The 122,688-nt window shown below is 44.4% G+C and overlaps 2 protein-coding genes across 7 annotated transcripts; both read right to left on the reverse strand.

Annotated features, from left to right (window-relative positions):
* Positions 1–9,034: 9,034 nt before the first annotated feature.
* TRIT1 (tRNA isopentenyltransferase 1) lies at positions 9,035–101,474 on the reverse strand. 6 transcript variants are annotated; one of them, XM_044237905.1, is made up of 12 exons: positions 88,770–88,943; positions 55,547–55,687; positions 49,725–49,823; positions 48,872–49,014; positions 46,259–46,401; positions 44,214–44,325; positions 43,732–43,844; positions 43,393–43,470; positions 40,480–40,589; positions 40,036–40,153; positions 37,186–37,383; positions 9,035–9,279 (listed from the first exon to the last, which is right to left on the reverse strand). In XM_044237905.1, exons 1-11 carry the CDS (start codon positions 88,941–88,943, stop codon positions 37,214–37,216), a joined length of 1,401 nt encoding a protein of 466 aa, XP_044093840.1. In that variant the 3' UTR covers positions 9,035–9,279; positions 37,186–37,213. The 6 variants fall into 6 exon arrangements, 5 of the variants coding, with proteins under 5 accessions (XP_044093840.1, XP_044093842.1, XP_044093841.1 ...); XM_044237907.1 differs by lacking the exon at positions 9,035–9,279 and adding an exon at positions 34,162–34,180; XM_044237906.1 differs by lacking the exon at positions 9,035–9,279 and adding an exon at positions 35,017–35,027.
* On the reverse strand, positions 99,476–105,995 carry MYCL (MYCL proto-oncogene, bHLH transcription factor). The gene is made up of 3 exons (XM_044237909.1): positions 105,915–105,995; positions 105,074–105,578; positions 99,476–102,086 (listed from the first exon to the last, which is right to left on the reverse strand). Exons 1-3 carry the CDS (start codon positions 105,993–105,995, stop codon positions 101,488–101,490), a joined length of 1,185 nt encoding a protein of 394 aa, XP_044093844.1. The 3' UTR covers positions 99,476–101,487.
* Positions 105,996–122,688: the final 16,693 nt, after the last annotated feature.

Raw genomic sequence — 122,688 nt, forward strand, 5'->3', positions numbered from 1 at the left:
TGCTTCTCCCTCTGACCTCCTCCTTTCTCATGCTCTCTCTCACTCATTCTCCCTCAAATAAATAAATAAAATCTTTTAAAAAAAAAAAGTGTTCAATATTCCTACTCACTACGAAAACGCAAATCAAAGCCACAATGAGATACTTTACATCCATTAGGATGTTTATTATATATATATATATATATATATATATATATATATATATAAAAGCAGAGCCCAAAGGTAACTACTACAAAACAAACAAAACAAAACCAAAAATCACCAGTGTTGGTGAGGATGTGGAGAAATTGGAGCCTGGGTGTGCTGCCAGTGGGAATGGAAATGGCGAGCTGCTGTGACCCAGTATGGCAGTTCCTCCAAGAATTAAACACAGAATTACCATAACATCCAGCTGTTCCTCCACTGGACATACACTCCGAAGAACAGAAGGCGGGGAGTTGAATAGATATTTGTGAGCCGGCATTCATAGCAGCATTATTCACAAGAGCCGAAAGATGGAAAGCCAAATGTCCATCAACAGATGAATGATAAACACAATGTGGAATATACAGGCAATGGAATGTTATTCAGCTTTAAAAAGGAAGGAAACTCTGACACAGGCTACAACATGGATAAACCTGCAGGACATTTATGCGAAGTGAAAGAACCCAGATGCAAAAGGACAGAGATTGTCTGACTCCACTTAACTGACATACACAGTGTAGTTAAATTCAGAGACAGAAAGTCAAAGGGTGGTTGTGAGGGATTGGGGCAGCAGGGGAGGGTGTGTGTGAAGAGTTATTTTTTAACAGGCACATAGGTTTATGGGGTTTTTTTTTAGATTTTATTTATTTATTTGACAGAGAGAGAGATCACAAGTAGGCAGGGGGGGGAGCAGGCTCTCTGCTGAGCAGACAGCCTGATGGGGGGCTCGATCCCAGGACCCTGGGATCATGGCCTGAGCTGAAGGCAGAGGCTTAACCCAGTGAGCCACCCAGGCACCCCAGGCACAGAGTTTCATTTTGGGTTGATGAGAAAGTTCAGGAGATGGACGGTGGTGACGGTCGCACAACAGTGTGGATGTGCTTAATGTCACAGAACTGTACACCTAAAAATCATTAAAATCATCATTTTAATGCTATATATATTTGCCACAATTTAAAAGGTGACCAAAAGTAATATCTAGACATTTTTACCCACACCACACTCTAGAATGGAGCAAGCAGAGTGCTGGGAACAGGTATAGAGTCCATCTGGCTCCTTAGTGTCCAAGGACTGGGTCCCCAGACTGGGTCCGCGCTAAGGACGGAAGTCGGTACTGATCATAGGCTCCCACAGTAGAGGGTAGTGGTTGAGGGCAAGGTAGCAGTTTAGAACTCAGGCTCTGGAATCAGACAGACAGACGATCCTATCAGAGCTCCACACCGGCCCTGTGACCCTTAACCTCTCTCAACGTCTGACTTCTCCTGTGCAAGACGGGATCATGGAGTCCCAGGAGCCCCCGCTGCGGACCCTCAGGGCCTCACTTCCTCTACTGCAGAACAGACATCAGAGACACCGGCTTCCCTCGGTTGCCAGGCAACGTGCTGTTGATAATGAAATAGGAGCAACAACAGTCAGAGAGCCACTACTTCTTGAGAACTTGCTCTGGGTTAAGCACTTTTGTGAATTCTCACAATAGTCCTGTGAGGGAGGCGCTCTCCCCACGTTATAAGGAACTCAGGAATGACTCCGTGATGATGAGTCTTGTTCAGGAAAGGGCAGCTGTATCCTTTCTGTGTGCAGCCATGAGCACCTGTGGAGTTCCCAGCTGGGGTCTGGGACCCGGCCACCATCCAGAATCCCGGGCCAGCCTGTCTCCCTCCAGGTGCTCAGGGTCACCTGAGTCTAGGGTAGGGGTCCAAGCTGCTGGGAGGCAGGGGTCTTGGGCTCTGGTGCTACTTCTGGTCCTGATCGAATCTGTCCCCACACTCCCACTTCCCCAGATGGGTCCCTATCCTTCCCTGGCCTCAGTTTATCCCAGTTGTAAAGTGAGAAAGAGGGGTTAGATTCCTTGATCACCCAGAGCTCTCACCACAAAGGCAGGCAAAGGAAAGTTCAGGAAATCAGGGAGCCTCTGTCTGAATTCCTGGCTTCTCTCTGCCCCCTAGTGGACACCAGCAGCCTAGCACCCAGGGGAAAAACTTGCTTTGTGACCTCTTAGGGGAGTCCAGCCCTGGGAGCCCCAATCCCCATCTGTTCAATGGGGATAATAAGAGTACCTACCTCGGGGCGCCTGGGTGGCTCAGTGGGTTAAGCCTCTGCTTTCGGCTCAGGTCATGATCCCAGGGTCTTGGGATCAAGCCCCGCATTGGGCTCTCTGTTCAGCAGGGAGCCGGCTTCCCTCTCTCTCTCTGCCTGCTTCTCTGCCTACTTGTGATCTCTCTCTCTCTCTCTCTCTCTCTGTTAAATAAATAAATAAATAAAATCTTAAAAAAAAAAAAAAAGAGTACCTACCTCTTCAGACTGGTGTGAGGATGCAGAGAGATAGTACAGGAGAAGTGCTTGGACAGAGGTGAGTACAGCCTAGTCAGTCAACAGAAGCCAGACCCTACCATTAAGATGGCCAAGTTCATCCATTGAGGAACGCAATGACTACAAGATTATAAGACTTGTTTGTTATTGGAAACTGAAATTGTTTACTTAAGTTGTAAGTGAGTTCACTGTGATAATTAATCCACCTCTGGGTATTATATTACATATATTTTATTATGTATGTTCATATATTTTTATATTTTTTACTTATGTATTTTATTAATTTTTTCAAATACCAAATTTATTTTTTCTTCTTTTGTTTTCCTTCCTTGGTTTCTGATTTATTATTGTTTCCTTCCTTCCTGATTTTTTTTTCATCTTTATTGATTTAAGTAATCTCTACACCCTACATGGGGCTCGAACTCACCACCCAGAGATCAAGAATTGCATGCTCCTCCAAAGGAGCCAGCCAGGGGCCCCCCTCCTTCCTGTTTATAAAGGTTCGCTTCATTGCTCTTTTTTCACCATCTTAAATTGAATGCTTGCTTTGTTTATTTTTAACATTTGGTTGAGGTATAATTTCCACAGCATGAAATTCACCTGTTTTAAGTGTACAATTGAATGATCTTTAGTATAGTTACAGAGTTGCACAACCACCGCCACAATATAATTTTAGAATGTTTCCATCACCACCAAAAGTAAGAAAGTTCATACCCATTGGCAGTTTATCCCTAATTCCACTCCCAGCCCTAGGCAACCAACCTAGGCAACCAACCTACTCTCTTTCTTTATAGACTGGCCTTTTCTGGACACGTCACAAAAATACAATCATACAATGTCAAGTATTTTGTGTCTGGTTCTTTCCCTAACTTAATGTTTTCGAGATTCATCTATGTTGTAGCACATAGTAGTACTTTGTTCTTTTTTTTTTTATTGCCGAATAATATTCCCTCGTATGGGCACAGCCATGTTTTGTTTACCCATTTACCAGTTGATGAGCATTTGTATTGCTTCCATTTGGAAGCTATTTTAAAGAGTTGTTGCTATGAACATTTGCTTACGAGTGTTTGTGTGGATGTATGTTTTCATGTCTTTTGGGGATTATTTTTATATGTGTACTACTTCTTAATAAATGTATTTAAGATATAAATTTGCCTCTAAGTGATGCTTTAGCTGTGTTTCACAAACTTTGCCATATGGTTTTTGTCATTATTATTCAGAGCTAAATACTTCTCAGATTTCTTTATGATTTCCTTTTCTACCAAAAGTTGTCAATACAATAGTTCTCAGACATATAAACCTATTACAATTTGTAATTTCACTGAATCGTGGTTGAGAAACAGAGACTGTATGACATTAATCCTTCAGAACTTTTTGAGACTTCCATTATGACCTTAAAATACATGCTCTATTTTTGTAAACACTCCATCTGTGTTCTCTGGTAATGGCTTGAAACCAGGGGATTCTGTAAAAAAGATTCTAACCTGAACATAATGTGAGATCTTGTTCGTCTACGCACTCCCCCACACAAGTGCCACCAAGGTCCTCTGAGAAGTTCCTGCCTGCAGAGTAAGGCACACCACCATTGACCATGACTCCATGCCCCTGGCTTCTTGTTCCTTAATCTCCTCCTCCCCAGTGACCTCATTCTGCACTTGACGGCACCCCTGATGTCTGGGACAACCCTGTGTACCCCATCAAATCCCAGGATCGTATAGTCCTACAACGCATGTCTTTCCAACCTGCTTGCTCCACCAGTCAAGCCCCTCCTCTTCTTGGATCTCCTCAAAACCTCCGATCCACTGAATCATCCAACTTCTCCCTATCCACCAACTCTTATCTGCTTTCATTTTGGACTTCGACCAATGTCAATGTCATGTTCCCTCATTTCGAACACTTCCTTGCAAACACCCTGAACTCCACTGTCTTCCATTACCCCTATCAAAAACCCAAACTCTAGATGAGCCCAACTATCCATCTCCTTCATGCCTGCATCCAGGTGGCAAGCATTGCTGAAGAGCATAAACCACAGGGCATAAGTGACACCATAAATTCACAGTCACCAACATCAATGCTGCTAAATACTTCTGGGTTTGGTTGTTTAGATACACTGTTCTCAGACTTCTATCTTCCCTTCTACCCCCTTCCTCTCAGCAGATGACCTGACGCTCTCCCTGACGGAGAGAACTGAAGCTATTGCACAGCTGCCTGACCTTCCCTCCCTCCCCTCCTCTCCAAGGACACTCCTTCTGCGCTCCGAATTCCACCCCTGCTGGCCTCACAGGAACTTCACACTATTCACTGGAGGGAAGTGAAACAGTGTGGAGGGAGAAAAATCAGGAGGTAGTTGCAGAGATGCCTGTTTTAAAATGCAAATCTGGGGCGCCTGGGTGGGTCAGCTAAAGCCCCCTGCCTTTGGCTCAGGTCATGATCCCGGCATCCTGGATCAGCAAGGAGCCTGCTTCCCTTCCTCTCTCTCTGCCTGCCTCTCTGACTACTTGTGATCTCTGTCTGTCAAATAAATAAATGAAATCTTAAAAACAAAAAAAAGTCTAAACCCCCTATGTGACTCTATTTGAAGACAGGGCTTATTAGGAGGTGATTAAAGTCAAATGAGGTGATCGGGCTGGGGTTCTCATCCAATATGACCAATGAGCTTATAAGAGGAGGGCTACCCGGGATGCTCACACAGGACAGAAAAGGCGACATGAGGCACAGCCAGAAGGTAGTATCTGTGAGCTATGGAGAAAGGCCTCGGAGGTGGGAGGCAGGAGGGGAACCAAACCTGCCGGCACCTTGGTCTTGGACTTCCAGCATCCAGAGCAGTGAGAAAGTATGTGCTGTTGTTCAAGCGCCCCCGCCCCCAGTCTGTGGTCCTACTGCTTTGGCGACAAAGTAACACAGAGTTTGTAAATCTTCTTGAACGTGGCTTGAGGTTTAACTGTGTCTTGATGGTTTTAAACTATTGACCATTCTCTTCAAAATATGGCTTCTACCCCATTCCTGCTCTCCACCCTGGAAATAGAAGCACGTGTGGGTGAGAACTTCTTGCAGAACCTCTCTTGGCTGGAAAAGCAGTCTGCCATGGGCCCTTAGCACCTGCATGTCCTTGCCGAGGATGTCACACTTCAAGGTTCATTATTCCCTGACACTGATCAGGATCAGCTGTGGTGCGACCCACTGCCTATATAGCTTCCAAATTGGTCCACTATGTCACCCCATGGGACACAGGTTTGGAGGGCGGAAGGGCAGGCCATGGAATTTCCATTAGAGATGGGGGTTGCTTTCTGCCTCACCCATCATCTTCTGTAATTATTGACAACTACACTGCCTCTTGGGTCATATTTCCCTTGTCAGGTCCCCAGGTAAAGAGGGTAGTCCTTCCCGGAGCAGACACTACCTCCTGGTTCTGTATAGCTGTATGAGTCTTGGTGTCTCCCAACAGAGACCATGCTCCAGACACAATGATCAGAAATCTACCCTTTGCTTTAGCTACATAGCCGAGGAGATGGCACATGTCCCCGATGAGCAGGTCAGTCTAAACTCTCTCGAGTGGCTGGAATACGGCAGGGTCTGTCTTGACACTGCATCCTGAACGAACAGGGAGAGCATGTACGGTTGTCAACCCTTCAGTCTGTTTGGGCTAAGGGCACAGTTCAAGCAAAGCAGTCCAAACACACTGCCAGAAAAGAAGCTAAAAGGTCATCTGAAATAATTCCTACTGGTGTCCCCCTGGGACTCATTCATTTGGCTGAGTCAGAGATCCTGAGGTGCACAAATGAGGTCAATGCTGCCTCGTGCTGCTGATTGGGATTCTATTCATAATAGTCTAATCAAATGTTATATGAGGCAAACAGAATGGATTTGTTTCTGGGCCCAGTCAGCATGTCCAATCTGAGTTTCTACACCAGACGGTGTAGTCATGAGAATATTCGAATTCAATATTCGAACAAGTGGGGTGCAGGGTGGATTGTTGGAAAGGCAGGCCGCCACGGGCCTGCCCTAAGAGCCCCTATGTCCTTCTTGAGCTAAACTAAACTACCTGATACTGAGCAGCAGCTTATCACAAAGGTGATGGGGCAGGTCAAGGAGACCACAGGGGACTGCAGGCACCTGTTCACTCTCCGGGGGGTGGGGGAAAGGGTGCTAGTTTGCCGCTTGCTGCAAAAAGTGCTAGGCCCTTGGGATACCTGGGTGGCTCAGTCAGTTAAGCAACCAACTCTTGATCTCAGCTCAAGTCTTGATCTCAGGGTCGTGAGTTCAAGTCCTGCACTGGGCTCCACACGAGGCATGGAGCCTACTTAAATAAAAATAAAAATAACAAATAAAGCACTAAGCCCTTGGCTCTGGGTTCCTCAGCTGTGGCTGGGGCACAACGCATTTCATGTGTCATTTCCATCATGTCACCCCCCACAGGATTTGGAGGCAAAGGAGCAGACACCACTGTGCTGATGTTCCTGCCGCTGGCTGTGCCATGAGTAACAACCTGTCATGCTCACACCTACCAGGACCTGTTGTCTATGTTAAGCATCTATGGACTTGTGGCAGGCTGACTACCTGCTGTCCTCTATGAGGTTAGAGTTCTTCCCCATAGTCCTTTACTCCCTCTTGTGTGTTCTCCATCCGTGTGTCTCTCCATGCTTCATTCTGGGTACTTTTCTCTAACCAGTCTTCCTGTTCACTCATTCTCATCTACTGACTTTTTGCTTCCAATTATTGTATCTTTCGACTCTATGCTCTCTGGATTCATTTCTTAGGGCTGCAGGAACAGGGTATCACAAACTGGGTGGCTTAAAAATGACAGTTACCTGCTCAAGGTTCTGGAGATTTCTGGTTGCTGCCAGCAATCCTTGGTATGTCTTGGCTTGTATGTGTCACTGTGATCTCTGCCTCGGTCATCACACGGCCTTCTCTTCTGCTGAATCTTCACATCATCTTCTGTAAGGATGCCAGTCGTACTGGACGAGGGGCCCATGCTACTCCAGTATGACCTCATCTGAACTTAACTAATTCTAACTACAATGACCCTATGGCCAAATAAATCCCCATTCTGAGGTGTGCAGGGGTTAGGACTTCAACATATCCTTTTGGAGGACACAACTCAACCCATACCACTTTCCTTTTGGCCTTCTTTTTTTAAGATTTTATTTACTTATTTAAAGAGAGCGTGAGAGAATGAGCGACTGCACGTGTGTGAGCGGGAGGAGGTGCAGAGAGAGAGGGAGAAAGAATCCTAAGCAGACTCCACCCTGAGCTCAAAGCCCGACCCCAAGATCACCATCCAGGCTGAAACCAAGAGTTGGTCACTCAACTAACTGAGCCACACAGGTACCTCCCCTTGGGTCCCTTTTATAGTTTTGCGTTCTCTGCTGAAACTCAAGCTTGCCTTTTTTTTTTCTTTTAAGTTATTTATTTATTTGGAAGATAAAGCATGCACAGGGGGGAGGGTCAGAGAGGGCACCAAGCTGACTCCACACTCAGCATGGAGCCCTACACAGGCTCGAGCCCAGGACCCCAAGATCACAACGGAGCTGAAACCAAGAGTCCATTGCTTAACCGACTGTACCACCCAGGAGCCCCGCCTTTTGTATTTTTTAATGTAGGAAGTTATTTAAAGGTCTGTGTCTGTAATTTCAATATCTAAAGCCTCTGAGGGTTTATTTTTCTTGTCTGTTAATTGTGCTTGTTTGAGGGGCGCCTGGGTGGCTCAGTCAGTTAATTGTCTTCTTTCAGCTCAGGTCATGATCCCAGAGTCCTGGGATCGAGCCCCAAATCGGGCTCCCTGCTCAGCAGGGAAGCCTGCCTTTCGCTTTCCCACTCCCACTGCTAGTGCTCCTGCTCTCACTTTCTCTCTGTCAAATAAATAAATAAAGTCTTTAAAAACAAAACAAAACAAAATTGTAGTTGTTTGGTTCATGTTAACTGTTCATGTGTTTGTTGCATGCATGTGCTGGGCATTATATTTGCAAAGTTCTTTGCGGGAACAATTTCAGGCTGAGTGTTGTGTTATCTTTCTCCAGAAGGTGAGTCCAGAGAGGACCTACTTTGCTTCTGCCCAGCACCTGAGGGACTTGCAACCTGAGGTCACCTTAATACAATGCCAAGGACTGTGATGGTACAGAGCTGCGGTGCATTCTTTGTGAAGATCTATCTCCTCCCCATTCGCCCTCACTTATTCCTAGAGTTTAGCCTCTCAGGGTTCTAACTCAAAACCGGGGGAGTTCACTAAGGAACTCTCTTTAATGGTTCTCAACTCCAAATCCTGTTCCACTGGCCTTGCTAGTGCTACTGAGCCTCCCGGCTGCCCTCTCTCAGCCCCAAACATAAGGCTCACCTCCCTGAGCCTTTAAGCTCCCAAGGGTCCTGGTCCAGTTGGTAATTCTTCACTAACTTGTGAGCCCTCCACTGCCTTTATTTGAGTTATCCATTGCTGAATAACAAATTATATTCTAATAACAAACTACATACTACATTAAATACTAAATGTAGCCTCTGCATAGTAGAAGCATTTATTATCTAACATAGTTTCTGAGAGTCAGGATCCAGGAGTGGCTTTGCTGGATGGTTCTGGCTTCACAAGGCTGCAGTAAAGTTGTCAGCTGGGACTGTTCATCGGAAAGCTTGACTGGGGCTGGAGGACCCACTTCCAAGATGGTGCACTCACCCCTGGCAAGATAGTGCTGCTTGTTGGCAGGAGGCCTCAGCGTCTTCACCTTGTAGACCTCTCCATATGGAGGCTTGGGTGTCCTTGTGACATGGCAGTTGGCTTCTCCCAGACTGAGTAATCTGGAAGAGCGAGCAAGGAGGAAACCACAATCTCTTTAATGATCCAGCTGCTTAATGTCACTTCCACTTTATTCTACTCATCAGAAATGAGTAGAGGTCATGAGGTCCAATTCACAAGCAAGGCAAGGGGAATTGGGGTCTACCTCTTGAAAAGAGGAGTACTGAGGACTAAAAGGACACATTTAAAATCCATCACAGCTATTAAGTAGGATTTTTAAGTGATTTTGTTCAGCTTTTCTAGTTGTCCTTGGAAATACGATGAAAATTACCTAGTTCATCATAACCTGAGGTACAAGACTGTAAATTTGTTTTTTATTCTAGAAATACAAATTATTTGTCTTATTTTCTGCTGATTCTTTTTCTTTTTCTTTTTTTTAAGGAGAAAGCGGTCTATTTAAAAATATTTTATTTATTTATTTGTCAGAGAGAGAGAGAGAGAGGACAGTCAGAGGGAGCGGCAGGCCAAGGAAGAAGCAGGCTCCCCAATGAGCAAGGAGCCTGATGCAGGACTTGACCTCAGGATCCTGGGATCCTGACCTGAGCCCAAGGCAGATGCTTAAATGACGGAGTCACCCAGGTGCCCCCATACTGCTTCTCTCACACTAGTAAATATTCTACTGTCTTCCGATTTTTGCACAGTAATAAAAGGATATTCCAGGCTGTGATTGATTATTATTTTTATCTTTTCTTTTTTCTTCCTCCCAGGAAAAGAAGAGTCATGTTTAAGGTAGTTAAAAAAAAAAAAAAAACAAAAAACAAAACCTTAAGAACACCAAGTTTTAGCATCTCTGTTTATTTCTAATATTTTACTATAAATCTTTAATTTTCAAATATCAAAGCACTCCATTTGTCCTACTTATTAATAAGAATGAAAATGGGGGCGCCTGGGTGGCTCAGTGGGTTAAAGCCTCTGCCTTCGGCTCAGGTCACGATCTCAGAGTCCTGGGCTTGAGCACAGCATAGGGCTCTCTGCTGGGCGGGGAGCCTGCTTCCTGCTCCCTCCTTCCCCCCGCCCCGCCTGCCTCTCTGACAGATCACTACTTGTGATCTGTCAAATAAATAAATAAATAACTTTTAAAAAAATGAATGAAAATGAACTAATAAAAAGCCCAGTGGAAACAAATATTTATGAGCAGTGCAACTTGATAACCAGAGGACAATGATAAACCGGTGACTCTTCTAAGACACAGAGTGTTCCATTAAAGAATGCTCAGTACAATCGCGCAGTCACACAGGCACACGGCTCCTCTGGCTCAGGAGGAAGTCCCAGTTGGCTGCCATGTATTTAACAGTCCAGATGCCTGTATGGCAGGTGGTCACTGAACAGTCCTGACTTGAACTTCCGCTTTTATAACAGAATTCATATACTTAATTATGTTTATCGATTGTTACAGTTGTAATTGTACTATTTACCAAACACTAGGAAAGTATTTCAGTATTTTAACAACTGACACAGCCGTGCCCTTGATACCCCTGCCTAATCATCAGCCCTGAAAAGGGAAGGTTACTCATTACAGTATTATTGTTTGCAAAAGCAAAAGCCCAAGTGCCCCTTAATAAGGAAGGAACGGGCTACATAAATAATGGCACATCTCCACTATGGAATACTAGACAGCTGAAGGAAAAAAAGAACAAGGAAGCTCTCTACAGACTGAGCTACAAAACACACTGTTGAGTAAAACAGGTGAGATGCAGGGGTGCCTGGGTGGCTCAGTGGGTTAAAGCCTCTGCCTTCGGCTCAGGTCATGATCCCAGGGTCCTGGGATCGAGCCCTGCATCGGGCTCTCTGCTCATCAGGGAGCCTGCTTCCCCCTCTCTCTGTCCTGCCTCTCTGCCTATCTGTGATCTCTCTCTGTCAAATAAATAAACAAAATCTTAAAAAAAAAAGGGTGAGATGTAGAGCACTGTATGCCCTCCTTTGAGCAAAAAGGAGTGTGAATGAGTAGGAATGCGTATTTATATTTGGTTATATTTAGTCACATGAAAAGGATACATAAGAAATGATTAAAATTAATACTTATCATTTCATATATGGTTTCTTGGATGTTGTGAATATATTACTTAGCCAAAACATTGAATAGAATCAAAATGTGTTGGGGCGCCTGGGGGGCTCAGTCAGTGAAGCATCCACCATCAGCTCAGGTCATGATCCTGGGATCCTGCGATTGAGCCCCACGATGGGCTCCCTGCTCAGGGAGGATGTCTGATTCTCTCTGCCCCTCTGCCCCCTCCTGCTTATGCTTTCTGTCTTTATTGCTCGCTCTCTCTCCTGCTCTTTCTCCCGCTTGTGCTCTCTCTCAAATAAATAAAATATTTTTTAAATGTGTTGAAGTACTGAATGCTCAGTATAACAATAATAAATTTATTTCCCTTGATCCTGATCTCAGTTTCCCTGAGGGGCCTGGAGGACTGCTGAGTGCCTCCCAGTCATGGGCTTCCCCCGCTTTCCATTCAGGCTCAAGGACCTTGGTCCACTGCTCCCTCAGCAGTCCTGCCAGCCCTTGCCTCTGTCCATGCAGTTCTCATGTATTATCTCTTTGCATCCTCACACCAGTCCGAAGAGGTAGGTACTCTTTCTACTGAACAGATGGGGACTGGGGCTCCCAGGGCTGGACTCCTTGGAAAGAGGTCACAAAGCAAGTTTTTCCCCTGGGTGCTAGGCTGCTGGCATCCACCAGAGGGCAGAGAGAAGCCAGGAATTCAGACAGAGGCTCCCTGATTTCCGGAACTTCCCTTTGCCTGCCTTTGTGGTGAGAACCCTGGGTGATCAAGGGATCTAACCCCTCTTTATCACTTTACAAATGAGATAAACTGAGACCAGGGAAGGATAGGGACCCGCCTGGGGAAGTGGAAGTGGGGGGACGGAGTCAATCAGGAGCAGAAGTAGCACCAGAGCCCAGGACCCCTGCCTCCCAGCAGCTTGGACCCCTACCCAAACTCAGGTGACCCTGAGCACCTGAGGGGAGACAGGCTGGGCCCGGATTCTGCACAGTAGCCAGGGTTCTGACCCCAGCTGCCTGTGGCTGCACACAGAAAGGATACAGCTAGCTGTCCTTTCCTGAGCAAGGCTCAAATCATGAAGTCATTCCCAAGTTCTTGTAATGTGGGCAGAGCACCTCCCTCACAGGACTACTGTGAGGGTTTATGCAAAGCAAGTTCTCAAGAAGTGGCGGCTCTTTGACTGTTGTTCCTATTTCATTATCAATAGCACGTTGCCCAGCAACCAAAGGAAGCAGGTGTCTCTGATGCCCATTCTGCAGAAGAGGAAGTGGGGCATCAAGGGTCCCGAGCTGGGGCTCCTGGGACTCCAGGCCCTGGTGCCCACACTTGCCTCAGGAGGGCCTCTTTCTCTGGACTAATACTCATTCATTCACCTGAGTGTGTAGGGTGCTCTGTGAGCCTGGTCCTGAGTTGGGTGCAGGGTGCCATGTCCTGCACCCAGAGCCTTCAGGCTCCCCGGGTCTTGGCACTGAGTGTGGGCCCGGGGGGACAGAAAGCCAGCTGGAAGGTGCAGCTCCCTGCCACCTCTGCCTATCCAGGACTTGTTTCCCTTCCACACAGAACCACACATGGGGGTCAGAGCATGGGGTGGACAGCATCTTGCTGTCCTCAGAATAGCCTCAAGGTTATACCCACAGCCCCTTCATCCAGGGGCTGTCCCAAGGCCAGAGGGTCTGCTGGAAAGATGCCTCCCTCTAGTGATTATTGGAGCTGCTTCTAAGGACCCCCCTCCTGAGTCCCTGTCCCATTGTCTGAAGTGGGTTTAAGCCGGTGAAGAGAAGCCATCTCCAGAATGGTGTCTTTTTGCCCGGCCCAGGAAAGATCCACGGAGATAGGATTTGGCCTGGGAATCAGGGGTTCAGGTCACAGTTTGGGGCATAATCTTAACTGGCTCTGCCCCTGCAAATGACAGCATAGTTTGGGTCTGCACCCGCTCATGGAGAGGCAGAGCAAGTGTGGGCTGACATCCAGTTCCACTTAGCACAGCTGGGGATCCTGGAGGAGGGTGGTGTCCGCCTGCAGGAGACAGTCTTTTTCTGAATCACCTTAGGGCACCACACAGGCTGGAAGAGGCCCTGACCACAGAAGTCACTACAGATTATGATTTCAGGGGGAGGCTTAAGGCTGGTCTGGGGCTGGGAGCTGGGCCTGGGGCTCTCAGGTCCGTCTCTCTTTGAACAAAAGAGCTGAAGGGATGCAGTCTCTTGTCCAGACCCATGCACCTCTGGTCTTGCTCATGAGAAGGGGAGAAGGAAGGAGAAGGAACTGGTTATAGGCTGACCACCCCTTTGGGAGGCCAGCCCTCACCTCTGAGGAGCTGCTAGTGCTTCACTCAAGAGGTGTGCCCAGAATAGAGGGTGCCTGGCCCGCTCAGTTGGTGGAACACGTGACTGTCAGTCCCGGGGCTGTGAGTTCAAGGCCAGTGGTGGGTGTAGAGATTACATTTAAAAACAAAAACAAAAAAAAACAAACAAACAAAAACAGGTGTCCAAGGAAAACCACACCACAACCCTTGGGGTCTCAGTCTTCACTTTTCATTCTCCCAGGCCTCCAGTCCAGATCCACACCCCCAGATGCCTGCTGTTGATAATGCCCCAATACCCTTCTGGGTCCCTGGTTCAGCAGAGACCCACATCCATCCACTCTGCACCTGACAAGCCATTACTTCGAGACGGGCCTCCTGGCAGGGGGATTCAAGGCCCAGCACTCTGCAGCTACCACCGGCCCTGGATGCCATGGGGGAGGGCGGCCCGAAGAGGAAGTTCGGGGAGCCCAGCCAAGCCCATGGGTGGAAATCAGCCTGGAAGCCTCTGGGACGCACCCCCCCCCCCAACTCAGGGACAGCCAGGGAGGTGTTCCAGGCTGGGCCCTGAGGCCCCCGTGCAGCCTCCTGAGGCCATGTAAGGACCTGACCCAGCCTGGCCTGGAGGTCAGATTCCTCAGCGAGGAGCTGCAGGAGCAGAGAGAGGCGGCCAGTCCTGGCGGGAGGACTCCTTTGTTGCAGGTATTTTCTAAACGGTGAGGCTGGGCCGCCTGCCAGGTGCCAGGGCGCGGCTCTGGCCTCCCGCCCCACAAGCAGCTTTGCCGCCAAGCCCTGTGCCTGGCTCGGCGGCTCCTTCCCGCGCTTCCCCTGCCAGGCCCGGCAAGCAAACAGCAGGACCGGTGGGGGCAGACCAAGGGGCCAGCCTCCCGGCCCACCCAGCCTCATTTCAGGAAAAGGGATTCATCCAGGGCTTCTCCAGTGTTTGGCATGTAGAACTACATTCTTCTAAGACAACAGGTTAAAATAATAAAAATGCAAACTTTTGCTCGACAAAATATGGTAAAAACTGCCATGTTGGATATAGGCTTGGTCTGGATTTGAATCCCACCAGCTGTACAATCATGGCAAGTCATGGAGCCTCTCTGCGCCTGTTTCTTCATCTGAAAACTAAGGGTGATCGTTGTACCAACCTCATAGGAATGTTATGAGGATTTAACAAGTTCTTACACGTAAAGCTCTCAGAATAGAGTCCGGGGCATTGTATGCACCGCACAGGTATTTGCTGTGATGGTGGTGTGACATCAGTGGGGATAAAGTTAGTCAGGATGCTTGGCTGCACGGAATGGAACCCACTCGGGCAAGCTTAAGCAAGAGAAGAATTTACTACAAGTCCTCAGAGGTGTCACATGGAGCCAAAGGGTGGGGGACAACCAGGCCTCAACAGCAACAAGAACCAGGATCTTACAAGTCATTGGGCTGCCAGAAAGCTGGGTCTGTCTCTGAGCCTCCTTTGACCGCTTCTCCGAACACATGGCCAAATATGGCCAGCTCTCAGTCTCCTGGTAGGGGCGCAGCAGAAATGGACTGGCATCTCTGGATCCCAACAGCAAAATCATGGGAGGGAGAACCCATTGCTCTATTTGGGTCCTGTACCAAGAGTCCATCAGCTATGGCCAAGGGCAATGCCAGGGACTCAGTCCTATGGGGAGTCTAGTGCCCAGAGACAGCAACGTGGTTGGGCAGACATTACCTTTTTTTTTTTTTTTTTTAAAGATTTTATGTATTTGTCAGAGGGAGGGAGGGAGCACAAGCAGGGGGAGGGGCAGGAATCAGGAGAAGCAGGCTCCCCGCTGAGCAAGGAGACCAATGCAGGACTCAATCCCAGGATCCTGGGATCATGACCTAAGCCGAAGGCAGATGCTTAACCAACTGAGCCACCCGGGGGTCCCATGGACAGAGATTCCTACAAGCATCTCTCCACTCCAACGGTGCTCTGGAGTGAAGGTCACAAGACTTGTGCACCAATCCTGCTGTGGCCTCAGAAAATCCCCTATGCCTCTGGACCCTTTCCCTCTTCTGTTCATTCAGGGCTTTCTGCAGTCCTTTATCATAGAACTTAGGTTGTATTATATTTATTTGTTTATGTATCTCTCTCCCTCACTAAACAGTGATTTTCATTCATTCTTTCAATGTAATAAATATCTACCAAGGGGCAGCTGGGTGGCTCAGTCAGTTAAGTGTCTGCCTTCCACTCAGGTCATGATCTCCGGTCCTGGGATCAAGCCCCATGTCAGGCTCCACTGCTCAGCAGATATCCTGCTTCTCCCCCTGCCCCTGCTCATGCTCTCCCACTCTCTCTCGAGAGCTCTCACGCTCTCTCTCGAACAAATAAATAAGGATTTTATTTATTTGTTTGTTGGTTTATTTATGAAAGAAGGTAAGTAAGAGAGATCACGGAGAGGGAAAAGCAGACTCACCGCTGAGCAGGGAGCCTGTTGTGGGGCTCTATCCCAGGACCCTGAGATCATGACCTGAGTCAAAGACAGACGCTTAACTGACTAAGCCACCCAGGCACCCCCAAAAAAAAAAATCTATAAAAATAAATTTGCCAGCACCAGCCATGTGTTAGGGACAGAGAGAGGAATCCAGCAATGCTTGCTGCCCTCTGGGAGGTTTGGTCTATACTCCAGAGGCACAGAGTCACATGAAACAGGTCAGCCTCGTTGTCCAACTCATCCCAAGTTTGGGCTCTGGGACCTTTCTTTCCCACACCAATGATACTCAGTGTCAAGACCCTACCCTCCTGGGTGCCTGGCTGACTCAGTCAGTAGAGCATGCAACTCTCGATCTTGGGGTTGTGAGTTCAAGCCCAATGCTGGGTATAGAGCTTACTAAAAACAGACAAAGACAGAGAGAAGGAGATTCTGCTTTTTTGTTCTATGAGGCTTACAAGGTTCCTAAGCTGTTAGGAAAAGTGGGGACCACAGGAAATGGCTCACATGAGGCATGGCATGGGTGGGGCCCATTTCTGCTGAGTGACTCAAGGGCAGCAGCAGGCGGCTGACAAGAGAGCAGAACAGTGACTGTGGCCCCTCAGCACAGGGGACCACAGCACTGACACGGGGGGCCACGGACAGGGGCCACGGACAGGGGCCATGGACCAGTACCATGTGGGCCTGGCTGCCACCACGCCACCAGCTCTGCCACTGGACAGTCGGTTGGTGCTGACTCTGCTCCTCTCTAATCTCCAAGTTCAACTCCTGTCCCCATTCATTGCCTGGGTGACCCCCACCCAGCGTTCCCATGAGTGGGATGGGCCAGGCACTTGGTTTGTTTTACTCATGACCGAAGCACACGCTGTTCAGTGCTTCCCACTTCTCTGGGTTCTCAAAATCTCTCCTCTCCATCAAGCCCACAGCTCAGCTTTCAAAACCGTTCATGTGCGTGTCCACATCAATGCGTACTTTGGAAGCTGAAAAACTAAACATAATCTTTTCCTTTCTCCTTGCCTTTCTGTTATAAGGACTAATTCTTGAAGGTGATATGAATGCCTCTGACTGACTGGGAGGGTCACACACGAGGAAGTGTGGAAAAGAAAAACACAAATATTAGTATTTCAGGATGTTCCCTCTCACACACGTCATGAAATGACTGTAAATACGTGATAGGGCCTCTGGTTCAGGTCGCAGAGTCCCAGAGTGCCAGCATGTGGTGGGAGGAGACAGCAGGAAGGCCTGCGCCCAAGAGGTGACACTGAGGGGAGCCTTAAAGGAATGGGTAAGAATTTCCAGGGAAATAGGGTCATGAGGAGAGCCTTCCAGACAGTATCAATAGCACTGAGAACATAGGAGGAAACCCTAACCATGTGCCAAGCACTGTTCTCATAAGAATTTTTTTTTTTTGGTAAGATTTTATTTTAGGGGCACTTGGGTGGTTCAGTCAGTTGAGCATCTATCTCTTGATTTCGATTCAGGTCGTGATCTCGGGGTCATGAGATCGAGCCCCACATCAGTTTCCCCACTCAGCGCAGTCTACTTGTCCTTCTCCCTATGCCCCACCCCCTGGTCATGCGCGCGTTCTCTCTCTCTCTTTCTCTCTCTCTCAAATAAATAAATAAAGTCTTTTTTTAAAAAATGAAGCATTGGGGCTGCCTGGGTGGCTCAGTGGGTTGGGCCTCGGCCTTCGGCTCAGGTCATGATCTCAGGGTCCTGGGATCGAGTCCCGCATCAGGCTCTCTGCTAGGCAGGGAGCCTGCTCCTTCCTCTCTCTCTCTACTTGTGATCTCTGTCAAATAAATAAAAATCTTAAAAAAAAAATGAAGCATAATGGATTGGAGGGGGGCAAAACCAGGAGCAGAGAACCCACTACACAATCTGGATCACGCATCAGTAGCCCATCGACTGATTGTTTTAACAACCTAGGTGAGAGACAAGTGCTCTGAAGAGTGACAGCTGGAACACATGGGTTCCAGGAATGGTGCATGGTTGGGTGGTGTGTAGGGTATCCACATCCTGATGCTGGGAACCTGTGAATGTCACCTTACTGGGATTATCTTGGTTATCTGAATGGGCCCTGTGTAGATCTCAAGGGTCCCTATTAGAGAAGGAGAGAGATCAGAGGTTTGGAAAGGCAGCAATGTGACAGGAAGGCAGAGACCAAGGTGGTGCAGCTCTAAGCCAAGGAGTGTGGGTGGCCTCTAGAGGCTGAGACAAGGAAGAGATTTTCCTTTAGAAGCTTCAGAAGGAAACAGCCCTGCTAACACCTGGATATTAGCCTCATAAAACTCATTTCAAACTGTCAGATAATAAATCTGTGTTGCTTTAAGCCAATAAGTTTGTAGTTATTTATCAGCAGTAGGAAATAAATACAGATGATAAAACCTGGTGACCAGGTAGTTACTATGGGGTGTCCTAATTGGATGCGGGGCCACCAAATGTGGGGTGCCCTGATTGGGTGGAGGTCGATGACGCAGATGCTGATGGAATTCACCCAACGCAGAACAAAAGAGAAGTTTATTGAATACACTGCAAGGAAGCAGTTGCAGGCCAGCAGAGGAGAGACCCTCTGACACGAGGCGGTGGGGAGGGGCCACAGTTGTAGAGCAGAGTGAGGGAATATGGGGACATATGGAATTTTTCCCTTTCTGGTGATCTTAAGAACTGAACCCAGTTGTAACTGGTCAGCAAGGGCCTATGGTTATTTATTTATTTATTAAATATTTTATTTATTTGACAGAGAGCAGGATCACAAGTAGGCAGAGAGGCAGGCAGAGAGAGAGGAGGAAGCAGGCTTCCTGCCAAGCAGAGAGCCGGATGCGGGGCTCAATCCCAGGACCCTGAGATCATGACCCAAGCCGCGCCCCCCTATGGTTATTTAGAGGTGGGTCACTTCGTGAGCCTGTTTGCACGGAGCTCAGTGGTCGCTGGGGGCCTGCTGCCTTGCCCTGTGGTTCCAAAAGAAGGAAGGGTCACGAGAGGGTGGAGGATGACAGCCAGGATCCTGGCTCGGGTAATGGGGCTGGTGGCGAGAGCACTACAGTCAGAATGGAGAACTAGCAAGGAAAGGGCAGTTTGGGGAAGAGTGGAAGAAGGGTGGCATGTTCAGTCTGGAATGTATGTTTAAAGTGCCCGTGGGATGCCCTGGGGAGACGTCCAGGAGGAAGGTCCAGAGCCTCAGACAGAGCTGACAGCCATCTGTGTGCACTGGTCTGACACTTTCAGGGAGACCCTAATAGCTGCAGACCCGGGTTTCCCTTTCCAGCTCATACCCTGTGCCGTGGGGTTGAAAGTTACTCCTAGAGACGCCTGGGTGGCTGGTCCGTTAAGCGTCTGCCTTTGTCATGATCCCAGGGTCCTGGGATGAGCCCTGCCTTGGGCTCCTTGCTCAGCAGGGAACCTGCTTCTCCCTCAGCCTGCCACAGCCCCTGCTAGTGCGTGCCCTCTCTCTCGCTCTCTCTGACAAATAAAAAAGTAGAAGAAAGTCTCCTAAATGCAGTTGTGGAGCATTGCCACACCTGTCTGCATATCCTCCTCACACCCCAGTTTGGACTGGGTGGCAGCTGGACTCAAGATGAGACAGGCCAAATGGACTCTTCCAAGGAGGTGCCCTGTGTGTCCTCACGGCCACCAGGGCCTTGCAGGGCAGCCACGGGGCAAAGGTCCAAGCAAGGCCACTCTGCTGAGTTGCTCTGCTGGTTCCTGGGGGGACCCCTATCTCATTGTCCATTAGAAGATGCAGTTTAGTGGCTAGTTTAACTCGAGGTATACCTGTGGACAGCACCAACGTGTCTCCGACAGTGACAGAAATATCTCAGTGGAGTTTCCCATGGGTCAAATTAAACATTCAAACACCGAATACAAAGTGCATGGGGGCAGAAATCACATTATCAGTCAAAAAAAAGAAAAAGAAAAGCCTGCTCGTCCTGTAGAACGGGTGTGAGCTAAGGCCTGAGAGCAGATGAAATCATTCAGGGAAGGCCTGTGTCCTAAGAGAGAGGAGGGCCAGGAAAACCAGCTTCTAGAGGGTGGGCAAAGAAGGGTGGGGGTGTGGGGAGACCCTGACATACTCATCTTCTGGACATACCTATATAGTGGGAATTCAGAGGCTGCTTGGTGAATGGATGAATTTGTATTTTATCCTCCATAGACTATAGAAAGGACAGGGAAACTATGTAGTCCAGACCAAAAAAACACCCAGATACACACTGAGCATCTGGCTAACCAAGCAACTACATTAAGGGTAATACTGGCGTCCAGTCAGAAAGGCCTTAATATGCAAACTATACGAATATGGTGTTATCTGAGGAAAATGCTGAGTCTTACCAGTGAATTAAATAAAAGCAAATTCAATTACTTTAAGTTAATATTACAAGCCCATAAAACTAGAAAAAAAAACAGAAAGAGGCAACCAAGCCCTGAGTGGGTGAGGTGGGGAGACCCGGGGGACATGCGCTAGCTACAAATTTGACCAAGGCCACCGTGAAGGACAGGAGCTTAAACAATGTGCTCACCCTGGACCAGGGATCCTTGAGTTGCACATACAAAAAAACCACGGGGGCAAAAATAAAACCTCCATTTTATTGAGGAAACAAGGTCTCCAGGAACCCAAGGAAGCACCCTAGGCCTGGAGAGGATGAAAAACCAGGAACCAACCTGGGAACCAGGAAGTCAGCAGGAAATTATCTCCCCTCGTACACCTGCATCCTTTCTCCTCTGCAGATCTTTTTGGCCATGCACCCATTCATACAACAAATATTTATTTTGTGTACGTGCCCAAACATTACATTTCCGTGTTCAAGGGTACCCACAAAGACAGAGTTGCAGTTTGAAATTCTCAGGTGTCTGATTGGCCCAGCCTGGGGGTCCTCTACCGGGCTATTGCTACCCACTAAGGGTGTTGGGGTCTCTGATCTTTTTTTCCACCAGAGGATCCTTCCCTCTCTGTAAGTTAGTAAATGTGATTAGATAAACTGGGGAGGGGATGCCCCAGGGCAGAGAGACAGCTAGCATTAACCATTAAGGTACCAAAAATTCTGAGCTTTCTGCCCTGCTTCCAGCCAGAACAACCGTTAAACTTTTTCCTGCTTCCTCATTCCACATCGTTATCACCTTACCGTCTATTTTCTGCAGAGCAGCCAGGCTAATCCTTTAACACGCACATCACATCGGCTATATTCTTCCCTCACTAAAAACAGACAAAATAAAACAAAACCCAAAACCTAAAACACAACAACAAAGAACCCTCTTCAATTCCTTCACCTGCAATTAGAATAAAATGGCAAATCCTTACCATGACCCACCTGATCTAGCCCCTAGCTCTTTCTCTTTTACACATGGCCCACTCATTCACTCTGTTACCAGCACAATGGCCTTCTTGTTAGTCTTCGAATATGCCTAATGCAATCCCACCTCAGGACCTTTGCACTTGCCATTCCCTCTTGCTCCACAGCTGACTCCACATCATTCTGAACTCAGGTGATGTCATATCTTCTTCAGAGGGTCTTCCCTGGTCATCACTCCTAAAGTAGTAACGCCTACCTCCACACACATAATTAGTGACTCTACCTTGTTTTTGAGCTTTTTCTTTATAGGACTTAACACTTACAGACATTCTCTTTTTTTTTTTTTTTTAAAGATTTTATTTATTTATTTGACAGAGAGAGATCACAAGTAGGCAGAGAGGCAGGCAGAGAGAGAGAGGAGGAAGCAGGCTCCCCGCTGAGCAGAGAGCCCGATGCGGGACTTGATCCCAGGACCCTGAGATCATGACCTGAGCCGAAGGCAGCGGCTTAACCCACTGAGCCACCCAGGCGCCCTACAGACATTCTCTTAATTGTTAGTTTCTTCAAATGCAAGCTCTATTTGAGCAGGGATCTACTCTGTCTTGGTCTTTGATATTTTCCTAGCAGCAAAACTTAGCCAGCTTTCAGGAGACACCAAAAACCAACCAACCAACCCTGAATCACTTGGTTTCAATGTTCAGCCTTGCAGGCCTGTGGCTAAGTGCTTTAGAGTGACGGTTTTAAAGCTGGGCTGCCTGGGTTCACCAGCTCCCTCACTTTCCACTGCTGTAAACTTGCACAAGTGGTTGAATCTCCCCGTGCATAAGTCTCCCTGTATGCAAAATGGGGAGGATGATGGTGCCCACGGTGTTGAGCAGTGTGTTCACACTTGTGAAGGGCTTACAAAGTGCTTGTCACAGAATAAGCACTCATTCATTTTCACTGCTTTTACTCATTAATAATCATTAGTCCGTTCATCATTTAAAATTCTTTTAAATTTTTATTTATTTTTGAAATATTTATTATTTTATTTTTAAATTTTTAATTTTTAAATAAATTTTTACATTCATTTGAATTCTTAAAATTCATCTTTCATTGTTCTGCATTCTGGGTCTCATCTTTTATTTTCCTAACTTCATCAGTTTCGTCTGTGTTCTGGGAGATCATCTGAAGCCCATTTCCTGTATTCAGTAGACCTACTGTGCTCAAACTGGCATCCACTGCTTCCATGCAGTTTTTAACTCAAAAGCCACAGTTATACTCTCCTTGTCCTCCTTCCTTATCTCAGATTATTCTGTTTGCAGGACCGCTGTTTCCAAGTTCATGGTATACTTTTCTTTTTGAAACTAACTGGAATATCATTCAGGTACTGCCTCTCTTCCTACCTTTTCTCCTGTTCCTTGCAATAGGTCTTTTTCTAAGGTAGGTAGCTCCTCTAAATCTTCAGAGAAATGATAGATCATGCTCTCAACAACCACTGAATATTTCTTATTTATCCTCATGGAGCATCCTGGTTTGCCCAGAGTGAGGGATTTCCCAGGACATAAGGCTTTCAGTAATAACACCAGGAAAATCCCAGAAGAACCAGCCGAGTGGGTCACCAGACCTCCAGCTGCAGAGAGCATCAAGAAGGAGCTCTGTTGTATTGGTACAGACATTCCCCCAAACCTATTTTACTTATTTTTTACCTACTTAATTAATATCTTTTTTTTTTTTTTTAACGTACTCTCTACACCCAGTTTGGGTGTAGAGATCCTGAGATCCACACGATCTGAGATCCTAAACATGCAGAAGTCTCTCAGCAATAAAAGAAAACAACTTCCTTCAACCCTAAACCTCTAGCCACCCCTTCCCCTTCCATTCATTACTTAAAGAGTGGACCACCCTCACTATGGCCACTCTCCTCCCATTCACTCCTCAAACCACGGAGATGTGACTTCCATATTCTAACCAACGGCTGAGCCTTCTCTTACCAAGGTTACCATGATGTCCTCATGACTAAAAGCCACTGAATGCTTATTCCTTATTGGACATGGCTTTTCTACACATTCTTTCCTGCTGACTACTCCCCTCTCAAAGTTCTTTCCACTCGGCCTCCACGACCCCAGACTCCTGGTTTCTCCCTGCTTTCTCACTATGCTTCCATTTCGGATACAAGCTCCCCTTCCCTAATGGTTGCTGTTCCGCAAACTCTGTTCTAGAGCTCTCTCTTCTCACTACACACCCAGTGACCTCATCCTCAAATACAACCAAACCTGTTGACTTCGAGATCTCTATCTCCTGCCCAGAATGCTCACTGGGCTCAACCTGAATATCCAGTTCCTTACAACTTTCCTTTAGGCTTCTCCGCAGACACTTCCATCTCAAATCCCAAAGTGAACTCATCCTCTGCCCTGGGCCCAATCCTGCTCTTCCTCTGGTGCTCTCCATCTTGACCAAAGGAATCACCATCAGTCAACTGCTTGGGTGAGAAAGCCTTCTTTCCGACCCCTTCCCTCTCCTTCACCACACATATTTGATCAACCATCAAGTCCTGTGAATCCTAGGACTCTAGAATGCTCTACTTTACTATCCCCCACCTCTTGGCTGTCTCCAGCCAATTCATTCTCCAAAATGTATCAGAATCATCTATCCACTAAACATATGTGATACTGTTATCCTGGGGTTGAAGGTTTACAGGGCCTTCTACAACCTGGTTCCTGCAGAACTCTCTAGCCTTTTTTTTTCCCCTAACACTCCCCCCTACCTAGCCCACTCCCATAGTTTTTTCTGGTGTTTTCTTAGATGCTATTTCCTCTGAAAGCCTTCCCCGATGCCTCTGAACCAGGTCAGGCACAATCATGAGTGTTTCCTGAACATCTCTATTAACAGTATTTATCAAATCCCCTGAAAGATCATGGAAGACTTGAACTCTCTGAAGACAGCAGCTGTCTTGTTCACTGATACATCTCTAGCACCTGGAATGGTGTGTAGTAAGCACTCATTAAGTCTGCTGAATAAATTAACAAACAGAAGTTCCTAATTATAAAGCTTTTATCTGTTTATTAGATTAGGCTCCCGAAGTCCTCTACTTGCCTTGGTGCTAGTCCAGTCCCTGCACCTGAAGAAAGTACTGTGCACCTGAAGAATTTCTCTCTCAAAATAGCTAGAAGCAGCATGATATGGTGGCAAGAGTCCCACTCGTGAGCTAGGAGACCAGGGCGCCAATCAGATCTGCTACTCTTAGTGCTCTTGTGGGTGACCCACTTAACCTTTCTGGGCCTAAATTTCTCCATCTGCAAAATAAAATGGCTAATATAGATCAGTGATTTTCAAAGTGTGCTCCATAGGGGAAGAGACTTGAATTGGAGGGTCCAGAGGCCCCTGTGACCCACCAAGACCCAAGCCACTCTGCTTCAATCTATATTATGTGTTAGGAGTTTTGGTAAGGTTTTCACTTGGGGCATAAAAAAGGGTCCATAGCCAAAGCTAGTTTGAAAACTGTACCAGATGACTGCTGAATTCTGTGCACCCTTTACATGCTGACATTTAAAACAACTGAAAGCCATGGGCGTCAGTATCAAGAAGATAGTTTCTAAAAGCATGTGAAGATTCTGAGGAAGTTTGGAGAGGGTGGGCTGGCTCTTCCATCCGCTGTCAAGAAACCACTGGTTTTCATGTAACTCTGCCCTGTTATGCACATCTAGGAGGACACAGAGGCATTTCTGAATCCACAAAAATGAGTTAGATAAAGGTCTTTATCCCTCAATCCCCTGATATTAACAAGGAAGCTCAGACAGAAGGCAGAGGCCTAAATGGTGTGTTTTTTTGAGATTTTATTTATTTTGACAGAGTGACAGAGGGAACACAAGCAAAGGGAGTGGGAGAGGGAGACACAGGCTTCCTGCCCAGCAGGGAGCCTGATGTGGGGCTCGATCCCAGGACCCTGGGATCATCACCTGAGCCGAAGGCAGAAGCCTAATGACTGAGCCACCAAGGCACCCCTAAATGGTTTTAAGTCTTGCTTCAGGTGGCTCATCAGCCCACGTCTGCTGACTCAGAGGCTGATCCAGCCTCACACCCAAGAATGCACTGTCCTGGGGCCTTGCATAGATAGGGCCTTCCTTTTGTGTGGGAAGTACTCAGTGGTCAGCATGGGCCACTGACTACATTCAGACCTGGGCATCACTTGCTTGCCTAGGTCTCTGTCGGGGACACCCTATTGTTTGGTTTATCAGCATCAATCCCACATGCACCCTTTTCTTAAGAACTGTTTTTCCCACAGCCCCATTCCTTCTAATCACAAAGTTCTTTTTTTTTTTTTTTTAAAGATTTTATTTTTAAGTAATCCCTATACCCAACATGGGGCTCAAACTTACAACCCTGAGATCAAGAGCCGTGCGCTTTACCAAGCCAGCCAAGCACCCCACTAGTCATATATTTCTACGGGGACTGGCCATATTCTTAGGTGACTGGCTCTCCTGCTTCATCTGGGGTAAGAAGAGCATTCAGCTCTACTTGGAGTCCTTCCTCTTTCCTTGGGATTTTTAAGCTTGCAAGTCAGGTGTACTTCTTTGCAGGGGAGCAAAGCTGTAAGATGTGAGGTGTGGAAGCTTCCAGTAACCCTCTGAGGAAAACTTGTTTGCATGGAGAAAAAAGCAAAGTCATCAGGCAGAGAAGAGGAAGGGACAGAGACAGTGTTGGTTGTGTGGAGCCCCTGAAGGCAGCTGTACCCACTGCTCAACTGTATCTTAGCTGCTATTCAGGAGGGATCAGCTGTTCAAGGTGTCCTTGGATCCTACGAACCAACAGATCTTTCTACCTAAATTAATTCAGATTGGCTTTTAGGCCCTTACAACAGAACTGACCCCAACTCTACATTAAGTCACTCAACTAGTAGGAGTCTGTTTCCTCACCTGCAGAACCTATTAGAAAGATTTTTGGCAAGGACTAAGGAGATATGTAACTTTGTTAAAAATGTACTAAGCTGTAATTACGTAAGGAGGGACTATGACCTGTCTGATGATGAATATGATGGCAAGTGCTACCGAGGTGGAGGTAGCACAAATGATCCTTGCTGCTAGAAAGACAAGGGTGTTGTTGACGAGAAGGCAGGAGCTCAGCAGTGGACATCCACTGTTCGTCTGTCCAATTGCCCTACCCCACCCCCCCAACACTCTACTTCTGGGTGTCCATTTGATTTCCATGGGAACTGCCCTATTCTTTGAAAATCCCATTCCTAGCCTGGCTGATTGATGGGCTTCAGGATAAGCACCAGACCCAATTAAGGCTAATGAACCCCTTTCCTGGGTCTCTTCTTTTTTTTTTTTTTTTTTTTTAAGATTTTATTTATTTATCTGACAGAGAGAGAGCACAAGTAGGTACAGTGGCAAGCAGAGGGAGAGGGAGAAGCAGGCTCTCCACTGAGCAGGGAGCCCGATGCAGGGCTTAATCCCAGGACTCTGGGATCATGACCCGAGCCGAAGGCAGAGGCTTAACCCACTGAGCCACCCAGGCACCTCTGGGACTCTTTTTTCAAACTGTGGCAAGATATACATAACGTAAAATCTATTATTTTTTTAAAGACTTTATTTTATTTGAGAGAGAGAGAGAGAAAGTAGGGCAAGGGGCAGAGGCAGACTACCCACTCAGCATGGAGCCCAATGTAGGGCTTGACCCCAAGACTCAGAGATCATGACCTGAGCTGAAACCCAGAGTCAGACACTTAACTGACTGAGTCACCAAGGAGCCCCTAAAATCTATGATCTTAAACCATTTTCAAGTATATAGTTCAGTAGTGTTGAGCATTTCACACTGCTGCACAACCAATCTTCAACTTTTTCGTCTTGGAAACTTGAAATTCTATACCCATTAAACAACTCCCCATTTCCTCTGCTCTCCAGGCCTTGGCAAGCACCATTCAACTTTCTATCTCTATGAATTTGACTACTTTAGATCCCTCATATAGGTGGAATCATACACTATTTGTCCTTTTTGTGCCTGGATTATTTTATTTAGCACAATATCCTCAAGATTCATCCATGTTGGACCACTGTCAGAAATTTCCTGCCTTCTCAAGACTGAATAATATTCCATTGTATGTATATACCACATTTTGCTTATCCATTTATCTGGCCATGGGCACTTGAGGGTTATTTCCATTTTTTGTCTACTGTGAATAATGCTACAATGAACACGGCTGTACAAAAATCTCTTCAAGACCCTGCTTTCAGTTCTTTTGGGTACACACCCAGAAGTGGAACTGCTGGGTCATTCGGCAATTCTATTTTTGATTTCTGGAGGAACCACTGGACTGTTTTCTGTAGCTGCTGTACCATTTTGCATTCCCACCAATATTGCACAAGGGTTTCAGTTTCTCCACATCCTCATCAACGTCTATTATTTCCTGGTTTTTGATAGGAGCGAACCTAATGGTTGTAAGATATCCTGGCACTTCAGAACTTTAGAGAAAGATCAGCACAATCTCTCTGCTGTAAGAGCTCTAAGTGGTCAAGCTTAGGTGCTACTGGCAGCCTGGTCTGCATCATGTAGAAAAAGCCTGTTTGCAATGAGAGGAGAGAGCGGCGTCTCCAGCAGCATCAGATTAGGTAGTACTAGTTGTGCCTGGGGCTTTTCCATCCTTGAATCTGATGAGACACCTAAGTAACCCTATCATAAACTCACCTTTTTGCTTCAGTTAGAGTCTGGCTTACTTCATTTTTTTTAAAGTAGGCTCCATGCTGGGTGCCCCAGTGTGGGGCTCAATCTCACAACCCTGAGAGCAAGACCTGAGCAGATCAAGAGTTGGACGCTTAGCCCACAGAGCCACCCGGGCACCCCAGAGTTTGGCTTATTTCATTGGTAACCATGAGTCTTAACTAAAATAAACATCTTAGTAAAAGGGTTAGTTCTTCGGGAATCTTTTTTGCTTTTTCTTTTCTTGATTCCTTCTTACAAGTAGTTGGGATATAAATAATTTGTACATTGAAAAAGCCCTACAGGAATGTCCTTAATGAAGCAGCATAACGGTTAGAGCATGGGTTTGGAGTCAGCCCAACCTGGCTTCATATCCTAGCTCAACAAATATTTAGTGCCTTGCAAGCTGCAGGCCCCCAGCAGGTGCCAGGGATAAAGCAGTTAACAATGGACAAAACCCCCTGCCCTCACAGAGCTTTCTTTCTAGTACTCAGAAAATATCTGTGTGTCGACTACGTGCCAGTCACCAGTAAGCACTCTGAATATATACGCCTGTTTATAAGGTGGGGATAATAAATTACCTTGTCCGTTTGTTTAAAGGAATCATTATAAGGTATGCATGTGCTTAACACACAAGGCCTGCCTGACACACAGCAAGCACTCAATGAGAAGCAGCCACGTTTATGTTTAGACACAGCGGCATGCCTTGCAGGAACTAGCCTCAGTATCTGTTGGGGGCCCAATGTATGTCCTACATACGTCTCAAAATAGGACTGACACCTTGACAGAATTTCCTCTCCAACTGGAGCCAGAGATAGCTAGAGGTGATACGCACTTTAGCAGAATAATGAGGCAAAAGAATACGGTGGGTGAGAACTAAGACTTTGGAGCCACCCACCTAGATTCAAACCCCAGCTTGCGCTCAGGGAAAGGACTTAACTCTTCCAGTTTCCTCAGCTGAAAAATAGGACTAATATCAACGATGATATTACCTCACAGAGCTGTTGTGGGGATTAAATGAGTTATTATACGTAAAGTACTTAAAACCTGTCTGGCACATACTGCTATGTAAGTACTTCCTAATGTTACTTATAAACTGCTATGGAGGTGCACCTGGATGGACCTGATCTCAGGGTCTTGAGTTCAAGCCCCACAGTGGCCAGAGATTACTTAAAAACAAAAACAAAAAACTACTATGGCGGGGGGGGCGCCTGGGTGGCTCAGTGGGTTAAGCCTCTGCCTTCAGCTCAGGTCATGATCCCAGTGTGCTGGGATCGAGCCCCGCATCGGGCTCTCTGCTCAGCAGGGAGCCTGCTTCCTCCTCTCTCTCTGCTGCCTCTCTGCCTACTTGTGATCTCTCTGTCCAATAAATAAATTAAAAATCTTTAAAAAAAAACTACCATGGGAACACATAGGAAGGAGACACTAAGCTTCCTTAGTCCCAACGAAGCTTTGTCTAAGGAGAGGACATCAGATTTGGGCCTTCAAGGATATATAGGAGTTCACTAGGTAAAAAGTAGCAGAAAGCATTCCTGATGAAGAAAACAGTTTAAGCAAATGAGCTAAGCCATGAAGAAATCATATGCGTTAAAAAACAACAAGGGCCCTGGCTGGTTCATCCACTGGAGATAGGACTCTTGATCTCAGGGTCATGAGTTCAAGCTCCAATTGGGTATTTTAATAAAATAAAAATTTTTAATTAAAAATTAAACTTTTAATTTAATTTTTAATTAATTTAAAAATTTTTTTAATTAAAAAAAACAAAACAAAACAGTAACAACATCTAGTAAATGGTAGACAATACACCAGGCACCATTTTAGGCCATGAGCGTTGTGGATCACCAACCTAATCAGTTTTAACTTAGAGCTTGACCTGATAACTTCTGGGAACTGACATGACACCATAAACCAACACTTCAGGAGTATTAACAATTTTTCCACACGAAGCAAATAAATCCAATTAAAAACTGGACACTGCGTTGCCAGTAAATGGCAACAACCATGATGTTTTCAAAAGGACCTCATTTAATCCTTAGGATGTCCTCTGGAATAGAGACAATAACCCCATTTTATATATAAGGAAACTCAGGCTGTGTGAGCAATTTTCCCAAGGTCACAGAGACAGTATATTGGATAGGAAAGTATTCCTATCAAATAGCAGTTTTGGTTGTTTCCTTTCTTTTCCCCTCACATAAACAGAAGTCCGCAGGAAGGGAGTTGCAGCCCTTAGTTCAGTTACTCTGCAATTCCACCAAAATACCTCTCACTCCTTCCCACCATCTTGAGAGTGTTTGCCATTTGGCCCTGTGGCTCCTGCAGTCTCTCGTTCCTTAGGACACTTTTCAAACCCATCTTTAAAAATCTCACCGGCCAAGATTTTGTACAGCTTTACTTTCTGAAGTATTTCAGCAGTCGGCTCATACAGCTCACTGATTTCACAGATGGGGAAATAGATCTGCCCCTAGCAAGATAGCAAAGCTAATTAGTTACACCAGCCTGGAGTCCAGGGCTCTTTCCAGGATACAAGTATTTAGTGGAGACTGCAAGTTTCCCACCAAAATCTGTTCTCCCTTTTTTTCTTGGCACATGGCTTGACTGCATTACTCAGCCTCCTCTGCAGGTAGGCGCGGAGAGCCATGACTAAGTTCTTGCCAAAGGAAAGTGCGAGGTATGTGTGCTACTGCAGGGTCCAGGCCTTAAGGCTTCCGGTGTCTCCTCTGTGCTGTTTCCCCTTCCCACCAGTGATGACCTAGCTTCACTCATGCAGATGATAAAATGACAATGCCCACCCAGAGGCTGGAAAAACATGATATAAGGAACCCGTCCATGTCCCTGAATGACTGCTTGGAGCACAGCTGCCCCACTGACCTGGGCCGATCACTTCAGAAAAGTTAACTACTCCCCCAGAGCTGTTATGTGAGAAAGAAACAAACTTCTTTGTTCCTTAAGCCACTGTATTGTTGAGCTTCTTTGTTATAGCAGCTTAGCCTTTTATCCTAACTAATACAACCATGCAGCTTCCTTTGTACGTATTCAGAATAGCTTTACAAGTGACCCGTTAGCCATCTTTTTAGAAAATAGCCCTAACTGCCCAAGCACGTGATAAATACTGAAATTCCTTCCTCTGGCTACTATCTCAAGATTTTCTTCATCCTGGTTAAGGTTATTTAATGATTAAAACAGATCATTTATGTAGAGACCTACTTAGCTTTTATGCTTTCATGTAATTACTTCAACAAATACTGGATTTTCCACATGTTGGGGATATACAGACAGGTTACTGCATTCATAAAAGCTTGCCTTCTAGTGTTTTTTTGTTGGTGGTGTTTTTAATGTCATGTTTTAAGCAGAAAAACCTCTCTGTAGGAACTGAGGCTAAGAATGCAGTTACTGAGGGTTACAAAGGATCAAACCACGTACCTAGCCTACAGATGAACTGTTTTCCTGGTTGGCCCTAAAAATCAAGCAAAATATTTTGAAGACTAAGAATCCAGCTCTCTGATATTCAGTCAAAGTACTTCCTACCCACTTAAAAACAGCATTGCCTTAACTATAAGAAGTGCAGAGCCTAGTTAAGATTTTTACTTCCTGGGGTGCCTGGGTGGCTCAGTGGGTTAAGCCACTGCCTTCAGCTCAGGTCATGATCTTGGGGTCCTGGGATGGAGTCCCGCATCGGGCTCTCTGCTCAGCAGGAAGCCTGCTTCCCTCTCTCTCTCTCCCTGCCCCTCTGTCTACTTGTGGTCTCTCTCTGTCAAATAAATAAATAAAATCTTTAAAAAAAAAAAAAAAAGATTTTTACTTTCTTTTTCGACCTCATCTCAATAAAACTGGGGCAAAAAATTTTTTACTGACAAAGGTAGGTGGACCAGATAGCTTCCTGAGTGCTGGAATCAATTACCAAAGCCATTTAGAGAGCATTGCTGTGGAATGGAGACTCTGAGCACCTGGACCAAAGGGATTGGCTTGTCTGGGGATTAGTTGAGGCCAGATGGTACAAAATGGCACTCCTCACCCTCGATCCAGGCTGAACAGATAGCCCAGAGCTGGTCTCCCTGGTCCTTTCCAGCTCTCAAATGAGATATGGAATGAGATATTTAGTAACAGTAACAGAGGGAGCTTTGTCCTGGCTTTGCCACAACCTGCTCTAGGGCTATGGAATATCCATGTTCGGGGCTTGATTTCCCATCTGCACAAGAAGGTGCTGAGGATCCTTTCATCCTTATATTTATGACAATCACTAGGAAGAACTACTTTCCTTCCTTACACTCAACAGCAAGGTCATTCAGAAGGCAGCAGGCAGAGAAGGGGAAATCTACCTCAATGCAGGGCCTCAGATCAGGGCACCAAGCTGATTTCTAGTGAGTGTTCCTCTTCCCTACACTCTCTGCTGATGGTGAAGGAATTAATCTTGTTGAATTTACAGTTTCTAAGAACAGAGGCAGTGGGTCCAATGACAGTGCCTTAAATTTCATAGGTACTTCATAAATATTAGGCATTTGGATTTCTTTCTTTCAGGAAATTCCTGATTTCCAATTGCCACAGAGATAGCAGTGATTCAATAAGAAGCTGCTGCTCCAAGTATTTCAGGTGAAAGGATTAAAGGCTTCTGGAGGTGGGATTATTAAAACTAGTTTTTCCTGCTTCTCCACTGAAACTTTTTTTAAAGCTTTAAAATATATTTAGTGACTTAAGTGAAGAGCATTTCAGAGACGAAGGCTCCTCCTAAAATTACAGGTGGCTTAACAGTGCCTCAGCTCGGGCCGGCTGCTCCGTGCTGTGCTCCTGGGCCCAGTCCCTCTGCACGCTGGTTACTGGGGAGAGAAACAGTCTCTCCCTCCCAGGACTGTGTAGGAGACTGCATATAACACGCTCAGTCCTGTCTGACTCACAGTTAAGTATCCGTCCCCACTTCCAGTGGAAGATGTGACCTCTGCTCTGTTAGCTCCAGAAGTAGTTAATGTAAAACTGACTGGGAAAAACTATATTATGTTCCATGTAAAGAACAACATGGGGTGGATACAGAGATAATTTCTCCTTTGGCTTAGAAAAATGTATTCTTGAAATTCAAAGTCATTAAGAATGAGTAAAGCTCAATAAAACTCAAGGGGTCCAGGATATTCCACCCACAGAGTGTGGAAGGAGGGAGGAGAAGCCACTGGAGTCACGTTGAGAACCTCAGCTTTCCAGGTCACGCCGTACGATATCTGCAGACCTGGCTCCAAACCCTGAGCTAGCATCACACTCTGCCCTGTTGTGTCACGTGCCTTCCCCCAATGCATGCACACACTCCCACACACCAAGGGGGTGGGGCGTAAGGCTTTGGATTACTCGCTCTTACAGGAAGTGTGATTTCTTTGCAGCCTTATTACAGCTATAATTCGATAATTATTTAATCAGTGTGGACTTTCTGGATCACCAATGTAGCCTCTGAGTCTGGCAAAGCACCAAGCATATGGAAGTTCTGAGGTATCTGCTGGCTGAACGAATGGGCTGGCCATAGCTTAAGAATCTGTCAGGGACTTGGGACACCTGGGTGGCTCAGTGGGTTAAAGCCTCTGCCTTCAGCTCAGGTCATGATCCCAGGGTCCTGGGATCGAGCCCCGCATCGGGCTCTGCTCAGCGGGGAGCCTGCTTCCTCCTCTCTCTCTGCCAGCCTCTCTGCCTACTTGTGATCTCTGTCTGTCAAATAAATGAATAAAATCTTAAAAAAAAAAAGAAGAATTTGTCAGGGACTGGTTTGGGCCTAAGCCCTAGCATCTGAATTAAGTTCAGTGTATGAGGTTAAGTGAACCCTGCTGGAGTTAACTGGGGAATCTAGCATAAATGGTTAAGGCCCAACACAAAAGACCTGACAGAGGTGGCAGGAGAAATCCATGTACACCCAGATGCTGCTTACAGGGGAGGTGACAGATGAAGAGAGTATGTGCTAATGGTTATCTTTTGGGTAAGAGGTGGGGGGGTTTGTGGAGGGCGTGGATACATATTTCTATTTGTTCATTTTTGCATTAAAAAACTCTTGAGGGGGGCGCCTGGGTGGCTCAGTGGGTTAAGCCGCTACCTTCGGCTCAGGTCATGATCGCGGGGTCCTGGGATCGAGTCCCGCGTCGGGCTCTCTGCTCAGCCGGGAGCCTGCTTCCTTCTCTCTCTCTCTGCCTGCCTCTCTGCCTGCTTGTGATCTCTCTCTGTCAAATAAATAAATAAAATCTTAAAAAAAAAACAAAGAAAAAACCTCTTGAGGGCTCCCTGGGTGGCTCAGTCGTTAAGCGTCTGCCTTTGGCTCAGGTCATGATCCCAGGGTCCTGGGACTGAGCCCTGTATCAGGGTCCCTGCTCAGCGGGGAGCTTGCTTCTCTGTCAAATAAATAAATAAAACCTTTTAAATAAATAAATAAATACTCTTGAGAGAGATTAAAAAACTAGTAAGTATCTACTTGGGGAGAAGGGGATAGAAATGGGAGTGACATTTCTCAAAGAATGTCTTTTTTTTTTTTTAAAGATTTTATTTAGGGGCACCCAGGTGGGTCAGTTGGTTGGGCGTCTGCCTTCCACTCAGGTCAAGATCCTGTCAGGGACCTGGCATGGAGCCCCACGTCAGGCTCCCTGCTGGGTGGGGAATCTACATCTCCCTCTGCCCAGTCCCCTCTACCACTCCCTGCTTGTGCTCTTTCAAATACAAAACATTTTTTTTTTTAAATAAAGATTTTATTTCAGAGATAGAGCGGAGAGCCACCTAGGGGCCCCTCAATGAATGTCTTTTGATATCATTTTGATTTTGAACTATGTAAACAAATTTAGTGGAAAAAATGACTTTTAAAAAATGTTAGAAGGAAAAAGAAAAAAAAGGTAAGGCTATGGAATTCAGCAGTGTTTTAAAAAAGGTCAGCCAGGGGGCACCTGGGTGGCTCAGTGGGTTAAGCCTCTGCCTTCAGCTCAGGTCATGATCTCAGGGTCCTGGGATCGAGTCCCACATCAGGCTCTCTGCTCGGCGGGGAGCCTGCTTCCTCCTCTCTTGCCTACTTGTGATCTCTCTCTGTCAAATAAATAAAATCTTTAAAAATAAAAAAAGGTCAGCCAGGATTCATAGTTCTTTATCCTCTCTTCCTACACACAGCTAACCAAGAACTGCTTTTTTTTTTTTTTTTTTAATTTTATTTATTTATTTGACAGACAGAGATCACAAATAGGCAGAGAGGCAGGCAGAGAGAGAGCGGGGAAAGCAGTCTCCCTGCTGAGCAGAGAGCCCGAAACAGGGCTCAATCCCAGGACCCTGGGATCATGACCTGAGCTGAAGGCAGAGGCTTAACCCACTGAGCCACCCAGGCACCCTACCAAGAACTGCTTTTTAAGGTCCAGCAGAAATGCTCCTTCTTCCATGATCCTCTTCCCCTCTCTTTCCTCCCTTCCAAAGTATAATACACAAAATATATACACACCTCTTATGGCCTTTAGATATTCTCTTCCCTAGACTGGCTGTTGGTACAGTATGAACAAAGCTCCCTGAAAACAAGAACGACCTCTCATTTTATCTCCATTTTCCCTCTAGCCTCTCATCTAGTAGATTCTGAACAAATAATGTATTACATGAATGAGGTTATGGCTTAATGGATACACCTTGTTTGGGGTGATGAAAAATTTTGGAAATAGAGGTGATCGTTGCATAGCATTATGAACATAATTAATGCTGCTGGACTACAAACACAAAAATGCTTAATTTTATGCTAAATACATACATGTACTCAACACTGCTAGAAATCACACATCTCCAATAACCCTCTATGTCTTCCTGGAATATAGTAAGTGCTCAATAAACATTTGCTAAATAATGACTAGACAGGGGCGCCTGGGTGGCTCAGTCATTAAGCATTTGCCTTCAACTCAATCCAGTGTCCTGGGATTGAGCCCCACATCAGGCTTTCAGCTCAGTGGGAAGCCTGCTTCTTCCTCTCCCACTCCCCTGGCTTGTGTTCCCTCTCTTGCTGTCTCAAATAAATAAATAAATAGATAAAAATCTTAAAAAAAAAATAGTGACTAGACAGAAAGATCATTAAGACGAATGTTAAGTTTGAGAAAACATGATAATGTTTTTGTTTTGTTTTGTTTTTTTACGTAGGATCTAAGCCCAGTGTGGAGCCCAAAGTAGGATGTGAAGATCAAGATCTGAGCTGAGATCAAGAATAGGATGCTTTTTTTTTTTTTTTTTTTTTTAAGATTTTATTTATTTGACAGAGAGAGACACAGCGAGAGAGGGAACACAAGCAGGGGGAGTGACAGAGGGAGAAGCAGGCTTCCTGCTGAACAGGGAGTCACAATGTGGGGCTCGATCCCAGGATCCTGGGATCATGACCGGAGTCAAAGGCAGACACCCAACAACTGAGCCACCCAGGTGCCCTTAGGATGCTTAACCAATTGAGCCCCCTGGTGCCCCAATGCGATCATGTATATTGATTATAGAGCCTACTATGTATAAACTAGACATGGTATATATATATATATATATATATATATATATATATATATATATATATATATTTTTTTTTTAAGGACTAAAGAGACTCCTAGAAACTTTTTCTTTATTTAACTTTTAATAAAAATATAGACTCTTAACTCAATAAAAAGATAGCAGTGATAGTAATTATCACACAGGAGGAGCTCAACAAATGTCAAAGTCTTTAGTTTTCAAGCCACATCATGACCACCTCCTTCTCTCCTTCTCAGTGGAATCCAACAACTGGCTAAGTTCACTTAATCATCTCACTGGGGCTGGGCCTTTCCTGCCATTCACCCAAATCCAGAACTCCTGATTTGTGGCTCACAATACTTCAGTCATCTTTTATAGAAGTGGAAATGAGGTATTTTTAGCCACAGTCAGGGACATAAAACTTCTTTTTTAAGGGATATAGGAAATTCAGGTATTCATTACCAAAAAGATCCTCAAGTATTAAAAAGTGCAATCTGTGCCTCTTTCAAAAATAGAACTTTTTGGGTTGAAAGAAAAAAAATTCCTTCCCAGAATCATCATTACCAGGCACATCAGCCAAACAGGGAGCTAACAAGTCCTGCTGTTTCCATGACAAAGAACACTGAAACTACACCACTGCAGAAAGAAAATGGTGGGGGCTTTCTGCATAGCATTCCTCAGTTCAGACAGGGACACAGACATAGCCCTCCCTCCTGAACTGGGTCCCTACCTGTGCAAAGGCTACTGGACATTTCTCTTTAAACACCAGATTTCAGCTCTTTCTCATTCTGCCCTGGGGACCCTTTCTCTTCAGGCTCTTTGTCACAGTCTGCAGAAATACTCTGACTCTCAATGGTAGCAAGAGCATCCAAGTCCAATCTTCTTCTCTTCCTCAGTTGGTGCAAGTGGGATTTGGATTTTATATGTGCTAAGACAGAACAAAACAAAAACAACTCATTAGAACTTTCTAGAATCAATCCTAGAAGCATACAAAACTAACTATATAATCCTTTTCTTTAACAATAACAGGATCAACACATACTGGTAGAGCTGCGTAGCATTTTTAAGGGAAAGCGAAGTTAAAGGGCCAGCAAGCTACCATGCAGTCAGTGTATCCTGCTGGGTGCTTTACATCACTAATCCTCACAGCCATCTTGCAGGATAGTATTATTCAGCTCATTTTATACAGGAGGAAACTGAATTTCACCAAGGACTTAGATTTTGTCCAAGGACACACAGCAGGTAAGTTCTTCGGCTCACCTATAGTACAAAAAGAGACGAAACTTTCCAGAATCAGGGCTCTAGACTCAATCTTCCAGAACGTGGCTTCTTGTTACAGATAGATTACCTTTCAACTCACTCAGCTAAAAAGTTACAAATCCAAATCCTTGTCTATATTGCAGAATAGATGCTCTGTCCCACATCAGACCTAGAGCTGTCCTTGCACTTCTTTCCTGCTCACACAGGTTACCCCTGCTGATCTGACATCCCTCTGCCTGGGTTAGACAAGCCATCTGAATGACTAATCCACAAGGTTCCCATTCTCCAAGCACACAATGCTCCAGAGAGATAACAGGAAGCATTCTTCTCTGCCAATCCTTTTTGAGAGCCCACAGAAGCAGTAAAACTGAAAGATCACTGTTGCCTGATACCAATTTCTGACCTCTCACCATGAAAACTGTTTCCATCCTCATACTAGCTTCTTTCTACTTTTTCTTTTTCAAGGAAATTTTCTTTGGAAGCCTCTAAAGGCATAGACAACCAGATTAAATTATCTTTGATATCTATTAAAAACATCATTTTAAGGTTTCAAAGCAAAAAACAAGTAAGGAAGAGGTTAGAAGTCAAAGAAAAGTTTACTTGGGGGAAAAAAGTCAGCTTTATTCTCCAGCTAGAGCCTAAGGCAAGAAAGGGCTTCTGGCCTGGCTCGCCACGGCAGCAGGAGATGGGAGCAAGGACTTGACAGATGGCACTATAGAAGGGCTCACACAAGCTAAGCTCACAAAGGCTCACAAATGTTGTTTCTTTAAGGCTATCCCTGAAGGACATTAGACAAACTGAACCACTAAGTTTCCTTTAGAAAAAAAACAATCAGACACTCTCTTTCTCTTCCCCTTTCATCATTATAAACCAACGACAATCGAGGCTTCTTCTGCTGCTTGGGCAAATCACGCCATCCCCAATCTCTGACAATGGAGTTCATTTTGCCAGCATTACCAGTTAAAAGAACTAATCATTCTATTGGTTGGTATGGGTAGAAAACTCTATTTCTAGGAGAATCCCATTCACAGCAGTGCTCTGAACAGGATTCTAGCCACTGGGTCCCTACAAGCCCTACTGTGCTCAAAAGGAGTGAGCCTTAAAAAAATTTCAAACAGAATGTAAACTCAAGACTTGGGAGGCCCTGGCCTTTTCTGGGCTTTGACTAGAGGACTGCAAGAACCCGACAGGGGAGTTCAGTGTGACTCTGTGGCAGAAGTGAATCCAGGCTCTACAACAGTGAAAAGGAGCCTAAGGTCAGGGCCCATGCTGCTTAGTCAAGAGTACCTTTAAAGAAGACATCACCCTTTGGCCACCTCCTTTATACAAGTCTGACTTTCATAGCATCTTTTTTTTTTTTTAAGATTTTTTTTTTTTTAAAGATTTATTTATTTGAAAGAGAGAGTGTGTATGCATGCATGGGGAAGGGGGTGGGGACAGAGTAGCAGCAGAGGGAGAGAATCCCCAAAGCAGACTACCTGCTGAGCACAGTTCATGACCTGAGCTAAAACCAAGAGTTGGACATTTAACCTACTGGAGCCACCCAGGTGCCCCTGCTTTCACAGCTTAACACTTTTCATCACAGCTTTAGCAATCACCACCATTTCAATATATTACCTTAAAAATTACCAAAGAGATCCCATTTTCAAAGACTGTACTCAGGAGGAGTAACTGAACTCCCCCTACCCTCCCAGCTGTTTCTGCTTCCTTGGTCTCTTGGGTGAGTTGGCTGGTTTCCCTTACAATCTCACCTCATCCACACTGAGTTTTAAACATGAAAGGCCAAGAAATTCCTAGAAGGTAGGATCAGGAAAGTCAAAGGAGCTCTGGAAAGTTAACTGCAGATCTCTCAGTATAAAATATCTACTCTAGGGGCCCCTGGGTGGCTCAGTTTAGTTAAGCGTCTGCCCTCAGCTCAGATCATGGTCCCAGGGTCCTGGAACTGAGCCCCACGTTGGGGGGGTGGTCCTTGCTCAGTGTGGAGCCTGCTTCTCCCTCTCCCTCTGCCTGCTGCTCCCCCTGCTTGTGCTTATGCTCTCTCTTCTGTCAAATAAATAAATAAAATCTTAAAAAATAAATAAAATATCTACTCTAGCTGAAGATGGAGCGCATATGATCTTCCTTTGAAAATCAGAATACAAAGATAACTCTCCAAAATGGGAAAGTCTCTATAAAATTTGAGTACTTAGGGGCTCTTAGAGGAATCTGGCCGTCCCTTTACAAATAAGTAGACTCAAGCATTCAACCCATCAAATACCTTAAATTTCACAAGGTCACTGTGAATCACCTTTACAGTTCTCCGTGTCCTTCCCAGACTCACCTGCCCATTCACGGTCCCCAATGATGATTCGATCACAGAGGTCACACATGTGGTAACTTCTCTTGTTCTCCATTTCATTGCATGGCATCTTTACTGGAGCAGCTGCAGGCTTGCGGCCCTGAAAGAACAAGGGGGGTGGAGGGTGGCAGGGTGGGAGAGAAGCAATCGACTCAGAGAGATTTGGATCTCATTCTCTGATATTAAGAGAAGTGGGATTTTCCCAAGATTCCTTTTTCTCATCCCACAGAACAGGTGGACTATAGACAGATTTTAGCAACCTTTGTAAATGTGAAAGTAGAAACACAGCCTCCAGAGATCTAAAAGCAGCCAACTCTTCTGCTCTATTCCATGAAAAAGAAAGTTTGGTTTCCTGCCAACAAAGGTGCCAACTAAGGAAAGGTCTCTGAAAGCCAGACAATACGCAGTACTGTGATTAATGATCACCTGGATGAAACTTTGCACGATTTCAAGAGCAGGTTCAAGAACAGACTCTTCCCACTTCGAGACATCAGATACTTCTAAGCCATATACTGGGGGGACACTGGGACCAGGTCCTAATGATGACAAAGAGAAATTGTGAGAAGTCAGCCTCAAAGACCCACTCAATTCTGCTCCCAGGACTCCAAAATCCTCAAAGGAAATAAAAGGGGCCAAAGGAATAAACATTCTGATCATAACATTCATTCTAGCCAGAAACATGAACCAAACAACTACATACAATACAAGAATGATCAAGAAGGTTTACTGAACTGTAGCCAACTAGTCTACCCGAATAATCTAGAGACTTCTAGAGATAGGATCTTCCAGATCAGTCAGAAAAACAGAACAGAGTAACAGCTCTAGTGACAACCATGTGGGCTACAATATGAAGATAGCATATCAAAGGAGTAAATAACAGGTTGAAGTAAATGCCTGTTCTAAGTTGCCTGTCATCTTACAGTGATGTTCCTCTTGTGGCAAGAGAGTTCACACCTTCTTTAGGAACAGACACTAGTCTCAGGTTTGTATATATCCCTTCAGCAGTATGGCATTTATGAAACTTGTTGATACCATAAGGATATTCAGGGACTGAGACAGAAGAATATCTATCAATGAGCCACTATATCTGAGAACTAGAAAGAAGCCTTGACTGAACTAGTTGAGGCCCTTCCTTCAGGAAACAGATCTAGAGGAGTATTCAAGAAATACCCTTTGGTAAATACTTCTGAATGGAGAGGTGACTAGGGATAGCCTAGAGTAAAGCTACAGGCATTCTGCCCATTGGAGCCAACACTGTTTAGTCTCTGCTGGTAGCTTCCCCTGTCAATGGACACACTAAATTGCCTTCCATAGCTAGGTCAAGTCAGTTGTCTAAAGGCAAAGAGCATCTCCGCATGGACAAAAACATCAAAGTCCTTCGGATGCCAACGGCTGGCAGGTGCTGGCCTTTTGATTGTGCCAACCACAAGTAAGATTCTTCATAAAATGGACTGCGTTGCACCTGCCACCACACGGAAAGGTGAGACTGGGAGGGTGCAGGCAGCATCCACAGCACACCTGGCCTTGGCTAAGCTCTGCACCTGTTTCCAGGCCACTCTATATTTTCCTTTCCCCTCTCAGTCCTTTGTTGGGTTTCTGTGCCCTGTCTAAGCACCTTTCAACAAGTTCTCGGCTCCCAGCTGCTATTTCTGGCTTGGGTCCAAGGCCAAGTTGGGGCGGGGAAGTCCCTCTGGCTTCTTGCCAGAGCCATGTCCCAGCAGACTAGCCCTGGCCAATCACACACAGCTCCTGGTTTATAAGGCAGCTGTGCCTTTCACTCTAGCACCAGGACTGAGCCGGCATACACATGAATGAGGAATGGGCAGATGATGCACTGTGCCATCAATCCCTCCTGACTCAGGGATGGGGGAATTATTGTGGCTTTACCACAGGGGGAAGTCTCAAATCATTACAAAAAACATCTTTTGTTACAGACTAATTGTTAGCCCCGGGGAGAAGAGAAGCTGCACTAGAAATCTGTAGTAGTGAATTTCAGTTGATGCAATTCGATTTCGGTATTAGCTGAAGCCAAGAATTCTCCTATCTGACAGGACATGCAGAGACAGCAGGGTAAGTAGAAGGAAGTATAAAGAGCCCCTTGGTGCCAGAACTACCCCAGAGATGCCGGGCTGAGAGCGAGTGTGGGAGAAAGAACTTCAGCTATTAGTGGTCAACAACACAGATCGAGATGTTTCTGTTCAGAGGCCCTGAAGAGCAGAGGGGAAGCCTCAGCTGTCCTTAACTATAACTGAAAGCAGAAATCTAACAGCAAAAGGCAAACAGGAGATGATTCAAAAGCATATTTAAGAAATGTCCATAAGATAAAGTTGGTGTTTCACGTAATCTCTTTTAAGGTAATCTCCTTTTAGCTTATAACTGCACAATTTCTTACCTGAGGCCCAATAGCAATGCTGTCTAGCTAAAGTTATGGCTATAGGAATCAAGAAGAGCACTAAAAAGTACAATGTGTGTGTGTGTGGGGGGGGTGTCAGGCCTGTAATCAATATTGCTTATTCAGCTGGCAGATTTTTGGCAATATATTTAACTTCCTGAAGCCTCCTTTGCCTTATCTGCAAAAATCAAAGAATAACACCTACCTCACAGGCTCAGTAATATATGTATATCACCAAATTTAGTGTCAAAGACACAGTCCTCACTTTGGCAGCATATATACTAGAAGACACAGAACAAGGTCAAAAGAAGGAGAATTTCCTTCCCTGTTCCTTAAAAGTGCTGTTCAATTGAAGGCAAAGCTGCAGCACTCGGAAGCACCACGTACCGGAAAGTGAAGGCAACGCTGGAAGCAAGGATGTAGGTTTGACTTTTGCAACTGCTCATGTGGTCTACAAACCATTTTTTCTTTCTTTTCTTTTCTTTCTTTTTTTTTTTTTTAAAGTAATCTCTACACCCAGTATGGGGCCCAAACTCACTACCCCTGAGATCAAGAGTAACATGCTCTTCCAACTGAGCCAGCCAGATGCCCGAGAACCATGTGAATTAGGAAAGCCTCCCTAAAGAAATCTGACTGCACTTCAGGTACAAAATCTGAAGCTGAAGTCACCCTTGAGCACCAACTCTATTTCGGTGTTGCTAGTATGCTCTTAACCTGTTTGTAGCTACCACCTGGATGTTCAACTCCTCATTGGAAAGATTTCATTTGTTTTCTGAGACATTACGAAGAAGTATCCTGCACAATCATAGGTGCAGTAGACCCTCTCCCAGATCGGGTCCCCAAAGCTTAGGACAGGTCCAGAAACTAAAGTTCCTTTTCTGGGTGAGCTAAGGATCTATATTCTACTGGAAACAGACCCAGGGGATAAGGAAAAACATGAGACTTACTGCTCAAAAATCGGTTTTTAACCCATCGGTTTTGCTTCCGGGCATATCTCTTAGTCACTTGTTTCAGAGACTCAATACCTGAAAGACAAGGTAGATCTAAGAACCTCTAAGTTCTGACACAGCCAAAAGGCAAGCCCTCCCAGCCCAGCAGAAGAGAAATCAACCATAGCAGCACACTGGAGTATACTTGGTAGACAAAAATCTCAGTTCTGAGTTGAAGGCCATTTGGGAGAAGGCCATTTGGGACTCTTCTGACCTCAGCTCTTTCTCAGACCATACCAGCGGCGCACTCTGCCATCCAAGGATGTTCAAGACTAGGTTAAATGGAAGAATTCACACCTTTCTTTAGAAGCTGGTTACTAGTCTCTGGTGTGCATTTTCCCTCAGTGACCAGGTACTCGTGAAATTCCTTGAAGCCAATGGATTGGAAGATACCGTGTTGATAGTCCTGGCTGGGAACAGGAGAGCATCAGCAGATGAGCCACTGCATCTGAGAGGGCTTAGAGAAGATCTAGCTGAGCCATTTCATCTCATAGATGAGAAACTAAGATCCTCAACAGTTACATATTCTCTAAACTCCTTCTTCCACCACCCCCCACCAGCTCCCTGGTTAGTTCTCTTGGAAACTCATTCCTAGGAATGTCTGACAGATTAGAAAAGTGCAACTGTAACAAGTACACTAGACTGCCTTCCAACAAGCCTTGCCAATGCCAAGGACAAAGGCTAATTTACAAGTAGATCCAAAGCCAGTATTACATTTATGGTCTTTTGACCAAAAGCAAGGGAGGGAGAGTGGGTCAAAGAAATGGCCAAATCCTCACCTATTTTCTGCAACTTTCTTCTGATTATAGCGTCTGTGAAAATCTCTTAGTTCATCCAAGAGCCCGGCAGCAAGCATGTCATCCACCCTCTTATCCAAGCGCTCATCTAGAACTTCAATCACATTAGCCCATCAACCAGCAAGCCTGTTGTAGGTGGCCCACTAGACACTTACATGATGAACGGACAGGCTGCTACAAGAAATACATTTGTTTAAATGTAAGAAAGGGTTCAAAGATTATAGAATAACTCATATTATACATGTCATACTTAAGATCACACTTCAATAAAAACAGCCAAAACGAACCACAGGTCTTATTATATAAAGAGAAAACATACAGGGGCACCTGGGTGGCTCAGAGGGTTAAAGCCTCTGCCTTTGGCTCAGGTTATGATCCCAGGGTCCTGGGATCGAGCCCCACATCAGGCTCTCTGCTCAGCAGGGAGTCTGCTTCCTTTCCTCTCTCTCTGCCTGCCTCTCTGCCTACTTCTGATCTCTGTCTGTCAAATAAATAAATAAAGTCTTTTAAAAAAGAGAGAGAGAGAGAGAAAACATAGTTACAGCTATTAGGAAGGACAAATATTTTATTATGGAATGTATATTCATTGTTTACTTTAGAGGTAGCTGAGACACCCCTTGGTTATCCTTCTTACTTTTTTCCATTATCTTTGTTACTCTAGCTTCGTGTTCTTTTTATATTTAAGAACTTTCAGATGACATCATGGATAGGAACAAGGAACTTTAATCCAAAGCCATCCTAGGTACATCTTGAACTACTGAGCCAGACAAAGGAGCAAAGAGTCAGGGGTCATAATCATTCAGATGTGATGGTAAAACTTTATTATGACCAAAAGTGGTGGTCAGCTTTATTATGAATCAGATTCCATTATTTTATGCTGAACTGCAATACATGTTTTTATTCACAAAAATTTCATTTAAAAAATTACCTTTTTTGATGAACTTGCACATGAGATCAATTTAACAAATTTTCACCATTTCAACCACGCTCTACATTATCTACCATTGCTACTTCTCAACCTGCAGTAACAGTAACCTCTTATTAGATACTCCTAAAAAGTCTGTTTATTAAGGACTCATCACATGCATATCTGACCACTTTGTATGTTGTAATTCATCTAATCCTCAACACATATATGTATTATTATTAATACATTAATTCCACTTTACAGAAAAGAAAATTGGGGCACAGGAAATGTTAACTAACTTGCCTTGAAACTCTCACAGCTAGAAGATGGTGGAGCAGGAATCTGAATCCAGGCAGTTTGGCTCAAAGACCATGTTCTTAATCGCTACACTATGCTGCCTGTTCACATACAGACCAGCCCACAGGTTATCCTTAAAAATAGGTATCCCTTCTCTGTGGCCTCAAGGTACTTTCTAGCCTAGCATTTAGCACAATATAGTAGCTATCTTTGTTTGCTGCACCACTAGACCGGGAGCTCCTAAAAACCAAGCACGGTCTCACGTTCATCTCTGAAATCTAAGTAACTATGCAGCATACCGGCACTTCATTGAATGCTTACTGAACGTTAGCTGGATGGAGAAGTTAGTACTATCACAAGGCATTATCATACTTCACCAAAAAAAAAAGAAAAAACCCCACCCACCAAACCATAATCAGGCTAATCATCATACCCATTTCTCAGGTCTGCGGCCTCCACCCAGCCAACCAGGGAGTCAGACCTCCTTCCTCAAAGTCTTCCTTCTCTTTCTCTTCAGACCATCCCTGGATGGCAGTCTCTTACCCAACCCACCCATCTCCTCTTATCCCATCCTTGGTATCTTATCCTAGTGCCAGGGGCACCTACTTCCCTTTCCAGACAGATAGCTAAGGGAAAGGCACTGTGCCTTAATAAGTTAATGAATCATGGTAATTATAAAATTAAGAGCTAACACTTGTTTAGTGCTTATTAAGACCCACTCATGGTTCTGGGCAATATATATATATATATATATATATATATATATATATTAATAAAATAAGCTCTATTTCAGATGGACTCTAAGGCATCAAAGGGCTTTTACCTGTCTGGTCAGCATGAAGCCAGAGGATGCAAAGGTTAGGGAACTTCAGAGGGCCTCCAAGGGGACCACCACCTTCCTCTGCATGTTGACGATGAAGAAATTCACTATGAGAGATCCCCGTTTCTTCAAACACTTGCAAGCTCCTAAGTCATTTAAAGGGGTGGGGGAGGGGGAACACACCCATAAAAACCATTAGAAAATACTGATTCTCAAATGAAACAAGGAGAGAGGCTATTTATTATAGAACCACCTCTTTCTCATTTTCACTGTATAAGCTCCTGAGGCCATGAAGGTCTGCGGTTATTCCAATCCTACAGCTACTCGGGAAACAGTCCTAAAGAAAATTTTAGGTCAAGTAAGAATAATACTATTCTTCTAAACATACATTAACTTTTATAAACTCAGGTTCAAAAACAGCAGGCTTCTTCCACACAAACAGAATGGGACTCACTCACTGTCAGGTAAGCAGTAAAAGAGCTTATTTGGGAGACTGTTACAAGCCAGCAAGTCCAGTCTCGCTGGAACGCCTTTCCCACAGTACAGAAGTATGTCGTATATCCAGCTCATCAACTTTTTTTTACACAGGTCTAGAATTAACGAAGAACACTTCTGATTTGGTCCTCTACTAGCACAAAGACCACTGAAGAAAGAACTCACATTCTTACTCTTCAGCCACCTCCACTCTGTCTGCCTCCATTAGTTATGCAGCCCTAGGTAATGCAACTCTCGAATCTACAGGCCACCACTCTGGGTGACTACAACTTATTCATTCAGCTTGAAAGTGATCTTTCCCTCCTGACCCAATTCTACTTCCTGAAACCCTAACACAAAAGTAGAGACCCTTGTCTTTCTATACCACTGGTCACTCAAAGAAGACCTATGAGGAAAAATCGTGGTAACAGATAATCTCAATTATCTGGAGGTTAGGAAACAGTCTCAAAATAAAAGAAAAATGAGGGACACCTGGTTGGCTCAGTCAGTTGAGCGCTGGCCTTTAGCTCAGGTTGTGATCCTGGGGTCCTAGGATGGAGCCCTGCATTGGGCTCCCTGTTCTGTGGCAGTCTGCTTCTCCCTCAGCCCCTCCACCCCCACCCCTTGCTCGTGCTCTTTCTCTCTCAAATGAATAAATAAAAACCTCAAAAAAAAAAAAAAAAAGGAAAAGAAAAGAAAGATGAACAAAGTCTTTCAGTCCTCTCCAAAGAAGGGACTCTAGAATGCCTGTTCAGAGGCTACTGACTCTAAGACACAATTCTTGTCACATTACTAGTTTATAAGCAGCAAAATGCAGAGAGGTGATAAGATAAAACTCATTAGTAAAAAGAGAGGATGGGGAGTCTGGGTGGCTCAGTCAGTTAAGCACCATGATCAGGGCATGATCCCAGGGTCCTGGGATTGAGCCCCACATCGGGCTCCCTGCTCAGTGGGTAGGGCAGTGGGGAGCCTCCTTTTCCTCTCCCTCTGTCTGCTCTGCTGCTGCCTCTCCTGCTTGTGCTCTCTCTTGCTCTGACAAATAAATAAATAAAATCTTTTTAAAAAATAAATAAATAAAAAGAGAGGGTAATAAAGACCAAACTCTACATAAAACATAAAAATGTTCATCATTAATGTTCTTGTTCTCCAAAAATTTTTGAAATATCTCTATTAAAATATTTTTTAAAATAAAATGTTTGGACACTGGAAGTATAAATTTCATTTATCTAGAATGTGCATTATCACCTGAGGTGACACAGCTCTGAAGGAGGCAAAAATACCTAGACAGTACAATGGTGTGTGACACTCCGAGGGGCAACCATACCCAAAGAAATATTATTCTTTAGTACTACATTCCATGGAGGACAGGGAGGCAGGGAGGCAGAATTAGCACAAAATTTTCTAAAAAGGCTCTGGGTATAAATGGGGTGGTGGGAGATAGTGAAAAAGGATTAAGAAACACTCATCTAGATTATTCATTTGAGTGGACTACTTCATAATCCCTCTCAATACCAGATGGTGCTCTAGTATTTTATCTGTGTTAATCAACCGCCCTTCATCAGATCCTCTACCCCACTTCATTAGATACGGTTTCACTCCCAACACTGCAGAAGAATAAACTTACCACACGAGGCTACAATTTCAAAACAAACCTAAGAAAACATGACCTTATGAGTTCATTCACCACCTCACTCTTCCCTTCAAGAAAGCCTCCACATGTGAAGGTGAGCTGGTCTATGGGACAGTTTATAAAATCTACCTCCCACTAGGAAAGCTGCTGGGGCAGAACTCAGCATTGCGCCATCAATTATGAAACTCAAATCACAATGTAAACCAACTGCATGCCAGAAAAAATTTATAAGAAAACTGTTATACAAGCAAAGATCAAATAGAAAATGAAGCACAATTACCTAGGCCCTAGGGAAAACTCCATTGTATTATACATTTTAAATTAACAACAAAGTTGGGTGCAATTATTTATTGAGGGAGTTGGATCGAGGCAGTACCTCAGGGCCTCGCAACCTGTGAGCTGGGAACATACCAGCCTCCACTAACTGCTATTACCAAACTCCTCTCATTACCCAGGCGCACTGAAGAACTGACTGCCCAACTCCAGACGGACTCAGGCCCAGGCTCTCTTACCTGGCCACTTTGCGCTTGTCATGGGGGTGCAGCTTGGCAGCCATTTCTGGGTCCACTTGGCTTAGGCGTTTGTGGAGGACGTGGCCATCCTCCTTTTCAAGCTCTTTTCGGTCGGTCACTTTCTTGGTACCCATCTCCTGGGGCTATTAAAAGAAGGTTCAGAAGCAAATTTAATTCAACAGTTCAACAAGTACTGCAACAGTATATATGTCAGGCACTTTGCTAGGAGTTCAGAATACAGAACAGAGAGAAACCAGAAGGTCCTGCCATAGAGTGAAAGACAGACCATAGAAAATTCCAATATACTGTGGTAGTGTGGTGAGGCCACAGCACACAAAGGAGGACTTCCTGCTCAGGGAAGTATTCGGGTACCCGCTTCCTTGTCAGAAGTACAAACACAAACCAGGGCTAACACATCTGTATTAACATATTCAGGGGTCTAGTCTTCTCAGCAAGTGGCCAGGGTGGATCAGGACTGCCCACACATTACAGTCTGCAAAGTCTCACCCTATGCAATAGCATCTCCGTCAGAAGGGTTAGTGTTAGACATCTCACTGATGTACAGATTGTTAAAGCCAAGAAATGCTGAGTCAGACTGATGTACTGTTAACTTACATGAAGATGCTAATTAATTCACAGAGGAGAATTTTTCCCACACACGGCCCCTGCCCTCAGGCCACCCTGGAGGAGCACACTTCAAATATGGAGGTGGCATTTGCTTCAGAATATTAAGTAAGAAAATTACAGTTGCTGAGTTTAAGAAATAGACAAGAGTCAACCTTCCTCCCACTAAAATTAGCTGGCAAGAAAGAGGAGCCCATTCCTCAGTGACTTACAAGTGAACTAAACATACCTTAGTATTGACAAGAACTTTCCAGAGCAGAGATTCAATGTAATAATTGGTTCCTCCCACGACAATAGGAATTTTGTCTCGGGCAAATATATCTTCAATGTGAATGTTAAGAAAGACATCACAATATTTAATATCAAGAAGACATTCCTAACTCACTTGGGAAGGAGGAATTAGCAAAAAACCACATTCAATTACTCGTCTGGAGAACAGAGGGGAAAGGGTGGAAACCCAGACGAACTGATATCCGTCTTCATGGTTTCCCGTGAGTTCTCAGAAGCATTTCCTATTTGTTCTAGAGGGACTTGCACAAACCATATACAGATGCATGATAGTAATTCCTTCCAGTTCTAGAAATTTCTAGGCCTTGCTGCTAAAATTCAAAGCTTGCTTGGTATTCCAAATCAGTTTAATGAGCACAAGCCCAAGGGCTCTCAGAGAACCAAGTGTCAGCTGCTCAGGAAGCCACCACGGTGACGTCCATTGTGAGACTGCCTTCTTAGATAAAATACAAGTAGGTTTCTCTGTGCCATGGTTCTCAGTCAGAACTGACTGACTCAGTCAGTCCCCATCATTATGTGGTAGTACTGCACATTTCAGCCCACTTGAGACTCCACCAGATAAACTGAGAAGCACAGATTCCAAGGACAAATAGATCTCAATTACCAGATCCAACTCTCTGACAACTTATCCAGGCTATGCTTCAGTTTTCTCACCTGTAAAATTCTCCTGAATTCTAAGGAGCATTAAATGTGACAAAGCACATAAATCCCCTACCACGATGCCTGAAATATTTGCTTTCAATTGAGTAAGCACTGAATTAACTTGAGCCACTATTGTTTTTATATCCCAGCTATTTTGAATTCTTCTCTTTAGAATCCCTGTTGAACAGATAATTATCTGCTTTATGAAGGGCTTTGCTTCTGAGGATAATTGATAAAAAGAGACTTTCAACCTAGACAAAGACTCATTTATGCATTTCTTCCCTTGCCAGCCTGTCTGTGGGCACAGAGATAGATGACCTCTTTTCTACCAGAAGCCCATGAACCCCAAGAGGTTGGGGTGGGATGAGAAGAAAGCTGTTACCAATCAAGGATATTAAAGAAGAAACATTCTTTCTCTATTTGTTGTTGTTGGGGTTTTTTTTAAGATTTTTTAAATTTATTTGAGAGAGACAGAGGGAGAGAGCAAGAGAGAGCCTGGTAAGGGGCAAAGGGAGAAGCAGACTCCTCGCTGAGCAGAGAGCCCAATGCAGGGATCCATCCCTGGATTCTGGGACCATGACCTAAGCCAAAAGCAGACCCTTAAGCTACTGAGCCATCCAGGCACCCCTCTCAATTTGTTTTTTAAAAAGAGAAATACTATATTCCTCCTATTAAGTACAGGGAGCATAGAATTACAGTAAATGTAACATTAATTCAAATATATACTATGATTAACAAAGGGAAAGGGAGCAATGGAAGTAAAAAGGGAAGGGGAAAATGGTGAGAGTGGAAAAGAGGGAAGGAGATGGGATAGGAAATGCTTGGTGGAAAAAGGTTTAACTTGCTTGCCTAATCCATGAAACAACTGTGATCCTGGGCTAAACCTTTCTCTCTGCCTCTGTATCTAATACCTTACTTAGCCTGTCAAATCAAGAAGGTTAACTGGATACTTCTTAAGGTAGTTTCAGTTCTGACATTCTGATTTTAGGTTCTTACCTAAACTCAGAAATCTCCAATTCTGTAAGGGATGGGTCATCCCTTACTGCCCTCCGAAAACACCATTTTCTATCAGCTCTTTTTGAACAACCAAATTGTCTTAAAGCAACAACATACATTTAGTGATATGTTTTAATTTGCCAAGGGCTTTCATATATATTATCTCACCTGATACAACTCTGTCGTAAGGCAGGTAAGACAAGAATTATCTGCATTTTTAATCTCTGCCTATTTGATAGGCAAAAAATATGATCTCATTATTTTGATTTGCATGGCCTTAACAACAAGGCTAAAAACCCTTTTTCATGTTTACCATCACTTGTATTTCTTCCTTTGTGAATTACTACTCAGGCCCTTTAAGTATTTTTCATATTGATTCATATGAGTTCTTTATATAGTAAGGATATTAGCCATTTGCCTTTCCTATGTTACAAACTTTTTTTCCTCTGGCCTGTAGTGTTTTTTAATTTTGTTTATAGTGGGCTAATTTTTAAAATATTATAATATTTTGTATTGAATGTATTGAATATTATAAAATATTCAATACAGGGGCGCCTGGGTGGCTCAGTGGGTTAAAGCCTCTGCCTTCGGCTCAGGTCATGATCCCGGGTCCTGGGATCGAGCCCCACATCAGGCTCTCTGCTCAGCAGGGAGCCTGCTTTCTCCTCTCTCTCTCTCTGCCTGCCTCTCTGCCTACTTGGGATCTCTGTCTGTCAAATAAATAAATAAAACCTTTTAAAAAAAATTTTTTTCTAAAAAAAAATATTCCATACAAATAAAAGAACATATGTAAATTATGAAGCTTAATAATAAACATGTACTCATGAGCCCAATGTAAAAAAGGAGTATTACCAATTCTTTTGAAGCTTCTATGTATTCACTCCCATCCCAACTCCCTACTTCCCCTCTCTGTGGGGAAACCTGAGATTTGCTATCCTCAATTGTCTGGTTTTCTTATCATTCCCTTGTTTTTCTTTACATTATTCCTTATGTGTATATAACTCCCTCAAAAATATATTGGTTAGTTTTGCTTGCCTTTTTTTTTTTTTTTGAAGATTTTGTTTGTTTGTTTATTTATTTATTTGACAGAGAGAGAGAGAGAGCGCGAGCAAGTGTGTGTACGCACAGACAGGGGGAGCAGTGGAGGGAGAGGGAGAAGCAGGCTCCCCACTGAGCAGTCAGCCAGATGTGGGACTTGATCCCAAGACCCTGGGATCATGACCTGAGCTGAAGGTTCAACTGACTAAGCCACCCAGGCATCCGTTTTGCCTGCATTTTAACTTTTATGATAAATGGTATGAATGTCTATAATTTCTCACATTTTATTGTTTCTGAGATTCTTCCACATTGACTGTTGCATGTAGGTACAATTTATTCATTTTCACTGCTGAAAAAGTACTTATATGAACAAAGCAAATTTTATACATTCTTCTGTAAGTAAGAATGTAGGTGTTTGTTTTTGCCATCAAAAGCAATGCCGCTATGAATGAGATCTATCACCTATCTCACTTGCATGGCAAGGTTACTCTACAGTAGATATCTAGTTCTGGTTGATAGATATTCCTGCTGACACAAATTCTTAATTTGAATATACTGGAAGCTAGCTACTTTTGTTTAAAAAAGGCAGGGGGTGCCTAGGTGTACAGTCAGTTTAACATCCATGACTCTTGGTTTTGGCTTAGGTCATGATCTCAGGGTCCTGGGATCAAGCCCCATATAGGACAAGGAGTCTGCTTGGGATTCTCTCTACCTCTTCCTCTGACCTTCCCACTCGTGCTCTCTCTCTCTCTCAAATAAATAAATCTTACAAAACAACAACAACAATAAAAAAAAAAGGGGGTGCCTGGGTGGTTCAGTCATTAAGCATCTACCTTCAGCTTGGGTCATGGTCCCAGGGTCCTGGGATTGAGCCCCATGTCAGGCTCTCTGCTCAGCAGGAAGCCTGCTCCTCCCTCTCCACTCCCCCTGCTTGTGTTCCCTCTCTCACTGGGTCTCTGTCAAATAAATAAAATCTTTTTTTTTTTTTTAAAGATTTTATTTATTTATTTACTTGAGAGACAGATCACAAGTAGGCAGAGAGGCAGGCAGAGAGAGAGGAGGAAGCAGGCTCCCTGCTGAGCAGAGAGCCTGATGTGGGGCTCGATCCCAGGACCCTGAGATCATGACCTGAGCCGAAGGCAGAGGCCTTAACCCACTGAGCCACCCAGGCGCCCCAAATAAATAAAATCTTTAAAAAAAAAAAAAAAACCCAGAAGGTTATGGAGATGGATGGTGGTGATGGTTGCACGACAATGTGAAGATATTCAATACAACTGAACTGTACACTTAAAAAATGGTTAAGTGGTGGGCGCCTGGGTGGCTCAGTGGGTTAAGCCACTGCTTTCGGCTCAGGTCATGATCTCAGGGTCCTGGGATCGAGGCCCGCATCGGGCTCTCTGCTCAGCAGGGAGCCTGCTTCCTCCTCTCTCTCTGCCTGCCTCTCTGCCTGCTTGTGATCTCGCTCTGTCAAATAAATAAATAAAATCTTTTAAAAAAAAAAATGGTTAAGTGGTAAATTTTGTATTTAACACAGTAAAATAAAGGAAAAAATTGAGTTAAAAAAATCCATTAAAGTAACTTCTTTAGAGGGCCGCTTGGGTGGCTCAGTCGTTAGGCATCTACCTTCGGCTAGGGTCGTGGTCCCAGGGTCCTGGGATCGAGCCCCACATCGGGCTTCCTGCTCGGTGGGAAGCCTGCTTCTCCCTCTCCCACTCCCCCTACTTGTGTTCCCTCTCTCGCTGTGTCTCTCTATCAAATAAATAAATAAAAATTTTAAAAAGAACTTTTTTAGTAACTGTGTATCTACAGAGTCCTTCCCTACTTGAAAATCACATAACTACTCAATTATTATCCCATTTGTTTTAAATACATATATTTAACTCTGAAATCCATCTGCAATTTATGTCATACATAATGAGGTCATAATTTTATTTTTTCCAAAAAGATTAGCTATCCCAGGAATATTAACTATTGTAGTCTCTATTGTTTTAAATGCCACCTTGATCATAAGACAAATACATACAAACATTTTAATTTGCATCTGAGTTTTCTATTCTGTGTCATAAATTTGTCCAGCATAAATTCAATACTATTATAGTTATTATGAATTTTCCTCATGTCTTAATATGTAGCAGTCCAAATTTTTTAAAGCAATTCCTATACCCAACGTGGGGCTTGAGCTCACAAACTGGTGACTGAGAGCTGCATACTCTACCAACTGAGCCAGCCTGCTACCCCATCTGGAAGCCTGGACAATTAAAACATAGGGACAGTCCCCCCCTTATATTATTCTTTCTTCCAAAATATACTGGTGTTGAAACTAATAGAACACTATACGTTAGCTATACTGGAATTAAATTTTTAAAAAATAAATAACAAGGGGCACCTGGGTGGCTCAGCTGTTTAAGCGTCTAACTCAACCTCAGCTCAGGTGTTAATTTCAGGGTTGTGAGTTTAAGCCCTGTGTTGGGCTCCATGCTCGGCGTACAATCTACATAAATCAATCAATCAATCAATCAAAGATCACTGATCACAGAAAAAAAAATCTTCTTTTTGCAGTCCTCCCCCACCCCATAATCCCTATTAAATTCTAACGATAACTCCATTATATTTATAAATTGATTTTGTATCCCCCATTTAAAGGGTAGGAAACTGAAGATGAGTTGGGTAAATGTCCTACCCAGTAAAATTCACTTGGTCCAAAGAGGCAGTTCTGGGACTAGAACACAGATTTTCTAGTTCCTAAATCAGTGTTCTCTCCACTAAAACAGCTTCTCAAATTTTAATATGCATATAAATCACCTGGGACTCTTGTGAAATGCAGATTCTGATTCAGTAGTTCTGGAGTGAGGCCCAAATTCAGCATTTCTCATAAGCGCCCAAGGGACGGCTGGTGCTGCAGTCTGACAACACTCTGAGAAGCAAGGGTACTGGATCTTTTGATCCATATAGTTCTGATGGGGGTGCTGCCTACTGGTTCTTCTCAAGTCTTGGCTTAGAAGAAACTGTCACTGAAACGAAAACTTCTTTCTTGGCTTGGACTGCCTTGCACCCACCGAACCCAGTTGCTGTCTTTCCTAAGGATATCAGAGCAGTTGCCTTGTTCCTGAAATCCACAACTGTGTAATTTGTCACGAGAGGATCCACAAAGCTGATCATGTGGTGCTGGCACATTCTCTGCTCTTGGGCAGAAACCTTGTTGGTGATGATGTCTAGGCCTTCATAAACCTAGGGGAAAGAAAATAAGCATGAGAAAGTCACCTGCCTCCTTAAAAGGCACACGTGCCCTCCAGCCAAACACGTGACTGACCCAAAGCCACAGGATAGATGTGTTCTAACCCTATGTGTTCAGAGCACAGCAGACCCACAAAAACCTAAGACAAAGGAAGCAGAAGAAAACAGAACATTGACTTTCTTATCAAATAGTAGCTATTAGCTTAGACTTCAAGATAAAAAGTGTATGTAAATCAATGCTCAACTGAGAACTAATTCTGCAAGATTAATTGGAGGTTCTTTAGGTTTAAAAATGGGCAGATTGTTTTATTTATTTTATTTATCACAAGTCTCCAGAAAGGTAACATTTTGCATTGCTCATAGTTCTACTTCAAATGCTTAGGTATTTCTTGGATTTAAATGGCTCTGAGAGATTTTTAGAATCTTGGCTCCATTTGTAGAGAAGTGGCCTATTTACAAAGATACATATAAAACACACACATACACACTTTGAAGTCAGAACCCCTAATACTGCTGTACTGTAATGGAAACATTGTGATCTAACCAAATTACTGCTTCAGGGGGTCAGCACATGCAGTCTAAATACTCAAAGGCAATATCCTGTCTGTAAGCTCTTGATCTGCCAATTCAACTAAAAAGTTCAAATGTACTTCTTCTAAATGCAAGGTCTCAGATGGAGAACAGATCTGAAAATACTAGTTTGGAAATAGGGATGAATGCTTTGAGATTAAATGTTCTCTCTGTAATCACTGATTCTACAGGGAGCATTGAATGAACAAATAATAAGTTCCATAGAGCCCACAAAGATGTTAAAAGCATTTTTTATCTCACATTTCCCTTTACTTACATGAGTGTCGATTAAGTACAGTACAGTATAATGGTTAGGAGGAAGGACGCTGGCGCCAGGCTGCCTCAGATCAATTCCTAGCTCTGCCGGTTCCCAGTTCTTTGTACTTATGGAGTAGTCAGTTACTAACCTCTCTCTACCTCAATCCCTCATCAGTAAATGAGGATAACAGTATCTATCTCATGGGTTGTTGTGTGGATTAAGTGAGTTAATACATGCAAAACACTTAGTTTTAGCCTACCACACTGCATCACTATACAGGATCATTACGGAACTACCTGTATTACAACCACTACTACTATCACAATGCAAGGAGAATGGGAAGTAAGTTTAATGTCATTATCACTCTGAAGCTTTCATGCTCTTAATGACCAAGGTTACTTACCCAACAAGAATATAAGCTATCTTCAAGTAAAAGAAAATTGTTAATTAGTAAAATAGTGCACAGAAGAAATATAAAGAGCCATAGGGAAAGAACCAGCTCTGCCTTTAACTCATTTAATCTGCACTTGACAACAGACTTGCATTCTCACACCCGAAAACTGATGGAATCTTAAATCACAGGGTGTTCTTTTTTGTACATCTTGAATAAGATGTCCTTCTGACATTATAAAGTGCTGTAGCACATACTGTACATTGCAGTCTTCCGCACAAATTAAGAAAAGTAAAGGAAGGAAAGGAGTTAATAATTGCGTGTTTTGGGTGCTTAGGTGGCTGAGTTGGTTAAGTGTCTGCCTTCAGCTCAGGTCACAATCCCAGGGTCCCGGGATCGAATACCATGTCGGGCTCCCTGCTCCATAGGGAGTCTGCTTCTGTCTCTGCCCCTGATCCCACTCATTCCTTTGATCTCTCTCTCAAATAAATATGTAAAATCTTGAAATTTAAAAAAAAAGGAAAAGGCATAGTTGAAAATGCCCAGTTACCATTCCCCACCTCCAAAAAGCCAAAATGTAAATATTTCTCCTAGTAAATCCTATCAGATATATAAGTTTGTAGATAAAATTCCATCCTGAGTCCTGCCTTTATGTGTATCTTCTAGAACTCCTAAAAATGGTAAGTTTAAATAAACACATCAACATAAATCAAACAGAAGGTAAGCCCAGAACAAGGCTCACCTTATTTATTAAAGGAAGTGGCCTACTGTACTGTTTATGGTATATACAAATGCCAACAAATATCAGAAAGAAGGAAAAGTAATTAATGGTTTCAAGAAGAAAGGAATATTAAAACTTGCTCACAGAGTTAACAAAAACTGTAATACACACAAAAGTACTACATCTTGGTTACCAGTGTAAATTGTCCTCTTTGAGTGATTTGTCAACTTTTCATTTCCCATACCACTGAATTAAAAGAAACTGGGCATAAAGATATGGGTGATACTAAGTGGATAACTGATGATAAAAGGACTGTTTATTTTTAGGTATCATATGGTTTTATAGTTGTGTTAAAAAAAAAAAAAGGGAGTCCTTAACTTTGAGGTATACACTATACTGAGGTACACACGAATAAAAATATATTTTTAAAGAAATTAGAACCGATCCAAGGTTATGTCTATAATAATGTTGTTTCAGTCTTCCATTCTAATATGACTTCTTTCAATAGCTACTGATGTGCTGTTATAGTTGAGCTTACAAATAACTGCAACTTGTGATCACAGCTACTGTGTATTTTTTCATTTTACCCATGAATAAATTTTTCAGAAGATTTTATTTATTTGTTAGAGAGAGAGAGAGCATGCACAAACAGGGGGAGCAGCAGGCAGCACAGACAGAAGGAGAAGCAGGCTCCACACTGAGCAAGGAGCCTGAAGCGGATTCGATCCCCGGACCCTGTGATCATGATCTGAGCCAAAGACAGATGCTTAACGACTGAGCCACCCAGGCGTCCCCCATGAATAAATTTTTAACAAGCAAGAAGGGAAGGGTAGATGAAGGGCATATGTAAAGTACATCTATATCTGCATTGCATGAGAGCAAGAATGATGCTGCAAAGAAATTTGTTAATAATGACACAGGAATTATGATCACTGGCTGGCTCAATCGGTAAAGCATCCAACTCTTTTTTTTTTTTCCCATTCATTTAGCCAACACATAGTACATCATTAGTTTTGATGTAGTGTTCACTGATGCATTAGTTGCATATAACACTCAGTGCTCATCACATCATGTGCCCTCCTTAATGCTAATCACCCAGTTACCCTATTCCCCTTCTACAACCCTCAATTTCCCAGAGTCAACAGTCTCTCATGCTTTGTCTCCCTGTCTAATTTCTTCCCATTCAGTTTTCCGTCCCTTCTCCTGTGGTCCTCTGTGCTATTTCTTATATTCCATATATAAGTGAAACCATATGATAATTGTCTTTCTCTGACTGATGAGCACCTGACTCTTTTGGGATGATGAGTTCAAGCCCCATACTGGGTGTAGAAATTACTTTAGAAAAAAAAAAAAAAAAGGATTATGATCACTGAATGAAAGGCAGAACAACTGCGCAAGTAAAATTTGCAGTAACATTCATAACATTAAAATTCTATGGTTATAGGGGCACCTGGGGGGCTCAGTTGGTCGAGCAACCAAGTCTTGATTTTGGCTCAGGTCATGATCTCAGGATCCTGGGATCAAATCTCATGTTGGGATCTGGGCTCTGGGGAGTCTGCTTGAGGATTCTCTCTCCCTCTCCCTCTGCCCGCCCCTCCCCTTGCTCTCACATTCTCTCTCTCTTAAATAAATAAATAAATCTTTTAAAAAATTTTATGTTTATTTTCTGCTTTTCACAATAGGGAAAAAAAGTATATGAAGGCTGGGACCCATGTTCCAATAATGGGGTAGGAAGAACAAACTAACTGAAATAAGATCGGACAAGTGTTCTTAACTACTGAAGTGAGGTGAGACGCACAGCAGTTCGACTAGCATCCACTCTAACTTTTTATAAGCTGGAAATTTTCCCTAACAAAAAGTTACTTTTAAAAAATTTGGGTGCGCTCCATACCCACTAAGATGGCTACCGTCAAAAAACAAAATGATAAATGTTGGTGCAGATGTAGAGACATTAGAACCCCTGTGCTTTGCTGGTGGGAATATAAAATGATGCAGCTATGGATGGAAAACAGTACAATGATTCATCAAAACATAAAAAATAGTGGGGTGCCTGGCTGACTCAGTCTGTAGAGCATGTGACTCTTGATGTCAAGGTTGTGAGTTCAAGCCCCATAAAAACATAAAAAATAGGGGCACCTGGGTGACTCAGTCAGTTGAAGCGTCTGCCTTCAGCTCGGGTCATGGTCCTGGGGTCCTAGGATCGAGTCCCATATCAGACTCCCTGCTTCACGGGGAGCCTGCTTCTCCCTCTTCCTCTCTCTCTCTGTCTCTCATAAATAAATAATTTATATATATACAAATAAAATAGAATTACTGTATGATCCAGTACTCCACTTCTGGGTACAAACACAAAAGAACTGAAAGCAGGGAGCTGAACAGATATTTATGCACCCATGTTCATAGCAGCATTATTCACAGAAGCCAAAGGTGGAAGCAATCCATGTTCATCATGAATGAATAGATAAACAAAACGTGCTGTATACATATAATGGAAAATTATTCAACCTTAAAAAGGAAGGAAATTCTGACACATACTATAACATGGAAGAACCTTGAAGACATCATACTAAGTGAAATAACCCAGAAACAAAAAGACAAATATTGTAGGATTCTACTTATATGACATAACTAAAGTGGTTAAATTCTAAGGCAGAAAGTAGAATGGTACTTGCCAGGGGCTGGGGCAGAGAAGAATGGGGAAGTATAAAACAGGTACAGAATTTCACTTTGGGAAGACCAAAAAAGTTCTGGAGATGGAGGGTGATGATGGTTGGAGAACAATGTAAATGTGCATAATGTATGGTAAAATAGTAAATTTTATGTCATGTATATTTAATCACATATAGTTTACCATAACAAAAGACTTGGAAGACAGATTTTTTTGGTAGAGTAAGAAACCAGTGAATATTAGCAATGAAATGAAATTTTCAAAAATTTGTTGAATTTTTCAATTCTTTTTCTTTTTAAAATTTTTAAGAGGTTTTATTTGTTTATTTGAGAGACAAAGAGTGCATGAGCAGGGGGAGCAGGAAAGGGAGAGGGAGAAGCAGACTACCCGCCTGAGCAGGGAGCCCAATTCGGAACTCGATTCCAGGTTGCTGGGATCATGACCTGAGCCAAAGGCAGACACTCAATGGATTGAGCCACCAAGGCACCCCCCTGAATTTTTCAATTCTTTTTAGTATATACCCAGAAATGGAATTGCTGGATCACATCATAACTTTTAAAATCATTGACAGGACTGGTAATGTTCTATTTCTTGAACTGAGTTTTGATTACACAGGTATTTTCACTTTCTTTTTTTTTTTTTAAGATTTTATTTATTTATTTGAGAGAGAGAATGAGAGAGAGAGCATGAGAAGAGGGAGGGTCAGAGGGAGAAGCAGACTCCCTGCCAAGCAGGAAGCCTGATGTGGGACTCAATCCCAGGACTCCAGGATCATCACCTGAGCTGAAGGCAGTCACTTAACCAACTGAGCCACTCAGGCGCCCTCACTTTTTGGATAACTTATTGAACTACACAGTTACAAACTATTCATTATTTTAGCTTTTATTTTTAAGGAATCTCTACACCCAACATGGGGTTTGAACCTATATCCCCAAGAACAAGAGCTGCACACTCCACCAACTGAGCTTGCCAGAAGCTCCATGAATTATGCATTTTATGACATACATTATTTATCAATTAAAATCATACCACCCAGACAAAAAGCAAAAACACAACACATTCTACACATTTGCACTAAGGATAAATATCTAACAAATGCAGAAACCAATCAATTTTGTAAATGTCACATTTGGCCCATACAGGTATTTACATCGTAAATCCCACAACTGGGCTTATCTTATTACCTGGTCAGAAAACAATACCCTACCAGGTTTGTAGCTGATTGCCTTATATTTTCCAGCTTCAATTATAGTTTCAGTGTGACTCCACCTATCTGTCAGCCAGCCCTGGGTGCTAGGAAGAGCTTAAAGATCTGTTTTATCTTCTAAAGCCAGCATGTCACTCTGTTCCATTTCCTATTCTCCCAGAGGACACCTGTGATCTATGTACACAGAAATGACTGGATAAAATGCTTCTCTCTGCACAAATCAGATTTTTGTCAATACTAAGGGAACTCTGACCTCTTTGTAAGGTCTGATAACTGAAATACTCTGGAAAATTACAGGTTTCACCTACTTAGCCAGTTATCAACATAACTGACTTATTTCAGCAAACATTTACTGAGAGTGTAGACAATTATATGCCAGATATTCTGCAAGATGTTAGGCATTCAAAGAAGATTAAAAAAGGGTCCCTGTCCTCTAGGAGTCCACGCTAGCAAGAGACACAGATACAAATAACTACTATAAAGAGATAAATGATATAAAAGTTTGAGAGATAATAAAGTTTGAGTGTAATCATCTTCTTTAAATCTCATAACCACTAAGCATTTAATGTTCTAGGTATTTAACTGGGTACTAGAAGGAAATATGCTTCTGTCTCATCTCTATTGAGAGTTTATTTCCAGAGCGAAATGTTCTGGAAAAAGGCCACAAAACTGAAATAACCCGGACTCGCCAAATCAAGGTGCTAAAGTGCCCAGAGGCACTAATCAAAGTGAGTAAAATTTACAACAGAGACCTAGAGGAAAACTTGCAGAATCTAGAGCTATGTCATCAACTAGAAGTAAATTGTCCACCAGGGGACATTTGGCAAAGTCAAGAAACATTTTTGGCTGTCACAACTGCAGGGGTGGAGGTGTGGCTGGTATCTAGTGGGCAGAGGTCAGGGATGATGCTAAACATCCTACAATGCAAGGAACACCCCTCACCAGACACACACACAACAAAAAATTATCCAGCCAAAGAATGTCAATAGTCCTGAGGTTTAGAAACACTGATCCAAAGAAATTCTACCTTGGAGAAACTCCTGCAAATCTTTAAGCGTACAACTAAAGATCACTCATGTAAGGCTCCATCCCTTTATGGTTGTCAGGCTGTAGGGTGGTCCTACTGGGTTTGTTAATCAGCAAAATCCTGAGCACTGGGCAGATCACGGAGCTGTGTCTGAATGCAGGTTGGCTACAGTGCCCAACACTGCTGTCTACAAGCATGAGGAAAAGCTGCCCACCCCACCCCCATTTGTTTTTCTTTCCTTCCCCTTTTGACTTCATTTCCTTCCCAATCCAAATTAGATCCTGAAGTTCTTCAATCACTTCCTTGCCTCTATAGATTACATCTGCTTTGAAAACCAGAATCACAGATTATGAAATCAATACAATTACCTATATTCTCTGCTAGCTGCTCCCCTCTGTTCCATGGATATCTCACTCCCTGAGATCACTAATGAACCCCGATTGTCAAATATTAACACTCTTCTACTAAGCTTTCAAAACACATTTAATGGAAAAACCAACAATCTGATACCACTCGACTCTCTTATAAATCATTCTCCTTTGGAATTTCAATGGAAGCAATCTCTCCAGTTTTTCTCCCTATCTCACTGGCCCTTCCTCAGTTTCCCTACTAAAGCCAACCACTGATGTATTAGCAATATCTGTCATGGTAACAACAATGAGAAATGTCCAACCCTATGGTGTCTGCCTGCCATTTCTAAACTCTGTGCTCTCTCTCCCTCTCTGACAAATAAATAAATAAATAAATAAATCTAAACTCTGAACTGTCAGACAATCACGGTTTCTATAACATTTTTGTGCTAACGCCCAAAATCCATATCTACAATCTTGTTCTCTCTTGATGCCAGACCTGTATTTTCAACTGTCTAGTGGACATTTTCATCATCGTTGAGAGGCATTTCATATAGTGAAGTTGTTAACAGTAAAAACTCTGGAGCCATGTTGCCTCAATTTAAGTCCTGGCTCCACTACTTATTAGCTATGTAACCGTGGGCAAGTTAATGAACTTCTCTGTGCCTCAGACTTTATTTATAAAGTGAGGCTCAGGGGCGCCTGGGTGGCTCAGTGGGTTAAGCCGCTGCCTTCGGCTCAGGTCATGATCTCAGGGTCCTGGGATCGAGTCCCGCATCAGGCTCTCTGCTCAGCAGGGAGCCTGCTTCCTCCTCTCTCTCTGCCTGCCTCTCTGCCTACTTGTAATCTCTCTCTGTCAAATAAATAAATAAAATCTTTAAAAAAAAAAAAATAAAAAAAAATAAAGTGAGGCTCATTTTAAACCTAACCTCAAAGGGTTATGATGAAAATTAAATAATTAATCCATGTGAAGAATATGGACTGGGGCCTGCCCTATAGGAAGCAGTCAATAAAATGTTAGCTATCATCCGCAGCAGCAGCAGCGGCACTGCAGACACCTGTAACTCCCTATGTCCAAAACTGAACTCCTGATCTTCCCAGGTGTATTTGAGTAATCACGAGATAATCAAACCAAAAACCTTGAAGTGATCCTATATCTCTGTATCCCAATCTCTCCCCACATTTTCAATCTTTCAACTTTTGTCCATACTTGTTCCTAAAATGATCTCAAAGCTCACCATCACCACTTCCTCGTTACTTCACTGCCATTACACCATCTGAAGGCTTCGTGATTTCCCCTACTAGACTGTCCATTCCATCAGCTTCCTTGTTGATCTTCCCACCTTTACTATAACCCCCCAATTTATACCCACACTGCAGCTGGGGAGCTTTCTAAAATGAAAATCTGATCTTATCTATCCCCAAACTCTTTAGCATCCACCTCCTGATGAAAGCCTGCTTTGAGATCACTTCTCATTCCTACTCCTTGTGTGCTTGTCCTCTGTGCCCCCCGAGTACGTTGCCTTTACCTGTATCACAGAAGTATTTTAAAGTCAGGGACAGTAAGTTCTATCTCCATTAGACTACAAGTTCCAAGGGAAGAAACTGGGTATTTTATCCCTAGACCCAACACCTAACATGGTACCTAATGATATGGAGTATACTCAATAAATATGCCATGCCTGAGGCAGAGTGCTAAATCCTATGTTAAAAATTTCACATCCTATGTTACATTGGTCTCTATTTTACCAATGAGGAAATGAAAACTTAGACACGTTATGTAACCTTCCCAAAGTCACAGAGAAAGTTAGTGGCAGAGGCAAACTTTTAATCCATGTCTTCTGACTTTTTTTTTTTTTTTAAAGATTTTATTTATTTATTTGACAGAGAGAGATCACAAGTAGGCAGAGAGGCAGGCAGAGAGAGAGGAGGAAGCAGGCTCCCTGCTGAGCAGAGAGCCCAATGCGGGACTCAATCCTAGGTGCCCCATGTCTTCTGACTTCTTATTGTTCTTTTCCCAGCATGTTCCTAATATCCGTTCTATACAAATCAGCTCTGTGACTTTGGGATGTCAGCTTTCTTTCCTGGAACACCTCAAGCTCCTCATTTCTAACACCCCCTTTAATTATAAGAGCCCAAATTTAAGAAAAAAGAATCTTGGCATAGAATGGTAAAAGGAGAATTTATTTTTTACTTTTTTTTAAAGATTTTATTTATTTGACAGACAAGAGATCACAAGTAGGCAGAGAGGCAGGCAGAGAGAGAGGGGAGGAAGCAGGCTCCCTGGGGAGCAGAGAGCCCAATGTGGGGCTCGATCCCAGGACGCTGGGATCATGACCTGAGCCGAAGGCAGAGGCTTTAACCCACTGAGCCACCCAGGCGCCCGAAAATTTATTTTTTTAAAGGATGTTGGCACTCACCAGAAAGATGATTTTCCTTTTCAATTGAAGGAATTTGAATTTGAATTTGATATTCAACTGAAGAGATGTGGGAAAGTAGGAAAAAGGTCAATCTCTTGCTTAACTTTTCTTTCTTAATAAAAAGATGACTTTTTAAAAATGTAACACTTTATTAAGAAAGAATGAACTAGCTGCAGGAACATCATGGCAGGCAACTACTCCTTTTACCTTTATTTGGCCGAAGTTCAACTGCAGACATGCTGACTAAATCAGGCAGATTAAGATGCTCAGAAAGCAGGAGAACCTGTACTAATATGTTCAGTCAGCCTGGTGAGAGGAGTGGTTTGGAAATTATAGTCCAGATCATGACTTTTACTCTTCCAATTGTTATCCCCATTTAAGAGAAAAGGGGTTGGGGTGGGGGGAGGGTTGTGCCTGGCTGGCTCAGTTGGTGAAGCATGCAACTCTTGAATTCAGGGTTGTAAGTTCAAGCCCCACGAATGGCACAGAAATTACTTAAAAATAAAACCTAAAAGGAAAAAAAAAAAAAAAAAGGAAAGGGGACTAGAATCTTAATAGAAGGTCATGCTTCTCAAACTGAGAGGTGCATGCACAGTATACTTACTATGCATTCTTCAAGAGCACCAATCTAACTAAATGGTAAAAAGAACCTGAAACATTTTTACATCTAAATAAACATAGATCAGGGCGGAGAATGCAAAACTGGCACGTACTTTTAAGTTAAAGCATGAGAAACTCTGCAACGAAGAGCGTCTGCTGTGGCCGCTTGGAGGTCTACCTGCAAACCCTGGTGAAGAATGGATATAAGGAAATTCAGAGATCATGGACCCAGTCCAATCACTTAAAATTTTATACTTGAGAATATGGAGGCTCAGAAAGCTTCCCTGGACATATAACTGACTGGGAGCAGAGACAACTAAAGCCTTGAGGCTCTGCCTATAACACAAGCTGTTTCTGCTGCCTCTTACCAGTAGAATTTTTATCCCCATTTGACTCTGGTCTGTTTGTTTGCTTGAAGTAATGAATTCTTACTAAGGTGAAATTAAATTCCAGAAACTGAGGAGAAAGAAGCCTGCTTTCATACACTGAACCCCTTCACTGTTAAAGAATAAATGTGATAGAAAGCTAAAAATATACACAAAGACAATGCCATGTGACTATAATGCTGGGACAGAAACAAAAGGGGTCTTTTGAGAATATAAAATTAATAAAGTTCCTCTCTGTGGTCACTTTTTTACAGCCTCAAGATTGGCCCATTTTTTGAGGGTTTCAGAGATATTTTCTTTCAAGATCCCTATGATAGAGCATATATTATCTGGAGGTCTAGGTCTAAGTTAGAGAGAGAGAGTAGAGTCAAATCGAGCCAGAATGCCTAGGTTCAAACTCTGGCTCTACTACTCAACTTCATGTTGCAGATTATTTAAGTTTCTAATTTTTCTTTGCCTCAGGTTTCCTAATCTATAAAATGAGAATAATAACAGCACCTATACTCCTCACTGGGTTATTCTGAAGATGAGAGTTAATACAGGTAAAATATGTAAAATGGTTGCAGGCAAGTGTGGTAAGCACTATATAAGTACTTGATATTATCTGTATTTAACTGGTGGTTAAACAAGATTTTCCTTGGTTCTTCTAAGTGAGACCTCTGGCTAGGGTTTGAAAGAAGGGAACCACAAAACACCAGAGCTAAAAGGAGCCTTAGACCCTGTGACAGACACTGTATGACCCACAAAGCCTAAAATGTTTACTATCTGGACCTTAACAGAAAAAGGCTGCCCCTCCCTGATTTAATCTAATCAGTTCCCCTCCCAGATATAGCCAAAGAGGAAACTAAAGCCCAGGGAGGGCAGTATCTTGTCCTAGGTTATGGAGTGAGTTGGGGCAAAGCTGGGCAGGCCTAAAACCCAGTTTTCCCAGTAAGTAAAACTGCCTCTCAGGCTAAAGAGGCTAAATGAAGACCACAGAGTAAAGCTATAAATTAGGAAAGAATATCTGCACCTGAAGAGTTAAGCAAATCATCTAATTCTAATCAACGGGCTTTTACGGAATACTATAAGCCTGGGAACCAATGTTTTTTAGTGCTCTCCAGGTGACTGCAATGTGCACCTGAGAGCGAGAACCACTGTTGTAAGAATTGCGCAAGGCACTAGCAAGATATAAACTAAAAAAGGAGAGTAGGAAACTGACTGGATAGCTCGATAGCTAACCGAGAGTACCAGTCCCGACAATGTAGAATCCCTTATTTCCTCTGCTACATCATTGTAGGGGACTGAAAGGGAAGAGCAACAGGCACAGTGAAGGCAAGGACGTCTTGGATATACCTTCATTCACACTAGAACGTCAATAATATTTTTTAGCCACATCTGTAAGTTCCAATGGTTCAACAAATTATAAATCTATTACAACATTCTCACTTTTTAAAAACAAGCTCTATGCCCAACATGGGGCTTGAATTCACAACCTCAAGATCAAAAGTCACACTCTCTACTGAGCCAGCCAGGCACCCCTATAACATTCTATTTCTAAAAGAATGTTAAAACCAACTTGTACTTCTAAAAAAGTGTACAAGAACATACAAATTTAAAACATTTATGACAAGACATCTGGGTAGCTCCACTGGTAAACCATCTGCCTTCAGCTCAGGTCATGACCCAAGGGTGCTGGGATAGAGTTCTGCATGGGGGTCCTTGGCCAGCTGGGAGCCTGCTCCTCCCTAATGTCTGCCTCTCCCCCTGCTTTTGCTTCCCCCACCTCCCCCTGATAAATAAATAAATAAAATCCTTAAAAAAATAACAAAACAAAACATTTATGACCAAAAAAATCATACAAAAGACAAATATGACCAATTGAAATAATACTTCCAACACAGGAGTCTGCACAAAAGATTAAAACTTAACAATACACAAATCCTCTTACAAATCAATAAAAACAAAAATGAAAACCACTATATAGATGTGGACACACACAGGTATGAGCAAGACATTCAAAAAGAAAAACACAAATGGCCAATGCACGCTTGAAAAGAAAATTAACCTAAGAAATGAAATTAAAATGAAATCCACTTCTCATTTACCAAACTAACAGCAATGAAAAGATAAGTAACACACTGAATTGCAAGAGTAAAGGAAAACAGACATACCACTGGTGCAAACTTTCTTGAAAGCAGTCTGACAATATGCATCTAAATACAATGGGCACCCACTCAACAACAAAAAGACAACCAACCCAATTTAAAAATGAGCATAGGACCGGGCACCTGGGTGGCTCAGTTGGTTAATCTCGGGGTCCTGGGATCCCCAATCAGCAGGGAGTCTGCTCAGCTATCTGCCCCACTCCCCTGCTTGTGCGTGTGTGTGCACCCACACCCACGCTCTCTCTCAAATAAAATCTTTAAAATGTTTTTAAAAAATAAAAATGAGCACAGACCTAAATAGATATTTCTCCAAAGAAGATATACAAATGGCCCCTAGGAAATTGTAAATCAAAACTACAAAGCAGGGACGCCTGCGTGGCTCAGTGGGTTAAGCCACTGCCTTCGGCTCAGGTCATGATCTCAGGGACATGGGATCGAGTCCCGCATCGGGCTCTCTGCTCAGCAGGGAGCCTGCTTCCTCCTCTCTCTCTCTCTGCCTGCCTCTCTGTCTACTTGTGATCTCTCTCTGTCAAATAAATAAATAAAATCTTTAAAAAAAAAAAAAACTACAAAGCAATACCACTTTTATACCCAGCAGGATGGCTATATTAAAAATAAAGGGGGAGGGTAACATTGGAGAAGAGGTAGAAAACTGGTACCCTTATACATTGCTGATGGGAATGTAAAATAGTACAGCCATTGCATAAAAACAGTTTGGCAATTCCTCAAAAAGTTAGACATAGAATTACCATATGACCCAGAAATTCTACTCCTACAATATATACTCAAAATAAGTGAAAACGAGGGGCGCCTGGGTGGCTCAGTGGGTTGGGCCGCTGCCTTCAGCTCAGGTCATGATCTCGGGGTTCTGGGATTAAGTCCCGCATCGGGCTCTCTGCTCAGCAGAGAGCCTGCTTCTCTCTCTCTCTCTCTCTTTCTGCCTGCCTCTCCATCTACTTGTGATTTCTCTCTGTCAAATAAATAAAATCTTTAAAAAAAAAAAACAAATAAGTGAAAACGAGTGTGTACATGTTCACAGCAGCACTATTCTTAACAGCCTAAGGTACTACTGCCCATCAACAGATGGGACAAACTGTGATCTATACATACAGTGGAAAATTATTCAACCATAAAAAGGAATAAAGTACCAACACATGCTATAAGTGTAAGTGAGAGAAGCCAGGCACAACAGATTATATGATCCCATTTATATGAAATACCCAGAATAAATAAAATCTCTAAAGACAGAAAGCACACTGGTGGTTGCCAAGGACTTGGGGGGAAGGAAAAACGGGAGTAACTGCTTAGGGAAATGCAGAATAGATACTTAATGGTTATGGGGTTTTCTTTTGGGGTGGTGGAAATTTTTGGAACTAGAAAGAGGTGGTGGTTGTACAACACCGTGATATACTAAATTGACACTGAATCATTCCATTTTTAAGTAGTATCTACATCTAACGTGGTGTTCAAACTTTATAACCCTGAGATCAAGAGTCACATGTTCTACTGATTAAGCCAGCCAGATGCCCCTGAATCATTCACTTTAAAATGGCTGATGTTGGGGCGCCTGGGTGGCTCAGTGGGTTAAGCCTCTGCCTTTGGCTCAGGTCATGATCTCAGCGTCCTGGGATCGAGTCCCGCATCCGGCTCTCTGCTTAGCAGGGAGCCTTCTTCCTCCCTCTCTCTGCCTGCCTCTCTGCCTACTTGTGATCTCTCTCTGTCAAATAAATAAATAAAATCTTTTTTAAAAAAAATTAAATAAATAAATTAATTAAATAAAATGGCTGATGTTGAGGCGCCTGGGTGGCTCAGTGGGTTAAGCCTCTGCCTTAGGCTCAGGTCACGATCTCAGAGTCCTGGGATGGAGCCCTGCGTCAGGCTCTCTGCTCAGCGGGGAGCCTGCTTCCTCCTCTCTCTCTCTCTGCCTGCCTCTCTACCTACCTGTGGTCGCGGTCTGACAAATAAATAAATAAAACCTTTAAAAAATAATAATAATAAAATGGCTGATATCGGGGCACCTGGGTGGCTCAGTGGGTTAAATCCTCTGCCTTTGGCCTAGGTCATGATCCCAGGGTCCTGGGATCAAGACCCACACCGGGCTCTCTGCTCATTGGGGAGCCTGCTTCCTCCTCTCTCTCTGCCTGCCCTTCTGCCTACTTGTGATCTCTGTCTGTCAAATAAATAAAATCTTTAAAAAAAAAAAAAGTTTAAAAAAAAATAAAATGGCTGATGTTATGTGAATTTCACCTCAATAAGAAAAATAATGTAAGTAACCTCTAATAATCTTAGAAAATTGGAAGGGGGAGGAAGGTAATATGTACATCTTCTCATCCAGTATTTCTATTCTAGGAATTTATCCTGAAGAGAGAATCATACAGTCCAAAAAGATATACGTATGAAGATGTTCATCTCCGCATCATTTATTATAGCAAAAAACAACCCTCTAAATGTCCTTCAGTAGAAACCTAGCTCATAGCAATACACCTATAAAATAGAATACACAGAGATTAAAAACAGAGAAGTAGAAAGTTGGAGAGCTTACACTATCCAATTTCAAGATTTAATATAAAGCCACAGTAACCAAGACAAAGCAATATTGGCAAAAAAAAAAAAAAAAAAAGACACACAGATCAATGGGAAAAAATGCAGCCCAGCAATAGACCTGCACAAATATAAACTGATTTTTGACAAAAGTACAAAGGCAATTTAATGGAGAAAGGATAGCCTTTCAAAAACAGTGCTGGTACAACTGGACATTCATAATATCTCATACCTTATAAAAAAGTTTATTCAAAATAGCTCATAAACTTAAATGTAAAATACAAAACCACAGAACTTTTCTTTTTTAAATAAAACTTTTTTAAAAAATGGTGAGAAAATCTGCATGACCTTGGGTTTGGCAATTTTAGGATAGGAAATCAAAGACGCAATCCATTTAAAAAGAAACAAGAGAAATTGGACTTAGTGAAAATTTTAAAACTTTTGTTCTGTGAAAGACACTGAAGAAAATGAAAAAATAAGCCACAAAGCAGGAGAAAATATTTGCAAATAACATATCTGATAAAGGATTTGTACCCAGGATATACAAAGAACTCTTAAAAGTCAGTAAGACAAACACACCCCCCAAAGATCTGACAAACACTTCAAAGATACACAGATGGCAAATAAGCATATGAAACGATGCTGAACATCATTAGCCTTTAGGGAAATGTAAATTGACCACCAAGAGATACCAGTACACACCTATTAGAATTGCTAAAATTAAAAAAAAAAAAAAAATCCTGGAGAGAATACAGAAGAACAGAAATTCTCATTCACTGCCAGTCAAAAAGCAAAATGGCACAGCCATTCTAGAAAAAACTTCAGTTTTTATTTTATTTTTTAAAAGATTTTATTTATTTATTTGACAGACAAAGATCACAAGTAGGCAGAGAGGCAGGCAGAGAGAGGGGAAAGCAGGCTCCCTGCCAAGCAGGGAGCCCGATGTGGGGCTCAATCCCAGGACCCTGAGATCATAACCTGAGCCAAAGGCAGAGGCTTTAACCACTGAGCCACCCAGGTGCCTCAAAACTTTAGTTTTTAAAGTTAAACCATCAGCAGATGTCTGTAACAGCACAAAGGAAGTGCTAACAACTTGATGTCATCTCATAGGTCAATGGACATACTAAGGTAGGCATATCCGTAAAATGGAATGACACTCAGCAATAAAGAGTAATGGACTCATGCAACAACATGGGAGAATTTAAAATGCACTTTGGGGCGCCTGGGTGGCTCAGTGGGTTAAGCCGCTGCCTTCGGCTCAGGTCATGATCTCAGGGTCCTGGGATCGAGTCCCGCATCGGGCTCTCTGCTTGGCAGGGAGCCTGCTTCCTCCTCTCTCTCTGCCTGCCTCTCTGCCTACTTGTGATCTCTCTCTGTCAAATAAATAAATAAAATCTTTAAAAATAAAATAAAATAAAATGCACTTTGTGGGGCGCCTAAGTGTCTGTTGGCTGGGCATCTGCCTTTGGCTCAGGTCATGATCCCAGGGTCCTGGGATGGAGTCCTGCATCAGGCTCCTTGCGCAGCAGGGAGCCTGCTTCTCCCTTTCCTTCTGCCCCTGGTTCCCCTTGCTTGAGCTCTCTATGACAAATAAATAAATGAAAGATTTAAAAATAATAAATAAAAATAAATAATAAAATATACTCTGCTAAGTGAAAAAGTCGGACCCCAAAGGGCTGCATATTGTATGACTCCATGTACACTACATTCTGGAAAAGGCAAAAGCATGGTGATAGAAAACAAATCAGTGGTGGTTGAAAGTCGGAGAGGTAGAAGAGCTGACTACAGAGGCCACGCAAGGCCATTTTTAAAGATTTTATTTATTTATTTGACAGAGATACAAGTAGGCAGAGAGGCAAGCAGAGAGAGAGAGGAGGAAGCAGGCTCCCTGCTGAGCAGAGAGCCAATGTGGGACTCAATCCCAGGACCCTGAGATCATGACCTGAGCAGAAGGCAGCGGTTAACCCACTGAGCCACCCAGGCGCCCAAGGCAATTTTTAGAGTGATGGAACTGTTCAATATGGTACTGTAAAGGTGGGTACCTGACTGTATTTATCAAAACCCATAAAACTGGGGCACCTGGGTAGCTCAGTCGTTAAGCATCTGCCTTCGGCTCAGGTCATGATCCCAGGGTCCTGGGATCAAGCCCAGCATCTGGCTCTCTCCTTGGCAGGAAGCCTGCTTCTCTCTCTCCCACTCCCCCGGCTTGTGTTCCCTCTCTCACTGTGTCTCTGTCAAATAAATAAAAACTTAAAAAAAAAAACAAAACATAAAACTGTCCTCAACAAAGAATGCACTTTACTGTAGGCAATTCTTTTAAAAAAATAACCAGAATGTCTGGGGATCCCAGGATAGAATACAGACTGCAACAAATAAATCTACTTGTATTACAAATGTATAGCATGACTTCACTGAAGGGCAGTGGAAGGGAGAAAAGGAGCTTACCGAAGTAACTATGTAAAACGTTCTTATGACTGGATACTATAAGGCTAAAATGAGCAAAAAGAACTACACACAAACATTATACCTAATTGGGAAGTTTGTTTCTCACCTAAGTAACTACTGCAAACTACTATACAGGTTGCACAAATTGGTAAATACATTATAGACAATGAGAACCAAATTTCTTACTCTGAGAAAGAAGTCACAAATGGGCAAGAAAAGAAACACTAGAATGAAACTTGTGGTGCCACAGAAGAGTCAGAGATACTGGTATAAACCCATGTTTATTTTCATCTATACACAGATACTGACATAAACATAGAGATTTGTGTACACATGAATAGTGCACATATATGTTTCCTAGCTTAAATCCTCTCCCCTTTAGTGTGGGCTAAACTTAGCACCTTCTTTCTTTCCTTCTTTTTTTTAAGATTTTTTTTTTTTGACAGAGAGAAACAGCAAAAAAGGCAGAAGCAGAGGGAGTGGGAGTGGGAGAAGCAGGCTTCCCGCTGAGCAGGGAGCCCAATGCAGGGCTGTCCTGGGATCATGACCTGAGCCGAAGGCAGTCACTTAACAAGTGAGGTACCCTGGTGCCCCAACAACTCATTTCTAACAGAGTACAGAAAGGGACTTCACAGTGGCGAAATCTGGCAGACACATCCCAAACTAAATGATCATGGTTAACATCACCAGAAATAAGTCATATTGCCATCATGCCCTGATATGATGCAATGAGAAGGGTACTTCATCTCTGCGGTTTGCTTTCCCAAAATCTGTAATGCTAGTGTAATCATAAGAAACCATCAGACAAACCCAAACTGAGAAACCGTCTACAGAAAAGCTGACCAGTAGTACCCCTCAGAAGTCAGAGACTGGAAACACCTGAGAAACTGCTACAGATTGGAGGAGTCAAAAGAGACACGATGACCAAAGGCAACATGGGACCCTAGATAGGATCCCGAAAACAGAAGAAAGATATTAGTAGAAAAACTGGTGAAATCCAAATAAAGTCTACAGTTGAAAGTATTACATCTATGTCAATTTCTTAATTTTGGCAGATGTACCAAGATGACATATGATGCTAATTTTAGGAGAAGTTGGATAAAGGGTATACAAGAACTCTCTGCTATCTTTGAAACTCTTATGTAAATCTATAATTACTTCAAAATTTAACAAACAACAATAACAATGTAGAACAGAGTTTCTTAACTTCAGTATAATATATTGATATTTTGGGCCAAATAATTCTTTGTTGTGAGGAGCTGTTTTATGCATAGTAGGATCTTAAGCAGCACTCCTGATCTCTACCCATTAGATGTAAGGAACCTACCTCCCCAGTTGTTACAACCAAAAATGTCTTCAGAAATTGCAAATGTGCCCTGAGGGGGCAAAATGACCCCAGGTTGAGACCACTGATGTACAGTTACATTAACACATAAAGAGGGCCGCCTGGGTGGCTCAGTGGGTTAAGCCTCTGCCTTCAGCTCAGGTCATGATCTCAGGGTCCTGGGATCAAGTCCCATATCAGGCCCTCTGCTCAGCGGGGAGCTTGCTTCCCCCTCTCTCTCTCTGCCTGCCTTTCTGCCTACTTGTGATCTCTGTCTGTCAAATAAATAAATAAAATCTTTAAAAAAAAATAAAAAAGATAACATACATAAAACCAACATTAAAACATAAAAATATCCATAACATATTGTTAAGCGGGGGGGGAGAGGCAAGCAAGATACAGAATATGAAATGTGGGGCGCCTGGGTGGCTCAGTGTGTTAAGCCGCTGCCTTCGGCTCAGGTCATGATCTCAGGGTCCTGGGATCAAGTCCCGCATCGGGCTCTCTGCTCAGCAGGGAGCCTGCTTCCCTTCCTCTCTCTCTGCCAGCCTCTCTGCCTACTTGTGATCTCTCTCTGTCAAATAAATAAAATCTTTAAAAAAAAAAAAAAAAAAAGAATATGAAATGTATGGGCGCCTGGGTGGCTCAGTGGGTTAAAGCCTCTGCTTTCGGCTCAGGTCATGATCCCGGGGTCCTGGGATGGAGCCCCGCATCGGGCTCTCTGCTCCACGGGGAGCCTGCTTCCCCCTTTCTTTCTGCCTGCCTCTCCGCCTACTTGTGACCTCTGTCAAATAAATAAATAAAATCTTAAAAAAAAAAAAAAAGAATATGAAATGTAGGAGTCAATTTATATAAAATTGGATGAACCTTGAGGACATTATGCTAAGTGAAATAAGCCAGTCACAAAAGAAATATTTTTGATTCCACTTATGTGAGGTACTTAAGAGCAGTCAAAATCATGGTTAAGGTTACCTCTGGATGCTAAGATTATAGTGATATATCCTTTGTACTTTTCTTTTTTTTTTTTTTTTTTAAAGATTTTATTTATTTATTTGACAGAGCGAGATCACAAGCAGGCAGAGAGGCAGGCAGAGAGGCAGGCAGAGAGAGAGGAGGAAGCAGGCTCCCTGCTGAGCAGAGAGCCTGATGTGGGCCTCGATCCCAGGACCCTGAGATTATGACCTGAGCCGAAGGCAGCGGCTTAACCACTGAGCCACCCAGGTGCCCCCTTTGTACTTTTCTGTGTTAATCCGGATATTTTTCAAGAAGCATGTCTCTTTCTTCGAAATCTAAAAGGCTTTGTTCTCTATCATTTTTTCTCATACTTCCAGTTTAATAACCCAAATCCTAGATCCTGCCTCCAAAATGCCAAAATGGTTACCTCTTCTTCCTAGCCACAGTCCAACGCCAGCCCCTTTCATCCAGGCTCATGTAACCAAATTCTTAGCTTGTTATCCCTCTCTAACCCACTCTTCACCTCGCCATCAGAATTACCCAATGAAACACACTTACTGGGGCACCTGGGTGGCTCAGTGGGTTAAGCCTCTGCCTTCGGCTCAGGTCATGATCTCAGGTTCCTGGGATCGAGCCCCGCATCGGGCTCTCTGCTCAGCAGGGAGCCTGCTTCCCCCTCTCTCTCTGCCTGCCTCTCTGCCTACTTGTGATCTCTCTCTCTCTCTCTCTCTGTCAAATAAATAAATAAAATCTTAAAAAAAAAAAAAAAAGAAAAAGAAAAAGAAACACACTTACTGTCACTTCCATGTTTAAAACCCCATACCTCCTGGCATTCCTTTCAAGGGCCTCTACAATTTGTTCAACAGGTCTTATATTTTTAGTTTCATCACCAACTACTGTCTCTCAAGCATCCTCTATGCCAGATAATTGCTTGTCACTCGAGAACACACATGCTTTGCTCATGCTGTTCTTTTGTCAGGGAAGTCTTTCTCCTCTGCCTGATAAAATGTATACAGTGACACAGAGGACACAGACGAAAAGAACGGGATGCGGGGGCACCTGGGTGGCTCAGTAGGTTAGGCGACTGCCTTCGGCTCAGGTCATGATCTTGGGGTCCTGAGATCAAGACCCACGTCGGGCTCCCTGCTCAGTGGGAAGTCTGCTTCTCCCTCTCCCTCTGCTTGTGCTCTCTCACTCACAAGCTCTCTCTCAAGTAAATGGATAAAAGCTTAAAAAAAAAAAAAAGAATGGGATACAGGATGGACAAATAGAAAGAGGTGGAGGAAAAAACATAGAAAAGCAGAGATGAGGGCTCAAGAAAGTAATTTTCTGTAGGGCTGAGATAATAATAGTGCCTACCTCACACAAGGCTGTGGTGAGGAGATTAAATTAGGTAATATACGTCAAAACTTTTAGAACAGTACCTGGCATATACACTATAATTGTCTACTATGTTGTGATGATGATGATGATTTTCATGGTAAGACCTTGAACGCTGATATCCTTGATGAACACAGATGCAAAAATTCTCACCAAAATACTAGCCAATAGGATTCAACAGTACATTAAAAGGATTATTCACCACAACCAAGTGGGATTTATCCCAGGGCTGCAAGGTTGGTTCAACATCCGCAAATCAGTCAATGTGATACAACACATCAATAAAAGAAAGAACAGGAACCATATGATACTCTCAATAGATGCTGAAAAAGCATTTGACAAAGTACAGCATCCCTTCCTGATCAAAACCCTTCAAAGTGTAGGGATAGAGGGCACATACCTCAATATCATCAAAGCCATCTATGAAAAACCCACTGCAAATATCATTCTCAATGGAGAAAAACTGAAAGCTTTTCCACTAAGGTCAGGAACACGGCAGGGATGTCCATTATCACTACTGCTATTCAACATAGTACTAGAAGTCCTAACCTCAGCAATCAGACAACAAAAGGAAATTAAAGGCATCCAAATCGGCAAAGAAGAAGTCAAATTATCACTCTTCGCAGATGATATGATACTCTATGTGGAAAACCCGAAAGACTCCACTCCAAAACTGCTAGAACTTATACAGGAATTCAGTAAAGTGTCAGGATATAAGATCAATGCACAGAAATCAGTTGCATTTCTCTACACCAACAACAAGACAGAAGAAAGAGAAATTAAGGAGTCAATCCCATTTACAATTGCACCCCAAACCATAAGATACCTAGGAATAAACCTAACCAAAGAGGCTAAGAATCTATACTCAGAAAACTATAAAGTACTCATGAAAGAAATTGAGGAAGACACAAAGAAATGGAAAAATGTTCCATGCTCCTGGATTGGAAGAATAAATATTGTGAAAATGTCTATGCTACCTAAAGCAATCTACACATTTAATGCAATTCCTATCAAAGTACCATCCATCTTTTTCAAAGAAATGGAACAAATAATTTTAAAATTTATATGGAACCAAAAAAGACCTCGAATAGCCAAAGGGATATTGAAAAACAAAGCCAAAAAAAAAAAAAAACAAAACAAAGCCAAAGTTGGTGGCATCACAATTCCAGACTTCAAGCTTTATTACAAAGCTGTCATCATCAAGACAGCATGGTACTGGCACAAAAACAGACACATAGGGGCGTCTGGGTGGCTCAGTGGTTAAGCCTCTGCCTTCGGCTCAGGTCATGATCTCAGGGTCCTGGGATCGAGCCCCGCATCGGGCTCTCTGCTCAACAGGGAGCCTGCTTCCTCCTCTCTCTCTGCCTGCCTCTCTGCCTGCTTGTGATCTCTCTCTCTCTCTGTCAAATAAATAAATAAAATCTTAAAAAAAAAAAACAAAAAAAAAACAGACACATAGACCAATGGAACAGAATAGAGAGCCCAGAAATAGACCCTCAACTCTATGGTCAACTAATCTTCGACAAAGCAGGAAAGAATGTCCAATGGAAAAAAGACAGCCTCTTCAATAAATGGTGTTGGGAAAATTGGACAGCCACGTGCAGAAAAATGAAATTGGACCATTTCCTTACACCACACACAAAAATAGATTCAAAATGGATTAAGGACCTCAATGTGAGAAAGGAATCCATCAAAATCCTTGAGGAGAACACAGGCAGCAACCTCTTCGACCTCAGCCGCAGCAACCTCTTCCTAGGAACATCGCCAAAGGCAAGGGAAGCAAAGGCAAAAATGAACTTTTGGGATTTCATCAAAATCAAAAGCTTTTGCACAGCAAAGGAAACAGTTAACAAAACCAAAAGACAACTGACAGAATGGGAGAAGATATTTGCAAATGACATATCAGATAAAGGACTAGTGTCCAAAATCTATAAAGAACTTAACAAACTCAACACCCAAAGAACAAATAATCCAATCAAGAAATGGGCAGAGGACATGAACAGACGTTTCTGCAAAGAAAACATCCAGATGGCCAACAGACACATGAAAAAGTGCTCCATATCACTCGGCATCAGGGAAATACAAATCAAAACCACAATGAGATATCACCTCACACCAGTCAGAATGGCTAAAATCAACAAGTCAGGAAATGACAGATGCTGGCGAGGATGCGGAGAAAGGGGAACCCTCCTACACTGTTGGTGGGAATGCAAGCTGGTGCAACCACTCTGGAAAACAGCATGGAGGTTCCTCAAAATGTTGAAAATAGAACTGCCCTATGACCCAGCAATTGCACTACTGGGTATTTACCCTAAAGATACAAATGTAGTGATCCAAAGGGGCACGTGCACCCGAATGTTTATAGCAGCAATGTCCACAATAGCCAAACTATGGAAAGAACCTAGATGTCCATCAACAGATGAATGGATAAAGAAGATGTGGTATATATACACAATGGAATACTATGCAGCCATCAAAAGAAACGAAATCTTGCCATTTGCGACAACATGGATGGAATTAGAGCGTGTCATGCTTAGCGAAATAAGTCAAGCGGAGAAAGACAACTATCATATGATCTCCCTGATATGAGGAAGTGGTGATGCAACATGGGGGCTTAAGTGGGTAGGAGAAGAATCCATGAAACAAGATGGGATAGGGAGGGAGACAAACCATAAGTGACTCTTGATCTCACGAAACAAACTGTGGGTTGCTGGGGGGAGGGGGGTTGGGAGAAGGGGGGTAGGGTTATGGACATTGGGGAGGGTATGTGCTTTTGGGTAAATTGGAAGGGGAGATGAACCATGAGAGACTATGGACTCTGAAAAACAATCTGAGGGGTTTGAAGTGGCGGGGGGGTGGGAGGTTGGGGTACCAGGTGGTGGGTATTATAGAGGGCACGGCTTGCATGGAGCACTGGGTGTGGTGAAAAAATAATGAATACTGTTTTTCTGAAAATGAATAAATTGGAAAAAAAAAAAAAAAAAAACTTGAACGCTGGATCCCACAATGAGGAAACAGCAGTGGTGTCAGAGCCAGAACCCCAAAGGTAAGCAAGGAGGCAAACAGGACCACAGTCTGATTCAAATTTATCTGAAGAATTCAAACTACACAAGAAACCAAAAACAACTTAGGTAAGCCACATACAAATCACATAGGCGAATTCCTATTTACCCCAAATAACTTGCATGTCTCGAATGTATACTCCTTTTGAAGAAGAGCAGTTTCAACACCTTGCCCCAAGCACGGAAACATCAGAACAGCATTTCATCCTCACTAATCGGAACCTGCAAGTCCTATCTATGCTCGCCTATGGTTTCTCATTTGGCCAGTGGCAACTTCTCTTTCCTTACATAACATAGGATGTTTGATTCCAGAGTTCTTCCCATAGCTGCAAAGAAGTGAATATACAGTATATGAACAACCCACCCAGGTTTAATACTGTAGGCAAAGGAAAACTAAATTCAGTCACAATGGAGGTGATCTAAGGGATCTAGAAACTCGTAACAGATTTTTTAGATGAGTCAAAAATTTTGAGATTTCCCTCTTAGCCTCCTGTCAGGCTAAGGTATTTATTTTTTCAAAGATCGCTTCTGGGGGCACCTGGGTGGCTCAGTGGGTTAAGCCTCTGCCTTCCGCTCAGGTCATGATCTCAGGGTCCTGGGATCAAACCCCAACATCGGGCTCTCTGCTCAGCGGGAAGCCTGCTTCCCCTCTTTCTCTGCAAATAGCCTCCAGATAGCTCCCATCTCTCCTGGGTAACAGATTTTTGTGACTTTTATTTCATGTCCTACTAAGCCACTGTGATCCACCCTCCCATCTCTCCTTTCATATTCCTCCCCCATGCATCCCAGATCTTCCTTGAGCAGTATCAGACAAATAGTCCTTTGGTTTAAAAAAAAAAAAAAAAAAACTGCTCCTAAATTATGTCCCAAAGCAGACAAAAAGAACGCAGAGCTCCGCCTCTATTAGATGACACACAGCCTGCTCACAAGTCAGATTGCTAAAAATCGTTTGCTTCTCCTCTTGTAGGTTTAGACAAACACAAAGGGAACTGTGCTCCTATGTATGACTACTGCTTCTCCACAGGACTTGAAGAACTAAGGCATTAGAGATACTTCCTCTCTATAAACCCAAATAGAACACTTTGTTTATTTTTCTCTTGGCATATAGTTGGCAGTCTGTATTTCCAGGCAGTCATTGTACATCTTTTGGCAAGTGCCTCATGTTTCTCAGTACAATGTTTCATCCAGTGACTGAAGGCGATGTATTGTACCTTGAATTTACATGCCAAGAAAAAGACTCAGACTGAAAAGAAGACCTTCAGTATCATCTTCCTGCAATATATCAGACACTACACTGGAGTCAGAAGACCTAGATCCAATTCCCAGGTGTACCAGTATCTTGCAGGGAGATCTCTAGCATGCTCTTTAATCTTCTGGGCCTCAGTTTTTCCATCCTGGAAAACAGGGATTGCATTACCTGTCCTTCCTTAAAAGCAGACTCTTACCACTGATTAACAATATTTAGTTTCTATAATTTGTGAAACTGGGGTTTGGAAAACTCAGGAAATTAAGCACAAATGTTGTTTTTCACTTTTGTCACACCTACCATGCAAAAATCCAAAGCAGAGTCCAGCAGTAGTCCCTAAGCAAGTAATTCCTCAGAGTGTTTCTGATGTCCCACTCAACAAATTAAGTGCATGAGAATGGGAAGCAAAAAGCCAGGCAGGACCTTCGTATGCTACATGGCTACAGAAGCAAGTCACCATTAGGCTCCATGACGACATTATCATCCTAAGATATACTACCCTTAACACTCCACTGTCATTTTCCCTCAAAGAAGCTACCTCAATACTTAAAGCACTTACTTATTCAATGTTTACAAAAATAATCACTTTCCCTAGAAGGGAACTGCCCCAATAGGGATGGCCCTACAGTCAAGGTAGGACAAAGGGATCTCCCTACAGTTAAGGTAAAATAAAGGGATAACAAAGTAATTATGGGGTGCAAGACAATTTAAATTTGAAGACAGGGGCGCCTGGGTGGCTCAGTGGGTTAAAGCCTCTGCCTTCAGCTCAGGTCACGATCCCAGGGTCCTGGGATCAAGCCCCACATCAGGCTCTCTGCTCAGCAGGGGGCCTGCTTCCTCCTCTCTCTCTGCCTGCCTCTCTGCCTACTTGTCATCTGTGTCTGTCAAATAAATAAATAAAATCTTAAAAAAAAAAAGTTCATTTTCAAAAAAAATAATAAAATAAATTTTAAGACAGTGTTTTGGGGCATCTGGGTGTCCCAGTCATTAAACATCTGCCTTCGGCTCAGGTCCTGATCCCAGGGTCCTGGGATAAAGCCCTGTGTTGGGCTCCCTGCTCAGCAGAAGGCCTGCTTCTCCCTTTCCCACTCCCCCTGCTTGTGTTCCCTCTCTCAGTGTCTCTCTCTCTCTCTCCTCTCTGTCAAATAAATAAATAAATAAAATCTTAAAAAAAAAAAAAAAGTGTCTTGCAATCCTTTTTGAATTACTATTACACTTACAAAATAAAATATTCTAGACATCATTCCAAAAGGATTAAAATGCAAATACTTGTTTCTCCCTCTGCCTCTGTCTGCCTGTGCTCACTCTCTCTCCCTCTCTCTCTGACAAATAAATAAATAAAATCTTTAAAAAAAAAAAATCAACTTGGAACTTTGGAGGAACATTCTAATTATCACACTTTCCATTCGGTTACTTTTTGGTCTGTGTGGCTGTATAACAAAGTTTACTGTTCCATCTAGGCTCTCCACAAGGCCAAGTTTCTCTTTGGTTTCAGTAAACATTCTCTCCAGGTATCATTAAATTACTGACATTAAATTATATCTCTTAGTTGCAGCAAGTTTTATCCCCTTAAGCCGCCCATTATGTGGCCACCACTAAGCTTCAAACACTCCACCAGACAGACATCACCATGAATTCACACTACAACTCACAATATGAACCCTAAAATACATTTTCAATCCTGATGAAAATGTAGCACACTCCTGGGAAAGAAGAGTGGCACACAAGTTAAATTCTCTCAGGGAGGCGTCTGGGTGGTTCAGTGGGTTAAGCCTCTGCCTTCGGCTCGGGTCATGATCCCAGGGTCCTGGGATCGAGCCCCATATGGGGCTCTCTGCTCCGCAGGGAGCCTGCTTCCCCCTCTCTCTCTGTCTGCTGCTCTGCCTACTTGTGATCCCTGTCAAATAAATAAATAAATAAATCTTTTAAAAAAAAGAAAAAAGAAATACTCTCAGGGTGCCTCAGTGGCTCAGTCGTTAAGCATCTGCCTTCAGCTCAGGTCATGATGCCAGCATCCTGGGATCAAGCCTCACATCAGGCTCCTTGCCTGGCTGGGGGCCTGCTTCTCCCTCTCCTACTCCCCCTGCTTGTGTTCCCTCTCTCACTATCTCTCTCTCTCTCTGTGTCAAATAAATAAAATATTTAGGGGGGAGAAAAAAAAGAAGTAACTCCCTAATGACTGAGCACCACTGCTCCTGCCTCATCTACAGGGGATGGTTTCCTGTGGACAAAGCAGTGGGCATGGAAAGTAAACAACGATGTTCAACTCCAGGTTTGCTACTTACTGTAAGACCTTATTGCAAAGCCTGTTTCCTTACCTGTGAAATGACAGTATCTACTTTACAAGGTTATTGTGAGAATACAAAGCATCTGTAAGTATATTATAAACAAATCTGCTATACAAATTTAAGTTATTATTATCATTCTGCCTGTGTATTTATTCGCAATTGAAAATGCTCTTTCAAGGAGCTGGTAATCCAACACTAAGAATGTCATTTTTTTTTTTAAAGAATATCACTTTATACACCTGAAACTGAAAATGTAATGTGTGTCCACTATACTTCAATTCTTTCTTTAAACATAATTTTGGGGGCGCCTGGCTGGCTCAGTGGGTTAAGCCGCTGCCTTCGGCTCAGGTCATGATCTCAGGTTCCTGGGATCGAGTCCTGCATCGGGCTCTCTGCTCAGCAGGGAGCCTGCTTCCCTCTCTCTCTCTGCCTGCCTCTCCATCTACTTGTGATTTCTCTCTGTCAAATAAATAAATAAAATCTTTAAAAAAAAAAATAAACAAAAAAATAAGCATAATTTTGTTCACATGCTTACCAAAAATTCTGAGTCAACCTCAAGTGACTAAAAAGTGCCATCTCCTTTCTCTGGATAAAAAATAAGTGAAAGAGGGGCACCTGGGTGGCTCAGTGGGTTAAAGCCTCTGCCTTCCACTCAGGTCATGATCCCAGTAAGGGTCCTCGAGCACCACATCGGCTCTCTGCTCAGCGGGGAACCTGCTTCCATCCTCCCCCCTGGCTGCCTCTCTGCCTACTTGTGATCTCTGCCTGTCAAATAAATAAATAAATCTTAAAAAAAAAAAAAAAAAAAAAAAAAAGCAAGTGAAACAGATAACAGGGGCATGTAAGCAAAGGTAGAAATGAAGAACTGTGTATGGCCACGTAAATGGGGCTGTGATACTTTATATCATTATTTAGACTGAAAAGTAAAATCAAAGATCAAAGTTTTCCAATAGGGACCAAGAGGAAATGTTACAAATATCCATGATATAATCAAAACTAAACACAACCTATAGCCAGTTCAGAAAGCTGGATAATTTTCAAAGTGTTTTCATATCAATTAATCCTCATGGCATCCCTAGGATGAAAGAAATTTAAGTCTTATATTTCAGTTACCTATATAACCACAGGAAAAAATCTGAATGGATCAAGATGTGCTGTTTTAATAAGGCAAGCCAACAAATATTTCATCCGGGGCACCTGGGTGGCTCATTCGTTAGGTATGGGTTGGCTGGGGTCATGCTCCCAGGGTCTTGGGCTCCAGCCCCCATGAGGCTCCCTGCTCAACAGAAAGCCTACTTCTCCCTCTCCCACTCCCCCTGTGTTCCCTCTCTCGCTATCTTTCTCTCTCTGTCAAATAAATAAAATATTCTTTAAAATATTTCATCAAATATTAAGGGTCTACCATATCATCAGCATTATACAAGGCACATTGACATGACCTATTTTACACCGAACACCACCTCTGGCAACCTCAACCTTAAGGTACAGTTATGAGAAAAGAAACACTCCTGAGATATGGATAACAGCTATTACAGAGCTAGAACACACTAACTTACTTAAAAACAGATGTAAAATTGGGGCACCTGGGTGTCTCAGTCAGTTAAGCATCTGCCTTTGGCTCAGGTCCTGATCCCAGGTTCCTGGGATGGAGCCCCATGTCAGGCCTCCTGCTTCATGGGGAGTCTGCTTTGCCCTCTCCTTCTGCCCCTCCCCACCGTTCATGCTTGTGTGCTCTCTCTCAAATAAATAAGTAAAATCTGGGGAAAAAAAAAAAAGATGATGTAAAATTAAGATGATTTTCTGGGAACATTTCCCCTGACAAGGACTGTTTGCTATATGAGAAAGATAGGGAACAGGGATTGGTGGTGTGTTATTTTATTTTTTATTTTTAAAGATTTTTATTTATTTATTTGACAGAGAGAGAGAGACAGTGAGAGATGGAATACAAGCAGGGCAAGAGGAGAGTGAGAAGCAGGCTTCCCGTGGAGCAGGGAGCCCAACATGGTGCTCCATGTTGGGATCATGACCCGAGCTGAAGGCAAATGCCCAATGACTGGGCCACCCAGGCACCCCGGTGACGTGTTACTTTAAATGGGATGATCAGAGAAGGCCTCAGTAGGAGGACATCAGAGTAAAGACATGAATGAGGAGAGAAAGCAAGCCACATGGTTAAATAGAGGAATAAGTGCCACCAGGCAGAGACAGTAAGTACAAGAGTCTTGAAGTGGAGTCACACCTGCTGCACACTCCCCACTACCCAGCAGACTTTCCCCTTGGATGTCCTGTTGCTACTCCCACTGTGCCTTGCCAAATCTTCCTGATTCCAAGGCTCACCAGACTCTCCCAGGCATACAAACCTGAATCTTCAGTCTATTATGTCCTTCATTCTTCTTTCAGCAATCAGTGACCAGCTCACTGTAACATGATTATACCTTCAAAAAATGTTACATCTTGGGGCAACTGAGTGGCTCAGTAAGTTAAGTGTCCAACTCTTTTTTTTTTTTTTTTTAAAGATTTTTATTTATTTATTTGACAGAGAGAAATCACAAGTAGAGGGAGAGGCAGGCAGAGAGAGAGAGAGGGAAGCAGGCTCCCTGCCAAGCAGAGAGCCCGATGCGGGACTCGATCCCAGGACCCCGAGATCATGACCTGAGCCGAAGGCAGCAGCTTAACCCACTGAGCCACCCAGGCGCCCCAAGTGTCCAACTCTTGATTTCATCTCAGGTCATGATCTCAGGTTCCTGGGATCGAGCCCCATGGTAGGCTCCACACTCAGAGAGGAATCTGCTTTAAGATTCTCTCCCTCTCCCCCAGCTTGCTCAAGTACACACTCTCTCTCTCTCTCAAATAAATATCTTTTTTTTTTTTTAAAGATTTTATTTATTTGACAGAGAGAGATCACAAGCAGGCAGAGAGGCAAGCAGAAAGAGAGAGAGTGGGAGGAGGAAGCAGGCTCCCCGCCCAGCAGAGAGCCTGATGCGGGCCTCAATCCCAGGATCCTGAGATCATGACCTGAGCTGAAGGCAGAGGATTAACCCACTGAGCCACCCAGGCAGCCCTCAAATAAATATATCTTTAAAAAAAAAAAAAAAAAGTTACAGGGCACCTGAGTGGCTCAGTAGGTTAAAGCCTCTGCCTTCGGCCCAGGTCATAATCTCGGGGTCCTGGAATCAAGCCCCGTGTTGGGCTCTCTGCTCGGCGGGGAGCCTGCTTCCCTCTTTCTCTCTGCCTACTTGTGATCTCTGTCTGTCAAATAAATAAAAAAATTTTTTAAAAAAGTTACACCTCTCCCTTCCCCCGCATTCCTAACACCCACCCCCCACATCCAATTCACTCTGCATACTGTTCACAAATGAATGCTTCTTACACACTGCCTTCATCATGTTACTCATATTCCATTCCATCCAGAATATCTACAATACCTAATGAACATCCTTCTTTCACTGTCCTACATACACACTGTTCTACATTCACTGTCCTACATATTCACCTAAATCTTCACTCATGTTCCTTCCTTTGACATGCCTTTTCTTCTTATCCTAAATTTCACCTTTCAAGTCCCTTTTCAGAGAGCTTTACATGACTAACTGTATCAGCCTTCATGGATTTCTCCCTTCTCAGAAACTATATGGTTTAGTATAAAATTTAACATTTGTGGTTTCTCTCCTCCCTACCCCATCCACCTTGCAAAGCATCATTAATATCATAGTTCACACACTTTCTAATTGCTCTGTTTCATGTTTAGCTGGACTAAAACTCCCTGAGGAAGCGGATTATGATTTCCTCTTTCCAAAGAGCCTTGCAGAAAATAGCACTTATATTTTTAGCACCATGCACCCTATCTTGTATTAAATGCTCTACGCACTTTATCACATCAATCATCACAATTATGTTGTGTTACTGGTATTTTTCTTCCTATTGTACAGAAGAAACAAAGGCACAAAGAGGTCAGGCTGAAGTCACATATCTTAGAAAAGACAGGGCTGGGATTTGGGGTAAAATCTGTCTCTCGAAGTTGACACAAAATAAAGGCTGCAAACTAACATTTGTTGAATCATCCTAATCATTTGTGTGTTGATGGCCATGTCACTCCAAATGAATTAATAAAGGTAGAAACCATGCCCAGAGGTTTATCGGGTGTAGTAGGGAGAAGGAATGCCTTTCCTTGCTGAGTACCCATCAGGTAGATACCAGACTCAGTGGCAGGCATTTCACATCAAGCATCTCATTTACTCTGTAAAAACTCTTTAACTGCAAATTATCTTCAATAAATAGGGTTTACAATTCCTCCATCACAGATTTACCCTAAATGTCAACCACTCTCAACCCAAGCCCAAATGCAACCGGGTGCCAGGTGTATTACCCTCCTCGGCTTCCCTCTAACTCAAGGAAGAGGACAAAGCCTCCTGGCTCCCATCAGCCAGTAGGGAGTTAAAAATCTCAACTTAAACGTTTACCAGGTGCCTGGCCCGGCCTTTTCAGGACCGTGCTCTCCATTCTAAAACTCACGCTCTCACTTATTTAGCACCACAGCCCTGGGAAGTAGGTGCCATTTTTTCCACTTTACAGATACGTTAAGCTCATGCGGTCGATGGCAGATTCGGAAGTAGAATGCAGGTCTCCTGAATATCCACCCTGTTCCATTCCCTCAGGAGTTATTCATAGACGGTAACCGATTTATACCGCTGTCGCTGAGTACTCTAAATAGCAAAAGCGCTGTAACAATTTTCATTCAACAGGTATTTATTGGACGCCTGTCAACCATGTAGGTTCAAATGCCACCTCCTCCCCTTATTCGCTATGTGACACGGAGAAAGCCGTTTCATCTCCCTAGGTGAATTCCCTCAAGCGTCAATGGAGATAGCATCTAACAACAGCAACGTCTTGAGAAGCAAATGAGAGAAAACTGACTCAATCGCCTGACACTATGTCTGGTACACAGTGGGCCTCTAGTAATTATGGGTTCCCTTCACTCCGCCCCACAAGCCTCGGGGATCACCCACTACTACCATGCGACAGGGGATCCACTCGACCACAGGCCCGCAGGCGGCCTCTGGGTTTCGCAGGCCCGGGGCCAACCGCACTCTTACCTGCATGGAGTCAGCGCTAACGATTTCTCCACCGAGCCGCTGGCCTAGCTGCAACGCCAGGGTGGATTTGCCGGTGCCCGTGGCCCCGAGAATCACTACAAGAGGCAGTGTCCGTGGCAGACCCCGTAGCCCGGCGCCCACAGAAACTGCTCGTGCAGCCGCCGCCGCCGCCATCTTGAAGATATCTGCGATTGCGCGGGAGCAGCTGTCCCCATGGCAACCGTCAGTGCGCCTGCGCATACGTAGGGTTCCGCGAGGAGGACCAGAGGAGGGGTGGGTGGGGCGAGACCACGGTTTCCAAGCTTAAGAAGCTTCGACATGTCTGTCATCAGCTTGCTGGTATCAGAGGCTCGACAATCTTCCTCTCTCCTTTTTGGTTGTTTTTTGTTTTTTTTTTTTTAATAACTGATTATCGATTTATTAAAAAGATTGATTTTTTTAGAAACTATCTCCTCTCTTAAATGAGGGATAGCAGTCCTATCTCAAGTCTATCCCTGTTATTTTTTTTTTTTATATCCCTGTTATTTTTTCTTTCATGGCGCCTAGTTCTTTTCATCATACCACTAATTACAATATAAAAATATATACTGATTTCTTTTTTTTTTTATTTGACAGAGATCACAGGTAGGTAGAGAGGCAGGCAGAGAGAGAGGAAGGAAAGCAGGCTCCTTGCTGAGCAGAGAGCCGGATGCGAGGCTCGATCCCAGCATCCTGGGATCATGACCTGAGCCGAAAGCAGAGGCCTTAACCCACTGAGCCACCCAGGCGCCCCTATATACTGATTTCTTGTGTATTGTCTGATTTCCATTCCAGGCTGTTAGCTCCATAAAGGCAAGGAACAGATTCTGCCTAAGTCATTGCTGTATCTCCAGTGGCTAGCACAGTGTCTGATACAGAAAGATACCCAATAATTGTTAAACGGAAAGGAGAATGGTTTGCCTATCTACTGCTAGAGCCAGTGAGCTAGATAGATGTGTGGTGTTCTCCAGGATCAGATATCTGCCCAGTTCTCAGGCAAGGGCGGCTGCTCTAACATTTTTATCCCAAACGCAAAGCCAGACACAATCAGAAGGCGGGACAAAAGTTTTCTCCTTTTTGGTGAAAAGAATGCAAGAAATGGGTTAAGAACAGCAAGTAAACAACCCACAAAATATGAAGAGGAAAAATAAGGAAGGAAGAAAGGGTAAAGAAGTAGTAACCCTCAAATTAAAGTGGAGACCAGAGGACCAAAATTCAGGAAACCCTACAACCTGGGACGCCTGGGTGGCTCAATTAAACATCTGCCTTCGGCTCAGGGTATGATTCCAGGGTCCTGGGATTGAGCCCCAAAATAGGCTCCCTGCTCAGTGGGGAGTCTGCTTCTCCCTCTCCCTCTCCCTCTCCCTCTGTCCCTCTTCCCCCACTCATGTTCTCTCTCTCTCTATCTCAAATAAATAAAATCTAAGAAGGAAAGAGCAAGCTTTGAAATCATAGACCACGGTTCAAATCCCAGTTTTGCTACTTATCCGCTGCTGTGTGACCTCACACAATTAACTTTACCTTTTAGCCTCAGTTTTATCATGAAATACCTCTCAGGACTGTCATAAGGATAAATTGAAGTTATATCTGAAAAGTACCTACTACAACACCCTAGCACAGAATGACCACCATTTGTTGAACACTTCGTATTATTATAACAGTAACACCCCATCTGCCTCACTAAGAAGGTAAGAGCAACAACCTAAGGCCAGAGTAATTTTCAGACCATGTAAATTACCTAAATATACATTCTATCAACCCCTTGTTAACCAATTTAAGGGTTAATTTTTTTTCTGGCTGAGATCACTGGTCTCTGCCTAGCTCTCAGGTCATATCACCCGGATCCCTTGGGCCAGAGAAATTACCCCCTGCAAGTTTAGAGCATATGATAGGCCTGCCTGGAATAAGTGTTGATACATTTCTCCATTGCTTGGATCACTGCTGGCATAATGGCCACTCTTGCAGACCTAGCCTAAAACCTGTAGCCACATGTATTGTTTGGAGAACATCAGAACCTAGGGTACCCTGTCCCTCCTTTTCTCAGTCCAGTCTGCTTTGATCAAAAGCCTGTTCTCTCCAATTTGTGGTACCCGCCTGGGGCTGGTTTTAAAATCGAGATGTGTGGCAGTATATTGGCAGACACTCTCACATGATGGTTGTTAACTGTAGAGCCTTTGCCTGGAGACTTTCAGAGGGTACGGTTACCATGACAACCACTAGAAAGATGGCAGGCAGGAGAAATGATGCAAATAAAGCAAAAGGGAGGCTAATTTCATGATGACAATCTGACCATGACAGAGTGTGCTCACTCACAGATGGTAAAGCACTATCCAAGTCATGACCAGGTGACTGTTACTAGAGAGAGAAAAAAAGAGGGGGGTGGAATTTACCACTGAGAGACCCAAAGAGGGAGAAGCTGGTTACCAAGGCAACTGGGGAGAAAGGAATGAAAAAACGGGGCTTCACCACAGCAGCAGCAAATTGCTTCTAGCCAAGCAACACGGGACTGTTGCTATAGAAACAAAGAGAACAGGGATCCTATAGACCATGGGGAGAATTATCACTGAAATGCTGAGCAGGAAAGACTCCTAAATCAGAATGGAGCCCATGGTCCAAAACAAATCAGGAGAGGTGAGAAAAACAACATACCATTTCCATTTGCTTTAATTCTACCAGTCCTACCCCAAGAGAATAGGAACATATTTTTTAAATACCTTTAGGCTATTTCCTTTGTACCTCGGTTTGTCTCCCTAATGATGTTCTGAACTCTAAATTATACTAAGAATAGTTCCTTCCAGATAATCTGTAACTTGAAACCCTCATTGGTATGTTTAAGTTCAAGGGAAAATTGGGAAATTGAAGTCTATGACCAAGAATTAATAAGAATTTATTTTAAAAAACATAAAATCCTCTTATAGGAAGATTTGCATGGTAATGAGGAAACAAAAGGTGACAAAGGGAACCAAGAAAGCTATTTGGGGAAAAAAAAAAAAAAAGCTATTTGGGGGCACCTGGGTAGCTCAGTCGGTTGAGAGACTGGCTCTTGATTTCTGCTCAGGTCATGATCTCAGGGTTGTGGGATCAAGCCCCATGTCAGGCTCCTTGCTCAGCAGGGAGTCTGTTGGAGATTCCCTCTCTCTCACACTCCCTGTGCCCCTCCCTCACTCCCTCTCTAAAATAAGTCATTACATGGGGTGCCTGGGTGGCTCAGTGGGTTAAAGCCTCTGCCTTCAGCTCAGGTCATGATCCCAGGCTCCTGGGATTGAGCCCTGCATCGGGCTCTCTGCTCAGCAGGGAGCCTGCTTCCTCCTCTCTCTGCCTGCCTCTCTGCCTACTTGTGATCTCTGTCTGTCAAATAAATAAATATAATCTTTTAAAAAAATAAAAAATAAAATAAGTCATTACAAAAAAAGAGAGAGAGATTGAGAGAGAGAAAAGAAAGCTATTTGTAGTTATGCCCAAGTATTAGCCCTGATCCCTCTCCCCATTCTCTGAGGCCTGATGGGAAGTAGCTCAATATATTTTGAAAGATAACTAAAGAGGAAAGAGAGTCTCTCACTTAAGGTATATTGTATATCTAGAGGTGGAGGATGAGAAGCCCACCTCCCATACTCTATAGCTTACAGATTATTTGGGGTAAAGAGATAGTTGAAAAGAGATAGTTGGATGGCTTCAGTCCAGAGCATATCTAAAATTTAAGAATAAGTAACTAGGGGGGGCGCCTGGGTGGCTCAGTGGGTTGAGCCGCTGCCTTCGGCTCGGGTCGTGATCTCAGGGTCCTGGCATCTCGAGTCCCGCATCAGGCTCTCTGCTCAGCAGGGAGCCTGCTTCCCTCTCTCTCTCTCTGCCTGCCTCTCCATCTACTTGTGATTTCTCTCTGTCAAATAAATAAATAAAATCCTAAAAAAAAGAATAAGGAACTAGGGACATTCATATTACTTGGAGGGTAATAATTCTTTGCCTCCCCTTCTGATAGTCCACAGCCAGCCACCTAATTATTATCTCTAATGTGTGCATGTTGTACAGTGTCTGTCTGTAGGAAAGACATCTAATCAGGCTGGACAACCTCTGCACCAGTCTTACCATCTTTAGAAAACTGAGAGCAAGGACGCCTGGGTGGCTCAGTGGGTTAAAGCCTCTGCCTTCAGCTCAGGTCATGATCTCAGGGTCCTGGGATCTAATCCTGAATGGGGCTCTCTGCTCAGCAGGGAGCCTGCTTCCTCCTCTCCCTCTGACTGCCTCTCTGACTACTTGTGATCTCTGTCCCTCAAATAAATAGATAAAATCTAAAAAAGAAAAAAAGAAAGAAAGAAAGAAAATTGAGAGCAGTGGTGCCTGGGTGGCTCAGTCATTAAGCATCTGCCTTCTGCTCAGGTCCTGATCCCAGGATCCTGGGATCCTGATCCCCACCTTGGGCTCCCTGCTCAGCGGGAAGCCTCCTTCTCCCTCTCTCCTACTCTCCCTGCTTGTGCTCCTTCTCTTGCTGTGTGTCTCTCTCTGTCAAATAAATAAATAAAATCTTTAAAAAAATAAAAAGAAAATTGAGAGCAGTACATGGGGTGGGATGGCATGGGAACATGGCAAGAAAAGAGAAAGGGGGAAATGCGTAGAGGTAGAGGGGATATCTGACTCGCTAGTGTTCATTATTTCTTGTCCTCTGTATATTTTAAATAATTTACTTAAAATTTGTTAGAGGAGGCTAAAAGTAAAGCCATTGGAGTCGAAGTGTGATTCAAAGTGAAGCATCCAGAAAGCTTAAATGTTCAACATGGAAATCGAGAGGATGCTGTGATAGGACAGAAGGAGGAATGTGCCATGGGAGGTCTGAAGCATCTGTTTTTGTTGAGTTGAAGACAAACACTAGCTTTTTATACAACCCTAGGTGCCTTTTCAGCCTGATCCCCATACTAATTAGGTACCCCAAATAAAATATATATCTTGTAGGATTATTTTATGATGAACTTGGTGCCTGTATTGGTCTCTTAGGGCTGTTATAACACATTGCCACAAACTGTGTGGCTTAAAACAACAGAAATTTATTTTCTCACAGTTCTCGACCCCAGAAGCCCAAAATCAAGGGGTTGCCAGGGCCACGCTCCCAAGCCTACCTCTAGGGAAGAATCCTTCTTTGCCTTTTCTAGCTTCCAGTGGTTGCTGACATTCCTTGGTTTGTGGCAGCATGACTCCAATCCTGCCTCTGTCTTCATATGGCCATCTTCTCTGTGTGTATCTCTTCCACATTTCTCCCTCCCTAGGATGCCAGTCATTGAATTAGAGCCCACCTTAATCCACTATGACATCATCTGAACTTGATTACATCTGCAGACAGCCTATTTCCAAACAAGGTCACATTCATGGGTTCTGGATAGACACAAGTTGGGTGGGGGACAAGATACAACCCATCTGAGTGCCTGTGAATCATCACAATACTTCGCTTTGGTTGCTGTTTCCACTGGCGAATTGTCGATTCAAAATTGGGAGCTCAAAACAAGCGAGGTTCCCCTCACCAGAGTGGAGCTCACCATGTTGTAGGGTTTCTATTATACCTAAAGTTGAGTTACAGGGTTTTCTCCAGGCGTCCTCAGAGGGGGCTCACTTCCGGTCTTCTCAGCTGTCTAAGAGGGCCTGCACACCCACAGTGAAGCCCCAAAGGCTGTAAGATCAGAGTGGGGGAAGTACAAAAGGGAAAAAGCCATAAAGAGCTCCCGTCCAGTCCTGATCTCATAACTCTTTCAAGCTCTCTCCTCTGTGTCTCCTTTGGCCCCTTTTCTTTCTCCTGGCTCAGCAGGTTGGGCCTTCATCATCTTTATATCCTGAGGAGTCTCAAATCTATACCTTCCTTGCAAACCCCTTCCTAAAGCTTTCGTACCACATCCTCAGCTTCTTGTTGGGTGCTCTATTTTGTATGACCCCATCACCGCAAACCTCACGGTGTCCCAAGCTACAGTCAGTTTCTTTCCCTGACTTCCCTATTTCAAAGAACCACTGAGGAAGTTGACAATCAAAAGGGTCCTCTCAGAAATCCCGTGCAGCTCTTGTTTTGTAAAAATATGACCACCCAGCCGGCACATCAGACCAGATTCTTCCCCATTCCCCAAGACTCCATACAACCTCCCCCATCCCCTCTTCCCCCCAAACTATTCCCTCCTCCCAGAACACCTTCCTCCTCTTCATTCGGCTACATGCTGCAGAGATTTCCAGTTCCAGTTATAGTCACAGTATCTCCACCAAGAACTTTCTTGATGACTCCAAATAAAGTGCTTTCTTCCCCTTCTGAGGCCTGTAGCCCTCGTCTGAGACATGTACTGCCTTATCTCATGATCGTGTTCACACGCTCATGAACTTCCACAAGGAGCCTAGCTTCATAGACCACTGTTCTCACTGTGCGGCGGGCACTATTCTAAGTGTTTTATGTAGAATTACCTGTTGAATCTTTACAACAGTCCTGTGAGGCAGGTATTAATATCATATCCACTTCAGGGAAGAAGGAATCTTCTAGGGCTCAGAGAGGCTAAGGAATTTGCCCAACATCACACAGGTAGTGACTCCAAATCCCTATTCTCAACCATCATACTATACCATCTACACCACCTTCTATGGAGATACATATATAGATATAGATAGATAGATAGATAGATAGATGTATGTATTTTTTTTAATCTCCACAGGACCTGTCTCCAACTCTTCATTCCAGTGTTCTTCAGGATTCCACCTTCCTGCTTGCTTGTCAGTGGCATAGATATTCCTGGCTCTGACCTACTGTATCAGGTGTGAGCGGGGGGGCGGGAAGGGGGTTCCTTAATGCACACTCAAGTTTGAGAGTCACTGCCCGAACAAAACAGACGTTTGAGGGTTTACCTGGAGAAATGGGGTCAGTTAACCCCAGCTCAGTTCGAAGGTACCGCAGTGCCCAGTAAGGACAAAGGGAGGGCCGACAGGTGCCACAGCATCCCAGACTCACAGCTTCTGCCTGTCGTGGGTCGTGGGATGCTGTGGACCAGCTGGAAGCTCAGGTCTTGTGCCTCACTTTCCCCCTGTGCCTAGCTCAGGCTCCCCAGACTCTGGCTACTCTTGAGGTATCACTCTGTGTACTCCACATTACTTTAAGTACTCCTTCTGGGAAGATTCCTTATTCTACCAGTCTCTTCCATCGCTTTTCAGATATGACTAATCTGTATTCTAGGTGTGGCTTGCTAAATGCTTGGAAAAACACTAATCGTTTCCTGAACACTTACTACCGCTCAGAGCAGCCCCATGAAGTGGATGCTATTATTAAGACCTGTTTCACAGAGAAGGTCATAATTTGCCCAAGGTGGTGGCAAAGGTTCAGCTGGAAATTGCAGAGCCAGATTTGGAACTAAGACCTGTTGGGTGTGGGAGACCACTGAACTGTACCGCTTCCTACAGGTTTAAAGGCAATCCAACACTTCCTGGGCACCTACTGGGCCCCTGGCACTGAGTCTAATTATTTAATAACTCACCTGATTAGAGACTTTAAGAACATATTTACATTTCCTGGCCCAAAGAATGGTAACGTTAATACAGTTGATCCCTTTGGCAGCAGTTCCAAATAAAGACATTAACAAGAGCAGAGCAGCCCACCGGGCTTAAAGTAGAAATGCTCACCCTCCAGCGGAACTTCGGCTGACACACTTAGACACCTCCCCTTCAGGCCTCCCCAGTCAGACACCCACTCATCAGTCATCTTCCAACTGGCTATCTTATCCTCAGAAAGAACCTCTTTCTGTTCCCTCCTATCACCCTCCAGAGCAACAAAGCCATCCCCATCCTCCCCTCCCCCTTCTCAAGTGAATATTCTTGAATATCCCAACCCCCGGAGCCCTTTACACAAATTCAGCACATCTAAGATAGTTCAACCTGTCTCAGTCCCCCCAAAATAGCTTTCCACAGGGGCGGGAATTAGCACACGTGTTAGCCTTTTATTGTCTAACAGGGAGGGTGACCTTTCTTTTCTACACTAAGTGTGGCTTCTCAACTGCCCCTTTATTGTCCACGTGCATGTCCTTGGGTTGGGTGCCCAGTCCCTTAGGTGTACAATTCAGAGTCAAACCTAATTTGTAGAAATTGTTCTCTGAAATCCAGGAATAAACTCCTGGCTATTTTCAGACAAAGATAGAGGTAGGAGTCTGTAGAAATGAGCTAGGAAGGAGCTTAAAATACCTCACATTCCAGAAACACCCTCCCTTCCCCCCAGGAGATGGCTTTATTCCCACTCCTTTTTCAGCAGAGCTGGACTCAGAGGAGCTGAAGCTTGGAGACAGGCGGCTGGCACTAGCTGTGTGGGCTTGGACAAATGATTTCAATGTGTCTGAGCTTCAGTTTGCTCATCTGTGAAATGGGGTTGATGCCACCCTGTTCCCTAGGTTATTGTGAGAAGTAAGATATGTAAAACAACTAACACCAGTACCCATATCTAGGGGTTCCTATGATTTTACGGAGGGCTCCTGAATTCTTTCAAGGCTAGGAAAAGGAGAGAAGTCCAACAAAGTAGTCTCTTGATAAATGGCATCAAAGATGTAGGATGAGTGTACTGGGAGCAGAGTGACTAGAACTGAAAGAGGGAACTGGAGTTTTAAGAAGAGAATCCCAGCAATGCAAGCCTATTTTTTTTTTTTTTTTTTGTCAAATAGCTACTTACAAACTAGGTTTGGTGACCTGGATGCACCAGGGATGGAGTGGAAAGTTTATCTGACGGGAGACTGGGTTTGGGATTCTGATTTTGTTATGTGACCTTGTCACTTTGCAAATGTGAGGAATTTATAGGAGCTTTTTGGCTCTACTCAGGCTCCCTACAAGAGAGGGTGAGCAGGCAGGCAATACCGAACAGGTCTGAGCTGTAAGGAAGGATTAGCTGAGGCAAGGTGGCCTCCCCCCACCATGATGCTCATGGCCTTTCCAAACAGCAACTGTTGGCTTTTCCCAGTCCCAGGAGGGGCCTCTCTGGGGCAAGACTAACCCACCCAGGCCACAACTGCTGCACAGTGACTGGTCATGGAACATTTGTTCTACTTCCTCTCAATAAGTGGCAGGCACAATGGCCCCAAGGAAAGACAATTCCAACAAGCAGTTAAGTGATGGAATTCCATATTTACCTCCCCCACACATCCCATGCTAACAAAACAAGCTGTTGTTATTAATGCTATGATTAAGACCTCAGGCTGTGGAGATAGGCAAAGCAGGTTTCAGGGGCTCCTGGGTGGCTCAGTCATTGAGCATCTGCCTTTGGCTCAGGTCATGATCCCAGGGTACCAGGATCAAGCCCCCACATCAGGCTCCCTCCTCAGTGGGAAGCCTGCTTCTCTCTCTTCCACTTTCTATCAAATAAATAAATAAATAAAATTACAAAAAACAAAAAGACAAAAAATGGATTTCAGTCCCAGCTCGATTACTTATTAGCCCTGTCACTTTGGGCAGTTTTGTTTTCAGTCTTAGAACCTCAGTCTCCCTCCTCCCTGCCCCCCCCAAGTAGCTGGTTGTGATGTCATATGTAAGAGGGAGCAGAGTCCTTTGGCATACGTGGTGTTCTGTCAGGAATGGCGTTTATTCAATTCTCCCTTCTTGCATCAACAGTAAATTTATGAGAATGATGAGGGGGAAGGGGAGTCTTCATTTTCTTTCACTAATGGAGGGAGAAGGTTAAAAAAATTTACATCACAAAATATTTGAGGATCTTTAAGACATCCTGCAAAGTCATCAGGTCATCAAGGTAAGAATGGTACCACCCTGAAGAATATAAGCCTTTATACTCTAGAAAGGAGTTTAGGGGTGCCTGAGTGGTGCATGGGTTAAACACCCAAATCTTGGTTTCAGTTCCGGTCACGCATGATCTTGGGGCCATGATCTCTGTGTCGTGAGATCGAGTTCCGAGTCAGGTTCAGCACTCAGTGCAGAGTCTGCTTGGGTCTCTCCCTCTGCCCTGCACCCCCATAAATAAATAAATCTAAAAGAAAGATAGAAAGAAAGAGTAACCTGGCGATTCACAGACCTGTACCCCTGGGGCTAATAATACATTATATGTTAATTAAAAATTTAAAAAAAAAGAAAGAGAGGGACACCTGAGTGGCTCAGTTGGTTGAGCAGCTGCCTTCGGCTCGGGTCATGATCCTAGTGTCCTGGGATCGAGTCCCACATCCGGCTCCTTGCTCGGCGGGAAGCCTGCTTCTCCCTCTGCCTCTGCCTCCCATTCTGTCTGCCTGTGCTCGCTCTCTCTGCCTCTCTCTCTCTGACAAATAAATAAAATCTTTAAAAAAAAAAAAAGAAAGAGAAAAAGAGACTTAAAATCTACTACTTCATTAATACCTGCCGCCCCCCACCCCACACCATAGTATTTATCCCCATTTTACAGATAAGAAAACAAAGGGTCACAGAGGTAACGCTAAAAGGCACAGAACAAATCAGGTAATGGAACTGGGATTTCAAACCTTCCAAAGTATAAATTCAGTACTCCTTGCAATTCACAAGAGGATTTCCCGTTCACCAAGTACACCAAGTACTGAACCAACATTGTTTAGACTTGTCTGAAATGGCATTTCAGGAACCCAAGGTGGAATGACCTGGTTAGCAACATGGTTTAGAGAAATGCAACCTTCTGGATCACTGGTGGTTACCCTGAAATCCTTTCCCTTGGCTCAGGGGGACTTGGCTGGCATAAGGTGCCCCCACTCTGATATGTTTGAGAAATCTTTTATTAGCGGAAGTCCCACAAGGCAACATTTTAAAATCAGGCAATTGATAATCACAACTAAATACAAAATTTCAGGTAAACTTGCCTTTCGAAATAAATCAGACTCTTGCAACAGGAGAATTGCCCAAGAGTTTTGTCTTTTTTTTTTTCTTGTACAAAAACAATTAACACCACTTTGCAAAAGGCATACAAAAATACAGTATTAAAAAAAAAAAAAACAAATAAAACAAACCACTGCTCCCAGCCTAATACCCAACAGCAGCTTATAAAACACAAGCTATTCAGGTGATACATCAGTAACCTTTATCCCACCTGTTCTCCAAACACAATTCCAGAAGTCAGCTGGCTCCCGAAAACCATACTCCAGAAAGTAGAGAGGTTCCCCAAACTTCCACTGGGGTTCTCTGAGGCCAGGAAGCAACCTCAGAAACAGACCACTGTGCATAGTAAGTTTGGAAGTAGCAGCTGGCTTTGCAGAGCAGCAGAGAGTGCTCTACCGTCCTCCCCTCCCCCGCTTTCAAAACCACAGCCAGTAGGCACCTGCTGCCCTGGGCAGGGTTCTGGAGGAGCTGATCTTTCTTCCAGGCCAGGCTTAGGGGCTCCTGAGTTTGCCCACAGGACACCTGTTGGGTTGGATGCCTTTCCAGACTGGATGCGGCACCTGGAATCCACTTGGACGTACTAAGTTCACCTGGGGCCAAATCCATGGTCGGCTAAGCAGCGCTCCTGGAAGCTCCTTTAAAACACACCAGGAGACTAGTCCACCTTCTGGAGGACTGGATGAGTCCCAGCAGCTCTCCTAGCAAGAACTTCAGCAAGGCCCAGACGCCGGGAAAGAGATCTGACTCATGGCAGGCTGGCATGGGGCCCGAGGGTGGCTCTGGAGCCAGCAAGCAAGCTCCTTGGAGTTGCACTAGAAGGACAGTTCTAGTAGAACTTCAGACTTACCGGGGCGGGCATGGAGAGAAGAGGGAAGTGGGAAAGAGGAAGTGGTAGAGTTTCCCCCTCCGCAGGTGCCTGACATCTGCCTTGAGAGAAGATTCCAAGATGGAAAACACCTGGATGGATAACAGTTCCCAGCCAGGACTCCAAGCCTTCCCCAGGCCGCAGGCTAGGACCCATTTCCCAGCATCTTGGGGAAATATTTCTGACCTGTGGCAACGGGGTGCTGTGGAGCCCATTGCATAACAAAGGCAGAAGGAAACAAAAAAGTCCCTTGTGGGGACAGAATGGTTTCTCCCTCAGAGGAAAGGGCCCAGAGGGCTTTGAGACAAAGAATCTAGAGGCCAAACTCTTTTTAAATGTTCTCAAGGTCGCAGCATTTAGACTGGGAGGAGGGGTGTTGGCTAATATCATTACATATATATATGTATATATGCACATATATATATGTATATAGTATATATAAATTTTCCAACTCCTCAGCTACTGTAAAGTGTCTGACAGTGAGGTAATGGTCCATGCTGATCAAGTCTGTGAACCTGTCTTCACCCAAGACAGCTCGTGTGTCTCCTGGAAAGAAGAGCCTCAGGGAGAGCCTCCGGGCCCAGCTGTCCTAGCATCACCCCAGAGACACCAGCGGGAGCATCCTTTCCCAGCCTAAAGCTCATCCGGAGTGTGAGATTTCATGCCGGCTGGAGCCCCCCCACCCCCAACAACGTCCACCACCTGTTGCATAGCATCTGTCAGGCTTTTCTTCCGAGCTAGTGAGCTAGGCAGCCCCCAAGTCTCCTCGGTCAGCTGCCTGCCTGAGAAGCCCGAGGTGCCAGAGAAGACCCAGCGCTCCTGTGAGTCGGGGAAGCGGGAGCGCTGGGCTTCAAGGTTTCCGAGAATGCGAGCCCTTAGGAGTGTGTGCGCCAGCTGCACTGCATTCTGGAAGGTACTGTTCAGACTGTCCCACCATCACCAAAATGTGCAAATTACTAAGGGGGAGAAGGAAGGTGAAAAAATAAACTCAGGTCTCTGTAAGACAGAGCAGTCGGCCTTTTTGGTCACTTAGTAGCCGCTGAGGTACGCAATTCTCTTCTGCAGCTGCTGCTGCCGGCATCGGAGCTGCCTTTTCTCCGTGGCCATCCTCTTCTCGGCCCCCACCAGGGCTTGCAAGTACTCCAAGGCCTTGCTCAGGATCACCACTTTGGGGGCCTTGGAGCAGCTGGCCAAGGTGGGTACCTGGTCCCTCAGGGCCAAGAACCGAGAACGGAGGTCATTCCGCCGTTTGCGCTCCAGGAAGTTGTGGTTCTTCCTCTTGGTCACATCCTCAGTGTCGGAACTGACGGGTTTGGGGTGGCAGGACTGGGGAGCCTCGCTTTCTACAGGTGGGGGACTCACGATCTCTTCATCTGCCTCTTCTTCCTTTTCCTCTGGGACATCTCTCTCCAGAGCTTCTTCTTGGGGACCTCTCTCTGGAGCCCCTCCTTGGGAACAGCTTTCCGGAGGAAAACGAGCGGCGTAGTTGTGCTGTTGCTGATGGATGGAGATGTGGAAGTGTTTCATGCAGGGGTCCAAAGGGTCTGCCCGCACCGTGATGGTGACTGGCTTCCGTACACCCAGGGACTGTCTCTTCTCCACTGTCACAACGTCAATTTCTTCACCCTCTGTCCAAGAAGAGAGATCCAGAGAAGAAACACACCCCATGAGAAACACACACACACACACACACACACACACCCTAGGCTGGGGCTTGAGAAAGGAACTGACATTTTCCCCCATTTAGATATAAAAGGATTGAAGTGAGGAGAAAGATAACTGGTTCGTTTGTAAGGGGGTAAGGGCAGCGTGAAGGAAAGAAGGGGAAATAAGCAAGGAGGAAAATATTCTCCAATTTCCTTTTGCACAGCAAGGCTTAGATAAGAACAAAAGGCAGACCCAAGCCAACAGCCCCCAGTCTGCCCAGGCGCTCCCCTCCCCCACCGAGGGGATGGAGAGAAAGAGCTATCGGCCTGGGACAAAGTTTAGCTCTAAAGATCTCCCCCAGTCGGGCTCTTTCATGCCCCATCAGAATTGTAAATGAGGGGTCTGTGGGCAGAGCTGCCCTTTGTTCCTGCCCAGCACAGTCTGCACTTGGGGAATTGTTACTTTTCACAAGTTATAAATCCTATTATTCCCCCACCTCTCGATTCTGCCATCCTTTTCAGCTGAAGATTCAGAGAAGGGCGGGGGGGTAGGGAGGGGGCTACAACCCATCCCTCCTCACCCACAGAGGGGAGGGAACGGGTTTCCCTCAGGAGCATTTTGCTCCTGGTTTCAATGGGTTTCTAGTCATCCATCATTTATAGGTCGTCCGCCCCACCCCCTTCCCTGGACCAGAAGAGGGTTGGATTTGTAATCGCTTGTCCGCAAAAGCTGCTGGAACTTCACAAAGGTACAAGCGACCATTTCCAAGCGACCTCTGCGGGGAACAGGGAACTGAGCAGCAGCAGAATGTCCCAATACAAGGGGCCAAAACACCAGGGACCTGGAGACGCCTGGAAATGCCCTCGTCATTCCCTGCCTCAAAGGTCTCCCTGGCTACCCAACCACGGAGAGGTGCAAATAGGGGAAAGCCTTCCTGCTTCACGCATTTTGCCGCCCCAGCATAGAAGGCCACCTTAATGCATTTCAGTCTGACAACATAAGAGCTCGGTTCTCGGCCTCTTTTGAATATCAGGATGCTTGAGCCCCTTTGTCAGGAAGGCTTCCATTGTGTGGACAATCGCATTATTTCTCCATTAATAAAACCTGACCATTCAGCCCTCCTGGCCACAAGGCCTGTGATTGGCTGGCTAAGCTGTGTTTGGAATGCTGTTTTACACAGCCCCTAGACCCTATTGGCTGAGCCTTGCCGTCAGTCACTCTCCCCACCCCCCCCTTATTGTTTGCAATCTGTTGCATTTTGTTCTGGGCCATGTGGCCTGTGAGTGAACCAGGAGCTTGCAAACAGGTTCAGGTTAAAGGGCAAGTCAGAAAATGATTCAGGAGGCTTCCCCACATCCCAAATCTTTAATATTTGTGTTAACCTCATAGCTGGTAAGGTTCTTGCCTAAGGAAGAAATAATGTAAGACACCATTCTTTTCAAAGATGGTCTAACTCTACCCAGACAAGGAAATGGTCTCAGCTGGACAATCAAGTCCAACCCTCTCGCGCGCAGAAGGAGAAACTGAGATCCAGATCAGCCAAGTCCGCATATCACCTTTGTAATAATCTGGATCTCAAACTAAGATCTCGAAACTCCCCAGACAATGCTTTTTCCACTCTATCACTCATCAGCTTTTGTAGAGATAGATCTTTATTTGTTTCTTGAACTCAAAACTCCCATTCCAGCCATTAAACAAACACGAGCTCTTGGTGTTGAAAGCAAGCAGGTTAAAAATGACCTTAACACAGTGGACCGAAAAAAATTGACTTTTAATTTCTTGTTATCCTTATTTTTCCCTTCAAGTGTATGACAACTTCCATACCCACTCCCCAGTTCCCTCTCAAATGGTTCTGTAGAAGTTATTCTTTAAAAGCCACCGAGAGTTTTCTCGGTCCTGATTTACCTGAAGCTAGTCAGTTGGCACCCTAGAGAAGCACCCTCTCTAGTCTCTCTCATGGGTAGAGGTTTAAGGGCTAGGAGAAGAACAGCATAGTTTGGTGGCACAGGATGCTGAAAGTCTGCCCTTCATGAGGTTTAAATTTGCATCCAAGGGTGGGGGAGGAGGCTGGAGCCCAGTATCTGTGATCCTGGCACCTAGCTCAGAGCTCAGTACCAAGCAGGGACCAGCGAACATTTGTTGAATGCAAGGAAGCAGGTACACAGAGACACAGGCGAAATTAGGAGGGAGCTAGAGGAACATCTTTCCAACTCAGACCAAATCAACAAAGCAAGGTGTAGCCCTTCCGGGATAAGCTACCGTGAAGACCCTGGAAACATCAAGGAAGTGCCTGGTTGCAATGGAGGATTGGGCAAAAGAAGATGGGACTTAGTTCTAGTGATTTCCTATTTCCAAGCCTCAGTTTTTCCATCTGTTAATAGGGAGCGTTCATTGCTCTCTTGCCTGTCTGGTGGGTGATTGTGTGGGGACACAAATGGTAGAGGGTAGGAATGGTGCAAGGGGAGGGCATTATGGGCATTTTAAAGTAAAGCAGACAGGAAACTAGATTTTTTAGAGTTAAGACTCTGGCTTTGCACAAAAGGCTCCTCAGCTTCCTCTCTCTCTAGGGGAGTGTGAGTTTCCCCAGGGAAAGTGGCAGCAACAAAAAACTTCAAGCCTCAAGTGACCTTTAAGGGACCCCTTCCAGCCTCCGGAGGACAGATATCCCCTACAGTCCAATCCTAGTATTATCCTCTCTAAACGCTAAGCTTCACCCAGTCTCCCTTGTCCCCTGGGGCTCCAATCATCATCAAAAGGACGCTGGCTCCCACGCCACTTCTTCAAACTGTTTACTAACACACCCACGTGCCAGACAGACACCGCTGGGGGCTACACCGGCAGCTTCAGCCAGAGAAAGGGGGAGGTGACCGAAGGGCTCGCGAAGACCCAATGCCAGACCTCAGATAGCGGCAGAGTTTTGGCCACCCTTGGGGTGCCCCCCTCTTGGATGGCCCGGGGCGGTCCTTACCCGAGTCGCTTGGGCTCTCGGACCCCGAGCAGGCCTGGGTCTTGGGCTCGCCCAGCGGACCGGGGGCAGCGGGAGCCGGGTTGCCGGCTTCGAGGCTGGGAGCGCAGTCTGGGGCGGCGGGCGCCTTGGGCGGGTTCCCCCGGGGTGCGCCGGCGGCAAGCCGGTCGCTCACCGCTCTCTCTAGTCGTTCCCGGGCGGAGAAGCCGCTCCACATGCAGTCACGACGGATGATGGAGGCGTAGTTCCTGCCCCAAGCTTTCGAATGGCCCCGGGATTCCGCCTCTTCCCCGGCGCCCCCTCCGGGCCAAGGCTCCGGGGGACCAATTCCAGGGGCTGAGTCCCCGGCGCCTGGACCCGAGCCCCAGGGCGGCGACGTGGGGGGCGACGGCACCAGCTCGAATTTCTTCCAGATGTCCTCACTGGGCGCCGTGGAGCGGTAGAAATCTTCCCCGCAGTCATAGTCGTAGAAATAGTGCTGGTACGAGTCGAAGTCCATGTCCGCTCCCTGCGGGAGGGAAGGGGACTGGCTGATGGGGTGCGGGCCGGGGAAGAAGGCGTCCCCAGGTCCCCCTGCACAGCCGGCTGCCAGACTCTCGTCCCTCCCCAACCTCCCGGCTGGCAGCCCGCGCCCTTCCCTCGCGTCCCGGGAAGCCCAGCCCTGAGTCGGCGCGCCCAGGGAAGCAGCTCACGACGCGCGGACTCGGCTGCGGGGAGCGAGTTCAAAGCAAACTTTGCCAGCGCCGCCCGGAGCGCAGCTCCCAGGGCCCGGCCGGGCCGGGTGGGGGCGCGTGGTGCCCAGGAGGCAGCCTGCAGCCCGCTTCCCGGCTGCCCGTAGCCTCACCTCGCTCCCGCAGCCCGCCACCTGGAGCGGACCGGCTCCCCGCCGGCTCGGGGCAGCCCGGCAGCCCGCACACAGGCACATGCGCGCCGCCGAGCGCGCGCCCCGCACTCAAAAGCGCGCCCCCCTCGCGCGCGTCCCCGTCCTCGCTCGCGCACGACGGCCCGGACGCTCCCGGGATCGGCGCGGGAGCGCGAGATGCAGGCGCATTGTTTCCGGCTGCCTTATATCTCGTCGCGCGCCCAGGGCTCTGGGGCCGGGGGCGGACCCTACGGGCCAGGACCCGCCCTTTCCCCGCCCCCGACAGGTGGGGGCAGTGGAGTCTCCGCCCCACCCCTCCTGGCTGCTCTCTCCCGCTCTACTCTATTCCCTGGATCCCCAAAATGAATTGCACACTGGGTCGTGCAGGGGCAGGCAGCGAACTGACACAGTTTGAGGGTCGTCTGGTGGAGGCGTGACTCTTCAGCTAGGCTTGGGCGGTCCCCGGCATGCAAACTGAAGGCGCACTCCTAGCCCACTCCGGGCTAGGGAATAGGGCTACTCCCTGCCCCGCCCCTCGAGCCCGCTTGACTGGCTTATTTCAGGTGCTTCTGCGGCCGGGTGTAGGTTGGGGGACTGGTGCACCTCCACCGCGCCACCTGGCGGCCCTCAGCCCTGAAGTGGGACTGGTCCCGGGTAACCTCTTTATCACCTGTTGGCCAGTTTCTTTACTGTGGTGGTCCAGATCTGGACCTCAGAGAAGCGAGGTAGGAAGGCTCCGGACTTTGGAGCATGAAACTTAACATTTCTGAGCTTCAGTTTCATCTATAAAATAAAGGATGGTAATACTTACCTTACAAGGGTATTGTGAGGATTTCTTTAAGAAGATAGAGTAGGGAAGGTACCAGGCCAAGAGAGGCAAGTAAACAGACTTAGTTAGCCCTGGTGTACTGTGGTAAGGAGGAGAATTTTTTTCCGGGGTTTAGGTCTGGGTTGAATCTCCCTTCTCTCACACTACACACAAAACAGCTCTGTAGGAGCTAAAGTACTAGAGGAAAGAAAATGGGGGATTTGGAGTTGAGAAACTTCATTCAAGCCTTTGCTTTGCTATTTGCTAGCTGTGGGGTCAAGTCACTCGAAGCCTCTGTTTGCTTATCTGTAAAATGGGACTATTGCCTGCAGTTGCATCTATGGCCAAAATAATGGACATATAAGCCCTTTGAAATGTCATCCATCTTCTATGCCTTTCGTGGGAAAAGAAAAGCTAAACTATATCATCATTCTGTTTAGGCCAAGTAAAGTAATTTGGGTTAGCAGCCAATATATCTAGAATGTTCTATGTGGCATGCAAGGTCTGGTCACTGTCTACAATCAGCAGCCAGATTGCCAGCTGTCTCTTTTCCTCCCACTCCTGTGGTCTAAGAGCACCAAAGTACTCACTGTTGACGTCCCAGCAGAGGGAAGTGAGAAGTGCAAGCAGTTCATTGTGGTGGAGCATACACAAAGTATGAATTGATGTAAGGGTTGGGAGAAAAGGCAGGGAAGATGACACCCTCAGTTTTGAATATATTGGGTCTAAAATGCTTGTAGGACATCTTTGAAGGCAGCAACTAGTTCTTACTAGCTTTGTAGCCTCAGTATGTAGAACAGCTTCTGGCAGATACTTCTGGACTTAGTGAGTGACTCAGCCAACCAGATTTTTATTGTGACAGTCTGTGTGCCCTGCTTTGTACTGAATGAAAGTGCAGGTCAGAAAGGTTCCAGGTTTGGTTGCAGTCCTAAGGCAGAGGGTTTGGAACTGTCTTTTGGCAACTTGCTCTCTGGTGTATGGATGCCTGAGATGGTTGCTGTACCAGTCAGGATTCTTGGTTCTACATGACAGAAACCAACCCCAGATAAATTTAAGCATAAAATCCTTCCTTATTGGAAGGATGTGGGATATAAAATCTACAGGATATTGGGATTCTATGCTTGGAAAATGGGTGTTCTCTTTCTATCCAGATGAAATCCTTACTCAACAGCCCTTCCCCATGATTCAGCAGACAGCACTAGGATTGTGTTGTAAGATTGTAGTAGGTGATATCTGGGGGCACCCATGAGGTGACCCCCACATCAAGAACTAGGATAAAGTAGGAGCGCCTGGGTGGCTCAGAGGGCTAAGCTTCTGCCTTCGGCTCAGGTCATGATCTCAGGGTCTCGAGATCTAGCCCCACATCGGGCTCTCTGCTCGGTGGGGAGCCTGCTTCCTCCTCTCTCTCTGCCTGCCTCTCTGCCTGCTTGTGGTCTCTGTCTGTCAAATAAATAAATGAAATCTTAAAAAAAAAAAAAGAACTAGGATAAAGTAAATTGTCTCTGAGAGTTGGGCTGCTCCTTCACTTTGCACACTTTTTTTTTTTGGTGGGGGGAGAGGATCAAACCATTTTATTGAGGGGTTCTGGGGGAAAGGTCAAAGAGGAAGAGGACAATAAGATCTGACTTCCCTGGCTGGGTTAGAATCTTACCCTTCCAGCTTCACAGTGGCCGAAAGCTATACAATTTGTTTAATGTCTGTCTTCCTCACCAGACTATAAGCTTAATGAGGGCAGAGACAAATGTCAGTCTTCTTGGCCACTCGTAACTCCAGGGCTTAGAGCAAAGCCCCACACATCACAGGTGCTTTGTAAATGTGTTGCCTGTTTGGTTGGACATAAGTTTCTAATGTTGTGAAGTAGAGATGTGCCAACCTGGCTGATGCAGACAAAACAACTGTCAGACCGAGTCTAGACTGTAACCTGAAAAAATGTATTTTTAAAAAAGATTTTATTTATTTATTGGATATAGAGAGAGAGCAAACAGGGGTGGGGAGGAGGGGTAGAGGCATAGGGAGAAGCAGACTCCTCACTGAGCAGGGAGCCCAATAAGGAGCTGATACAGGCTCGATCCCAAGACCCCAAGATCATGACCTGAGCTGAAGGCAGATGCTTAACTGGCTGAGCCACCCAGGTGCCTCCTGAATAAAGGCATTAAAGCCGCTTAAAGAAAGAAGGTGCCTTGGGGTGCCTGGGTGGCTCAGTGGGTTAAGCCTCTACCTTTGGCTCAGGTCATGATCCCAGGGTCCTGGGATCAAGCCCCATATCCTGCTCTCTGCTTAGTGGGGAGCCTGCTTCCCTTGCTCTTTCTGCCTGTTGCTCTGCCTACTTGTGGTCTCTCTTTCTGTCAAATAAATAAATAAATGATTTTTTAAAAGGTTTTATTTATTTATTTGACAGACAGAGATCACAAGTAGGCAGAGAGGCAGGCAGAGAGAGAGAGAGGAGGAAGCCAGCTCCCTGCAGAGCAGAGAGCCTGATGTGGGGCTCGATCCCAGGACCCTGGGATCATGACCTGAGCCGAAGGCAGAGGCTTTAACCCACTGAGCCACCCAGGCGCCCCAATAAATGATCTTTTAAGAAAGAAAGAAAGAGAGAGAAAGAAAGAAGGAAAGAAGGAAAGACGATACCATGGGGCGTCTGGGTGGCTCAGTCTTTAAACAGCTGCCTTCAGCTCAGGTCATGATCCCAGGGTCCTGGGATAGAGCCCCACATAGGGCTTCCTCCTCGGTAGGAAGCCTGCTTCTCCCTCTCTCACTACTCCTGCTTGTGTTCCCTCTCTCACTATCTCACTCTCTGTCAGATAGATAAATAAAATCTTAAGAGAGAAAGAAAGAAGGGAAGGAAGAAAGAAAAGGAAGGAAAGGAAAGGAAAAGAAAAGAGAAGGAAGGGACAGAGGAGACTGGGGGGTTCAGTGCATTAAGCCTCTGCCTTTGGCCCAGGTCATGATCCCAGCGTCCTGGGATGGAGCCCCATATCGGTCTCCTGCTTGGTGGGAAGCCTGCTTCTCCTTCTCCCACTCCCCCTGCTTGTATTCCCTCTCTCACGCTGTGTCTCTCTCTGTCAAATAAATTTCAAAAAATCTTTAAAAAAAAAAAAAAAAAAAAGAAGGAAGGGCCAGTTAGGAGGAGTCTAGATAGCCAATGAAGCAGAGAGCCTTAAGGGTTGTCAAGGCAGTTACTAAACTGTCTATCCTAGTGCTGTCTGGGGACAAAGATGCTGGTCCAAGAACAAGGGAGATGGAGGCCCCATTCTTTGAAACCACCCAGTGGTTTCACCGCCCCCCTCACCTGTGCTTTGGATCACTAAGCCACCTGCTGAAAATCACTCTATTCCCTATGTAGATCCGCCCATAGGGAGAGAATGCATTCATCAGTGAACAAGAAGATCTAGCCTGCTTCAAAGCCCTGCTTCCCCTTAGAAATTAATGAATTGGCATCTGATTTGAAACATCAGTCTCATGAGCCTGGTTAATGTGTATCTGTTCCATAGAGATGCTGCTGCTTTTTGGGCTCACAGCTTTATTTTCTGAGGTGATATCTGGACCCAGGATGGTGATATGAATTCCCTAAGATAACAAATGCTACCTTAGCAACACTAATTTTTCACCTTCTTTATTTTTCTTAAAACATTTTAAATCGAAATAATACATGTATATGGTTTTAAAACATCAACTAAGTGTATGACAAGGTTTAAAAAAAAAAAAAAAGAAAGGGTGTCTTCTGCCCTGCCCTCAACACCCCTGATTCTCGTCCCTAAAGAAAACTACTCTTTTAGCTGTTTTTTTTCTTTTTAAAAATATATATATTTTTAAAGATTTTATTTATTTACTTGACAGATAGATCACAAGTAGGCAGAGAGGCAGGCAGAGAGAGGAAGGGAAGCAGGCTCCCCACTAAGCAGAGAGGCCGATGCGGGGCTCGATCCCAGGACCCCGGGATCACGAGCTGAGCCGAAGGCAGAGTCTTTAACCCACCGAGCCACCCAGGCGCCCCTAAAATATTTTTATTTATTTATTTGAGAATAAGGAAATGCCAAATATTTGGGCATGGGAAAGGAAATATAAGAGCTACATCTTCTATTGTAGAATGTCGATAGGAATTTAAAGATTTTATTTATTTATTTGACAGACAGAGATCACAAGTAGGCAGGGAGGCAGGCAGAGAGAGAGAGGGAAGCAGGCTCCCTGCTGAGCAGTGAGCCCGATGCGGGGCTTGATCCCAGGACTCTGGGATCTTGACCAGAGCTGAAGGCAGAGGCTTTAGCCCACTGAGCCACCCAGGTGCCCCTCTTTTACCTGTTTTTTTGTCCGTAATATTTACTTCCATATTTTGACCAATATGATCTGTTTTTCCTGATTTTTTAAATTCCGATCGAGGGCGCCTGGGTGGCTCATTGGGTTAAGCCTCTGCCTTTGGCTTAGGTTGTAATCTCAGGGTCCTGGGACTGAGTCCAGCATTGGGCTCTCTGCTCAGCAGGGAGCTTCCTCCTCTCTCTCTGCCTGACTCTCTGCCTACTTGTGATCACTGTCTGTCAAATAAATAAATAAAATCTTTAAATTCCTATCGACATTCTACAATAGAAGATGTAGCTCTTATATTTCCTTTCCCATGCCCAAATATTTGGCATTTCCTTATTCTCCCAGTTAGATTTTAAAATATTAAATATTTATATTTATTGTAAATATAATTATATTTATTATTATTATGTAAGTATAATTATATTTACATGTAAATATAATTATATTTAAATTTAAGCATTAAATATTTTGACTATATGACTATGGAGCCCTCTGACTACATTTTCCTTCTTGCACAATTTTTTTCAGAGTCAGATTATTTCATTTTTTTCCTTTGTGTAGATTTCTATTTATATATGATGAATTTAACGCTACACATTCCCACCTGAGCTACAAAGATCACTTCATGTAGTCAAACCCATCAAGCAAATAATCAATCTATCAGTTCCATTTTTTTCTTGGAAACATACCCTTTGGAACACTTTATCTTCATCTTCCTGTTCTAATCTGAATTTCTTGATTGAGTCTAGGCCAAGTCACAACTGTTATTCAGTAACTTCCCTTCACCATCGTTCTGGAAATTCCCTTTGTTTCTTTCCTGCTTTGGCTCCCCTGTTTTTTGGAACTCATTGCTTTTACTTTCTTGATTGACTGCCTCACATTGTTGGAGCACACCTTTCTGTAGTGCCTGAGGAAAGGTCCTTGGGAAGTAAAAGTTTTGAGACTTTGCATTTCTGAAATTGTCTTTATTACACTTTTCATCTTTGGTTGATAGTATGGTTGGTTATAGAATGCCAGATTAGGGGCGCCTGGGTGGCTCAGTGGGTTAAGCCGCTGCCTTTGGCTCAGGTCATGATCTCAGGGTCCTGGGATCGAGGCCTGCATCAGGCTCTCTGCTCAGCAGGGAGCCTGCTTCCTCCTCTCTCTCTGCCTGCCTCTCTGCCTGCTTGTGATCTCTGTCAAATAAATAAATAAAATCTTTAAAAAAAAAAAAAAGAATGCCAGATTAGAAATAATTTTCCCTCAAAAATTTAAAGGTATTGCTTTCCTGTTTCTTAGCAACCAATGTTGCCTTTGAAGTCATTATCATTTGAAGTTTATTTATTTTTAGGCTATTTCCACACCCAGTGTGGGGCTTGAGCTCATAAACCCAAGATCAAGAGTCAGGTGCACTTCCGACTGAGCCATCCAGGCGCTCAAGGTTGATATCATTTGAAACCTTTGTAGGTGACCTGTTTCTCTCTCTGGAAGCCTTTAGGGTACATTCTTTGTCCCTGATGTTCTGAATTTTTTCATTGATAAATGAAAAAATTGTTGGGTCTCTTGTATAATAAAGAATTTGATTGGTCCTTGTCTCCAGTCCCTGGGAGGTAGCCTCTATATCCCTGGAATTAGCCAAGCAATAGGACTTTGTTTATTATTCATAAAGGGCCTTGATAGTTTATGCTAATGGATTACTCATGGTGGGCCTCTAGATTGTTTAGGATATGTTAAATTAGATAAGCTGGATAGGCAGATAGTTAAGGGACCCAAGATAGGGTTTGAGCAAGTAAGAAAAGCCAACCATCGGGATGCCTGGGTGGCTCAGTCATTAAGCAATTGCCTATGGCTTGTGTCATGATCCCAGGGTCCTGGGATCAAGCCCCACATTGGCTCGCTGCTCAACAAGGAGCCTACTTCTTCTTCTTCTGCTCCCCCTGCTTCCCTCTCTTGCTGTATCTTGATCTGTGTCAAATAAATAAATAAAATCTTAAAAAAGAAAGAAAGAAAGAAAGAAAGAAAGAAAGAAAGAAAGAAAGAAAAGCCAGCCAAGTAATTAGAGGGTTGGGGTTTGGGTCATGTGATATCAGTCTGACCTCTGGAAGGGGAAAGGGGGCTGGAGACTGATATGAACAATGATTAGTTAGTTCTGTTTACCTAATGAAAGCCTAGTAAAAACTAGACACTAAAGTTCTGGTGAACTTTCCTGGTTAACAATGCTCTGTATAGGGTGCCTGGGTGGCTCAGTGGGTTAAAGCCTCTGCCTTCGGCTCAGGTCATGATCCCAGGGTCCTGGGATCGAGCCCCACATCGGGCTCTCTGCTCAGCGGGGAGCCTGCTTCCTCCTCTCTCTGCCTGCCTCTCTGTCTACTTGTGATCTCTGTCTGTCAAATAAATAAATAAAATCTTTAAACAACAACAACAACAACAATGCTCTGTGTATGTTATTACACATACATGTGTTGGAAAGGTGATACATTCTGACTCCACAGGAAAAAGAACTGGAAGTTTCATGTTTGAGACCCTCCAAGACCTTGCCCTTTGTGTCTCTTCTTTTTGTGGATCCTGATTTGTATCCTTTTTGCCATAATAAATCTGTAAGCATTAGTATCCCATTTCCCTAAGATCTGTGAGTTGTTCTAGTGAATTAGCAAACTTGAAGGGGTAGTGGGAACTCATGAATTTGTAGCCAGTCGGTTATAAGTGTTGGCGGCCTGGGAAATCCTGAGCTCTCAGCTGGTGTCTGAAGTGAGGGCAGTTTTATGGAGGACTGTGCCCTTAACCTGTGAAGTTTGGCCTAACTCTGCAGTTAGTATCTAGAATTGCATTGCAGGATCTTTTTGCATTTCTTGCCCCAAACTTTTTAATCTGGAAACCAATTCATTCTGTAATTACATATATTTTTTTCCCTGTAATTATATTTTTGAAAAATTCCCCCTTCACTATTTTCTTCTGTCCTTCTGAAACTCCTGCTAACCTTTTCTTATCTTCTCTCTCATTTCTACATCTGTGTGTTTCATTTGACTTTTTGGGAGGTTTCCTCAACTTCCAATCTGCTATTGATTTAAAAAAATTTTTGACCATTACATATTTTTAATTTCTTTTTTTTCTTTCTTTTTTTTTTAAAAAGACTTTATTTATTTATTTGACAGACAGAGATCACAAGTAGACAGGGAGGCAGGCAGAAAGAGAGGAGGAAGCAGGGTCCCTGGTGAGCAGGGAGCCCGATTCGGGGCTCGATTCCGGGACCCCGAGATCATGACCTGAGCCGAAGGCAGAGGCTTTAACCAACTGAGCCACCCAGGTGCCCCTAATTTCTTTTTTTAAAAAGATTTTATTTATCTATTTGACAGAGAGAGAGAGAGAGAGAGAGAGAAAGTGAGCACAAGCATGGGGAGTGACAGACAGAGTGAGAGGGAGAAGCAGGTTCCCCTACAGCAGGGAGCCCACTGCAGGACTGGATTTCAGAACCCTGGGATCATGATCTGAGCCAAAGGCAGATGCTTAACCCACTGAGCAACCCAGGCACCCCTTTAATTTCTGTTTCTTAAGAGATTGTATTTATTCCACCAAGACTGCACCATTTTACATTTCCGAGTGGTGATGTATGAGGATGACAATTTTTCCACATCCTTGCCAACACTTATTCTTTTCAGTTATTATTATAGCCATCTTTGGGTGTGAAGTGGTATTCATTGTGGTTTTGATTTGCATTCCTCAAACAACTAATAATATTGAATATCTTTTCATGTATTTATTCACCATTAGTATCTCTTCTTTGAGAATGTCTATTCAGATCCTTTCCCCATTTTTTTTAAAAAGATTTTTATTTATTTGTCAGAGAGAGGGAGAGAGAGCGAGCACAGGCAGACAGAGAGGCAGGCAGAGGCAGAGGGAGAAGCAGGCTCCCCGCCGAGCAAGGAGCCCCATGTGGGACTCGATCCCAGGATGCTGGGATCATGACCTGAACCGAAGGCAGCTGCTTAACCAACTGAGCCACCCAGGCGTCCCCCTTTCCCCATTTTTTTAAGAGAGAGAGAGAAAGAAGGGGAAAGGGGGGTGCAGAGGGAGAGAGAGAATTTCTAGCAGGCTCTACACCCAGTGCAGACCCCAACTCGGGGCTTGATCTCCTGACCCTGAGATCATGACCTTGAGATCATGACCTGAGCTGAAATCAAGAGCTGGATACTTAACAGCCAACTGAGCCACCCAGGCTCCCTGCTTTGCCCATTTTATTAAAAAAAGGTTTTATTAATGTATTTGACAGACAGAGATCACAAGTAGGCAGAGAGGCAGGCAGGGGGCGGGGGAGCAGGCTTCCTGCTGAGCAGAGAGCCCAATGCAGGGCTGGATCCCAGGACCCTGAGATCTTGACCTGAGCCAAAGGCAGAGGCTTTAACCCACTGAGCGACCGAGGCACCCCTCCCACTTGCCCATTTTTTAATCAGGTTGTTGGTCTTTTTTGTCATTGAGTTGTAAGAGGTCTTCATATAGTCTTGGATTCCAGACCCGTATCAGATATATGATTTGCAAATATTTGCTTCCATTCTGTGAATTGTCTTTTCACTTTCTTCACAATGTTCTTTAAAGCACAAGTTTTTTTTTAATTTTATTTATTTTTTCCAATTTAATTATTTTCAGAAAAACAGTATTCATTTTTTTTTCACCACACCCAGTGCTCCATGCAAGCCGTGCCCTCTATAATACCCACAACCTGGTACCCCAACCTCCCACCCCCCCCGCCACTTCAAACCCCTCAGATTGTTTTTCAGAGTCCATAGTCTCTCATGGTTCATCTCCCCTTCCAATTTACCCAAAAGCACATACCCTCCCCAATGTCCATAACCCTACCCCCCTTCTCCCAACCCCCCTCCCCCCAGCAACCCACAGTTTGTTTCGTGAGATTAAGAGTCACTTATGGTTTGTCTCCCTCCCTATCCCATCTTGTTTCATGGATTCTTCTCCTACCCACTTAAGCCCCCATGTTGCATCACCACTTCCTCATATCAGGGAGATCATATGATAGTTGTCTTTCTCCGCTTGACTTATTTCGCTAAGCATGACACGCTCTAGTTCCATCCATGTTGTCGCAAATGGCAAGATTTCGTTTCTTTTGATGGCTGCATAGTATTCCATTGTGTATATATACCACATCTTCTTTATCCATTCATCTATTGATGGACATCTAGGTTCTTTCCATAGTTTGGCTATTGTGGACATTGCTGCTATAAACATTCGGGTGCACGTGCCCCTTTGGATCACTACGTTTGTATCTTTAGGGTAAATTCCCAGTAGTGCAATTGCTGGGTCATAGGGCAGTTCTATTTTCAACATTTTGAGGAACCTCCATGCTGTTTTCCAGAGTGGTTGCACCAGCTTGCATTCCCACCAACAGCGTAGGAGGGTTCCCCTTTCTCCGCATCCTCGCCAGCATCTGTCATTTCCTGACTTGTTGATTTTAGCCATTCTGACTGGTGTGAGGTGATATCTCATTGTGGTTTTGATTTATATTTCCCTGATGCCGAGTGATATGGAGCACTTTTTCATGTGTCTGTTGGCCATCTGGATGTCTTCTTTGCAGAAACGTCTGTTCATTTCCTCTGCCCATTTCTTGATTGGATTATTTGTTCTTTGGGTGTTGAGTTTGTTAAGTTCTTTATAGATTTTGGACACTAGTCCTTTATCTGATATGTCATTTGCAAATATCTTCTCCCATTCTGTCAGTTGTCTTTTGATTTTATTAACTGTTTCCTTTGCTGTGCAAAAGCTTTTGATCTTGATGAAATCCCAATAGTTCATTTTTGCCTTTGCTTCCCTTGCCTTTGGCAATGTTCCTAGGAAGATGTTGCTGCGGCTGAGGTCGAAGAGGTTGCTGCCTGTGTTCTCCTCAAGGATTTTGATGGATTCCTTTTTCACATTGAGGTCCTTAATCCATTTTGGGTCTATTTTTGTGTGTGGTGTAAGGAAATGGTCCAATTTCATTTTTCTGCATGTGGCTGTCCAATTTTCCCAACACCATTTATTGAAGAGGCTGTCTTTTTTCCATTGGACATTCTTTCCTGCTTTGTCAAAGATTAGTTGACCATAGAGTTGAGGGTCTATTTCTGGGCTCTCTATTCTGTTCCATTGATCTATGTGTCTGTTTTTGAACGCACAAAAGTTTTTAATTTGAGGGGCACCTGTGACTCAGTGAGTTAAGCCTCTGCCTTCAGTTCAGGTCATGATCTCAGGGTCCTGGGATCAAGCCCCGCATCAGGCTCTCTGCTCTCTGCTCGGCAGGGAGCCTGCTTCCCCCTCTCCCTCTGCCTGCCTCTCCGCCTACTTGTATTCTCTGTCTCTCTGTCAAATAAATAAATAAAATCTTAAAAAAAAAAGAGTTTCTTTTTAAAAAAAGTTTTTTAACTTGATGAAATTAATCTATTTTCTCTGTTGCTGTGCCTTTTGGCATCATATTTAAGAATCCATTGCCAAGGGACGCCTGGGTGGCGCAGTTGGTTGGACGACTGCCTTCGGCTCAGGGCGTGGTCCTGGAGTCCCGGGATCGAGTCCCACATCAGGCTCCCAGCTCCATGGGGAGTCTGCTTCGCTCTCTGACCTTCTCCTCGCTCATGCTCTCTCTCACACTCTCTCTCTCTCAAATAAATAAATAAAATCTTTAAAAAAAAAAAAAAAAAGAATCCATTGCCAAGTCCAAGGTCATGTAGATTTACTTTCATTTTCTTCCAAGAGTTTTGTAGTTTTAGCTCTTACATTTAGGTCTTTGATCCATTGGGGTTAAATTTTGTATATGGTGTGAGGCAAGGGTCCAGGTTCTCCCATTCGTTTCTTTCTTTTTTTGTATGTGCAACCATCACCACTAATTCTAGAACATTTTCTTCACCCCCAAAGTAAACCCTGTGACCATTAAACAGTCATTCATTCCCTTCTCTTGTGAGTTTATAGTTTTTTCCCCCCAGTCCTCTTACTGCCATTTGTGGATTTTCAGGACTGGGTCTAGTGAAGTTTCAGCCAGAAATCTCCTCTTCGTTTGAAACTGCAAGAGCTCTCACTTTCATTAGGCAGATTCCTGAGTCAGATGCTCTGAGAGGGTTTTCTGGAGAAAGGAAATTTGATCTGAGCCTTACAGATGTCTAGAATTCCAGCTGAAATTAAGAAGATAAAGGTGAGGGACGATGAGAAGGGAGAGTTGGGAAGAAGGAAGGGGAAAGAAGGGGGATGGCAGGGAGCGGAAGGACTCTGGCACCAATACCAGAAGAATTTAATCAGATAAAAATCTGATTTCTTATCCATTGTCTGTGGCTCTATTACCTCTGCTCAAGTTTCAGTGAAAAGCTGTCCTTTTCTTAGAACCCTAAGGAATGTGGCCTTGTTTTCAGTGCAGTGAGAAAAAGGTTCTGGAGATTTTGTTTCGTTGTTGTTGTTGTTTTGATATTTTATGTATTTACTGGAGAGAGAAAGACAGAGATAGTGAGAGAGCAGGAGCAGGCAGGAGAGGGAGAAGCAGGCTCCCCAGTGAGCAGGGAGCCTGATGTGGGGCTCCATCCCAACACCTTGAGATCATGACCTGAGCCGAAGACAGACATTTAACCAACTGAGCCACCAAGGCACTCCTATTCTGAAGATTTTATTTATTTATTTATTTATTTAAAGATTTTATTTATTTTATTTGACAGACAGAGATCACAAGTAGGCAGAGAGGCAGGCAGAGAGAGAGAGAGGAGGAAGCAGGCTCCCTGCAGAGCAGAGAGCCCGATGTGGGGCTCAATCCCAGCACTCTGGGACCATGACCTGAGCCGAAGGCAGAAGCTTTAATCCACTGAGCCACCCAGGCGCCCCTGTTCTGATGATTTTAGACTTTACACTGCATCCATCTGAGGGAGGGGCCAGGCCTAAAGAGACAAGAGCAGCTTTCAAGAGTAAAGAGAAGTAGGCTGAATACAACATTTCTCTGTTTGCTAGTTGTGTCACACTGAATCAGGTGGTACTGCCTCTCAGTTTTCTCATCTGTAAAATGCCCTGTCTAGCAGTATTATTGGAGAAATAAGTTACTACAAAGCAACCCTCACTTTTGAAAAGTACATTAGTATTTGGTTTTACTAACTGAAAGAAATCTGAGGAGGATTTCATTTTTCTTTTTTCTTGTTTTAAAAGATTTTATTTATGAGACACCTGGGTGGCTCAGTCGGTTAAGCAGCTGCCTTGGGCTCAGGTCATGATCTCAGGGTTCTGGGATCAGCCCCACATTGGGCTCCCTGCTCAGCGGGGAGTCTGCTTCTCCCTCTGCCCCTCCTCCTGTTCATGTGCTCTCTCTCTCTCTGTCTCTCTCTCAAATAAATAAAAATAAAATCTTTAAAAAATTATTTTATTTTCTTTTTATTTATTTAAGGTGGAGGGGAAAGAGAGTGCATGAGTTGGAGGGAAGGAGAGGAAGAGGGAGAGGAAAAAGCAGGCTCCCTGGGGTCAATCCCAGGACCCTGGGATCATGACCTGAGCTGAAGGCAGACACTTAACTGACTGAGCCACCCAGGTGCCCAGAGGAGCACGTTTAAAAAAAAAAAAAAAGCCTCTACTATAATAATATAATTCTTTCATAGAAGCAAAGAGCATAATGTGAACTTTCAGAATGCAGAGATTACTTTCACTTTATACTGGCTGGGCTTATGAAAGATTTCCTAAACTCTCTACATTGAGATAATGGAAGAAACCTGTATTTGCAGTGTTTAGCAAAGTGCGTGGCCCGGAGGAGAATTTTTTTAAATGTCAGTTTTCTTCTGTTTCCTTCTTTGGCAATTTAAGGTAAACAGTATGGATGGAGTCTCAACCAAGGCCTTGAGTGCCTGGTTAAGGAGCGTGGGCTGAGGATAAGGAGCAATGAAGAATTACAGGAGATTCGTGAGTGGAAGCGAGACAGATATATCTATGCCTTGGAAAAGGTCACTTTTTTTTTTTTTTTAAAGATTTTACTTATTTGACAGAGAGAAAGGTCAGAGAGGCAGAGAGGCAGGCAGGGGTGGGGGGAGCAGGCTCCCCACCAAGCAGAGAGCCCGATGCAGGGCTCGATCCCAGGACCCTGAGATCACGACCTGAGCTGAAAGCAGAGGTTTAACCTACTGAGCCATCCAGGTGCCCCTGGAAAGGTCACTTCTGGAAGAAGAGAGTCTTCATGCATAATGCAAGAGAGGGAGTCCTGAGCCCCGGTTCCACGTCTAAGGGAGTCCATTTTCTCATGCGCGCAACACATAGGAAAGGTTCCCCTCAGCATTTCCCCAGAGGACTATGAGTTGGGGGAAATCTTAACGCCTAATGCAAACAGAAAAAGCAGTTTGTCTTCTTAGACTTGATGGAGGGTGGGCTCCAAACTTGAAGGGCTGATGTAGCCAGCCTGAGCTGCCACCTAGGGGATGAGATGGGGCTTTTGAGAAGCTCTAGAGATTATGATAATGGCTGAAGCCCACAGGGCCCCCTGGCACTGCCCCTCAGAGAGGAGGCATGCCAAGTGCCTAGTGACTGAGGACAGTTTTGAAGCCATAAGACCCCCTCATTAAGAAACTTTTCCCATTGGGGCGCCTGGGTAGCTCAGTGGGTTGAGCCGCTGCCTTCGGCTCAGGTCATGATCTCAGAGTCCTGGGATCGAGCCCCGCGTCGGGCTCTCTGCTCAGCGGGGAGCCTGCTTTCTCCTCTCTCTGCCTGCCTCTCTGCCTACTTGTGATTTCTCTCTGTCAAATAAATAAATAAAATCTTTAAAAAAAAAAAAAAGAAACTTTTCCCATGAGGGATGGTCAGCCTTATCCTACCCTCTGGGGTGGTGGGGTGGTGGTGGTGGTGGTGGCTGAGCTCTGGACACAGGTGGAGCGAGAGAATCACCTGGAATGATTCTTCTGTCCACTAGAGGGAAACCCAGGCTAGAGCTGGGGAATCCTGTGTGTAGGAGCCCTGAGGCAGGAGGGCTGCCCGGAGCTGCCAGCCTGGGACCTGGGTGACCTTGGCGCAGTGTGGCGCTGGCATCAGCATCTATCACCTCCCCAGGATCCAACTGTTGCATTTTCAGGAATCGGGTGAGTTGGTTGTAAAACATGGTCATTAAAAATTAAACTCTATAAATTGACACTTAAATTATATTAAAAACAAAGACAGTAAGGACTCCAAACTCATCTTTGCCTACTTATTTTACTACCATCTCTCTAATAGATCTGCTATGAAGGAAGTACTGTGCAGTGGTCGGCTACCGTCCAGTTTCAACTGTGGTAGGTTGAAATTGGCCACAGTGGGATCTTTGCTCCATGGAAACCTGCAAATGCTACAAATCGGGTCTTCCCCCTCCCCCCATCCCATGCCAGTTGCTAAATATTTACTGGGACATCACTGCCTCAGCCTCTCCCACATCAGGTCTTGGGCAGGGGGGAGGGGAGATGGGTTTTTCCCGTGGTCTTGTCAACAGACACACTCAGAGAGCTCCCCATGGATGAAGCACCCAATTGCAGCAGGCAGAGGCTGTAGGGGTACAGCCGCAGAAAGCATTGTTGTGTTGTCTCCATGGCTTGGCCAGAGGTCCGCTGCCAATGTCAGCCCAGGCTTTGTGCAGGCTGTTTCCGCCACCTAAAACCTGTTTGCGCTCAAGTGCTGGGGCATGCCTTTCCGTCCACGTAGAAATGAAGTGAGTTTCTGGATCATCCAGCACTAGAAAGCATTACCCCTCAGAAGGGAAGCTTCATGAAGGCCAGGGAAGCACCCGCCCTGGTCCCTACCCCCAGGACTGGTGCAAGTCCCTGGGCAGAAATGTTGGCGCTGCTGGGCAGGAACACTGCAGCACCAAGTGTAAGGATGACTTGAGTCAGACAGATCTGGGCTCTGCCACCCCCTTGCCACCTGTCCTAAGAACAGGGCTTAACCCATTCCCTCTTCAGTCTCCTTACTTGTGAAATAGGGATAAGAAGAATCATCAGCTTGGCTATTGCGAAGATTACATGAGATGACCCCTGCAAAGCTCTCAGCCCGTGATTCAGTCACCTCCAAGGTGTTCCATGATGTAGAAGCTGGTGTTATTTCAGACATGCAGAGGGGGGGTAAGGTGGGGGCTGAATTTAAATTGGCTCTGAGTGCCTGACCACCCTAATGCTCTGTATGTCAAGGAGGGAGGGCGGGCAGGGCAGGGCCAGGAGGCAACAAATCCGTGGTGGTACCGCTGGTCCACTTGCCCCAAGAGCACAGCCAGGGAGTGAACCTCGGAACTGGAAACCTGGCCCCCCTCCGCCCTCCAGTACCAGGCAAGGGCGCCTCCTCCTTACCCACTTTCAACACCGCCCCCGCACTTCAACTCCAGGGCCGGCGCTTCGGGTACGGGAGGGCCTGCAGCCGGACGTCTAAGGCCGGGGGCTGTGCGCAGGAAGCCGCGGCCGGGGCTGTTCTGGAGCCTCAAAGCGGCGGAAGGGAGGGAGCGGCCGGCACCTGCATTGTGCGAGCTCCGCTCCCCGCTGGCCCGCCTGGCACCCCCGGCGCGCGTTCCTGGCGTCGGCTGTTGGGGAGGCCAGCCGGCTGTCAGGCAGGTAGTAACTGGGCAGAGGGGACTAGAGCTGCACTTTCATTCATTTATATATGCATCCATCAATTATTAAGCTGCGGCAGAAGCCGGAGCGCAGAAACAGTCCGTGATCCCAACAACTCTCCCAGTTC

Source organism: Neovison vison, chromosome 2 (genome assembly GCF_020171115.1).
Source record: "Neovison vison isolate M4711 chromosome 2, ASM_NN_V1, whole genome shotgun sequence".
Lineage (NCBI taxonomy): Eukaryota > Metazoa > Chordata > Mammalia > Carnivora > Mustelidae > Neogale > Neogale vison.

Excerpts from the sequence above, each read along its gene's own strand:
- TRIT1 (XM_044237905.1), bottom strand. The coding sequence starts at position 88,943 with ATGGCGGCGGCGGCGGCTGCACGAGCAGTTTCTGTGGGCGCCGGGCTA. Across the intron at positions 49,015-49,724 it reads AAGTTCTTGTCAATACTAAG|CCCCAGGAGATGGGTACCAA; the intron begins GTATGTTTAGTT and ends TTCTTTTAATAG. Across the intron at positions 37,384-40,035 it reads TGGGGACCGTGAATGGGCAG|CACATATAAAATCCAAATCC; the intron begins GTGAGTCTGGGA and ends GTTCTGTCTTAG.
- MYCL (XM_044237909.1), bottom strand. The coding sequence starts at position 105,995 with ATGTGCCTGTGTGCGGGCTGCCGGGCTGCCCCGAGCCGGCGGGGAGCC. Across the intron at positions 105,579-105,914 it reads TGGCGGGCTGCGGGAGCGAG|GGAGCGGACATGGACTTCGA; the intron begins GTGAGGCTACGG and ends TCCCTCCCGCAG. Across the intron at positions 102,087-105,073 it reads CGAGAGCCCAAGCGACTCGG|AGGGTGAAGAAATTGACGTT; the intron begins GTAAGGACCGCC and ends CTTCTTGGACAG.